This window comes from Vitis riparia, chromosome 11, assembly GCF_004353265.1.
Source record: "Vitis riparia cultivar Riparia Gloire de Montpellier isolate 1030 chromosome 11, EGFV_Vit.rip_1.0, whole genome shotgun sequence".
Taxonomy (NCBI): domain Eukaryota; kingdom Viridiplantae; phylum Streptophyta; class Magnoliopsida; order Vitales; family Vitaceae; genus Vitis; species Vitis riparia.
The window spans coordinates 2,888,107-3,011,007 of NC_048441.1; the positions used below are offsets into that span (position 1 = coordinate 2,888,107).

At 33.4% G+C, this 122,901-nt stretch overlaps 6 protein-coding genes across 6 annotated transcripts; 3 read left to right on the forward strand and 3 right to left on the reverse strand.

Annotated features, from left to right (window-relative positions):
• The first annotated feature begins 22,353 nt into the window (after positions 1-22,353).
• LOC117924903 (transcription factor bHLH35-like) lies at positions 22,354-25,255 on the forward strand. The gene is given in 7 exon segments (XM_034843635.1): positions 22,354-22,482; positions 22,562-22,722; positions 22,858-23,094; positions 23,216-23,350; positions 23,352-23,387; positions 25,176-25,215; positions 25,218-25,255. Coding segments are annotated over 7 exon segments (720 nt in total). The 5' UTR covers positions 22,354-22,409.
• A 409-nt stretch (positions 25,256-25,664) lies between these two features.
• On the forward strand, positions 25,665-33,119 carry LOC117925367 (APO protein 3, mitochondrial-like). Its single transcript, XM_034844367.1, has 4 exons — positions 25,665-25,828; positions 29,305-29,700; positions 31,131-31,558; positions 31,926-33,119. Exons 1-4 carry the CDS (start codon positions 25,665-25,667, stop codon positions 32,333-32,335), a joined length of 1,398 nt encoding a protein of 465 aa, XP_034700258.1. The 3' UTR covers positions 32,336-33,119.
• Positions 33,120-36,791: 3,672 nt separating this feature from the next.
• LOC117924902 lies at positions 36,792-44,396 on the forward strand. Its single transcript, XM_034843634.1, has 2 exons — positions 36,792-37,813; positions 44,000-44,396. Exons 1-2 carry the CDS (start codon positions 36,872-36,874, stop codon positions 44,156-44,158), a joined length of 1,101 nt encoding a protein of 366 aa, XP_034699525.1. The 5' UTR covers positions 36,792-36,871; the 3' UTR covers positions 44,159-44,396.
• Positions 44,397-44,923: 527 nt separating this feature from the next.
• On the reverse strand, positions 44,924-98,117 carry LOC117925422 (DNA ligase 4). Its single transcript, XM_034844425.1, has 27 exons — positions 97,744-98,117; positions 96,019-96,110; positions 95,013-95,098; positions 94,807-94,943; positions 86,204-86,278; positions 85,866-85,957; positions 84,626-84,697; positions 71,578-71,657; positions 71,437-71,474; positions 71,342-71,348; positions 71,006-71,161; positions 68,262-68,337; positions 58,066-58,190; positions 57,934-57,968; positions 57,779-57,837; positions 52,008-52,091; positions 51,485-51,580; positions 51,337-51,385; positions 51,087-51,174; positions 50,681-50,884; positions 49,918-50,043; positions 49,594-49,693; positions 49,389-49,494; positions 49,019-49,149; positions 48,726-48,887; positions 47,035-47,190; positions 44,924-45,893 (listed from the first exon to the last, which is right to left on the reverse strand). The coding sequence occupies exons 1-27, from the start codon at positions 98,074-98,076 to the stop codon at positions 45,170-45,172; spliced, it is 3,489 nt and encodes a 1,162-aa protein (XP_034700316.1). The 5' UTR covers positions 98,077-98,117; the 3' UTR covers positions 44,924-45,169.
• Positions 98,118-109,560: 11,443 nt separating this feature from the next.
• LOC117924573 (macrophage migration inhibitory factor homolog) lies at positions 109,561-112,792 on the reverse strand. The gene is made up of 3 exons (XM_034843231.1): positions 112,547-112,792; positions 111,028-111,228; positions 109,561-109,953 (listed from the first exon to the last, which is right to left on the reverse strand). Exons 1-3 carry the CDS (start codon positions 112,655-112,657, stop codon positions 109,918-109,920), a joined length of 348 nt encoding a protein of 115 aa, XP_034699122.1. The 5' UTR covers positions 112,658-112,792; the 3' UTR covers positions 109,561-109,917.
• Positions 112,793-114,402: 1,610 nt separating this feature from the next.
• On the reverse strand, positions 114,403-120,867 carry LOC117925251 (RNA-binding KH domain-containing protein PEPPER). Its single transcript, XM_034844206.1, has 6 exons — positions 120,469-120,867; positions 119,221-119,479; positions 116,476-116,624; positions 116,151-116,393; positions 115,790-115,984; positions 114,403-114,960 (listed from the first exon to the last, which is right to left on the reverse strand). The coding sequence occupies exons 1-6, from the start codon at positions 120,838-120,840 to the stop codon at positions 114,778-114,780; spliced, it is 1,401 nt and encodes a 466-aa protein (XP_034700097.1). The 5' UTR covers positions 120,841-120,867; the 3' UTR covers positions 114,403-114,777.
• Positions 120,868-122,901: the final 2,034 nt, after the last annotated feature.

Here is a 122,901-nt window from a genome sequence, read left to right on the forward strand (position 1 = left end):
AGAAGAAATTTGGGCCAAAATAGCCGTTGGAACATTAATTTACCATTGAAAATCAATTTTGGTCGTTGGATCAAAATATGGGAGCAATCTGGCCGTTGGATTGCCATATTACCATTGGAATCACATCTAGGCCGTCGGATCAACACGGATGTGATTTGGGCCGTCAGATCACGTTGCATGAAGGAGGGGAAATATCACAAAAAAATCAACGATATATCTCCGATATATCGCCAATATTTTGTCACCAGAGGCGATTTTTTCAAAATATCTCCGATATATCTCCCCGAACCGATATATCACCGATATATCACCGATATTTTGGCAATATTTACGGAAATATCTCCCCTCCGATTTTTCTTCACGAAATATCGTGTCGACCCCTCCCGATACACGATATATCGGCGATATATCGCCGATATATCCCGACATTTTCCTCCTTGGTTTAAAAAGCTCTAAGAAGATTTGCATGCACCTAACCTGATTTTGGGATAAAGAACTAAGAAATCTTGTAATCCTTATAGGATAACTCTAAGATGGTTGTGATTTAAGGTTTTTATCTTTAGGGTTTAAGAAGAGGAACAAGGATAAAGTTTATGAAAACAGAAAAATTAAATTAAATTAAATAAGAAGAAAAAGAGAGAAAAATCTAAAAGTAAAAAAGAAATAGAGAAACAAGATGAAAATAAATAAGGAGAGAAACCTAAGAGTCTTACTAAAGCCTTCTCAAGTAGCTTTATATCTTTTTTTCAACCCATAAAAAAAATGGATAAGTTAATCAAGCTATATTTCAAGTAGCTCTCTATGAATAGTTTGGTGAGGTGACACCATTAGTAGTGATAGTGGTAGGTAAGCAAGGTTTAGTGCCACCAATATAGCCAAGCATATCATAGCCAATGAAGAAAGATTAGAATTGTAGTTTCCATATGCAATAATTTGTGGATGTGAGTTTAAAAGGAAGTTGAGCTGCAACATGAATGGTTATAAGAGTGGAGTGAGGTGTGTTGGTATTTGGGATGATGAAAACATTAGTTTCATTGTTGGCTATGGATGTTGAGACTAGGGGTTTGTAGGGTGCAGAGAAATTGTTAGATGGGGACAAAGGTGATTAATGGGAAGAATTGTGATTCATAAGAAAGACTTTGAAAGGAGAAGTAGTGTGGTTGGCAACTGCTTTAGGATTTGGAGGTTTGGGAGCTTAGTGCTTTGATACCATTTAGTGAAAGAAGAAGATTGAGAAAATATGGCATACTCTTCTCATTGATGATTGATGAATATTTATAAATAAATAACGTTTAAGGGGATAACCTTGACTAACTAAAATTAAAAAGACAACTCTATCTTTTACTTTAATTCAAACTAATAATAATTATTTTATATTCTAAGTTAAACTAATAATAGATAAATACTAATATTTAAATTAAGAATAAACGTTAACTTTTGCTAACAATACACTCAAACTTACACTCAACCTGACCTTAGTTTTGTTATTGGAATATTGGGAACATTTCAAAGCAATTCAAGATGGGAACATTAAGTTGCTACCAATAAAGTATATGATATCTTTAAGGAACTAAAGATTACATGCTACATATAGACATATTGAATATCTTGAAGCAATTGATATTCATATTTTGATTATTTTGGTTGCCAAGATAGTGAAAAATCAACATCTAGATATATTTTTCTACTTGCTAGTGGAACATCTCATGGAAAAAAATTCAAAACAATCATTAATTGCTACATCTACCATAAAGCAAATTTTGTGGCATGTTGTGAGACTACTTCTTATGTACTTTGGATTTTAAAAAAAAAAAAATTCATCTCGCAACTTTGTATTTTAGATTCAATTTCTAAGTCATTAAGAATTTTATGTGATAATTTCATTATAATTTTCTTATCTAAAAGAAATAAAAGTTCAAGTGTATCAAAGCTAAGGACATAAAATATCTTCTTGTTAGATAAATAATGTAGAATCATATTGTTTCAATTAAACACATTAGGACACCTTTTAAATAAAGTATTGGCATGAAAGACCTTTAATATTTGTAACATGGGTCTACATATTTTGTGAAAAGATTTTTAATTGAGAGATTATAAGATCTCTTTATTGTTCATAATGATTATGCTCCATCATATTTTCATCATGAGCACATTTTGATGGAATAGTGTTTAAGCTATATTTAACATTAAATTCAAATCGCTAAAGCTTGAAGGCATGATAGAATTGGCACAAATTCTTCATTAAAGTTTAAACAAGCAAAATGGTAATTTTGTATTGCATATTCGGAATTACGTTAAAAGCATAATGTAAGACCTCCATAATCTATTTAAATTGCTTATTCACAAAGTTAAACTTTGGATCTTAGAGTGATTGTGATTACATATCTAGTGAATGTAAACTTAAGCCATCATTATAGATAAAGTGAGAGAATATTGAAACCAAAAGTGGTCTTAATGACCACATTACGTTTAACTTTAGTAAAATCAAAGGTTTCATCATTTTTCTTTCTTTTTCTTTTATTGTTTCTTGGTGCATGTAATTGATACACTGCATTCATTGATTCATGAATTGATACATATATTTTCTAGCTCACTTTCATGTATTTTAATGACAATAATTAGATTCATCCTAAAAGAACTTAAAATTCATTGGGTTCATATACTGTCGTACCAAAATTTACGAGGAATAAGATATAAGGAACTTAATTAATTTTTAGTTTATTAATAGGAAGAATCATAAAACACTATGTATACAAAGCTCATAGTCCTTTCTCCACTCATTATTATTATTATTATTATTTTATCTAAGCATTGTCCACTAACCATCGATAAGGACAGCATAAAACTAAGAGCAAGAGAATGAATATTCAAGATTTTAAAATTATAAATTTTATATCTTTTACTGGAAAATTTTACATCCTTTTGTTCATATTTTTTTTATTATTTATTGATATTGAACATCATATATCTAACCATTTGTACTTCAAAATCCCTATAAAAATTAAAAATTTTAAAAAAAAACAAAAAAAAAACCCATATTCCTCATGCTTATTTTTTAATCATAAAAACAAATTACAAAAAATATAATCTTTGATTTGGAAAAAGTGTGTATATGCCCATAAAATGCAATAAGTATTGCTAAAATATAAGTTTTAATTAGATTGATCAACAAAATCATGTCTATTTCAATGAATACAGGAGTTGAATATAACTCGATGTTTTGAGTTATTTGAGCTATCAAACCAAATCTCATTGATTGAATTTGATATTTATATTTTGAAACAAAGACATATTTAATCCTAGTGCCTAAATTTGAATTATACTCATATCAATCATATTTAATTTACAAGTCTTCAAAACATTAAAAAAAAATGGTCTATTAATCCATAGAATGCAACAAGCCGCCCTAAAATATTATATTTAATTTAAGTACATTGAAATAACTAAATTTGGGTTGTTCGATCAAGTAAGAGAAACTCAATAGAATTCATAATGCCTCAATGTTATTGTCCATAACATATTTCCATATAATGCAAAATCCTACTCTAACTAGAATTCCAATTCAGCACGACTCATTTTTCTTGTTTCCAATATTTATAGTTCAAAACAAATTCGTGATCTACCTGGGACCCAAATATCAAAACAAATCCGTGATCTACCTAGGACCCAAAAAAATATATTATAATATTTAATTTGATGTGACAAAACCATGACCATTACTCAACGGTCAACCTAAAATGTAGTCTCATTTTTTGTTTCCTATGTTTATACTTCCATACGAATGCATGTTCCTACCTACTACCTCATTAAATATATCGAATAAATCCATCTTTTTAATTTGAATGATCAAAGAATATTGTGATACGTAATTCGATTTGGCAAAAGTATGAATGTTTGTCTACGTTAGTCATCCTCAAATATAATATTTTATTTTATTCAAGCGATGTCATGGGATGTAGCAATTCACATTAACTTGAATTTGTACTCGTGAAAATATCATTTCTTTCTTTTAATATTTTTATTATGAAACACGTTTATTTTCAGAAAGAAAGTGTATTTTTCACGGACCATTCGAAAAAAAAAATCATAAAATAGGAAACTACTTTATAAAATTCAAACTGTATATATCTATCTAAAAATAATTAGAATTTTGTATATGATATTTAACATCGAATATGGGAGAAAGTTTCTAATATTATGTAAGTATGGGTCATCTTAACCCTATAGAAATGTGTTAAAAGTTATGAAAACCCTTTAGGTTCAAAGTATCAATATCTACGTATTGGGTGTACGTTATTACAAATGGTATTAGATTCAATCCTCAACCCTAGTATAGGGATTTGTTTGATCCGATAAGGGGTGTTTGTTTACTATGGGTGAGTTGTTATATTGTATATTTTTCGAAACTTGAATTATTTTTTTAAGATACATATTTTATGATTTTTTTTTTTTTAATGAATGCATGTGAACGTACCTTTCCCTTTATTTTCCTATCAATACCAAATAGTAAAACAATATTCTTAGTTATCAAAACATGTTGAAAAGAAAAATATCTTTGTAAAATATAATATTTAAATATTTAATTTGATTGAGCAAAAATAGGACAATGTTCTTGTAGTAGAGTAGTGTGCTCAACCAAAATATTAAAATCATCAAACAAATCATTTTTCTTACTTTCAAGAAAGTTCATATTTCTATTTATTAGTTTCTTAGATGAGGTGGGTAATTTTATTTCATTTGTGTACTAGTTCGAACACATTATGTGTCAAGGTCCTAACGGTTGTAATTGACTTTAAGATGCTTGAACATTGAATTTGTTATATATATATATGTGTTGGATGTATTATGACAAATGCAATGGTTACAAAAAATAAGTGGGATGCTAATTTTAAGGAAAACTCAAAAATATTATAAGCAATAAAAAAACAGAAAGAATTAGGGATGATAATAAAATCTCATCTCGTCCCTAATGAGAAGGGTTTGAGATAAATATAAATGGGTTCAAGGTGGATTTGAGAAGTTTTAAGAAAATATGATGAATTCAAGTATAATTTTATCCCCTTAGTCCCAATTATATATAATTTAAAAAAATATATATTTTAGATAATTTTTTTCATTTTTCAACTTTTTTAACATAAATAAAATATTACTTTTTATAAATTAAATTACAAATATTTATAATATTTTTATTTATAAATTATATTTATTTTTATTAAAATTTAAAATTCATAAATTATATTTATTTTAAATTTTAAAATTTAAAATTTAAATGGGATGGGGCGAGACGGGTATGGGAATTTCCTATACCCACCCTGCCCCATTTAATTTTTTTTTTAGGTAAGATGGAAATATATATATAAATGGGATGGTGTCAGGTATGGGATGATCAGTCTCCACTCTACCTTGTTGTCATCCCTAAAGAGGACATTTAAATAAAACAATTAGAGTTTTGTTATAAAAAATAAGAATATAATGATCTTTAAATTATTATGGTGACACGCATGTTACAATGTCAACCATTGAATTACCCCTCATACTAATAATTCTTAAAACTTATAAAGAATCAATTTTAGAAGTTCTTTTATAAAAAAGTAAGGTGGTGCATCAATCTACTAATTTTAACACGATGCTCAAATAATTCACTAAAAAGCACAAGATATTGTATATAAACCACTTTGAAGTAGATGAATATGAATAAGTAAAATTATGTATCTTCTTTTCATATTGAGTCGATTTGATTGTTTGACCTATGATCATTTACATAGGTAAAGATTTTGGAAGATTCTATAGATGCATATTTCACAAATATTCATCATTCCTTACGTTGATTAATTGATTAAGATTGTTTGAATAAACCTATAACTATAGAGAATTCGAATAAAATTTAAAATTAGGATACATATCATCTTGACTACCTCTTCATCCCTTCTAAATAGTTCCATGAGAGAACTTCTCTTATACATGCTATTTTGTTGAGAATCAACAAAAAACATATTTATGAAAAATATATTATTTAATTTGATTCGGCCAAAGTGGGTCCATCTAGGGAATGCAACAAAAGTTACCAAAAACATATAAATATTGATAAAATTATAACTATTTCAATTGGATACAAAAGGTAATGCTATGTTTGGTTCTCAATGTTAAGGGAAAAGAAATAGAAAGAAAAAGTAAAAAAAAATAAAAATAAATTTAAAATCAATAAATTCTTTTTATATGTTTATTCAAATTTATTTCATTTATTTTTTTCTCTTATTAATCTAAATTTTTAACTAATTTTAATTATATTTTTTTTTTTTTTTCATATTTTTCATGTGAGATCAAATATGAAAAAATAATTTTTCTTAAATTTGTTTTTTTCTTTTTTTGGTATTTTTTAGGAACCAAATAGAGACTAAATTTGAATTCCATCTTATTCAAATTCTAAATACCAAACAAATTTCATTTCGGGATTATGAAATTCATGCTTCCTAGAAGTTCACGTTTCCTAACTACTCACCACCTAAATGACATTAAAAAGAACCCTCATGTTTCCCACGTTTGTATAAAGGAATTCTAATTTCACATGGATTAAATCAAAATTAATGAATGATATCTGTCGCTATCATCCTTGTTGGAAGCCCACAATCAGGACAAATTTTGGGGATAGTGCGACTTTGCTCTCTCCACTCAGCCATACTTGAGCAGCAGCCCATGTGATGTCCTAGTCATTTTTCGGACTAATCCTTTTATCCTAGTTCACATCGCATCTCAGGAATTATTCCAAAAAAAAAATCTCTTCATGAATTATTAAAAAAATTCAAAATTCAAAATATTAATTTTGACTTGAAATAGGTTCATGGGTTTCGAACTCATGTTTCTCATGTGTAATTTTCAATCGTCCAAAGATTTTTTTGGAAAATAAATATGATATTTAATTTGATTTGGCAAAACATGGATCCCACCTCAAAACTATGTTTATATTCTTGTATTTTGGAGTTCAAAAACAAATCATGTATTTTTATTTTTATTTTAAATAAAATATTAAGACATGTTTGGTTGCTGAACATTTTGAGAAAAAATACAAAGGAAAAGTAAAAATAAAGAAAAAGTGAAAGAAAATTTAAAAAAATGCTTAAATTTAATAAATTATTTTTATATGTTACTTTAAACTCATTTTACTTATTTTTCTCTTTTATAACAAGATTAAATAATTTTAAAATATATAAATTTTAAATTAATTTTAATTATATTTGATTTTCTTTTATATTTTCTTTTATGAAACTAAAGATAAGAAAACAATTTTCCTTAACACTTTTTTTCTTTTCCTAATATTTTCCAGGAATCAAACATACCCTAAGGCTATGTTTGGTTCCCAAAAATTTGAAGGAAAATGCAAGGGAAAGAAATACAAAGGAAAAGTAGAAGAAAAGAAAAAGTGAAGGAAAATAAAAAAATAGATTAAAAGTTGATAAATTTTTTTTTTTGTTACTTCAAACTCATTTTATTTATTTTAACTCATTAATATAAAGATTAAATAATTTAAAAATATATAAGCTTTTAATTAGTTTTAATTATATTTGATTTTCTTTTATATTTTTCATATGACAACCAAATATGAAAAAATCATTTTCCTTTATATTTTTTTTATTTCCTTAGTATTTTTCGGAAACCAAACATAACCTAAAACAAATTCATGTTGTGTGTTTAGTTCCAAGTTATCAAATGTATCATCGATTTTACAAAATAGAAAAACAAATCCATACCTTGATCAACCAATATTAGATATTATCTTATTTACTAAAATTTTAAAACAAGGCTACACAATAAAACGTTTCACTTCTTGTAAATGCTAAAAACTTATTTTTATTAGACTATATTTGATTCCCAAAAAATTTGAGGGAAAATATGAAGAGAAGAAAACAGAGAAGAAAAGTAAAAAGAAAAATAAATTATTTTTATTTGCTATTTCAAATTTATTTTTATTTATTTTAACTAATTGATGTGGGGGGCTTCCCTCCACGTATCCTTTACAGGCTGGACAGCATAAGACCCTTTTGTCGTCCAAGGTAAGCAGATAATCCGTCTAGACCAAGGCAAACTCTATTTGGCACAAGAGGAAAGATAGATTTCCTTTTGCCCCAATGTTAGACGGAATGGACAGACCAAGTCGACTGGGGACTTCTAAACGGACAAACCAAGCCAGTCAGAAATTTTACACATTGAGCGGATGATTAACCGTCACCAATGCCTAAGCGACAATCAAAACAACATTTACACTCAAAAATCAATGTCCCTCAGTCATTACATGCAATCAGTGATATTGACAAACGTAAATGTACAATCAACGACATGATCCAGAATTCTTGCACAACAAACAACAAATGACGCCAATCGACAGCTCTTATTTGACATAATTGCCCAATCTACGCTGAGAAAATGGCGTTGATTATCTTATTAAGGCATAATATCCGCCACGATGACATTCATCAGCACAAGAAGAACACGAATGCACAATCAACACCATGACAATAGTGACATACGTTCTATAAAAACCCCTCCAAAACATGAAAAAAGGTATACACACATAGTCATTCAAAAAGTTGGATTCACTCTCCCTATATTATGACTTAAGCTTCAGAGGGGCGTGCTCGGACCACCTGTCCGAACATCCTTTTGTATAGGAAAGCAATCCGTCTAATTTTGGTGAAGTTAGATGGGTTTGTATCCAGTCGAGTCAACCTCGTGTGATTCGACACTATAAAGTTTAGAGTCTTTAGACCACTAAATTGGTTAAACCCTTAGGTTTCACACATGTGGCTTATTCTGAATTTTAATTTGAGATTTTGGTCAAATTTTTGAAAAAAAAAAAAAAAACTCAATAAACTCAAAATATGTCATCAAAATAATTATTTTTTTTTACTATTTGTTGGGGTGTAATAATGCTACTCTCAAACCCGAGAATGAGTTACATAAATGATGGCTTTTAAAATAGGCCTATAGAGTGTGATGTCAAATGTTACAAAAGATTTGACCTACCCTCACTTAATACTAATTGGTTTTTAGATGAAATTGTTAAAACCTAATGAAAAATAAGACTTTCGCATTACCTTTTAAAATGCCCAAGAATCTCGATTGATTATTTTACTCACCAATTTTCTTATCTCAAGTCATGAATAAAACTATAAATACGAGAATCATTCTTTTCTTACAACATAAAAACCTCGACTTTCGTTTTCATAGAGAAAAATAGAAAAAACTTCAAGAAAAAACTTTTATTCCTTTAGAATAATTGTATTTCTTTTGTGTTTTTGAGAAAGATGAGAAAACATTTTTCTCTCTCTCTCTCTCTAGTTTTTAGGGAGAGAGTTCTCACACACAAAAAAAAAAAAAAAAAAACCCTTTCCATTTTTTTTTTATTTTTTTTTAGTAATAGCAATTTCTAGATAATTTTAAAACTCTCAAATATCATTCCTTCAATTTCTCATTTATTGGGTTGGGTCAGATCAACCTACTTGGGCACCCAAACCCAATTCCAATCACTTTTTGAAATTATGTTAATGTTGTTTTGTTATTTTTTTTAATTATATATATATTAAACTTTTATAATTACTTTTAATTCTAATAATATAGAAATTATATATTTTATAAAATTCCACCAATCACCAATGATCCAAGGTTAAGTTTGTCAAAAAAATTAACAATAAAAAAAACTAAGGGGGTGTTTGATAAAACTTAATACTTATTATTTAATGACTTAAATTAACTCTAAGTTACGTTATACTTAAATTATTAACTTAAAATTTATTACTTAATTATTATTTTAAGTATTAAAATTATTTCATAAAATTAACTTAAAATATATTTTAAATCAATAAATTGGCATATTTATCTCATAAATTATAATTGGGGTAAAGGAGATTGAATAACAGTGGAGGTAAGGAAATAGTAAAAAAAAATTATGAAGGCAATTACGATAAATGAAAAGATAAAATAAAAATATAAACTTAAGAATGAGTTAATTGATTTTACTTATTACTTAAAGTTGTTTTTTACTTTAAGTCCTATCATTAAATTATTTTATTAAATATACTTAATTTATTTAATAACTTAAATTAAATTATAAAATTACTTAATGTTACTTAATTCTCCAAGTATGTTTCATATTCTCAATTATTACTAAGAACCCTAGAAAGAAAACACTTCAACAATCATTAGCATCCTTTCTAGAAGCCATTAATATGGACAAAGCAAAATAAATTATATAAATAAATAAGTGTTCATGATTTCATCAGCTCTCAATCTCTTGATTGTCGATGTATGGGTGAGTCAGCCCCTCATATATGCCAAAATCATTTCTTTACTAATTAAAATAAAAATAAAACAAAATCCTTATTCTCATAGTCCATGAAATAAAAACAAAAACCCATGAAATAAAAACAAAAAAATCCTTATCCCTATACCCCATGATTGAGGATTTAAGACAATAGTGTTGTGCATGTGCTCCTCTGTTCTGACTGATAGAGCTAACGGGAGGATGCCCATCTCAAACCTGCTTTGATTATTCAAACCCATCCTTATCGTGTCCATTCTCTTCCAAAAAAAATATATATTACTTTCAATTTTTTAATCTTTTTTCAAGTTATTTAATTTTTAAAAATTTTAAAATAAATATAATTTATAAATAACCAAATATTATAATTTTTATAATTTAGTCCTATGAAAAATAAAAATATCTTATTTTATACGTTTTAAAAAAGGAAAATAATTAAAAATTAAAAATAATTTTTTATTTAATTACATACTATGGAATAGCACATAGCTAGATATCTTAAACATATTATAACCCAACTTGTGTTTTAAAGAAAATCACAAACTTGTCCTAAATTCATTTATTTTTATTCCAAATCTATTTTATTATAAGGGGAAGAGCACCGGTATCTTAAAAAAACAACTCACCTAATTATCATACCAAGAATGAAAATGTTGTGAATTCCGATGAAATATAATTGAATTTTCATATATATAGATGAACCCTAATATGAAAAATAAGGTGAATAGATTGACCAAAAATCAACCAATATCACTGATATTTCCTAATATATCTCTAATATTTTCTTATATTTTTATGATATTTTCAATATTTATAAGAATTTATTGATATCTCTCCATACTTATTCCATCTTTCCTAATCCTCCTCTAGATTTCACCCATTTGGATATTTCTCAATACTTTTACCATGTTTCCTCCATATATAAAAGATAAAATCTTTTACCATGTCCATGCAAGAAATACTTATGTCTCAAGTAAAACATTAGAAAAAAATTATTATATACATCAATGCCCATTTTTTAAAAGTTTTATTACACTTCATTTTGTTTCATGATTTCTCACCAAATGGAATTTTCCTTTCTTTTCTTTTTTTAATAGTGTCCTTGTGTGGATTTTGCCATATTAGAAATGCCAATTGATGAAACTTTTTTCATTTTATGTTATGATTTAAGGTAATTAAAATGTCTCATATTTCTTTTCCATTTATAACCAATCACTATCTCTCACCCTCCAACAAAAAGAATTAAAATTATGGTAATTGTAATGGACGACTTTCTAGTACTAAATAATTGTTTGGGTCAAGTGGATCTCGAAGAGTGACAATAATAATAATAATAATATGTAAAATGTGATTTTTTTTCTCTCTGAAAATGATACACATGGTAGAGAATATTCTCTCTCCAATTGTGATTATTTTAATATAGCCCCTTTCTCTTCAAGAAAATGATTTATAATTGAAAACATTTCTTTAAAATAAGATATTATAAATAAATAAAAAAATAGTTGAAAACACATTAAATTTGTTCTAAAAAACAATCCATCTTAATTGTTAAACATTTTTTTTATTTAAAAAATTATTTTCAAGAACAGTTTTCAAATACGACCAAAATTACTCCAAAGGTTTTTTATCAAACACGGTGAAAATTGAAAATTTTAAAAATTATAGTTAATTCTTTATTAAGCTAAAAGGAAATCCATAAACATCTTTTAAATTCTAAAAATATTCAAAATAAAAGTTTTCAAAAGAGCAGCAATGATTTTCCCAACCTTCAGCCACTGAATTTCCCACGTGAGGCACAAAAGACAGGGAGGGGAAGTGGGAATGAAGGTGGAGTCAACCGAGTCAAGAGGGCGAAACGTGAACCTGCTTTGCCATTGATTGATCCACTAACGAAGGCCTCTCGGGTCAAATTCATAATGCAAATCGCCCAAAAGTCCTCCGATCCAAACAAAAAAATGTCCATCACTGTTCATATTGAGGCTCTCAATTGGACAATTTGGACCACTTTTGTAGCGGTGCTTTGCCTTTCCCCCCTCCTCAACCTACCTCATTCCATTCACACCCATTGCTTTCAATTTCCAAAATTTGACCCAAATCCTTCTTTTGCCCTTCTATTTGACTCTGTTTTGGATGTTTGTCATTAGTTTCCATCTCTTTCTTGACAGTGAAGACACTGTGGAGAGCCCATTTGCATCAAGGGTAAAATGGTCGTTTTACATATTGATGCATCACTATTGGGGCCAAGTGTTGGTACGAGAGAATGATGGGCTTGTCCAATTGAAGTAACATTTTCATTAGGTGTATTCCTTTTTTTAAGGTATTAAAAAATATTTAAGTTTATTAAAAGTATGCTTCCTTGGCCATAAAGTAACTGACGCAATAGATTTTTTCTAGTCACTGACACGTGTCTTCTTTCCATTTCTGGTTATTCAACATTCAATTAGTAGATAGTACTTTAATATTTATTTTCTAAAAAATATAAAAATTATCATTCAAAGTTGAGAATTTTATATTTTTATCAAATTCTATTACTGTCTAATTATTATTTATTTAAATAATATTTATATAATGTATAAAGATATTAAATTTATTTATAAATAAATTAGTAAAAAAAAAAAAGGGGAATCCACTTTCATTTAAGAGTAAGCAATTTTAATTTAAAATTATTTTTAAAGAAAAATAAAAAATCAGATGTTTGATAAAAAAAAAAAATAAAAAAAAGCACTTTTAAATGATTGAAAGTTGCAAGTTTGTTTGAGAATAATTTTAGAAAATATTTTTTACCCTAAAAAGTATTTTGACAAAATTTAAAAAATACTTAAAATTTTAAAAAATAAAAATTGAAAAATTATTTTTAATGTTATTTTGATAAGTAATTTTTTTGAAAATATTTTCAGAGAAAACATTTAGAGTCAAAATATTGTGAACCCACTTTATAATATTTGTCGCAAAAATACTTTACTTACACTCGTAATTTTTCTTAAAAATGTGATGCCATTAAATTTATGATATGAGTTGGCCACTCATTCGTAGCATGCAATAAATTTATATAACACCATATTAATCAATTATGAAAATTATTTTATTCTAAAGCGATTAAAACCTTGAAAAAAAATAAAAAAATACTCTTTATATTATTTGCTTAAAACATTTTTTCTTTAAATTCTGTTTTATGGATTCTAGAAAGCATTTTTAACTTAATTTTTTTTTTTAAACGTCGATATTTGATCAAATTTAAGAAATGCTTTTAAAATTTTGAAAAATCATTTTTAAAGTTTTCCATAAAAACTCAACCAGATTCTCTTAAAAACGCTTTAAAAAACCATTTTGAGTATAAATACTCTTAAACTGTATTTGAGAGTTTGTTTAATAATGATTCTAATAAACGTTTATTATTTATATTATAAGAAAATCAATTTTCTACTGTTTATAAAAAAACCTTATAAATGATTTCTTTCAAACACTTTCACTAAATTTGTTTTGAGTAAAAATCATTGTCAAACATACTTTCGAACACTTCATAAAAATGAGTTAAAAGGTAGAAAATTAATTTTTTTTTATAAATAAAAAAAATTGAACTCTGACAAATTAAGTTAAATTAAATTAAAAATAAAAGTCTATCTCCAACAATAAATGAACAAATAAATCAAACATCCAAAAATACATCAATTATCAATCAGTATTCATTAAAAACATTCCTGTCATTTGAATTTTCTTTTTCTTTTTTTTTTTTCTTTTTTCACCCTATGAAAAATTATTTTTTATAAAATTAAAAATAAAATAAAATAGACAGTTAAAAATAAATAGTATATATTAAAAAATAAAATAAAACTGGAATTTGAAGGGAGGGCACTGAGGGAGCAGGGTGAGCAGGTGGAGCCCAGGAGGGGGAAATGAGGGAAAGGGAGTCAGTCGGGTTCCGGAGGCGTCGCTTTCTCTGCATGATGCGCGTGAGTCTGTGTAGACGGGTAGACCCAAAGTCGCGCCTTCCTAGTTCCTACAGGCTACAACCCCGCACCTCGCGGCCCACACTATTAAACTGCTCCATTTCGAATCTACGGCTCTCGTTTCATCTTCATTATCACAGCACTCAGGATGTCGCTGTGGGACAATGACATTTCTCCCACTTCCATGCCTTGTTTCCAATTCTAACTATCCCTCTATTTCCATATTGATTATTTTTTTAAATTAAAAAAATAAATCAAAATATGATATAAAAAAAATTATATACATGAACTTTTCGATAAATACCGAAAAATACCTTATAATAACATAGTCGGAATTTTTTATTATAATTTGTCTCTCTCATGATCGAACTTTATCGATTATTAATAATATCCGCATCAAATTTATTTCTAAAATATTGAAAATAAAATCAACTGCCTGTGATCCTACTCCTACCCTTTCTTTATACTATATGGAGAACAAGCATTTATGACAACCATATGAATATCATTATCATTGCATATAATTATTTATTTTGAAAATAATATGAATAATATTTATATTAATATGCAATTTTTTATGTACCTTCATTTGAACATACATTATTATTATTATTAAAACACGAATTTATTTATAAATATATATATATATATTATATATATATATTATATATATAGCATCCTACTGTATGTTGCTTGGTCCTACCCTCTTCAACTTTCAAAGAGCAAACATGTGAGGGAGGGCAAGCATTATGACCATTTTGTCACAATTGAAAGGATTTTGCATCCTTAGACTTGAGTTCTTCATGGACAAGTAACATGAATTTCTCAATCAAGATAGAGATGGTTTTTTTTTTTTTCTTCATTTTATATGAATCTAAAATTGGTTCATAACCAAATTGATTTTGAAATGTTAATATTTTTCAATTAGAGTTTCCAAGCTTTTTTTTTAATGAACATATATATATATATATATATATATATATAATAATATATATGGATATTGAATCTAGTTCATGAGACGTAAGTTGAATTATTCTATAATTGATTAGACATTTAGTTTCCTTTTCATGTGATTAGGCTAATCTTATTCGTACATTCTTCTGATCTGAATCTAAGTTAATTTATTTATTGAATCATTAGATTAATTATCTTGTCAAATTTATTCTCTTGGATAAGAAATGCAACGGTATTAAAATTGACAATTATGATAGACACATGGATGTGGTATTTGTATCGCTTTCTAGTTGGTTGTAGATTAAATAATTTATGCGCGTGTTTTGACACTTATTCATTTGACTATTTTTAGTTAAAATAACTTTATTCATTGGTCATAAAATTTATATTTAGGTCATACGAATTGAATTTAGGACAAGTTTGAAAAAAAATTATACTAGAAAATAACAAATTTGACCAAAATCTAATGAAGAAAAAGGAAATATATTTTTTAAAAATTGGAGAACATTAAAAATTATATGAAGCAAATGAAAAAATTATTTTTCAAGTAATCTTTTTTTTTTTTTTCTTTTAAAGATAAGAAAGAAGAAAAGGAAAGGAAGAAGACAAGAAAATGGGCCCTGGTTCTAAGAAAACAACTAGAGATGACATTAATGATTTTTCATGGAATGAAAAGACATAGTTTTAGGCTAATGCTATAAATTTCTATGTTACAAATCAAAGGGACAAAATATCTTTCTTGATAATGCTATACCATATGTCTACTTATTGCTCCTTCTAAATTTAAATAAAAAAAATTGCAAATTTTTTTTGGAATAATTAGTGTAATAATGGTAGAGATAAAGAAAATTTTTAGTACTTCAAGAAAAAATTAATTTTTAGAGCATTATTACTTTTTTTATGCCTATTTTATTGTCCTTTTTCAAAAATTTTAAATCAATATACTAAATTTGATTTCCAAAAAGCCTTGAGGAAAGAAAAAATAATGTTAAGAAAAATAACTTTCTTATGTTTAGTTTTATTGTGAAAATAGAAAATAAAATAAAATATAATAAAAATTAGTTAGAAATTTATATATTTTTAAATTATTTAATTATTATATAATAAAGAAAAATAAGTTAAATGAGATTAAAAAAACATATAAAAATAATTTATTGACTTTAAATATATTTTTTATTTTTCTTCATAAAATTATATAAATACTAAAATTATTATTATTTTTGACCTTTTCTCTTCACCCTTATTTTTTCCATCAAATTTTGAGAACCAAACATGATTTAAACTATCAATAGAAATAAGTAAAAATTTAGAAATTAAAACGCATATTTCAATTTCGATTTCTGTTATTATTACTATCATTAGACAATTTCTTCTTCTTCTTCTTTTCTATTTTATTATTATTATTATTATAAAATATTATTTGTATTATTTTTAATAATAAATAATTATTAGATGGTGAGACAATTATTAATCATGGACCAATATTAGATTATCTGTAAAAAGAGTAAGAAAAATATTAGAATATTTAGCAATCAAATTCACAAAAGTAACATGCTAAACCAATTGGAAAATACTCAAATACCTTGAAGATCCAACGATATTAGCTTCAGTACATTGAACCTAAGTTGTATAACTATTTATATTAGGGAAGTTGGTATACAAGATTATTTTTTCTATATTTTTAGAGAAATCAAATTACTTTGTGACCTAAGAATAACAACCAATAATACGTCAAAGAAATTGGAAATACTCAAAGTCCTAGAAGATTTAGCTCCGTTAGCTTAAGTATATCGAAACCTAGAAGATCTAGTTATATTTTTATAAAAACAAAATTACTTTGCGACCTAAAAACACAATGATTAGTAACACGCTAAAACAATTAGATGATTAAAGTACAACTATTTATATTAAGGCGGTTTGTATAGAGGCTTGTTGTTTTATATTTTTATATAAACAAAATTACTTTGCAACCTAAAAACAATGACCAATAACACGTCAAAACAGTTGGGAAATATTGAATCACCTAGAAGATCTAGCTATATCAATTTAATTGCATTGAACGTGAGTTGTACAACTATTCTATTCATGTTAAGGGGATTTGAATGAAGACTTGTTTTTTTTATATTTTTAGAGAAACCAAATTACTTTAGAACTTAAAAACAATGACCGACAACACGCGAAAAGGGTTGAGAAATATTCAATCACTTAAAAGATTTGGTTGTACTAGCTTAATCACATTGAACGCAAGTTGTACAATTATTTATATTAAGACGGTTTGTATATAAACTTGTTCGTTTATATTTTTAGAGAAACCAAATTATTTTACAACCTAAAAACAATGACCAGCAAAACGCCAAAACGGTTCAAAAATATTCAATTACCTAGAAAATCTAACTATATCAGCTTAATGATATTAAACATAAATCGTGCAACTATACTTATATTAAGAGGTGAGTTGTACATAAACTTGTTGATTCTATATTTTCAGAAAAAAAAAATTATTTTACGACTTAATCAAACCCTAAAAATGATATGGTAGAAGACTTAAAAATCTGATTCTATTAGAGTAGGGGGTAGAGTTTCTTCTTTTCTTATACGTTTACAAAAGTCATCATATCACATTTTTACACCAAGAGTGGCATACATTCCTAAATATAATAGAAAGAATAATAAGTTACGTGTCCCAAGTCAAGTCAACAAAGATCATGACCTTGTAGATACTCCCATTGCCTCATGAAATACGTAATCAAAATAATGCCTGGAATTAGTCAATACAAAGCATTTAGTACGTGGACGGTGGAGACCCTAAAGTCGCGCCGCGCTAAAACGATAAACAATCCCCTACATTCCCGTTTCAAAGTCCATGCTACAATCCCTCATGTCAACGGCTGATAATGAACGTGTGATGCCATTTGACTACCACTAAATGAGATCAACAAAATAAAATAAAAGAAAAACGGTCCTACTATACTACCAAATTAGTTGTAAGACATCACATATGATTTAGTCTTATTATTTTGTATTCATCTCGTCTCTTATTATTTTCTTTTTATTATTTTGTATTCATCTCGTCCCTTTTTTTTTTTTTTTACTTTTATCTTTTTTTTTCCTTCGACTCATTTATTTTTATCAGAATCTTATTTATTTGTATTTTTATTATATGCTTTCAACGATCAAAGGTTGAATAAATACCCTAAATTTTTTCAAACAAAAATTTATATGCACTTGGACTTTGCTTATCAATAAAGCCATCATTCATTGAATTCATCGTTCATTGATTAAAATGAAGCTATTCAAAGTCAATAATTTTTGTCCTAATTCTCTTTGTCTTCTATAAGAATTTTAATGAGTTTCAATGCGATTAATTGCTTAATATTATGTATGAGGCGTGTCTTCAAATCTTTTTTAGTCAAGAGCTTGACCAATGAACCAGTATATAGTGCAAAGCATCTTTTGGGAAAAATCTGTATGAATTTAAGATACTTTATAACGATTTTCTTTATTGTTATCATGTGAATGTAATATAAAATATTTGATTTGATTTTTTTTTTTCAATTATTGTGTTTGGTGTCAATTGATAATTTCAAATGGGTTATGTAACATAAGTTATAAAATCAACATTTTTGTACATAGATGTAGTTATATTATATAGATTGTGTGTCCATATTTTCTTTTGAATCTTGCCATTAGCCCAAAGAATTAAACAAAACCACCCAAACCTAACTCAAAAGTCTTAAAACCCTTATCAATTTCACACAAAGTGTGAAGTTCTTGAATATGGGTCATCCCTCAATTTAAATGATGGGATTAAATTCAAATGTGGATTTTAGATATACAAAGGAAAGTAAAAGATTCCATTTTTTTTTATAGTTGATTTATAATATATATTTTTTCAATATGTGATAAAATTGGACCACATATAGTTGTATATATTCTTCTTAGAAAATGATTTCTACGACTTTAATATTTTGAATCTTTATAACACATACATTAATAGTAGTCGTTTATAAAAATTAGATGTTTTTTTCTTTTTTATTTTGATTTCACATTAAATCGTCATAAAATAAATGAAAATAACAACTGGAATTCATAAATAAGCAAATCAATTATGCTGGATTGACTCATTTTTTTGATATGGTTCACAAATCATTATCTTTCTTTAAATTTCACATGGTCTATTTTGCACGCGTAACGTATATTTCTCTTTTAATTTGTTTCAGATCTCGAGAGTCATATTAAAAAATAAAAGAAAATAGAGAGAAATTTTGATAAGCAAATTTATTCAACAAGGAAATCGAAACCCATTTTAAAACACAAAATCAATTTTCTTTTTGTTGTAATCGAAAAAAAAAATTGATGAAAGGAAAATGTGTTGAAAATTGGAGGGAAATTTGTACCCTTTCTAATATGTCTTCAAGATTCATTTTCTTTCCTTTCTATATATATATGTGTGTATTTCATCTTAAAATATAATTTCATAAAAAATTATATATATATTTTAAAATTTATCATTATTTTGAGATTGGTGGTAGAAAAACTCTATTGAAAAAGAATAAATACTTATCACTTTGAACTTATTTTATTATTTTCATCCTTTTTTTCCTCTTTTTTTTTTTTTCTATTTATTAATCATTTGCCTCACACTTTTCAAGATTTGAATTAAAATAAGCATAATCAAGACATCCAAAAACAATTTTTAATTTTATGAGTAATAGAAAATCAATTAAAAAAAATTATAATTTATAAATTAAAAATTAATAATAATAATAATTGGTAATACCAAAATAAGATAGCTCAGGAGAAAACACTTCACCTTGATGCCACAACTCATGATCATTCCAAAAATTTAACATGAATTACCATTTTATATAAAAGAAATATGCCTACTCTAACCATCCATGCAATGAAAGGATAATAAAAATAAAAATAAAAATACACGTCCATTCAAATCAAACCATGCCTCGGATCCCACCATATATGGAATGAAATTAGAAAAAATGAAAACAGGAAAAAGGGCCACAATTTTCAGTCCAAGGCATTTTGTACGTGTGATTGCGTAGACCAAAAGTCAAGCCCCAAAAACCGAGAAATAATCACCTACTTAGCCATCCAAAGCCCCATTTTACACCCCATATCAACGGTTGATGATGAGCTGATGATGCCATTCGGATGATGTCATCCCAATGACATCATCAAAAGAAATAGACAAAGGGCCCCAAACAAAGAAAGAAAGTAAAAAGTAATTAAAAAAAGCACATCCTTTATTTTTAATATTTATTTACTTCCTTCACCCTTCCTTGTCATCATTATATTTTGTCAAAATGTTTTTTCAAAAACACTTTTTAAATTAAAACACTTCCTAAATTCACTTTAACATGAATTTTAAAGGTTTCTTAAAATGATTGTGAAATAGACTATTACTTAGTCATATGAATTAACAATATATATATAATTTAAATCTTTCAAAAAAATTGAGGCCTAGTAATTCTTGAAAATAGTCTTTTATTACTTTTTGAAAACATATTTGGTAACAAAAAAAAAAAATTATCACAATTCGTTTTGAAAACAATTTTCTTTTTAAAAAATATGAGTTTAAAGTAGTTTTAATTATCTTTTATAGAGTGTTATAAGCAATAATTAAAAAGATTGAAAATATTTAAAAAAATTTTACATTATACATAAATGTACAATATCTTTTAAAAAATAAGTTGAGAAAATTATTTTTCAAATTCAAATCATAAACAAAATTGTTTTTAACAATCATAGTCAAAATTTGTGTTTTGAGAATTGTTATCGAAAACATCGTTACTCAAAATTTTTATGATTACATTTCGAGGAGTTTTCTAAAATCCAAATTTATCAAAGTATATTATGAGTGAAATTTAAATTTATGTTAAAATTAAATTAATTTTATTTCATAAAAAACATTCATCAATTGATATAATTGCATAACCCTAATGTTTATCTTCTTTTATAACAGAGGAAGCTTCTACATGACTAACTTAGGCTTTGTTTAGTAATTGTTTTTAAAAACAAATTTTGATAATGATTTTTAAAATTTATTTTATAATGTTTTGTAAAATAAAAATATATTTGAAAACCTAAAATATTTTAAAAATATTTTAGAAATAATTTTAATACCTATTGTTTTATTTTTGATCATTTTATATGGTTGTATACATATTTTTAAAAATAACCTTAGAAATAAATAAAAATGACATAAAACAATTAAAAGATATTATATGAAAACATGAAAAATAAAATATTTTTTTGTTTTTTATTCTAAAAAACAGGTATCGAATAAGTCATTAACGTTTATATTAACATCCTAACAACTTTTTTTATCTTTCATAGTACGTTTGTTCTGATAGGTTATTTTAAAATATGTTTTAATATTATTTTTAGCTTTTTAAAAAGAAATTATTATTTAAATAAGAGCATCACCACTTTTACATCAATCTTTATCTTCTTGACACCTCATTCATTTCTTAAATATAAAATTATTTAAATCACCCTCTTTTTACTATATGATTAGTATTTTATATTAATTTCACTCTCTCTTAAACCTTATTTTTTATTTATTTATTGATATAAAATTATTGAATCGATTGTTTCTTAGTGTCATGATAAAGACTTCAAATAATTTTTTATTTTATTTTCAACTAATATTTATTCTAATTTTGTATATCTTATATGTGTGTCATGTGGGCATTAATTAATTTAATAAAGATATGCGGCCATACCTAATTCAATAAAAAAATAAAACCCTAATAAACAATTTAAATATAATTCACTTCTAGAAAGCATTAGTGCGACGAACAGTGTATGCCATCGATTGCTCGCAACGGAGACGGCGACTAATTACCGAGTGGACAGGGGTCTGGAGTCCAACAATTGTAACTTGAATTCTTTTGCGACGAGAAAATGCCACGCGCAGGGGTACTCACAACAACCACAACTGCCGAAAACTACCAATGATTAGGAGCGTGCGGGAGGCGCTACAGCTGTGTCGAGTGGCAAAAAGTGGTTTAACGCGGTGAGGAAGAGGATTGAACGGTCAAGATGATATAGCTTCCTCGCAGCAACAGAAGCACAGGTTACACGTGTCACTTCTCCCGCTATAAATAGAGCGGAACATCATCTGGAGCCAAACAGCCGAACAGCCAAACACCCAAACGGAAAATCAAAGACTATTGATGGACAACACAGAGGAGTTCAAAAACTATTGGGAAACCAATATGTTTCTCCAAAGTGAAGAGTTCGACAGGTATCATCATCGTCAGAATCTTTCTCTGCGTCTCTTCGAAATTCACATGTTGCTAATGGTTTCCTTTTCTGGTGTAGTTGGGGGGCCTGGATGAGGCGTTTTCCGGCTACTACGATTCGAGTTCGCCGGACGGCGCAGCGTCGTCGGCGGCGTCGAAGAACATAGTTTCGGAGCGGAACAGGAGGAAGAAGCTGAACGAGAGGTTGTTCGCACTGAGAGCGGTGGTCCCCAATATCAGTAAGGTGAATTTCAAAGATAATGCCACTTGGCGTGAAATAAGGGAGTGGTTTGTACCATGGCGGACATGCGAATGCGTACTAACGGTTTCTTTTATGGATCGTTTTCTCAGATTATGGATTTTTCTTTTGGAATTTCAGATGGATAAGGCGTCGATAATTAAAGATGCGATCGACTATATCCAAGACTTGCACGAGCAAGAGAGGAGAATTCAGGCCGAGATATCGGAGTTGGAGTCCGGAAAATCGAAGAAGAGTCCGCCGGGGTACGAATTCGAGCAGGAGATTCCGGTGTTGGTATCGAAATCGAAGAAGAAGAGGACTCAGCACTGCTATGATTCCGGCGGATCAAGAGTTTCCCCAATCGAGGTCCTTGAGGTGTGGTGTCATTTTCTCCCCATCCAAACAAAACTTTTCTTTCCATGTAGACAAGGTTTTGCAATAATTGAACTGGTGAATTAATTAATTAATTAATTAATCATTAACCACTTGATTCCAGCTGAGGGTCGTTTACATGGGAGAAAAGACCGTGGTTGTGAGCCTCACATGTAGTAAAAGAACAGACACAATGGTAAAGCTGTGTGAAGTATTCGAATCTCTGAAGCTTAAAATCATTACAGCCAACATTACTGCTTTTCTCTGGCAGGCTTTTGAAGACTGTTTTCGTTGAGGTTAGTCTCTTTCATTTCCTACTTTCACTAATTTTATTTTTAAATTTCTAATGTTATATGTATTTTTTTCAAATATTTCCTGAATTAATACGACCTCAAGCAAAGATTTGATGGTGGGATACATTGAATGTGAGTCTACGTATTCGGCTTTAGGCAGCAACAAGGGAAGAAAAAAAATGATAAAGAAAGGAAAAATTCAAATATAAAAATGAATATAATTTTAAATAAGTAAATTAATTTTTAATACCATATAAATAAATTTATTTTTTATTTTTAAAAATGTTTAAAATCAAATATAGCCTTAAAAGTTTTTTTCATTTCAAGTGTTTTTAGAAAATAATTTTCTCGGAGAATTATCTATAAATTATTTCTTCTTCGATATTTCAGATTTTTAAAAATATTTTATAAAATATTGAAGATCTAATTTTTTTAAATATTTTTAATCAGTATGAAGTCTTATTTAGAATTTTATGGATAACCCATATAAAACAAGAGAGCGACTAAACGTAATTAATTTTAACGAGAGGTATACATCAAAACATCGTTTCGAAATGATTTTGAATTTCTAGGGGCTTTGAAATATGGATCTAAAAACCAAATAGTTTCCGACTTCTTTATCTCTGATATAATTTGGGGGCATTCAGTGGGTGGGCCAAGTGGAGTTCACCCTACACGATGATATCATTATGCAACAAAATTAATGTTCTTGGACCACACGGGTTCAATTTTTCCCTTAGTTTGACAAATTTTTCTTATTCAATACAGTATCATTGTGTTGAATCCAATAATTGATTGATACCTTTTCTCCATTGCTATATATATATTATATTATTTTTATTAAAAAATTACTAGAAATTAATAATTTTACTTGGATTGATTGATTATATGGGAATCCCAGGTATAGAAAAGGGGGTGGATTTGGGGGACCATGGCGGAAGACCCATTGACCCCTTTAATAAAGTGGTCATCATAGTGCATAAGAATGGGGGGAATATAATTTAGGGCAATTATGATTAGTGAAATCCAGAGTGTTGGAATAGAACCGGAAGGGGAGAATAAAGACTTCCGCTTTAGTTTCACTTTATTAAAAAAATAAAAAAATTATGATCTCCGCTTATCTCCTTTCGGGAGGCTGACGATGATGATAGGGTGTGTGGCGTCTCAGGGCATCATCGTGTTCACACCCAAATATTCTGCTTTTGGCTTTACATCTCCATAAAAGTGATAGTACACGTAGGATGAGTTGTTGAAAAATATTTGTCAGTTTTTTGAGACAAATGAAGTTGGTGTTTTTTGTGGGTTCTAAAATGAGTAAGAAGTCCAGATTTGTTGATTCCGGAAAACCGGCTACGTGTGCGGTGGGGGAGGGCAAAAGTTTTCCGGCATAATCCCTATATTCATTATTTACCAAAAGGACGGAAGAGGGTAAGTCCACGGAAAACTCGTGGGAAATGCAAATCCGTTGGAAACGTGTTTCTGTATCCAAATGTGAAATAGAATACTGAATTCCACACGGTTCAGCGTGTCACTTTCTGCCCTTTCCCGTCACATCTGCTTGACATCCCATAATTCTCCAATGGCTCCTGGAGATTTTATGCACATGATTGAAACGTGAAAATTGGTTTTCCTTGTGGTTGAACTGATGCGTGAAGCATCATGGCCATTTTGACCATAGCTTGAATTTCAAAAAATTTAAAAATAAAAATAAAAATTATAATTAACGGCTTGTAAAATTCAAATCATTTTCCCTTTTTAGTGATTTTTGTTTGTTTGGATTTAATTTTACAGGCAGATGAGGAGGAGAAAGATGTTCTAAAAATAAAGATTGAACAGCCATAGCAGCTCTCAATGATCCACAGAGTCTATGAGTATATGATGGATGGATCCAATTCTCGTCATAGTGGAAGGCATGGTGACCGTGAATTTGTTATTTTCTTAGGATTTGTATTTTTTTAGATTTGGTTAGGGTTTTGCTCCTAGGTTGTTTTCTTTGATGGGAAGGTTATAATGTTGGATATTTTGTGGTCAATCCCGTATTTGTATTACTACCATGTTATGAACTCGTGTCTTTGAATCCAGATAATGGGGCAGTTCTCTCTTCTGATAAATATTTACATTTTACAATTTGTGAATTCATAAGATGTATGATCCTATGAGATGTCAAAATTTCAACTTTAGTTTACATCTTGTGTAATATGTCAAACTTATTAATTAAATATTTCATTTATTAATCTTCAAATTCAAATTAAAAAAACCTGGTAAAGATAGATGTGAAAAATGAAATCAGTCAATTTTTTTCTGCCTTCACATTTTTCAATAACCAAGTTTACTAAAAAAGATCTATTTTCGAAAATAAGAGGCAACATTCGTCCTCTCCGCTCTGGTTTCCACCGGGCCGACGACTCCAATCCACCTCATCCTGTGAAAACCCGGAACCCAAGGTAAGCGCTCTCTCTCTTGGGTTCTTTGTTTGGTTTTCTGGGTTGCTTTCGCCTTTCCTGTTTCTTAAATTTTCGCCAGAATTTTTCTAAACTTTCCTGGCTTGTTTCTTTCTGGATTTGGTCTGATTTTTACCCTAATTGTCGGTGATGTTCTGCTATTGTTTCTGGCCGATGGTTTTTTCACGATTTGTGTTCTGGGTTTTTGGGATTTCTGTTTGGTTGTTGGAGAGTGGCAGCTAAGAGAAGTAGGTGGAGAGCTGGAACTGAATTTTACCCCTTTAACCGCTGTTGCTTTGTCTTGATTGTTTCTTTTTCTTTATGAAATCAATGTTTGATCTTTTTCTTCTTGGCATTTAGTGAGGATTATTGTTTGTCTTCTAATATTTGTAGGCAGGGTTAAAGTTCCACCCCTTTCTTAAAGTTCCAAGTTTCATTCCAGGAACTTGAACATATTACCTATCACATATCCTTGCATCACCCAAATTGGAGTTAGCCATATCGAACATTTGGTATCATCTCTGTGCTTCCATTTGATTTCAGAAACAAGAATTTTAAGGTTTTGTTTGGTACTGCAAGACTTGATTGAAAAAATGGGGATATTACATGTTTGAAGAATTGCCTCTAAGAAACAGTGTCTGCATATATGCATGATTTGGTTGGGGGGATGGGTCTGCAGTTGTGTATTGCATATATGTATGTTGCTGCCTCTGAGTGCTTGGTTATGGTGTTAGACAAAGTATGCTGTTTATCGCCTTGATTAATTAGATTTTTGTTGTTTTGTATTTCTGTGGTATGATGTATGTTTGGTTTTCTCAATAACTTGCTGTTGCTAATGAATAAAATAAAACCTGTTTCTACATTGGATAATAGCATAAGTAATAGAATCAAGGTAGCAGGAACAAGGTTTCCTAAAGAATGTAACAAAGGTTACTAGTTTCTCATTAAGTTAAATTGCTTTCATATACACGCTTTATTGATGATAACAGTCTTACAGGAAGCTATAGACTCTATTTGGAGAAATTTACACTCTGTATATTGTTGGTTATTGGGTGTTGTGCTACCTGCTGGTGATTCGTTTCATTTGATAATGAGTATTAAGGTGCTAATGTTTATAAAAAAATTATTGTTTTATCAATTAATTTTTTTTTGCATGTATTTTTAAAAAATTTCTTGCATAATAAAAAATTATTATCTTTGGTTTTTCTAATAGTAAATATGTACCTCTATATATACATAAGTTCTATAAAATACAATAAAATCTATAACATCCTTTTTGGTAATTTATCTATACTAAGCTCTTTTATTTTTATGTAAAACCTTGTCAAAACACTATCAAAAACATTTTCTTTTTGTTTATATTCAAACACTAACAGATTCTCCATAAAAGCATTTCTGATAGAAGTGCCACTGACAAAGGTAATACAGGCTAAAAGTGCTTTTACCATAATCACTCCCTAAAAGACCAACCCTAATTGGAGTTAACCATATCAAACATTTGGTATCATCTCTGTGCTTCCATTTGATTTCATAAACAAGAATTTTAAGGTTTTGTTTGATACTGCAAGACTTGATTGAAAAAATGGGGATATTACGTGTTTGAAGAATTGCCTCTAAGAAACAGTGTCTGCATATATGCATGACTGGTTGGGGGAATGGGTCTGCAGTTGTGTATTGCATATATGTATGCTGTTGCTTCCCCTGTGTGCTTGGTTATTGTGTTGAACAAAGTATGTTGTTTATCGCCTTGTTTAGTTAGATTTTCATCATTTTGTATTTCTGTATCTGTATGATGTATGGTTGTTTTCTTTTCAGTAACTTGTCGTTGCTAGTGAATAAAATAAAACCTGTTTCTACATTGGGTAATAGCATAAGTAATAAATCAAGCTAGCAGGAACAAGGTTTCCTAATGAATGTAACACAGGGTACTAGTTTAACGCTAAGTTAATTTCATTCATGCATATGCTTTATTGATGATAACAGTCTTACAGGAAACCATAGACTCTATTTGGAGAAATTTACACTCTGTATATTATTGGCAACTGGGTGTTGTGCTAGCCGCTAGGTGATTTGTTTCATTTGATAATAAGTAATTAAGTATCAAGGTGATTTGTTTCAATTCTTTTTTTTCATGTATTTTCAAAAAAAAAAATTCATAATAAAAAATTATTATCTTTGGTTTTTCTAATAGTATAGATGTAGCTCTATATGCATAAGTTCTATAAAATACAATGAAATTTATAATGTCCTTTTTGGTAATTTATCTATGCTGGAAGCACTTTTATTTTAATGTATTATATTATCAAAAACATTTTCTTTTTGTTTACATCCAAACACTGACAGATTCTCTGTAAAAGCATTTCTGATAGTAGTGCTGCTGACAAAAGTGATACAAGCTAAGAGTGCTTTTACCATAATCACTCCCTAAAAGATCAACCCTAAAATAACCAAACCCTAATACTTCAAAATTCTTAATTATAATGATCTTGTGTTCTAAGCTTGTTTGGTTGTTGAGAAAATTTAGGAAAAGAAAAATTAATTGAAAATTTTAAAAACTCACATAAATTTCAAGATCTGTGGCCAAAGGAAACCTCAACTCTGCTTAACCATTTAGCTTAAGGTGAGATTTTCATCTTCTAGAAACAAAAACCACTTAAATTATAAGATTTAAAATTTTCTTTTCTCTTCCCCCATTTCTTCAGTAACTAAACAGAGGATTTATCTTCTTTTGAATGCAGTTTCTTATTGAATTTTGTAGCATAGCTATTTATTTAATTGTTTCCTTTTGCGTGCATCTGTTTGTTAAAACGATGGAGAGTAGTACATATGTTTTGGTAGTTAGACTGTTGTTGATTAGATTGGATGTGGCACCCAATTGTTCAAAATAGTTAACTGATGGTGATTATATTGTTCTTGGTCCATGACATTGCTTCTAGTTGATTGAATTGAGTGGCATTGCCTTGATTCTATTGTGTTTCCGATGAAGATGATATGAAAAGTGAAATGGGTGGTTAGTTTGATTTCCAAGCTATTTCTGGAAATGGTGGGTTAAGGAAGCGGTGTTTTTCTATCAAATATTGATTAAAAAGGAAATAGGAAATTGAGTATGCACACACACACACACACAAACACACACCAAATGAACAATGCCTATGGTGTTGTGGGCAAGAAGAAAATAGTGAGAATAATTACAGAGGTGGTCTTAAAATGGTGGGGTGTTGTTGTGTATCAAAAAAGTGGTGGCACCTCGGTTGGTACCGGTGGTCTAATTAAAAGAAGTTGAAGAATATGATACTCTAATTTGGCATGAATATCTGTTGGTATCTGTAATTTAAATTAATGCATGGTAATATGAACTCTTGATTTTGAGAGTTATTCTGTTGTAGGATTATGTGGTTCTCTATTTATGGCTTTGGGGCATTAAAAAGCTCAATACCATTTCAAGCTTTCTATTGTTAATCCATTCTTATATGTTTCAGACTAACTGGAGAACTTGTGAGGAGAATGTTATCTAGACAGATTAGAAACTTGCGCAAGATTGTTGTGCAGAACTCTTTTGCAAGTTTGATCGAGTTAGGTAAATTTAAGCTTCCATGTAGATCATTCTCAACTAATTCGACTTGCAAGGAGCTACCAAGGAAGCTGAAGAAGTCAGAGAGGAAGCCATGGGTTACTAGTGTTAATGAACTCAAGTGTAAAGCTAGATTGCAGAAGCAAGCTAGACAAGAGGTTTCTGAGATTACTTTACGGCCTCCTGAAAATGGATTGCTGGTCAAGGGACTAGTGCCGTTCGCTCATGAAGTCTATGCTGCCAGAGCCAAACTATTTACTTGTGTTTCAATGGTTGTCAAGAGCACTATCATATATTCATGCAGGTAAATCAGTTTTTCTACATTATTATTTGAGACCTTAAAACTTAAATTGATGACAAGAGGTTATAAGGTGCAACCTTTAATGTATTACAAATTTTAATTTATACTTAACTATCATGTTATGAAAGTTTAAAAAAGATAGTAAGAGCACCTACTATTTTTTTATTAGTCAAAAAAGAAAAGAAATAATAAGAGCATCTATTTTTTTTTTATTAGTCAAAGAAGTTCAAAAAATTGTTTTTAAAACTGGATCGGGTTGCAATCGATTAGATTTCCGGTTTGAGCCACTAATCAACCCATTTTGCATGTCAAACCACCCTTGAACCATGAAAACCACCTGTTGAATTGGCTAATTGATGGACTGGCCAGTTCTTTTACTGGTTGGGGTAGGTTGTCACAGGGCCAAGTTGAGCTCCTCGATCATGCATGTACTCACATTAATAAAATAGCATATTTAGAAACTTTAAAACAAATGTAAATATTTACTTCAATTCTTTGTAGGATGATAAACATAACAATAATACAGGCAAAAGAATTTATCAAATTTTAACAAAATACTCAATAGAATGAAATGTGGATAAACTTAGGTAATACTATTTTATTTTATTTTTTATTATGTACTATTTATATAATTGTTAAAATATGGAGAAACTTAAGTAATCATATTTTATTTTATTTTATTTTATTTTTTAATATATAATATTTAACAACATTAGAAATATGAATACATTTACATTTATTTTTATCATGATTTAATCTAATAATATTAAATTGAAAAAGATGAATCATCTACAAGTTTTTTTAAATCATCTATAAGTTTTTTTTAACTATTTATATATATAGATTTTTTTAATTATTTTTAATTTTAATAATATGTAAATTATATATTTATAATGTCAATACTAACATGAATTTTGACCTAGTAACTTTTCTAATTTAATGATCGATACAATTCTAAAAACATTGGTTTGAAGCATCAAAATGGGGCTTAAGGACATTTAATTCTTCTTGTAGTCTTGGTGGGTTAGGGAAACGAAGACTGTTTAAAATCCTTAATGGAATGGGTAATACTTTTTCTGGTTTGTGTCCAAAAGAAACAATGAATCTAATGTCAAGATGTGTCTTTTAGAATGTATTATACATTTGTTGAACCTAACTTAATTTTGCTAAATGTATTATAGGTTCTTTGAGATATAGGCATTGCAACCCCAATAATTTTTCTTTGTGCTTGTTTTGTTTGTATAGATATTAAATGTAAAAGGATGATCCAGAAAAAGTTTATCATTTTTGTGAACCTTGGTCACATAAGGTTGCAAATTAGAAAGCTATTGAGACAAGTAATTGTTACTGAATGTATCAATTTGGAATTCTTGATTTGGTTGGCCAAATCTTTAAGAAATTCTCTTTTTGTGTGATGATGGACATTTGTGCAGATTATGTGGAGAAGTTCATGTTGGTCATCCACCACATAAGATCAGAACATGCAATGTCACAGGTAGCCCAGCAAGCAAAGAGCATGTTTGGGAAATAGGGGGTGTGGAACATGTTTTGCCTCTTGTGGAATCTTTTCATCTCTATGACAGATTAGGGAGAGCTGTTTCACATAACGAGAGGCTCCAAGTCGATCAGATTCCAGCTATTGTAGAATTATGTATTCAAGCAGGCCTTGACATCCCTGAATATCCAACAAGGAGAAGGACCTTCCCGGTTTATAATGTTGCTGGTAGGATGATAGATTTTGAAAGGAGGTTTCCTAAATATGATTCACCTGGCAAAGACATCAATGCGTATGGGTTTTGGGAGAAGAGAAACCAGTCAAGTGAAAATAAGTCTATGCACCTGCTGGCTGATGATGTACAAGGTATGTTTTCTTTTGAAAATTTTCCCCAAATGCCTATTATATGGGTTTTCTTTTCATAAAATATTTTGACTAATCAAATTTTGGGCCATGGTATAGCTGGATTTCACCTTAAGTTGTTGTGATTGCTTTACTCTTAAATTGCAATTCTTTTTCTTTTATTTTTTTAAAATCATTTTTTCTTTGTCATTCACCGATTATTTTTGAACTACATCTCTTGTATTTTCTATGATTTAGACTGTAATTTAAGGATGATTACATGAGATGAGGCCCTGATGACCTCATTAATCTAGCACTTGGTCATGAGGCACGACCATAGTACAAAGTGATGATTATTGGGTGTTTAATGCATTCATTGGCAACTCTTCAGGATTTGCTATCCGAGGCATGGAGGCTTGGGAGAAAATGTGGTTAGGAGCCTCAAAACTTATGCAGAAGTATGCTGTCCAAACTTGTGGATATTGTTCAGAGGTCCAAGTGGGGCCTAAGGGTCACAGAGTCAGGAATTGTCAAGCTTACAAGCACCAGATGAGGGATGGACAGCATGCATGGCAGGAGGCAACAGTGGATGATTTGATTCCTCCGGTTCATGTGTGGCATGTGCGAGATGTGCAGGATGGTGGGCCGCTGGTAAATGGTTTGCAGAGGTACTATGGAAAGTTGCCTGCAGTGGTAGAACTGTTTGCACAAGCTGGAGCAAACGTGGGAGAGAATTATGTTGCCATGATGAGGGAAGATGTTGCAGTCCCTGGGCTGGATGAAGAAAAGTGGGTAGTGTGAAGTGCGGAGTTGAACCTGGGTGAGATTCTGGGCATCTTAGTCGATAAAGATTCTCTGAAAAGATGCAGTCTCTGATAAGAAACACCCACCAATTCTGATGCATCAACCCATTACAAGTTTGTTTGCTGCGCAAATGGCTAACAAGAAGCAGAGGCAACCAACTATACCTGAGGAATTCAAGTAAATTAGTCCTGCATTCAACCCCTAAGCCAAGTGAATCAGAGGATTGTGTCATCATTGAGGTGGAAGACCACCAGGAAATCAGTGACCTATCTGTGCCAAGGAGGAAATAGATAGGATGAAGGAGGAAATGGAGATGGAAGATTTGGTGGAAATGACAAGAATTCACTTGCAGTTGTTGAGTACATTGATGAAATAAATGCATACTACAGGAAAACAGAGTTCTGGCCGTGTCTCACCAAATTATATGTCACAAACGACGACAGGATGAGAGGCATCCTCATTGACTGGGCCATTGATGGATGAGACATTGTAACTTACTGCCAATCTTATTTGCCCATATTGCCCATATTATGACCTGAAACGCTTGCATTTAACCTGCAAATTCTGCTGATTAGTTCTGGTGTGGTGTTCAATCCCATATGCAATATGATGAATTGGTCCTTTTTATTTTTTATTATTTTTCTTTTTGTTCTTTATGCATATGCCCATGGGTTACAGATGGGCCACTCAACAAAAAATTATACATGGAAGGATCTTCTAACCATGCTAAAAGATATCTTAGAGGTTTGACAGGCATGGTTTTAATCTGATTTTGAGACAATTAACCAACTCCAACTACTTACAATTGTATTATGGCATTCTTACATGGAGAGCTATCTCTGTTTAACAAAACAAATTGAAATTTGAAGTTTTTTTGGGAGAATTATATAATCATATGTTTAAAAAAGGAAAAAAAATTGTAAGAATCCAATTTCAAAACAAGTACAAAATGGAAGATTAATCCTTTTAACATGTACTTCAATAGTGACATCTATATAATTCTAGAATTATCCTTCTATATTAAATTATGCTATCACCAAAGCAAGCATATTACAAATTTACAACCACCTTGGAATGCTATGTAAGCCAATGACATAAGTCATGGCCTTATAAGCCAAGGCCACATTAGTTATCTACATATGCATCTCACGTAGGATTGAAAAAAAAAAACATAATAATAATAGAAAAAAACCCAAAGTTGAGGAACCTTGTGTCACAAATTTAAGTGTTTTTTAAGCTCATGTGTGATATTTAAACAACTTAAACCACTTAATGTTGCTAACTCAGCCTTTTTCCGAACTTAGCTTGCTAGGCTAAGTAATGCTATGTGACTTAGAAGTTAGGAACAATGAAAGAAGCAATACTTAGAGGTTTGGATGAAAGGAACTTGCATTGCACTAGAATACTTTACAAGGCTTAGAATGCTCTCAAGTACTTGGTGCCTTGGCCAAATGAGACTATTATCTATTTATAGGTACTCATGGAACTTTCTAAAACCCTCAAAGGTTTCTTATATCTCTAAAAACCCTCTACAATAACATATACAAATTCTATGTATAAGGTATGTACAAGATATCTCTAAAACTCTTTAGAATTCTCTACACATTTCCCTTACCTTTCATACTTGTGTAGAGATATGTGGATATCTTTGGGCTTTTCTAGAATCTTCTACACTCCACTAGTGTAGGTGATTCCAGAAGCTTCTTGCTCGTTTATATAAGCAAACCTAAGTGAGAATCATTTTGAGCAGGTTGTGACACTTTCCCCCACCTATGCTACAAATGTTCTCATCATCCCTTTTGCTTGAAACCTCTTGATTTGCTCTTAGAACTACCACAACACATCTATAGGCTCGTAGCTAGCCTCGCTTTTTAGTAGTCCCTTCCATTTCAATAAGTACTACGTAGCAAGAGGCAACCTTGTCTCCCAATGACTTGTTTGCAATGATATGCTCAACTTCCTTGTCGTATGAGGTTATGATTGTCGTAGGCACCCTCTTTGTATCCCTTGACTTGAATCATCCTTGTTTTCATGATAGAGTTTCATGTAACTCGCATGGAAGACGGGATAAATTTTCAACCTCGAAGATAATTCCACTTGATAAGCCACCTTGTCAACCCTCCCAAGTATGGGGATGAACCTTTATATCTCCTCACAAGGCCTTTATGTACCAACCTTAGGGGCTTGAATTGCTGAAGAAGTAGCTTGACAAGCAACAAGTCTCTAACCTAATACTTAATGTGTCGCCTCTTTTTATTAGCTTATTTCTTCATCTTCCTAGTGACCTTATCCAAGTATGAGCAGACGATGTCTACCTGTTTTTGCTACCCCTTAGTGAATTTGAAAGCCCTTGGACATCTTTTCTTATAACCCATAACTAGGGTGTGAGGAGTTAATGGTTGTTGCCCCATAGCTAGTTAGAATAGGTTTTTGTTAGTTGCCTTACTTCTTTGTAAATTGTAGGAGAACTAAGATGTATCCAATAGCTTAGCCCAATCTCTTTGATTGGCACTCACAAGGGTCTCAAGTACAACTCCAATAAGGCATTCACCATTTCTGTCTACCCCGGTTTGTGGGTGAAAGCTAGTAGAGAATTGAAACTTTGAACTCAACAACATGATTACTAATGATGTGTTTAGGCAATTCTCAATATTTGACTACATGTTTTAAGAATAACCTCACCATCTCCTCTTCAATGTAATTAGTAAGGGCTACTATGAAAGTAACATACTTAGATAACTTATTAACTACCACTCATGGACCCACATTTTTCACGTGTGTCCCCACTCGATGATGAAACTTGTTTTTATTGTGAAAATTTGATTTTTGTTTTAAAAGTTAGAGTTGTCACTTATTTTATTATTATTTTTTTTAAAAAATAAAAATAAAAAAGAAAAACCCTAAAAGTAACTCTTTATTTAGGAAAAAGAGAAGCCTATAAATCAAAAATGGATTCGAGGGTCAGGTTACCTATCGAAAAGGTATGTTGATAAGCCATAAAATCCCTCTAAGTATGTATATCTGCCGTCTTTAATAAGCAAGTGGAGGAAACTTTGGTGTGAATTAACTAATGGATTCAATCTTAATAATAAGAAAGAGAATAAAGTGTATTTGAATTGCAAGGTTTTATTTATATAAATGTGATTCAATTAACAACTTTAAGAATTTGAGTTTTATTTACATGAATAAAATTAGGCCTAAATTACAAAATATTACAAAATTTAATTAGTGACATGAATTCTTATTTTAACAAGATTGCATAAAGATCCAATAAAATAAAACAAATAAATAATTAAGTAACATGAAATAATTAATAGAAAAATAATGATGATAAAGATTTTGATTTAGAACATTTACAATGATAAAAAAAAGTTTGATTAATCATACATTATTACAAAGTTCATCAACATATACATGGTAATAACAAATCTCATCTAATTTATTTATAAAATTCATTTATGAAACAAAATGATTTTCTTTAACAATATAAAATATAAATAAAAAACTTAATATATCCAAAATTTGTTTTAAAATTCATAAACTTACAAAATTAATTTACAAAACGATTTCTTGCTTAATATTTATGTATATAAAAAAATTTGATTCAATTCAAATGGATATATAAAAATGATTTTTCTTATTATTAGTATTAGTACAATAAAAATGATTTAATTAAATTAATGACTCAATTTACATATAAAATTAATTGAAAAATGATTTTCCTTATTTTATTGATGTCATAAGACAGAACAACCCAATTCATGTAATCTCACAAAATTAATTTAAAAGAAATAATTTTTTCATTAATATAAATATATATAGTCTCACAAAATTATTATTATTATTTTTATTTTTTAAAAAGGGAGACTTTTCTATAAAATCATAAATGAATGATATCAATAAAATAAATAAACAACATTCATATTCAAACTTTACAATACAATAGATCATTACCTAAATTATCAAACTCAATCTCATTTGTACAAATTAAACCATGCAACTCTTGTACTCTCTAATTAATTACAATATAACAACAAAGATAAAAATGAAAATAAATAAAATAGAAAATGTACCTCTCTAGTTCTTTCAATTATTCTATCACACAAAATTTTGTTCCTCTTTCTAAAATAATTAATTTAATTTCTTTTTATTTTTCATTTTTAACACATGAAATCAAAAAATACTTACTATTAAAATAAATTATAAAAAATTTATAATATTTATAAATTACATTTATTTTTTTTTATGTAGTTTGGTTTTGAAACATAAAATCAATCCTAAGCCATACTAATTAATTCTACTTTATTTCTCTTATTAAATTCTGAACAGGCCCTCAAATCCAGAAAAGATTGGCCAGACCCCAGCATGGGAGACTTGGGCCAGGCCCAGAGCCCGTTTGCTCGGCAAGTCAAAATTTCCAGAAAAATGAAATTATTTCATTCCAAACCCAAAATCGACGATTTCCCCCAACATTTTTCTCTTCCTTCGTCTTCGTCGGCTTCTTTCTGTTTCCTCCTCTGTTCGAGGTCTCTCATGGACTCTTTGCTAGCCAACTACGCTTCTTCAGACGAAGAAGCAGAACAACATCAACAAGAGGCAAAACAACAGCAAAAGGGCCTATCTCTCCCTAAACCCACCTCAAAATCTACAAGCAATGCCTCAGATTCTGCCTCCAAAACCCCCTTCTTCTCTTCTCTTCCTCAACCTAAGTCCTCCATCTTTTCTTCTCTTCCAGCTCCAACCTCCAAATCACAAACCCTCACAGACCCACCTTCTTCTCACCCTAAACCCAAAAGGGTCGTTCAGTTCAGGCCCCCAATTCCGCAATCTGTGCTCAAGTCTCGGGATGAGGAGGACGAAGACGAGGATGAAGAGAGAGAGCGAAAACGCCGCAATCAGTCTGTGACTCAAACCCCATCTGTCAGTTCCTGGTTATCGGCCATTCCGGCGCCCAAACACTCGCAGGCAACGTTGGGTGCGATCCCTTCTTCAGGTTCGGGTCGAAGATCGATTGTTGAGGTGGGTATTGATGTGCCTGAAACGAATTCGGAAAAAGAAACCGGTGTTGGTCGAACTGTAGGGAATTCGGAGAGCAATTGGGCTGATGGGTCCTCGGGTGCTTATCAAACTGTGGAGAATTTTGAGAGCAATTGGGTTGATGGGTCGTCTTCGGCTTCATTGGAACAAAGTTCGAATTGGTCTGGAGGTGCGGAGAGTCAGCAGGTGTATGAAGGTTATGGTAGTTATGGGAATTATGGTGGTTATGGACATTATGAGAACAACTGGGGTGATGGGTCTGCGGCAGCACTGCCAGAGGCGGCAGGGACAGAAAGTGCAGTGAGGGTGCCGGGAAAGAGAGGGAGGAATGAGGTTCCAGTGGAGATTGTTGAGGTGAAGCAAGATGAGTTGATTAAGAATAGGCCAAGGGAGGACCAAGTCAAGTTAACTGGAATTGCTTTTGGTCCTTCTTACCAGGTATATGACACTTAGCCTTTTGTTCTTGAGTGTTCTAAGTCTGTCAAAATTTGATGTTGTTTTGAGACTATACTTTGCCCCATTTGCATTTTGTTCTAATATTATTTGTCTGCTTTAATACTATTCTATTCGTCTGAATTCATATTTAGTTTGGTATTGCAATTGCCAAATGAGGGATGAATTGGGTATGGACCAGTGTTGACAGATTTTGGCTTGTTATCTTGCTGTTCCACTTAATGATAAAGATGATGAGATACTATTACCGTTAGAAATATTGTTGAAGAAAATCAGAAGGGTGACCTACTATGAAAGAACATATTTTCAATGCATATTAATTTCTGGCCCCCATCTTGTCTGAATAAAAGAATTTAATCTTTTGACTCTAGTTACTGCAACAAATTATTTATGAGTCACTTGTCTTTTGAGGCTTAAAGGACTACTTTTCTGAAAATCTGATTTTGCATACTAATGTGCATCCCCTAGTCAAATGACAATTTGAGAGATTCCAACAGGTTAGTTCTCCCATGAGTGGTGATTGATTTGAGGATTGCTTCCACCATAAGTTATTTATATTAATTTTGATGGGCATTCCTCTTAAAGGATGAACATTCGCTTGGGTTGGTGGCCATGGCGTCCCATCAACTTCCTAGAGTTCTTGTTATCAATAGATTGGGGGGAGCATTTTTCTGAATCCCAGGTGTTTTTTTTTTTTTTTCTGAGGCTTGCATCTCTTTATTAATTGCTTTCCTCCAATTTTTCTCTCTAAGTGTCTCTTGGACTATGTTTGGAATTTTAGTAGAACACATTTGGGTAATAAAGGCTCAATATGTAGAGGATAAACAATGCAGTGAGGTAAAATTTGAAGTAGGATGCTGAGTGCATTTTCTAGTGGTTTTCCTCAATGCAATAAGTCAATACAAATAATTATAGACACTAGAATGAGTATTTTCATTACCTGATTCAAGGTAGGATAATGGGATGTGAGAGGATGTTGTAGATTTTCCCTTCCTCAAATACAATTTTAGTTTAGAGGTGTTTGCTGGCAACACATGTTCCCTTTCCTTGAGCTGATTCCTAGGTTCATTGGCTGGAATTTCAATGGAAAATCTTCTCAAATTTCCTTAGACTTTGGTGTCGCTTCATTGGAGATCTACTGGAATATGTTCACTAGCTGATCCATCAGAGGGATCCAAGCTGAAGCATTTGAAACAATAGGGGATATGGGCAAAATCTTAATGTTTTTGGGGTTCAAAATCTTCAGCAGTAGGGAAAATTGATGTGAAATCTGGGGTAGAAGCATTTGGCACATCAACCAGATAAGGTAGGACACCCCCACCATTCCTATTGTTTGTAGGAAAGATCTCTAACAACTTATCTTCTAATTCGTCCAATCTCCCCTTAAATGATAAGTGTGTATGAAATAGGGTTGACTTTCAAAGAAAGTGACATCTATGGTGATATATGATCTTTTTGTGGGAGGATGTAGTACTTATAAGTTATATCCTTTTTGAATGGAAGAATATCCAAGAAAGATGCACCTAAGAGTTCTAGGGTCTAGTTTATCTCTAGATTGCATGAGAATGTGAATGAAAGATACATACCCAAATATTTTTTGGAGGAAGAGTTTCAATACCCTTAATTTTGGTGTCTCCTCTTTTCTTTATATACAACTTTTCTTTATTTATCAAAAAGAGTTTTAATACCCTTAAAGTTAGGAAAAGACCTTGAGAGTACATCTATAGGGGATTTGAAGTCAAGGACTCAAGAAGACATTCAATTTTTTAGGAATGTAGCAATCAAAATGGCTTCTCCCCAGTATGAGTTTGAAACATTTATTTGAAAAAGTAAAGACCTTGTTACTTCCGACACATGCCTACTTTTGTTCTCTACTATCCTATCTTGTTGTGGGGTATTTACACATGAAGATTGATGTGCGATACCTTCATTTTGGAGATAGGTGACAAGGTCATGATTGCAGTATTACCTCCCATCATTTGACATTACGGTATGGATTTTGGTACCAAATTAGGTAAAAACCAATTTTCTGAATATTTGGAAAATGGAATTATCTCCCAATTTGGATTTTAGGAGATGGACCCAAGTGGTACAAGTGTACTCATCAATGAAAGTAACCAAGATCTCTATATATTAAACTATCTGGAATTCTAGAGGGTTTCCAAGCATTTGTATGTATTAAACTAAAAGGAGAAGTTTCTTTTTCATTTCTTATGAGAAAAGATACATGATGGTATTTTGCAAACTCACAAACCTCACAATGAAAATCATGGCATTTAGTTTTACCAAACAATGTTGGAAACATCTTTTTCAAGAGAAAGAATCCCAACCACTTGTGCCATATCCATATTTGATAAACTTTTGAAGGGTGGTTGGTGGTTACAAGAGCTTGTGGAATAGCATCACCAATCTTCCAATGTGTATTGAGGTAGTAGAGTACACCTTTCCTCTCACTATGCCTATTCATCCTCTCGGTTATCAAGTCCAAAAAAATGCCATGAGAAGAGTTGAATGTTATGAAACAATTCAAATCTTTAGTAATTTTATTAGCAAATAAGAGACTACAAGGCAGGTTGGGACATGTAACACATTTTTCAAGGAAAAAGGAATGATGAAGGCTATGCTTTGACCAATTATGGAAGAAAAAGTGTCATCAACAACCTTCTAGGGAAACGACAACAAAGCTTCTGGTTTGTGGAGAAAATGGTTCTCAATCTCAAGGGAATTATGAAGGGGAACCAAGTTACCAGCAATTAAGGCTGGTAACTTGCTTATTTTTGAGCGATTCTCCTAATAGATGATTATAGATTTTTTTTGACACACTAGGCTGGCTCTATTTTGATGAGGAAAGTAAAGCCTTTGAAGGAGGACCCAAGGACTAGAATCGAAATGTGTTTGGCAACGTAGTTGTTTATAATTTTTAGGGAAGATTATATTATGGATATAAGAAGGGAAGGAGCTTAAGTAGAGGAAGAGTTAGGTTTAAAAGGCATGGCTAAGTCGGAGTATAGTCAATCAAAGGTAAAATTCTAGTGCTTTGGAAGGGAATAGGAAAACCAATTTTTTTTTCACTAGATAACCAAAATCCATTAAAGAGGGATAATCATGTCAGTAAGTTTAGGAGGGTGATCAGGAAAGTTTGTTTCTGAGGCTCAAAATGCAATTGGGGAGATGGATATATCCTCTCTTCTGTAGTGTGAAATATTGGATTTTGGTTAATGACACAGCAATTGGTTTCTTTCAAAATCTCCTAGGTAAGAGCTTCATTGGAGTGTTGTTGATGTTCTCACCTTTAAGCATAGCTGTGAATGACACCTTTCTCTTCAGAGATTTAAAGTGATGGGATTTTCTCTCCTTCTGTCTTTTAGTTTTTACTAATGTAGACCTTGAGTTGCTTTATTTCTAGGGTGTTAGGATGGGGCAAAAGAGGGGCAGGAGCCTTGGCATTTCACTCTTGATGTTTGCTTTTGTAAATTGAACTGTAAGTTGGATGAAGAGCAATTGTTGCATCTTGGTTGTGTCCTTTGTTTTCTGAAGCTGTCTTTGAATTAAGAGTTAATTTGGAAGGAGTAAGCTCATCCTTGTAGTGCATGTGGAGTATGTTGGGAATTTAGTTTCAGTGCTTAGATATCAAGTGGGTGGCTAACTATCTAACTATAAATGCTTTGCTTGGGTGCATTATTTAAAGCAAGGGGTGTGTGGGACTGAGTGGTGAAAGGCTTGGACTGAAGTGTAGCATCTCCAAATAGGTAATATCTTTCTAAAAGAGGCAGACTAACACTCCTAAAGAGCACCATATTGAGCTTACTCATCTACTTGATGCCCACCTTCATGGTGCCAATGGCAGTTCAGAACAGGCTTGGTAAGGCTCTAGAGAGACTTTTGGGGGTTGGGTTGGGAAGGAAGAAAGGAGATTTCTTTTGTTTAATGAGTGATTGTTTGCTCTTTGAAGGAGGGTGATACTGGGATTAGAAGCCTTACTGCTCTTAACAAATCAGGCAAGTGGCTTTGGAGATTTGCAGTTGATAGAGATAAGTAGTGGAGGAAACTGGTGGCTTGAAAGATTGATCAGGAGAGACAGATGAAGATCCTGGCACTGAAATGGACTTGGAAGGGCATTGGGAAAGGGTAGGACGGTTTTCATAATTTTGAATATACTTATGTGGGGAATAAGCAAAGGAGTAGGTTTTGGTGAAACATTTGGTTTGGAGAGATCCGCATTCAGGATTGCCTTCTGTATCTCCTAAAATTGCTTTGAATATAGAGGTCTTGGTAGTTGATCACTGGAGCTTGGAGGAAGGACAAGGTCATTTGGATCCAAGGTTCCCTAGGAAGTTTCATGTTTAGGAGTTACAGATGGTGAAACTTTTCTTGGAAAGCATTTTGCTATGGAGGTTAGAGGGGAAAGAGACAATAAGTTGATAAGGAAGCTACTTAAAGAGGGGTTGTTTATCTGTTATACTTATTTTGTTAGGCTCACTCTAGATAGGACAGCTCTTTCCTGATATGTGATTTTAGCTTCTACTGCTCCTTTTAAGGTTAGTGCTTTGTTTTGGCAGCAGTATTGGAGAGGATCTTAACTATCTACTAGCCGATGAGAGTGGGAGGCATCCTTGTCAATTGGTGCAGCACATGTAAGCAAAATGGGGAGATGATTCACCACCTTCTTACCCATTGCTTGGCTGCTTGTAGCTTATGGTCCGTTTGTTTTCCATCTTTGGGGTTGCATAAGTTTTTCCTTATTAAAGAATACAGAGTTAGTTGGCAGACAGTTCTACAAAACAGAGGGAGAAAAGTTTGAAGAACAGCCCCTTTGAGCTTATTTTAAGGGGTTTAAAGGTGAAGAAATTTCATATTTTTCTTGAGGCATGGAACCTTTGGAGTTGAAACTGAAAGATATCTTTCTGGAGTATTTGTTTGCTTTGGTTGAGGGAATTTGTAGGGAAGGGGAGGTCTGAGGCCCTTGGCATTGTTTGTTTCATTCTTTTTCTGACTCCTTTGTATATTGCTTGTATATTTCTGTGCACTAGGATGATGTCCTCCACATTTTAGGAATTTTCTGGTATATTTTCCTATACAAAAGAAAGACCATGCTTAACCTTACTAATTATGTTCTTAAAGTGGATTGGACATTACCACTCAGCTTTTGAAGTTTTGCTAGGATTCTTCTCCCTCAACTGTGGTTGAAAAACAATTTTTTTGTACTTTCGTGGAATTGCTAAAATTAAGTTGTTTCAAGATGGGCAATACATATACTCAGGTATTGATGAAATTCTGTTAAATTCCGTGGTTCTCTATTCCTTTCTGGAGGATGTAGTGACTAATTAATAATGGCACAATCAAGTAAGTCTTCAATGTTTCTGTTGGGATGCAGATACATGCACTTGCACAGGCCTACTTGCAAATGACGTTATTTGATTTGTTGAATGGCAATGCTGTTACTGACCAAATTTGACAGGATTTTAGAATTAAATTTATTTGTTCATTGTCTCATTTTTCTTTGGCTTTTGATAGAACTACTGGCAAGCAAATTGAACAGTTAAGGTAATGACTATTACACCAAAGTTTCTATCTAATGTTCACACCCTAAAACTAAAACTTCAGTCTCTAGCAAACAAACCTCCATCAAATTATATTTCATGAAATTTGCCTTCATTTGTTGGACAGAGTAGCATCTGAACTCTCATTGGACTTGTTCTGTACATCCTTTCAGTTAATTGAAGATTACTTGTCTGTTAAACTCTCATGAAAAGCATTTACTATAGGATGTAAATCAACAACTGGCCATCCATTTCCATTGAAAGGCTTGAAGTTTGTTTGGCTTTGCAAACGTCTCTGCTATGTGTTCTCCCTCTCTACATATATATATTCTACAGGATGGACTTGAGAACTTGGATAATGACAATTGGGAGAGTAGAACCTTAACTCTCGTAGAGAAAATGGGAGGTTTTGTAAGTGATTTATGGTTTGTGACCATAAATCAAGTTGGCTTTTCAGCAATTATTAAATGTAGAGACTATAATCATAGATTTTTTTTTTTTTTTTCTTTTTGTAACACTAGAGGGTTTTTATTCAATTGCTTGGTGATAAGTCCGTCAGCATACTTACACTCTTATAAACTAGATGCCACTTACCTAATCTGTTATTTATTTATTTGTTTGTCTTGTGTAGCCTGTTTCAACGAAGGGGAAGCCTACAAAGCTGCACAAAAGGAAACACCAGATTGGTTCTTTATACTTTGATATGAAGCAGAAGGAGATGGAACTTTCAGAACGGCGAGCAAAAGGCTTCCTTACTAAAGCTGAAACTCAAGCCAAGTATGGATGGTGATTTTGAGAAGACGTTTTTCCTTTTTCTTTTCTTTCCTTTTCTCTTTACCTGTTATATCTTGAATTGGCGTTTGGAACATTAGATGTCACAAAAGTTTGCTTCAGGATGTAACTAATTTACCTGAATTTCAAAGTTGTTTCAATTCTTGGGAGCTGTACATATGGCTGGCAGTATTAAATCCTTGATTATTTATCTATCAGAAAAAAAAAAATATATGGCTGGCAGTAATTCCCTTCAACTTCTACTTTCTGAAAAGAGAGATTTTTGTGCCTGCTGTGTTTAGTTGATCATGTTCATTAAACTGAAGTTCAGGACAGCATACCATCCGGGAATTTGAACTAGCTTAGTAGAGAAATTCAACAGGATGCAGTTGACAAGAGTGATAAAGCTTTCTCTATCTTTGGTTGATAATGCCTATGGAATAGGCCAATTTATGGCCACTGGTAATATGTGATTCACAACAGTGTCATGCTTAAAAGTCTGATGATCATCCTTGCATTAAAATCATTCCACATATTTTGATATTAAAACAGCTTCAATTCCATTTCTTTATTTGATTTGAAATGTAAGCTTCATACCCATTTCCAGTTCCAATATTTTCCATATATATACAATCCAAGACAAGCATTTAGCAGTGCTCCTTTCCCATTTATGCTATCCTTGTTGACAGTTTGGACTATATCATGCCCAATCAATAATTAAGGCAGTCATGGACTCTAGCCCAACTCTGCCAATGGAGGCACTTTCCCACTATGATTCTATCAATTGTCAAAAAAAATTTCATGCCTCTATTTGCATCAGTGAAAAACACAACATTTCTGCGGATTCATGTAAGAGAACCCAGTTTCTGGGGATTGAACTAGTTGCATGGTACTGAAGCTCAGGACAGGAAGTGGGACACTGAGAGAATATACGGGACCGAGTAGTAATATATACAGAGCTATTATCTCTTACAGGAAACGTTCATATAGAATTGACAACATATTACAATCCAGTATGATTCTGACAATTTCACCAATCCTTCAGCAGTGCTCCAGCGACATCCTTGTAGCTGACTTTCTTTTTCTTCACAGGTTCTGCACCCTGCTCTACTGGAGGCTTCTCATCATCAATAATAGGATTTGTACTTTCCGCCTTTTTCGCTCCAAGGCTCGGTATCATGTCTAGTAGCATGGCTTGAACTGGATCAACCATAACTTCCAGCTTCTCAGTCTTTTTACTGTTGTCAACCTTATTTTCACTATCCAGTTCAATGTCCTGTACTCTATCTAACCATTTTTCACGTACATTATCCAGTGCAACCTCCTTTTCTTCTGTCTTTCCTCTTTGTGATGATTCAGAATCTTCTACTATTTCAGTCTCTTGGATTTCTGGACATTCCTTGCATTCCACTCCATGGATTGCATGATTCCCTCCCATTTTGGTCCCTTCCTCTTCCATTTTTTCACCTGAATCACTTGCATCTGATTCGTTTTCATATATCTTAGGTGGCTTTCCAATCCGGGGCCGTGTCCTTCGAGCTTGGCTGAAACCTGCTTTTCCTTTCTTTGTGCTTGGGCCAGCAGGCCTTCCTCTTTTCCTTTTCTCTTCCCTCTTGGGCAAGGCCAAGATACTAATGCTTTCTGGAGGAGCTTTTCCCCTACCTTGTTTCCCTTCTTTGTCTGGAAAAGACAGCAAATTTTGGTTCTCCACACTGTCCAAAACAGAAGGGGCTTCTACATCTATATCATGTTTGCTGGAAAAACAAAGACACACAGCAAAGGCCACATAATTAAGATACCCCAATTGAGGGCAACATAATCGTGGGTTAAACAAAGGCTAGCGAGGCATTTTGCATCTCAATTCTAAAATTTCTAAGTTCCACAAATCCAACCACTTCCAATCTTATGTAGAAATTCAGTATCCAGAAAATAAACCTTAAATTCAAATATGCACTGATCTGGACAAAAATCCATTGTCAAGAAATGTAAAAATTCATATAGCAGTTTGGGACCACATTGTGATAAGACAAGTATATCAGAAGTATTATTTATTCAGAAAGACAAGATTTTCTAACTACTAGTTAATGGACCATCCAACACATTAGCAAAGTTTTCAGCATTGACTGGATTGGGATTTCTTTCACCAGCAAGAAAAAAGAGGCTTTCTCCTTGAAGTTTCACAAGAAGAGGCTTTCTCTTAGCAATTTCAAAAGAAGATATTTCTATACAATTTTCACACTTTCTAACAGTTGCAATTGGAAGTTAAGACCAGGGTCTTTTGGTTATGAAATCATTATTTTTGGGCTTCACCAATATAAAAGTAACTTAGCAGATAGTCTGGATTCATCATTTCCTCTCAGAGTATTTGGGATACTTCCAGGGAGGTGAAGAGGGAGAACACAACTTTTGCTCATCATACATTTATATTTTTTGTAGTTCTTGTAAGTTGTACTTAAGCTATAAATATGCATTGTCTTATGCAGTGATATTTCTTCACAAGTTTGATTAGACTGGCTTTGATGTATTACCAAAACAGTAACCAGTACAATTGTTAGCCTGGTATATATTCTAGATTCATTACCTAACAGCTTAAATTTTATAATCATAAAGGTCTTGGGATGGCTTTTAACACCAAACTTCCCTTTCCTATCAAACATGATTGCATTATAAGCATCCAATCACAATTCCTTGACATTTATTTTAGAAAATAATGATTTGTTTCACAAATTCCAATCATTCTTAATTTCCTAAAGCACTAAGCAGTATTATGCCAAATATAATTTTTCAGAGAACTTCTGTTCCAAGGGTATGTAATCCCCTAACCCAAATACTAGAACATGCTTGCATAAGTAAAATGGTGCTCAGAACTCAAAATAAGAGAGGTTTGGCACTCACCATTCTCCAAAGTTTGACTCTTCCAAGCCCTCAGGTTTCAGGCTATATTTCTGTTCTTGCAACCTCCGGCCTTCCTCCAAGCAGCCTTCTAACCATTGATACCCAACAACATGCAACTTTTTATTACATAGAAGATGTTTCTCTGCTGGTGAGAAACTGTACAAGAAGGAACACAAATGAAAAGATAAGTTGAAAAAAATAAAATATTAAAATTTCCATGACACATGGAATCAAGAGTTAGATAACAATAATAACTATTGTAACAGAGTGCCTGGTTGGACCATTGTTAATCAGTGACATTAATAGCATGCTTACACGCTGAAAACAAGTTTTCCTCTTATTTTTATAATTAATATTTTAATCATTACATGAATAAATATAATATGAACTATATCATTTAAACAACAATTTTTAGATAAATTTAAAAAGAAAAAAACAAACAAGACAACGAAAATTAGAACACAGAAAATCACAGTTATCAGAAGTGGACCAGCAATCAACATGTTTTGATGGCAGAATCATGGACTACTGGTTCAATCTTGGGGGTCAGTGCAGTTGCCCTAGTGTAGTTCATCAAGCAGTTAAATATTATAAGGTTTAACATTTAATTCAACATAGAAGTCAGCATAGTGGTTGTGGGTGTAGCTGGCAACTTGTGTATTATATTTTGAATCATTTTCCTATCTTGCACTCTCTTGTGTCATAATTCACTCTCTATCTAGATATACATGTACATTTGGAGGAGGATGGATAGAAAAAATATGCACACATAAACCTATATATATTGCAGAATGAAGCATAAAGTAATACAGAACTAATTTCAAGAAATTTACTAATGCTCAAACAAGACAAAGCATGCAGACCATCATTCAGTATCATGAGTATTGAAACATTGAAATTACAGGTCAAACAAAATATATTTACAAAATACAACACCCCCCTGATTAATTTATGACAGAATCAGCAATTTATAAGCTTTTAATTATGCAATTTTTAACTTGTGTAATGTATATGCACAACCAAAGGTATTCATATGGGCTATAGATGGACTAGAGATAATATGAATCATAACCTGTCTTCAAACCTAGTAAAAGAAATTATCAAACCTCTTTGCCTTGGATATGAGTCTAGATAAAACTAGAAAGAAGAAGGAAATTGATTTTGGGATCCATAGAAAAAAATATTTTGAATTTTGTGAAAAGGGGAAGAACACCCTAACTATTAAACATAGAGGTAAAATAGAATGTAACTAACAGCATAATAATCTTTTCTAAAAGTCTTAGGTTGCAGTTGGTGATGGTTATGATTGCAGGAGAAAAAAAAAAAAAAGTTATAGTAGAGCAGCCATTTCCCAAAAGGTTGAAACCATCGATGAGAAACTTCAACAGACCACAGCCTAAAGATCCAACTAATCATCAAATCCCACAAAATGCAATCAATTACATTGCATTTGTGGTGTACTTCACATGTTTTATGTGTCATTGCAATGATAAAAATTCAATAATGTACTTGATCAGTTCGTGCAACCAGGAACTGTCAGTTACTCAACAGTTATCCTCAAATTGGGAAACCATGTGTTAATCAAGGAAACAGACTTCCCCAAATAATTAAATTAAATAAAGACAAAAAGGAAAGAAAGAAAGTAAATACAGATGATTTGGCATCAGGTCAGATAATAAACCATAAGTTACCTTTCCATTATGTCACTGAAGTCCAAATCAAATCCTGGTACTGAAAAGACCACTAAATGGGTGGCCTGAGAAAGATTATTGCCAACTTTACCACCACCCATGGAAACTTCAAGCTTCATCCTCCTCAGCACAAGTTTTGACAGAAGTTCCCAATCCGAATTACTTCATGCAAATTAATTTTATTAAAAATAAAATAATTAAGCAACTGTTTGAAAAGATTAATTTGAACAGAATATTAGTTCAAACAGAGTATTAGTTCAAATAGATGAAAAAACAAATAAGTGCAATCTTACGAAGACTGTATTGAGGAGTGGAAGCAAATGCAGCAATCATGAAAGCGCGACCACTTTTCCTTTGGACAATATTTGTTCTTGTAGTAATCAATAGTTTTGGAGTTGTCTGACCTATCCACATTGCTTAAAAGCTGAAGGAAGAAAAAAGAAACCATCTTACTTTCATGCATAAGCTTTCTGTGGGCATCTCCAGTTGCTCAAATACAAAAAAAAAAAAAAAAAATCCTCAATATGGGGCATGAGATTCCTGAAATTTCTGAACAATGCTTCTCCAATTTCCCTTCTATAATTTAACTTGATATTTTGGCAGCTAATGCATCAATTTTCACCTATGTGAAGATAATAATAAACATTCCAGACACAAATATACCTGCTTGATGTCTGAAATGTCAAGATCCTGGTAGTAGGAGTCAGAAAATTTGTCAATCTCCTCTTGTAACTTCTTCTTTGAATGTTCAGAAAGGAAGAGAAAGTACCTAAAACAGAGAATGCCCAGTTAAAATTTTATAGAAGGATTATCTAAAACATTAGTGACTATATGAAATACGGGAGAAGTTGAAGCTGGAATTACTAACTTTGGCTGTAAAGGAAGGAGCTTTTTCTGTGAACAACAGTCAAAGACCCAAGAACAATGAATAATATCTCCACGAAGCTTTGCTGCCTGATATTTGATACCTGCAAGATATTCTTTTAAATTTTCTCAAGCATTTATATATCTATGCATGCAAGTGTGTGTGGGTGCCTGATATTTTACCACTGCAAGATATTCTTTATATATCATCATGCATGCATATAAGCATGCAAGTGTCTGTATGTGTCTGTGTGTATGTATAGGTAAGAGAGAGAGAGAGAGAGAGAGAGAGAGAGAGAGAGAGAGAGAGAGAGAGAGAGAGAGAGACCTTTACTTTGAGCTGCAACACAATGTGTAACTGAATTATTCAGATTCATTGAGAAGGTTCCTCCATTCTCAACCACCAATTTATGCAAGGAATCAAGAGAATGGGTTGGAGGTGTATTAACAAAGTCTATATGTGTCAAGGAAGCTTTAGTAGCATGGCATCAAAGAATATTAAAACATGATATCTTTTTTCACATGTCCAAATGGTCAGCAGCTTCAAAGTATTGAAAAAAGAATTGAAGCACATACCTCGATTGCAGAAAAAAGAAGGAAAAATAAAACATAAATAAGATGCTGTATTCCTCCTTGGAAATACACTAGTATCAGTAATAGAATAATGAAGCCATTACCCTCATATATGGTGCACATGTAACTCTACAACTGGAAACGAGGAAATGTTTTTTCTTTGTTTTTATCTATTTATCACATTTTTAAAATCTTATCATTACTATTTTTGCTGGAGCTGTTATTATTATTATTTTTAATTATAAGAACTTGCAATCTCATTGATATCAATTTTAGATGGCAAAGAACCGATTTCCCAATCAAAGAATGGCTTTTTCCCACCTAGAAGATGAAATCCCCTTCATTATAATGTCCAGCAATGAGAATATTTCCACCTATGTTGGCCAAGATTTTGATTCATGTAAAGGTTAAGAGGAGAAAGATGGATGGTGGTAAACCAGGGAAGGGATTCAGGAAACATTTTGTCCGAGTTGGAGAGATATGTAGCTGGTAGTACAGTGAAACTCATCACAGGATACAAAACATCATGTTCGAAAATATTAGCGTTTCGCCCTTGACATTGGTAACATCAGTCTGCATAAAATGAGAAGGAACAACATGAGCAGTCTTTTGCTCTCCTTTCTTAGAGGATTTCATGCGCTTTGGTTTACCATCTTGCATGCGCCCATAATCTGCCCCTCTCTGCGTGGTACCATTGCTTGAATGTACCAATTCCATAAAAGCTACAATTAAGTAAATAAAAAATCTTTAGTAAAAGATTTTACATGACTAACATAATTTACATCCATATAAATTGAACCTGCAATTGAGAGGGAAAAAGAAAGATGAACAAAGAAAGCGAAACCCAGAAACAATAGAAACCTACAAGTGGACATATATAGGATGCATAACCTAGATAATTATTTGTACAATATCTTTTCTTACATTGCACATCAAGGCATTCATGCCAAGGCTTGTCATATCTCACACAATCAATGCGTGGGAACCTCAGGCTGTATGGTGCAGCAAATACCTGGAATTTTGCAGGGTATAAATTAAAATACAATGAGGTTACAATACAGGTATAGAAAAATCAAGTTGCACGAGGTAACATAATGCCACTTCCAAACAAAATATATTATTTGCTATAGTTAATTTAAACACTAAAGTTAGTGACTCTGGCTGTGGTTCATACCTCAGACCTTATTGTTCGGATATCACTAGTAATAGAAAGTATAATTGATCTGCAAAAAAGCATGGGAAAAAACAATAATAAATGACAAATTCGATGCTAGAACAATATAAACCTTGCATTTTAGACGAAAATAAAATAAAATCCTTACTTTTCAGGGCTATCAATCCAAATGTCTGGTCTCTCTTTTGAATTATTTGTGACTTGATAAAAGCTTGGTGGTGCCTTTTTTGGGTATTCATTTTTCCTGCAAAAATAGAGGAGTGGTTTAAAAATGTGTACAAATAAATCTCAATGTAGATAGGAAATGAATCAAACTTGCATGACCCTTCTATGTCCACTGAATTTATTTTTTTTACATATGCATATTTCAGTTTTAGGAACACATACATCAGGTCTTGCCAACCTCCTGGTCACTAGACAAATATGTCATTCGAAAATGTTGGATCCAAGTCCTTGATGGGCATTATCTCACTCCTATTGGATTAAAAACCAAGAGCTAACAAATGCCCAAAACCAACTAGAAAACTTATAGGTTCAAGACCATAAGGATAGAGGTCATGAAGGAAACCTTGTAGTCAGACCTGTTTTGGTTACTTCTAATACCATTTAACACAACTCATTGATGTCTTAATATTTTCACTTGAAACACAAGGGAAGTTTCTGAAAAATACCTGAAATAAGGCTTCAATTTTGTTACAACAGCATCAAGCTCGTCATCAGAAAGTCCAGTACCCACTCTGCAAAAGGAAATGAATCTGAAAAAAAAAAAAACATATATTTAGAACAAGTAATGCAATTAATGTGCACACACCCACAGTTAAAGTCTAAGTATGAATTGCCTTCTGTAGCAAAGTAAGGTAAGATAAATAAGAAAAAAGAATTCATACCAAAAACCAATATAGCAAAAGATGTAGCTCAATATATGTGGTTTTTTGCTCAATGCTTTTATTAAATATAATGTCAATGGGTCAAGACATAAGTTAGGTTGCCCCAGTTCAGAACTTCACACAAATAAGAACCAAACCAATTCAATGGGGAAAACCAATATCAAAATATCGAGCCTTTCATATTAAAAAATATTGAAAATGATAACAAAAATATCAAGAATATATTAATTAAGCATGAATCAGATGGGTTTCTGCTTGGTTGGTTGGGAGGATTGGGGTGGCGTGGGTGGTGTTTGTTAGGTCAGTTGGAAATTTCCCCCCTCCCCAACCCATTTTTAAGTGGGTGCTAATTGCTATCATGTACTGACTCTTTAGCAAATCAATGGATTGCACTAGTTTATTTCAGAAAGAGTCAGGAGATTAGTCAGTATGGGTCATGTATTGCACAAATATCTCCAATCAATTAAAAAAACAAGATATCAAGTTATGCAAACATTCTAATGTCACCCACTATATTTTGCTACAAATAGTGGTTTATCAGCCTCTCATGTATTTTATGATTTCTGCAAAAAATTAGTAAAATGATCATTTGTTCTTTAAAAAAGAATAAATAGTTGGGATATCACACAACATATGATACAGGCATATGAGGGGCACAAACAAGGCACGGGGCTATCACCGCTTCTCCCAACCTTGGCATAAATGGGAAAATGCAATCCCATACCAGGACAACATTATTCAGATGGATTCAGACCTTGGAAATCAGTTCCAAATCTGTGAGTTACAACTCAAACTGGGCAATATTCATCAAGGTGAGAATTCAGTTACCAAATATTTTAATGTGCTTAGGGGTTTATGGCAGGATCTCGACTTATTCAATGACTATGAGTGGAAAAATCAAGATGATTGTAACTATTTTAAGAAGATAGCAGAAAGTTCATGGATATTCAAGATTTTAGTTGGGCTTAATGTTGAGTTTGATGAAGTTTGGGGTAGAATCATTGGTCAACAACCTTTCCCTTCTTTAGGTAAATTGTTCTCTGAAGTGCATCATGAGGAAAGCCGGAGGAATGTTATGCTTGGGAAGAAGTTCTCTGGACCTGTGGAAAAATCAGCCTTATTAGGCACTGCAACAACAGCTACTCACAATCCTAATAACCAGTGTCGTCCAAATGACAAGCCAAGAGTTTGGTGTGATCATTGTAATAAACCATGTCGCACTCATGAAACCTGCTAGAAATTACATGGGAAGCCAACTGATTGGAAGCCCGTTGAATGGAAAACTAATAAGCAAGGTGACTCTAATCGCTTCCCTGCTAAAGCACATGCTGCCGAGACACCCTCATTGAGCAAAGAACAATTAGACCAACTGCTAAAACCTGCTCCATTGACTCCTAGTACTCCTATAGCATCTCTTGCTCAGTTAGGTAGCCTTTCGTGTGCATATTCTCTTTCATTATCTACACCTTGGATCATAGATTCAGGTGCCTCTGACCACATGACTAATTTATCCCATTTGTTTATCTCTTATACACCTTGTTCTAGAAATAAACAATTGCAGATAGAAGCTTATCTTCTATTGTTGGGCAAGGCTCTATTCGTTTGTCTGATAAGATTGTTTTACAATTCGCTTTACATGTCCCAAAACTCTCTTATAATCTTTTATCCGTAAGTCGTTCATCTAAGGATTCTAATTGTCATGTTGTTTTTGGTGGCTCTCTTTGTGAATTCTAGGATTTGAACTCGGGGATGATGATTGGCAGTGCTAGATTGATCGACAATCTTTACTATTTTGATGACAACTGGTTTGAGAATAAACAAGCTCAAGGTTTTATTGGTAGTGTTCATTCAATCCTTGTGCATGATCAAATAATGCTATTGCATAACGGATTAGGACATCCTAGGTTTCTCTATTTAAAACATTTGTTTCCAGGTTTATTTAAAGGTTTGGATTATACTTTTTTTTATTGTGAAACTTGTTTTTTGGCCAAAATCCATCAGAATTCTTATAAATAAAATTGTATTGTACCTCAAAGCCTTTTTATTTGATACATAGTGATGTTTGGGGTCCTTATAGGATTACTACTTTAACTGGGAAAAAATGGTTTGTGACGTTTATTGATGATCACACATGCTTATGCTGGCTTTATCTAATGAACTCTAAATCTGAGGTTGCAAAACTCTTTCATGATTTTTATTCTATGGTTGAAAACCAATTTCAAACCAAAATAAGTATTCTTTGGAGTGACAATGGAACAAAATTTTATAATGATTATTTAGGTGATTTTTTTTTGCTAGAGAAAGGTATTTTACATCAATCAACTTGTAAGGACACTCCTCAACAAAATGGAATTGCAGAACGTAAAAACAAACATTTACTTGAAGTAGGTAGAGCTCTTATGTTTCATATGAATGTTCCTACACATCTTTGGGGGGATGCAATTTTAACAAGTTGTTATTTGATTAATAGAATGCCTACAAGGGTTCTAAACCATGCAACACCTTCACAAACTCTTAAGAATACTTTTCCAAACACACGCCTCACCTCAGATTTACCCTTAAATTTTTTTGGCTATATAGTGTTTGTCCATGTGCCAACTCATCTCCGATCCAAATTTGATCCAAGAATCGAAAAATGTATTTTTCTAGGTTATGCTCCTAATAAAAAAGGGTATAAGTGTTTTAATCCTACCACTAGGAAAATTCATGTTAGTATGGATGTCAATTTTATTGAAAATATTCCCTTTTATAACAAAACTACTCTTTAGGGGAAGAACCCAAAACCTAGTATTTTTCTTCTTGAAATAAACCAAAAAACAGATGTTTTAATTAGTGAAAAAGGGGGAAATATTGATCTATTTATGCCAAATAAGATTGCATCACAAACAGGGGGAGAAACTCTTCAACCTATGTCCACTGAGCTATGTGTTTATACTAAGCGCAAGTTTAATTCTAATACCGAGAATAATCAAGTCAATCTTGAGCATGGTCAATCATCAACTCCTAGTTCTCAAAATCCAAGTAATCTTCCTATGGACTCCACTTCTTTACCTCCTTCTAATCTTGATACCCTTATTGCAATCTGAAAAAGAGTTAGGAATTGTACCAAATATCCCATTGCCAATATGTCTTATCAAAGACTCTCAGAAAAATATAGAGCTTTCACTTCAAATACCTCTCACCTATTCATTCCTAGAACTATATAGGAAGCACTAGGACACTTGGAGTGGAGGTCAACAGTACAAGAAGAAATGAATGCTCTTTTGAAAAATAGAACATCAGAAATTGTTGATTTACCTAAGGAGAAGAAGACAATGGGATGCAAGTGGGTTTTCACAATCAAGTGTAAGCCTGATGGTAGCATTGAAAGGTATAAAGCAAGGTTAGTAGCCAAAGGTCTCACAGAAACCTATGGAATTGACTACCAAGAGACCTTTTCACCTGTTGCAAAGATCAATTCCATTTGGATTTTACTTTCTTTTGCGGTACATTTTAATTGGCCTTTACACCAATTAGATGTGAAGAACGCTTTCTTAAGTGACGATTTGGAGGAAGAAGTGTTTATGGATTTACCACCGGGTTTTGAAGCAAAGCTAGGAAAAGAAAAGGTTTGCAAATTAAAGAAGTCCTTGTATGGTCTTATTCAATTTAATATACGACATTTTTTTTTACCCTATTCTACACATCCCTTTGACATCACTATGCATATGTATGTCTATTACATGTCTGCTTAAGAATGACTTAACTGAGCAATATTAAGGAGCATTCTCAGGCAGATTAATTCCAGTTATAATGGGAACTTTTCTAAGAGGTAGTAGAGATATTGTTGATGGTAAAATTTACAAACCTGTTTGAGGGAGAACAGATCCAAAATTAGTTACAATACTGAATACTGCCAAATTCAGATCCACAAAGAAAGTTGCAATGACAGATAACACGCAATACATGACAATACCAGCTGGGAAAAGCCACAAGAAATAGTGCAGTTGACAATTTGCATTTGTAAAATGAATTCTAAGAAGGATTACTAACTATAGGTTCGCCTTTATTACCAGATTCTAATCCACAAACCTCAGCCACTTGCTCTTTTAAACCAGGAAACAACCTGTACCAGGAGGAAGAGATAATCAGCAATTTCTCCGCTCTCCAACAAGACTTAGGATTCAGGGCCAATGGTTTTGTAACGGCTCTAATCTCCGACAAATCATGTACTAACATTCATATTTCCCACCAACTTAGCAAAGGCTCTCATTTCTGGAGAAGTTCTAAATAGGACTGCCACTCATAGTGAGGAAGCGAAATAGAACTTGGAGAAAAAATGGCCTAACACCTCCCATGCAAGAAGGATGAACAGAGATAAAAAAAAAAAAAATTTAAAAGGTACAAATACAGTAGGAGAAAGAAAGGTCTTCAATTTATTTGATCTGTGAAGTCACAACAAAAGGGCTCCAAGAGAGGATGTCTTGGAAGGGGACAAAAACAAGGACACCAGGAAGTCTCTAGACCCATAGAGGAGATAGAGATGGGGCTAAAGTTTTTTTCCCTCAGAAACTAAATGGAGGAATAAGATTTGAAAGAAGAATTTGATTTCTAGGAGGGAACATCCCCATTTTCCTCTCTTCCCTTCTGTGTAAATTGTTCTCCTCAATGTCCATAAATTATGCTCTCAAAAATTTTTTATTTGGTTTTTTTTTTTTTTTTTTTTATAAGAATCTATTTTTGTAATTGTATTAAGCAATAGAAAGATACAACCATAGGAGACAAGTACTAAGGAACAGAATTGCTTCAGAAAAGAAAATTTATACAAGTAAACAGAAAAGACAAATATCCTCAAGAAAACAAACTCAGGATCGCCAACCTTAAGCATTGGGTGCCCTTGAATTTTGATGCTCCCAAAATATCGTATAAGTGAATCTCAAGAAGACTGGTTTAGACAATAACTAGTTTTGCAATCCCCGGGCAGTCAATCCTGACTAAGTTTCTCAAAGAACAGATTCAATTAAGTGCCTCTTTGGATTAATAAAACTCCAGATACCTTGATCGCCCTACTAAAATTGTTGGATTGATTGAACAACAGTTTCCCCAAGTTTACTTTTCACACACATGCTTAAAAAGTTAACCCCATATCAAATAAGACTAACAAGGATTAAACAATGGAACCTAAAATTCTATGGTCTTCAAAAATTTTTGTTTCAGATATTATCAAAATGTGTGTGCATGCCCTCATGGGTGCAAGATGCCTACCCATGAGGCCCTTGGCTCCATGTCGCCCAAGTCAAGGGGCTAACACTTATGATCCTAAAAGTACACAAGGGCTCATCATTGAAGTTCTTCAGTGAAGCATAACCTTAACTAAATTAATTTCCAAATGCTAAAAAACCTCACAGTAAGCACAATTTAATAGAAAAATCCACTATGCACCCTGTATAAGTTTATATCATCAGATAAAAGTGGTCTCAATAGTAGACATAACGCAAAAGGTAAAAGATTGAAAATTTCAGTGTGGAGAAACAGTATGCTGTTGGCACATAGGTTGACATTTTAGAGTCATTTACCGTCTGGGATATGTGTCAGGGCCTGAACGGTCAGCAAGGCCCACCAAGAATTGAGCTACCTACAAATAATCAAAAGGAAAATCCATGAATCACTTCTTATGCAACCAAAATACATAGAGACAAAAATAAATTAGGGAGAAGGATAGGTGACTCACCTCTCCTCCACGACGCCCAGAACCATAATACCCTCCTATTAACAGTAGGCAAAGTCAATATTTCATCTAGCTCAAAATCATACATTTATTGCTTTTGATGGGAACAAAATTTAAAGAGAAGAAATTACAAACCTATTATAAGAACATCAAGGTCAGAACCTGCATGAACATACTCAGGCTTCAACTTTAACCACTTTCCACTCCTGTCACTTGGCTCCCATTTTGAACCAAGGTCTTTTAAAACAATGCCTTCATCTCTAAAATTGATGACAAATGATTCCATGCATAAGAAATTAACTACATCAAAAACTTAAAGGCCCCTCTATTCTTAGATTAATAATGTAACATATAAGACATTTTATTTTAAAAAAGAATTGGGAAAAAAAAAAAAAAAACCTGAATACATCTTCAACATGCACAGCATACCCAGTGATCAATGTGCTATTTAATCATAGTATGCACAAACTCCCAGAAGAGGAGGAATGCTGATGTAAGAATTGAGATAACCACCACAACAACATCCAACAATTTGGGTTAAGGATGAGTTGGGTTTAGAGTGTTCCACATCATGCTTAAACTGGATCAAGGGACTATTGTTTACATTGACCTATCCCAAACTCAAATTGATTCACACAACCAAAGGACTGTACCACCACCAACCTTCCATTTCTCTCTATGGTTGGAAAAGGAGAAAAAGAAAAGTTAAGTTCTAAGGTCTAATTTCATCCTAATCTTTTTAAGTAGAATTTCCCACAAGTGTCACAAATTTAAAAATGCCTATGAGAAAACAATGGAATGAGGAGTACATGTAACTTGTAAAATTCTTTAAACAAAAGAATTGCTACATTATTGGCATCCATTGCTTTCCAACAAGGGTCAAAGTGAGTCATTTTCAAAAAATAAGTCCACGGCCACCATTAAAGGATCACCTCGCATATCTATTGAAGAAAAGTCAAGCAATAAATCCACACTACTACTGCCCATTAACCAGAAAGGTATATGAAGTCCAATCCTATGGATTGATCACTTTTCATCTTTTCACATTTTCATAATTCAACAGTTTTTTACATGAGTTGTTGCACTACTATACTTTCATGTTCTGTTTCCGCTACCCACTATATTGAAAACCCCAAAAAACAAAACCTCTGAAAATCTTACCTCAAACACTACATTCTAGAACCAACCACCTACAAGTGAATATCAAAATCTTCAGCCCTCATTCAAACTTAATGGCCAAAACTATTTGGTATGGTCTCTCAGCATGTGCGCACATTTCTGAAGGGAAAAGGCAACTCAACCACTTGATTGGACTAGCCCCAAGTGAAGATGATCCCAAGTTTGTTGTTTGGGATGAGGTGGACCCAATGATCATGTCCTAGTTGTGGAACACAATGCAACCCAAATCAGCAGAACGTGTATGTTGCTTACCATAGCAAAGAAAATTCATGGGGTAGTGAAACAAAGCTATTCCAAAGTCCAAGATGTTGCTCAGAATTACAAGATAAAGACCACCATTCACTCAAAAAAGTAAGGTATTTCATCTGTAATTGAGTACTATGATGTTATGAAAGGATTCTGGTTTGAACTGGACTGTCATCAAAATCTTAAAATGAAGAATAGTTATGATGTTGCCATGTTTCTTAAGTTACTAGAAGATAACAAATGTTTGAATTATTAGTTAAAATTAATGTGGAATATGATCAAGTATGTGCGTGAGTACTCGGAAAGGAATCACCAACATCCTTGAATGAGGTATTCTTAATCATAAAGGCTGAAAAAAGGAGTAGTGTAATCAGTGTTGTCAAAAGCAAAAAGCAATATCAAGGCGATAAGACTCTTTTTAGCCTAAGGCGAAAGGTGAAAAACAAGGCGATAGCCTAACTATAGTAAGGCAATAAAAAATATACATATATTTACCTATTCAATATTCAACCAATATAAGTGTTGTCTTCAACAATCAACACTATTAATTTTTCATCATTCACAACGTCTTATAAAATTAACAAAACAGTAATAATTATTGAAAGTGTTAAATATTATACCCCATATTATAAAAAACATCATATTGTTTAAAGATATTCATCTTATCTAAATGTATATTCTAATGTTTCAAACATCTAAAAAGCAAAATAAAAAACAAAATAAGAGATTGAACATTCTAAAGAAGCTTTAGGCATCATCATCATCACAATCATTATTGAAATTAAAATTGTCATTATTTCCATCAAGACTAGATTGATAACCCTCCATCTTATTATCTCTATGATTGATAATATAATATTTTATCTTCCACTTTGTTTAATCCAATGTTAGATTGAATGAAATTATAATATAAGTATGTTCAATCTTAATTCATGGTCAAAGGCGATTGCTTCCATGCCTTGTGCCTTATCCCAAGGCGATTGCCTAAGCGTTGCCTCTTTGAAGTCGCCTTGCCTAGGTCTTCAAAAGGCAACTTTTATCTTCCCTGTCTAGCCTGATGGCCTAGGCGACCCAGGCGATCGCCTTTGATAACACTAAGTGTAATGTTGGACACTCCAGCAAGTGAAGGGTTTGCCTTTGCTATTTCAAACACTCAAAGTGGTCTAATCCCTAACAAAGATTATGGTAAGAGGAGAGATACCCAAGTGCAACTGAGTAACAAGCATAACCTCAAGTATATTTATTGTCAGAAACCAAGACAGACAAAGGAGATGTGCTGAATGTTACATCCTATTGCTCTCTTCCCCTCTGGAAGCTCCACCAACTCCCATGTTTGGTTCTTATGAAAATACTGCATCTCCTCCACCATAGCACCCATTCATCTACTTTTCTCTTGGTTGTGTACTGCCTCTTGGAAGGTCGTAGAATTCCCACTAGTATTAATTAGTGCATAAGAAACCAAATCTTCAAAACCATATCTAGTAAGTGGCCTCATTGTGCGTATGTGTCTGTCTGTGGTTATACTGTGATGTTGTTGATCTTCTGAACTAGACTTCCCTGCATTCTGAGCACTATCTTCTATATCATGGGTCTCTAGTTCCACCTATATCAGTTGCTCACTTATGCTGCAATTTTCTGGCTCCTATTTCTCTTCTTTCTGAGTACACTGTAACATGTCTTTCTCATCAAAAACCACATGTCTACTGATCACCACCTTGTTTGCCTTTGGATCCCAGAGCTTGAAGCCTTTCACCCCTTTCTAATACCCCAGAAAAGACACTGTCTAGACTTTGCATCAAGCTTCGATCTCTCCTCATTAGTAATGTGTACATAGGTTGGGCACCCAAACACTCTCAAACCAGAGTAGTCTACCACACTGCCTGTCCATACCTCCTGTACTACTTTCCCATCTAATGTTGCCCTAGGTGACCTGCTGATCAAGTAACATGCCATGTTCATTGCTTTTGCCCATAATTTCCTTTCAAGCCTTGCATTCAATCTGAGACACCGAGCTCTTTTAGCTATTGTTATGTTCATCCTTTCTGCTACACCATTCTATTGTGGTGTCTTGTGTATTGTGAAGTGTCTCTTAATCCCATGTTGCTCACACAATTCCATGAACTTTGAATTTGTATACTCGGTATCATTGTTTGACTTGAAGCATTTTATTTTCCTCCTTGTCTAGTTTTCAACTTCAGCTTTCCACAACTTAAACTTGGCAAACGTATCTGACTTGTGCCGTATGAAGTACACCCAAACCTTTCGTGAGTAATCGTCAATAAAACTCACAAAATACATATTTCCTCCCAATGATGCTACCCTTATTGGTCCCCAAATATTTGTATGGACATAGTCAAGTAATCCCTTTGTCTTGTGTGTGGCTATCTTGAAATGCACTTTATTCTGTTTCCCAAAAACACAATACTTGCAGAAATCAAGTTTACAAGTTTTGACGTCCTTCAATAGATTTCTCTTATGAAGCTCCATCATCCCACGCTCACCCATATGACCTAACTGCATATGCCACAAGACTGTACTGTTTGACTCAGACTCTGCGGTTGCGACTCCACTCACAACTATGGTACCTAACAGTTTATAAATATTTCCTGCTAGCTTCTACACCTTCATCATTGTCATAGCACTTTACTCACCTTCATTACTCCACTTGTAGACTTGTAACTAAAACCATTATAGTCTAAAGTCCCCAATGAAATCAGATTCTTCCTTAAATCAGGTACATGCCTAACATCACACAATGCTCTAACAACACCATCAAACATTTTAATTCTAACATTCCCTATTCCAACAACTTTACACGAAGCATCGTTACCCATCAGAACAGAACCAGAATTTACTAATTTGTATGTGTTAAACCAATCTTTATTAGGTGTCATATGATAAGAGCATGCTGAATCCAAAATCCAAGAATCTGTAAAATGATTTGAACTGGATGAAATGGACAACATATCACCATCACCACTCTCTAAGTCTTCTTCTGCCACTACATTCGTAGACTTTGATGAACCTTCTTTATTTTTTGATACCAAGCCCCCTTTCTTTTTCTCTGGACAACTCGTTTCATGTGCCCCCTTTTTCTGCACTTATAACATTGTATGTCCTTTCTCTTCCTAGATTTAGATCAAGATTTGTTGTTACTTGATTCACTCCGGAACTTGTTTCTCTCACACTCCTGATTACTCCTTACCACAAGCCCTTCACCCTATGAATTCTCATCATTGGCTTTCTTCCTCTGATTAAAACCTAATAGAACACTTGTGATCTCCTCCAATTCTAGAGTTTCTTTTCCCCACATCAGAGTTATGACCAGATTTTCATACGTTGAAAAAGCAGGTAGGGAATTCAGTAACATCAACGTCTTGTCTTCGTCTTTGAACTTCACATCAATTCGCTTCAAATCACTGATGATCTGATTGAACATGTTGATATGCTAGCTTAGATCTAAGCCCTCTGCCATCTTAAGACCATACAATTTTTGCTTAAGATACAACTTGTTCATCAACGACTTAAACATATACCGACTTTCCAATTTCAACTAAATTGTTGTCGGTGATTCCTCATCCATGACATGGTACATCACATCATCAACCAAACAAAGCCTGATAGTTGTCATAGCCTTCGCTTCCAAATCCTTCCAATCTATGTCATTCATTCCTTCTAGTTGTTTTCCGTATAATGCCTTGCTACACTAACAAATCCTTAACCCTCCTCTGCCATAGACCGAAATTCCCAAATCCATCGAACTTGACTATGTCGAACTTCGTAGAAGAAATCCCAAACCAGAACCTAACGCTCTAATACCAATTGTTGTAATTCCTACAACAATTCCGAATGAAGAAATTAGAGAAAACAAAAGAAAAACACACAGATTTAACGCGGTTCGACAGAATGCCTACATCCACGGGAACAGGGTTGAAGATTTTCACTACTCCAAAAATTAGGGTTACAAGAAAGGGTATTTATATTAACCTTCAGGAAAAATTCCAAAAATACCCCTGACGCTCCCTAAGTGGAACGGAGCGGAACGACGACATTTGCCCCTTCTTTTCCATATATGTCTTTCACTCAATATGAGCCACATACTACAACAAGTAGATTATGGAGTAATTCTAGGGATTGAATATGAGTAAATCATGGAATAATTCTAGGGATCGAATAGTTATATATTAGACCTTTTTTCCTTAATAGTTGTAAGGATCCTGTATTTATATCCTATATAACTTTTCTGTTCTAATCAAGTGAGAAATCATATTCTTCTCTTTTCGTCTCTTCCACTCATACTGCCTGGAAGGATATTCTAATCCTTTCCTAGAATTTTTTTTTTTTTTTGGCCTTCATTGCCACCATGGTAGGGATTTTTGAAAAACCTCCTACTAGAACCAATGTTGAAAATGTCAGCAAGTATTGGCAAATTTTTGCCAAAACATCACATGTTGGAAGGGCCTAACACGAAATGCGGTATGGAAATCTCATTGCTCTAATTTTTCGGATATTTCATCATTGAATCAGCAATATTCCAATATTTCCCCAATTTTTTTTGTGGACACCAATTAAATGCATCATATTTTCCTCTAAAACTTCCAATGTGGGATTGCTCCTTCTTAAACTCTTAAAAAATTCATTGAAGCTCACCCACAAGGCTACAAATTCATTGAAGGCCACGGGTTGAATCCTAGTGCTTAGGCATGGGATGGGATTCCACTAACCACCACGGGACCAAAGGCCTTTCAAATTTACATTTGCACATTTAACTATACATATATAAATTAAAATAGAATTATTATAAATGAGTTCATTTTAATTATATTATTATATTTTTGTATAATTAAATAAAAGATAGATATAAATTTATAGATAAAATTATGAATATTTTCAAATACAAAAATTTATTATATATAACATCATTTTTTTATATCCTTTAATATATCCAAATTAAATATATTATAATTTTAATATTTATGTGCTTTCAAATTTTGTGTATTATTACAAAATTTCACAAAATATATTAAAGATATATTATTTAAATAAAAAAAACAATTTGAATAAGTATATTATTTCTTAAAGTTTTCTACTTATTTTTACGAGTTTTCATCAATTTTTTTACATTGATATTTTTTGTCAAAATTTCCAAAATTTCTATAGATATTTCTCAATATATCCAGTTATATCCATAAAATCCAAGTAGAAATTGACATTTTCATCCTTGATTGAAACAACCCAATAGCCTAGATCCATCACCCATTATGATAATCCAGCCCTTTGTATTACTCTTGAGAAACAAACGGTAGGAATTTTCTTGCATGGTCACAAGCTGTGCAACTTTTCCTTAAGAGTAAAGGCAAGATGGGTACTTGCGTGGTACTATTAAGGAACCAAAAATCTTGAATCCTTCTTCCAAATAATGGGAAGCTGAAAATTCCCAGGTCACCTCATGCTTGATCAACCCTATGCAACCTAAGATCAACAAACCTTTTCTATTCTTTCTACTACCAAAGAGGTTCGGGATGTGGCATCTCGAACATATTCCAAGAAAGGAAATGTTGTTCATATATTTGAGTTGAGGACAACAATTCACAATACAAAGCAGGGAGATCTTAGTATGACTACCTACTACAACACTATGGCAGTTATATGGCAAGAATTGAATCTGTATCACTGCCCTAGAGAATGCAGTGATGCTTGCAAAGATGTTGGAATAAGACCTAGTATTTGGATTTTTAACAAGGCTCAATCCTAAGTTTGATGAGATTAGAGGTTAAATATTTGGTAAGAAACCTTTTCCATCTTTAGAGGAAACTTTCTGTTATGTGAGTGAAGATTACAGGGCTGTGATGATGAAGCCTATTCACAAGAAAGCTCAGCATGTAAAATAGTTTAAGAGAGTTCTAACTCTCCTAATACTGGTTAGATCAGACAAAAAAACCTAGAAAAAAAGATACTAGGTGGAGTGACTACTGCAACAAATCAAGACAAACAAGAGAAACATGCTGTAAACTACATAGAAAACCTTCTTCTCTGAGTAACAAAGGAGGCGGGCAACCTTAAGAAAGCCAATCGAAGTGTGATCATCAAGAATTCTGAACCCACAAATGGGGCACCATGTGAGACAACTCAATGCTCAAATAATGCCCCTTTCACCAAAAGTTAATTGAAGGCCTTGCACCAAATTTTGGGACAGAGTGGGAACTTAAATGCTAGTAATTTTGCTTAATCAAGTAAATACCTATACAACTTTAAGTGTCTTTGATAATGTCTCATCTAATTCTTAGGTCATTGATTAGGGGCAACTGATCACACGAATAGTGATTCACATGCATTTATAAACTATATTCTATGTTCAGGCCAAGATAAAGTCAAGGTTGCCAACAGCTCTTTTATTCCCACTCTTGGGAAGGGTTCAATATCTCTATCTTCCTCCTTGACACTACCATCTCTTCATGTGCCAAATGTTGCTTGTAATTTGTTATCCATTAATGAAGTTACAAAAGAACAAATTGTTCTATAAGTTTCTTTCTCACTCAATGTGTTCTTCAGAACCTTACTATAGGGAAGAGGATCAGCAATGCTAAAGAGAGAGAAGGGTTGTATTACCTACATTTTGAAGTGCACAAAAGTGCTCAAGCTCATGTCACTAAGGCACTCAGGAACAAAGAGCAGATTTGGTTGTTGCACTATTGTTTAGGACATCCAAACTTTGTTTCCCTCGAATTTTTATATCCCCAAGTGTTTTTTGTTCTAGACCCTTCTAAATTCTAGTGTGAAATTTATGAGTTATCTAAGAGTCGTCATGCTCCATTGCTTGTGCAAAATAAAAAAGAAAATCTAAAATATCGTCTTCTATCATTCATAGCTGTGTGCAAGGATCAACTTATGTTACTTCTTTGAGTTTTAGATGGTTCATAAGCTTCATTGGTGATTGTACTCACATAACTTGGGATTTACCTTCTCAAAGAGAAATTTGAAGTTGCCACATTTTTCAAATCATTCTTCGAAATATTCAAAATCAGTTTCATACAAAATTTGAAGTTTTTTTAGATAGACAGTGGGAAAAAATAATTTTTTGATAAGTGCAGATAGTGGGAAAAAATTTGGTAACAATATTTTGGGATCTTATCTTCTTGAAAATGGAATTGTTAACTATTCCTCACATTTTGACACACCTTAACAAAATGGAGCAGTGGAGAAAAAAAAAAAACAAACATTTACTTTAAGTCACTAGAGCCTTAAGGCTTACCCATAATGTCCCTAAATTTAATAGAGTGGTGTTGTCTTAACCACTACCTATTTAATAAATTGCATGCCCTCCAAGAGTCTAAACTCCAAAACTCCTATCCAAGTTCTAAGAACACTCTTTCCCAATGTTAATATCTTAGGTCCCTACCTTTTGAAGTTTTTAGGTGTGCAGCCTTTGTTCATCTTCCAAGTAGGGTATGATCTAAATTAGATCTAGAGCCATTAAGTGCATATTTTTGGGTGGCTTACCTACAAAAAGGATCCAATGTCGAAGGATCTAAATTAGATCTAGATCAAGGATGAGATATTGCACCTTCGCAAGAGGCAATCTTATTACATGGAGAAATAAGAAATAGACGATTGTGGCAAGATCCAATGTCAAAGCTAAATTTTGGGCTATGGCTTAAGGAATATGTGAAGTCTTATGGATTAGAGGATTGCTTAAAGAGTTTAAATTAGAGCCTAAAGTACCAATGAAGATTTATTGTGCTATACATAATCTGGTTTAGATTACACCAAACATGTTGAAGTGGATAGACACTTCATCAAAGAAAAAACTAAGAGTGAACAGATTTTCACACCTTTTGTAACAACCAAGCAATACCTGGCAAATATCTTTAGAAAAGGAATATCAACAATCACATTTGAATCTATAGTTGGCAAAACGGGAATGCACAACCTCTATGCATCAGCTTGAGGGGGGATGCAACATAGAATTTTGTTTAGTCAATATTTTGTGTATATTTGGTAAGAAGCAGACCATGGAGAAATTCTACAGATAGAATAGTTTGTATTTGAGACATTTTTTTCCTTAATAGTCATACAGATCATGTATTTTTAACATTTATGGTCTAATCCAGTGAGAAATCATTTTCTTCTCTTTTTCTTTCTTCCACTTGCACAGCCAAAATGTAGAATGTTCGCAAAAGAGGGATTTTAAAGGATAAGTGGCAAAAAAAAATAATAAGATATAATAATATGACATTTACAATAATAAGAGAATTATATTAGAATACTTCTATATTATCAGAGGTATAGTGGAAGCCACTGGTACGTCCGTCCTTTAAAACTTTTGAAATTTTCACTGACAATTTCCTTCCATTTGTTAGCCCATATGCATTTGTAGCAAATAGGGAAAAACCTCCAAAGGTTGACCTTCAAATACCAGTCTAAAATTTTACCACCCATGTTGTCATTCTTTTTCCCTAACAGGAATCCACTCCAATAATGAAGCCATCTTAAATGTCAACATAAGCAAACCCTAAGTGATATGGGCCCACTCTTCCACTCTACATTTAAATACATTGTTTGTAGATGATATCCATAACATACTTCTAATACAAGAATGAATTATAAGTGCATGGACAGAGTAAATGAGTCTAATAATGGGCCAGGCCCTGACATCTACAAACCTCAATATGGAATCTAAAACAAATAAGTATTTGAAGAAGAAGCAAGTGCATGGACAAAGTGCATCAGAGCCTACTGATAAGCTAAGCCCTAACATCTACAAACCTCAATATAGAATCTAAAACAAAGAAGCATGTAAAGAAAAAGTGAGATAAATAAATAAGAAGAGAAAATAAATATTAGAGTCTAAAATATACCTTGATAGCTGAACAATGCTTCACAATTAAGAAGAAAAGGATGCTCACCTATTTTCAACAGTTTTCTTGAAGAACCTCTCGACATCATCCACATCATAAGCAATAAGTGACCAACATGGTTCCCCTGTATGAGCAGCATATGTAAAACAGTAACAAGAATTCAAATAACTGCCTAGTGTTCAGCTTAAAAAACTACAAAAGACCTGAAACTCCCTAGTAAACTAAGCATACAATTATGATCTAATGCCAAATAAGATCTGAAGAAAAAAACAAAGGATTTTAAAGCAACAATTGACACCTTACAAATTGAGTCAGGTTGATCTAACCATACCCGTACATATAAATATTATCCCAAAAAGCTAAGGAATTTCAAGAAAAAGGACTCATGTATTTTCATGTATTAGAGATTTTAAAACAATTTAGAAAAAAACAGAACGTCTTTAGCAAAAATAGAAAGAAAAAATAATTGGAGGATAGCCCCTCGTTGCCTGTTTTGGATTCTCTGGTAGGAGAGGAATCGAAGATACTTTGATGGAATTCAACGCTCAAATCAAAGCCCTAAAGGACTTCCTTAGTTGTACCCTTTTCCTTTGGCCTCACCAACATATTCAAGATGGTCCCGTTTCCTTGTTAGATTTTATTGATTGGTTGAGTGATAGAGAGAGGGTGTTTTGTGTGCTTTTTGAGGTGTTTCTATTTTTGTTTTGGCTTCCTTTGTATACCTCTCGTGTACCTAGGGTGTGCCCCCCCTCTTTGATTGGCATCTTTTATATATTCTTGTTTACCTATCAAAAAAAAATCCTAGAAAGAATGACCAGATCCTAATATCAGAGTCTGTAGACTACAATATAGTTGCAACTAAAGTAGGTTCAGCCAGATTCAAATAAATATTAACCCAAACAATATATATGGATTTCTAAATAGCTTGGGATGGAATTTTCAGCAAGGATAACTGAACTTCAGAGAGTAGATTAGCTTCAGAATAGGATTATAGAAAGAGAAGGTTAGCGAAGGGCCCCACATGACCACATACGATGAATTAATGGAAAATTAATATTTGGAGATTTCCTACGTCCATAGTAAATGGAACCTGTGAATGATTTCAAATAGATGTTTCCTGCCTGGGAAAGGAATCCCTTCCCATTATGCAAGTCCCATAAGGTGTAGCTTCCACAGATGCAGGCACTAAAATAAATAAATCATTTTAATTGAGTGGGACTTGTGACTATATCTTGACCAGTACATAAAATTTTATATACAAACATGCATGTAAAAGGGGCACAACCAACCATATACAAGGGATGCGTACAAGGATTGCCCAAAAAGGAAAAAGAAAAAAATACTTGTTACTTGTCTAGAACAAGACTAAATATAAACTAAGTCTACAAAGAATTGTCTTCATCTTCTACCAATCTGCAGGACCACTCAAACAAAGAGTTGTTAAAAATATATTTCAGCCACAATTTTGACCAGTCCTAGTCATCCAAGATTCTTCTATGATACACCAAGCTAAGCATCTTGCGGTTGTATTCCATATTTGCCTCTTCCCTCACAAAAAGAATTTCCCTGCTAACTGATTAATAAGTCCCTAATTGACAGAGAAAGCACCCAAGGAATACCAATAAACAAGTGGGGCTCAATTCCACACTTTCCTGTTAAATTTCAAGAACATAGTTTACCTGCCAACTAAGTACTATGTCCTTAATTGACTCAAGAGGCGAAAAGAAAAAGGATACCATATGTTGAAAACAATAAAACCACAAACTTTGGGTCATCCCACAACTGATAAATAACTGATTGGCCGATTTGTTCTCCTGCATATACAAACAACACCAATTAACAAAATGTCCTACCGTCTTACCTAAGCTGGTCCAAAATAAGAATCTGCTAGCAAACTGCTTTCAGAACAAAGAAACTAACCTTGGGAAAGGCAAATGATCCCCAAACCCTTCTATGAATCAAATAAATATTATGGTTTTACCTGATTACCTTACAGTACGATTTCACATTAAATCTTTCTTTTTTAGATGATTTTCACACTATCTCATCCTCCTTGCCCACATGCTTAATCAATTCCAGATACAAGATAAGAATGATCCAACCTGTTCCAACTCTTAATCACATAACCTTCTGATGAATCTTGCACTCCGGTGGCCCCAACACCTTCCATATAGCAATATCTGCCACTACAGCTTCTCTATCTATTGTAATGAAGAAAAGATTTGGGAAACAGTCACTAAAGGGAGATTATTAGTAGATGTGTCCAAGACTAGTGCAGCACACCTGTGCACAAGGGATTGTTCATGTAGTCCATGTAGTGCACCAAAATTAGACACTAAAAGCCACAGATTGCAAAACAACATCATAACTTCTGATTCATTTCTTTGCCATGTACAAATCTCAATGCATTTCATGTACCCATTTTAGCTCCACCAATAAAAGTTCTCCTCCTGCAGTATTCCTTGGGTTTTCCACTCATAACCTCCTTAAATTCCAGCTTAATGAGTTCTCATCATCCAACTTGAGGTACATATGCAATAATAGCATCATTATCCATCCTTTTCTCCTCCCCTGCTTCTTTCTTGCTTAAGTGATCATAAGAGCTGATTTGAAAGAGTAGCCGTATTAATGTCCTAGTATTATGTCGTGTCAACACAAGTACTTATGGTAAACTCAAGAGTCCATGTAACAAAATCTACTGAGAAAATCATTATACATGACAAATGATTTTAAGAACTTCTGAACTATACTAACATGTAAATAGAATATCAGTCTCTTGTAACATTATTTACCAGAAGGACGGTGAGTATTAAGACCACCAGAAGGTACTAAGATTTCAAAACGACCCTTCAAAGGCTTCACGACTTTCTGCAAAAGCTCATGCCGTTCCTTCAAGGTTTGGTGAATGACACTAGTATCTCCAACATAAAGAATGTCGAAAGCAACATCTGCCCAATTACATGTCAAGGCAAGCATAATCAATTATAACCAATTCCTTCCATGTCTGCTTTCCAACCATATGGACTTGGAACTTAAAATCTCTTTTCCATCAAACCAATTGCAGCACCTCAAATGTTGAAATCTGAGCATTGACTTCCACTCAAGTCAGACACCAAAAAAAAGGATACAGCACAACTGCATAACAAAGAAGTATAAATTAAATTTTACAATTATAGCTCCTCAAATGAGAATAACAAATAGCAAATATTTCACAGGAGAGAACCTGCCGATCACTGTCAAGCCCCTCCTTTGCTGCCTTTGCTGTAAGGAGAAAATTATTCCATAAATTAAAATGCTACAAGAATTTATGACAGATAGATGACAAAAGAAAACATAACATATCAGATTGGAAAGTATTATAAACCTATTTCCTGATTTGAACCAAACTCAGCAAAACGATTCAGCGATATGTCCCATACCAACATTTCACCATCAAGTATACACCTAAATAACATTACAAGGGGAAAAGTTAAAAAGAATGTGTAAAGTGCTTCAACTTGCAGATCATCTGCATGCAAACATGTCAGTAAGTAAACAAACATTGTAGTACAGATACCAATCCTGTGCATGTAAGCATATGTACTGTTTTTGTTTTTGTTTTTTTTTTTTTTCAGGGGGGTGGAGGGGAGAAATACAAACATTATAAAAAAGAAAAGCATAGAATAAACCAATATACCTAATAACACCTCTAAACTAGAGGACTCCATCTGCCAGAAATTCAACCCCCTTTCTGGCACATGCGGGAAGGGCGATGATTGTGGATTGATTAGTGGTGGCCCCTGAAAACCTCTAAAATAGAGCCCCCTTGCCCAGGAATACAGATCCCTTCTGTCCATATTCACTTATACAAATGTTCTGTAAGCATTATTCCTAAGTGGGAAAGTGTAGAGAGGAACATTTCATTTTTTGAGGATCATTTCAGTTTCCATTTTCTGTTTCCGGTTTCAGTTTTTTTTTTTTTTCTTTTTTTGGTAGGCACAATTTGTTTTTATAGTCCTTAAAGACCCAAAAAATGTTGCAGTTATTTAACTTTGGTTGTGATGTGGAGTTGTTTTGAAGGAGGATCAATGTCTCACCTTAGGATTTCCTGATTGAACTGAGGAACTCAATTTCAGTTAGCTTATTGGAAACCTCAATTTGACTGGAAAGAAGCTCAAAGGGTAATAAGGAGAATTACCCAATTGTAGGCTCCCAAAGGGTTCTATACCCATCTTTTACACACTGAGCACACTACAATTTAGTCTTATACTGCTAAGTTAATTCTGAATATTTGGGAAAAAAACCTCATAAGTTGTTGTGTAGAGTTTTAGGAGGAAAATAAGTTATTGCTCGTGTTCAAACTAATTGTCGAGGTCTCTTAAGGCAAAAGTTGAGGTTCTCATCCAAATGGGAGAATCCTTAGCAAGCGGCATGGTATCTACTGTGTATTCCTTCAGCGCTTGGTAGTAGGTCCCCAAGGATGCTTCATCGCCTGATGCCTTTAGGCCAACAAGTCTAAGAGTCACAAGTTGAAGGCCATTACATAAGCCAAGATTGAATGGTTGCATTGATTACCTATATAAAATAAATAAATATATATACATATATATAAAGAGGTTCAAGAGATGTTGAAGATTATTACAACAGTTGAAGATTCTTGAAGATTATTACAGTTGTAATATACAGCTGTAGAGGATATATAGCTATAAATTGTAATTTACAGTAGTGTAAGTTATACAGCCGTGCATACAACTGTATATATAGTTGTGTGTATATTTGCATATATAATCTCTGATTTGTAGGGATCTTTCCTTATTCTTTCTTTTCTGATGTTGTATTTATATTTCCTTGGTTGTATACTTTTAAAATAGGAATGAGAAATACATTTTTTCTCAACATGGTATCAAAGCCAAATTAGGCTTTTTAGGGTTTCTATTTTTTTTTTCAGCCTTCATCACTGATTTTCCGGCCTTCATTACTGGGTTTTTTCTTTAAAAACCTGCAAAATCTGGTTTTTTAGTGGAACTTCTACTCTATTTTTTAATCTGAAAACAGAGCATTTCCTATTATGGCTTACATTTTTGCAATCCTTCCTCAACCTCTTATTTTATTTCTTCCACTTCTGTCCAAAAGAAAAAAAAAATGTCTGAGGTTTCAAAATCTACCAATCAGCAAGTCTCTAATCCAATAACAACAAATGAAGTCATCAACACTACAACAAGAGAGTTGCAGAATATTCAACCAGGTTTATGTCTCAATGGCAAAAATTATTTGAAGTGGTCTCAGTTTGTTCAAACCTTCTTGAAAGGGAAGGGCAAACTAAGTCATCTTCTTAGGATGAGACCGAAACCAGATGATTTGAAGTTCATTGCATGGGATGAAGAAGACTCCATGGTGATGTCCTAGTTATGGAATTCAATGATGTTAGAAGTCAACAATACTTGCATGTTTTTTACAACAACAAAGAAAATTTGGGATTCCTGCAGGCAAACTATTCCAAAGTTCAAGATGTTGCACAAATCTATAAGATTAGGACAAAGATCTCATCTATTAAACAAGGCAACCGCTCGGTCACTGAACATGCTCATATGTTACAAAACCTATGGCAAGAGTTAGATCCTTATCAGTGAATTGAGATGAAGTGCAGCAATGATGCACAACCCTTCTTAAACGTTTTATGGAAAAAGAGAGGATTTACAACTTTCTTGCCGAATTGAACGTTGATTTTGATCCTATTCGAGTGCAAGTGTTAGGAAATGAAGAAGTTCCTTCACTTAATGAAACAATTGCCATAATTCCTAGAGAAGAAGGGTGAAGAAGAGTTATGATGGAGCCTTAACCAACAGATGGTTCAACCTTAGTTACAAAATATGCAAATCCCAGAGCTGTGAAATCAAACCAGCAACAGTCGAATACCTATTCTAGTGGAGTAGGAGGAAATAATGGGCAATCAAAAGGATCAAGATCCGGTAATAAAGACCCTCTATGGTGTACCTACTATAAGAAGCCATGACACAACAAGGAGAGGTGCTGGAAATTCCATTGTAAGCCCTCAAATACTCAAAATACTTCTTGGACAACAAAGAGTAATCAAGGACGAGGGCAAGGACAAGCACATTTGACCTCAACACAATCAGGAGAACGAGAATTCTCTCCGGAGCGATCTGAGTTCAATACATAAGAGATTGAGAAGTTGAGATATTTTATGGGGACATTAGAGAAATCTATGAGTGGTGTAGGTACTTATTCTTTGGCTTTTTCAAGTAATTCTCAGCCTTATGCATTTAATGTGTCGATCTCAAAAGAAACTTGGGTAGTGGATTTCAAGGCTACAAAGCATATGGCCCAATCCTAGTAATAAGAAAATTGTTATTGCTGGGAAATATGGTCCCAATAATTGGTGCATGGTCCTGAATTTGAATTTTGCCACTGATTATACCCTAAATTTACTTAGTGTTGGTTGTTATAGGGTTCAACACCCCGATGTTTGGTTCTTCATAGAGAGTCCTAAGGGCTTGGCCAAGGAAGGTTCCTCGATTATAAATAAATAACTGTTATTGCTAGTGGAACATTGGTTACAATTGCTGGTTGAGGGAATGTAGTTACAAATCAGACCCTTGTTTTAAAAAATGTTCTACATGTGCCAAAACTATCTACCCATCTAGTTTCAATTCACAAGCTTACAAAGGATTTGAACTTTATGATGACCTTTTCTTCCGCACTTTGTAAATTCCAAGACCAAAGTATGGGGACAATGATTAGACTTGCTAAGAAGAGGAATAAGCTCTACTTTTTTGAGGAACTTGATGGGCGAAATACACCAAGGGTCCTACCCTTCAAATAAAAATAGAATACAGTTATATCACTTTCGTCTAGGTCATCCTTCTTTTAGTATTCTTAAAGTAATGTTTCCTAGTTTGTTTAAAGGATTTGATTTGGGTTAATTTCATTGTGATGTTTATGAACTTGCAAAACATAAGTGTGTTTCTTTTCCAATAAGTAATACAAGAGCTTCAATGCCTTTTCCTCTTATTCACAATGATATTTGGGGACCTTCTACGGTTCATAATATCTCTGGGGCTTGTTGGTTTGTCTCATCTATTGATGATTGTACTCAAAGTGTCCTAGGTTTTTCTCTTAAAACAAAAACCAGATGTCCATTCCACCTTTCAAAAAAATTTTCCTCATGGTGAAAAATCAATTTAGGGTTGAGATAAAAAGAGTTTGATCTAATAATGTTAAGGATTATTTTAATCAAGTATTGTCACCATTCTTCAAAGAAAAAGGAGTCAATCATGAGTCTTCATGCATTAACACACCATAACAAAATGGTGTGGCAGAACGAAAAAATGGTCATCTTCTAGTTGTTACCCAAGCTTTTCTTTTCCAAAAAAAAATCTTCCAAAAAATTTGTTGAATATAATGTATTTATAGTGTATAACCTTTCCTTGTTAATATAGGACACATATATGGTAGAACACATGTATGGTAGTTAGGACTCTTAGCCTTGTATATATATATATTACTCAATTGTAAGTAGATCGTTACATTAATGAGAATTAAGGTCTTTCTTCTTTCTCTCTCTCTCAACATGGTATCAGAGCCAAGGAAGAAAACCTAATTCTTTCCTGTTTCCCGTGTCATCAACTCCGGGAAACCTTCCGGTGACCGTGTTTCATTCCGGTCACCTTCCCCATCACCCAATACTTTCCGGTCAGTTGGATCGTCGACAAAAACCACTCACCGCCGGCGAACTTTTCCGGCGATCTTTCCGGCGATCTTTCCCGGCGACGTATTTTTCCGACACCGACCATACCAGAAGGAGCGCTTGGAGGAGATCTACAACTTTTGTGAAGGCACCGGCACCAAAATCTCATCCACGCGCCGTCCACGCGCAAATTTCCGGCCGGCGGCTGCATCTCACGCGCCGGCGCGTGAGGGCACGTGAGGCCTTTTCCGACGACGCGCCTCCTCCTCCAGCTTCGCCTGACGCCGACCAGCCTCCCTACCTCCCTGGTTCTCCCATCCGAGCCCTGCACGTACCTCTTTTGGGGATTTTTGTCTCCGCCGGCCCTCCAAACAATCTTTCCAGCAAAGCTCCGACTACTTTTTCTCCACTCCAATCCCTGCGCGTGCCTTGGGAAGTGTTCTTCTACCTTTCTGGTGGTACCACGCCGCGATCTGAGGTCGTCTCCCTTTTTCGGTGGTGCCACGCCGCAATCTGAAGTCGTATTAGGGCTCTCTTCGATCCAAACATACTTCATTCTCCAGATAAGTAGATATGACTACTAAAAATTCCATTTTTTCCGCTGTTATATCTGGATCTCCTATGATTACTTCGGAGAAATTGGTTGGCAGTGACAATTATCTTTCCTGGTCTGCCTCTGTTGAACTTTGGTTTATGGGTCAAGGATATGAGGATCACTTGATTACACAGGAGGCAAATATCCCTGAGGTTGACCGTGTACAGTGGAGGAAGATAGATGCACAGTTATATAGTGTATTATGGCAATCAGTTGATCCCAAGATTCTTCTTCATCTTCGGGCCTACAAAACTTGTTTTAAATTTTGGACTCAGGCCAAAGGATTATATACGAATGATATCCAGCGTCTTTATAAGGTGGCTTCTGCTATTGTCCATCTCAGCCAACAGGACTTGGATCTATCTACTTATATTGGCCAGATTGCCTCTCTTAAGGAGGAGTTCTTGACTGTGATGCCTCTTACTCCTGATGTTGGGGCTCAACAAACACAGCTTGACAAGTTCTTCATGGTTCTTACTCTTATTGGCCTCCGTCCGGATCTTGAGCCTGTCCGCGATCAGATTCTTGGTAGTTCATCAGTTCCGTCCTTGGATGATGTGTTTGCTCGCCTCCTCCGTATCTCCTCCACTCAGACTTTGCCATTTGATAGCTCTTCAGATTCTTCTGTGTTAGTTTCTCAAACTAACTCTCGAGGAGGCCGCAGTGGTACCCGAGGTAGAGGTTAACATCCTCATTGCACCTATTGCAATAAACTTGGCCACACTCGCGATCGTTGCTATCAGTTACATGGACGACCTCCTCGCACTGCCCATGTGGCCCAGTCCTCTGATTCTCCACTGCCTCAGCCTCCGAGTTCTTCCGCATCTCAGGCTTCTGTTGCCTCTGTTGCCCAGCCTGGTAATGCCTCTGCCTGCCTTACCCACACATCTTCTCTTAGACCCTGGATTCTAGATTCTGGAGCTTCTGATCACTTATCTGGTAATAAGGATCTTTTCTCCTTTATTACTACTACCTCTGCTTTACCTACTGTTACCTTAGCTAATGGTTCTCAAACTGTGGCTAAAGGTATTGGTTTGGCCCTTCCTCTGCCTTCTCTACCTCTCACTTCTGTCCTTTATACTCCTGAATGTCCTTTTAATCTTATTTCCATCAGCAAAATCACTCGTACTCTTAATTGCTCTATTACCTTTTCTGATAAATTTGTGACCTTGCAGGACCGAAGTACGGGGAAGACGATTGGCATAAGACGTGAGTCTCAAGGCCTCTATCACCTCACCTCGGATTCATCTCCTGCAGTTTGCATTTCCACTGATGCTCCTCTCCTCATTCACAATCGTCTGGGCCACCCTAGTCTCTCCAAGTTCCAGAAGATGGTCCCTCGTTTTTCCACTTTATCGTCGCTTCCGTGTGAGTCATGTCAGCTTGGGAAACATACTCGTGTCTCGTTCCCAAAGCGTTTGAATAATCGGGCAAAGTCTCCTTTTGAGCTTGTCCACACTGATGTTTGGGGTCCTTGTCAGACTGCGTCTACTTTAGGATTTCAGTATTTTGTCACTTTCATTGATGACTATTCTCGATGTACTTGGTTATTTTTAATGAAAAATCGAGCTGAGTTATTCTCTATTTTCCAGAAATTTTATGCTGAAATCCAAACCCAGTTCAATATTTCTATTCGTGTGTTACGTAGTGACAATGCCAGGGAATATTTTTCAGCCCCATTTACTTCGTTTATGTCACATCATGGGATTCTTCATCAGTCTTCTTGTGCTCATACTCCTCAACAAAATGGGGTGGCTAAACGCAAGAATCGACATCTTGTTGAGACAGCTCGTACTCTCCTCCTCCATAGTAATGTTCCTTTTCGTTTTTGGGGAGACGTTGTTCTTACCGCTTGTTATTTGATTAATCATATGCCCTCCTCTGTCTTACATGATCAGATTCTTCACTCCCTTCTCTTCCCTGACCAACCACTTTATTTCCTTCCTCCTCGTGTCTTTGGTTGTACTTGCTTTGTTCATATTCTCACTCCTGGACAGGACAAGCTTTCCGCCAAAGCCATGAAGTGTCTCTTCTTGGGATACTCCAGACTTCAGAAGGGTTATCGTTGTTATTCCCTTGAGACTCATCGATACTTTATCTCCGCTGATGTCACCTTCTTTGAGGACTCACCATTCTTTTCCACCACTTCTGAGTCTCTTCCTGTTTCTGAAGTCTTGCCTATTCCCATTGTCTCACCACCTGATGCTATGCCTCCTCGACCACTTCAGGTTTATCATCGTCGCCCTCGTGTCGTTGCTCCTCTCCCTTTTGCTGAGGCACCTGTTGACTCACTTCCTATCCCTTCGGCTTCACCTACCCCGACTCTGCCTTCTCCTAATGACTTACCCATTGCTGTTCGGAAAGGTACTCGCTCTACTCGTAATCCTCATCCCATTTACAATTTTTTGAGTTATCATCGATTATCTTCACCCTATTTTGCTTTTGTTTCTGCTATATCCTCTGTTTCTCTTCCAAAGAGCACCCATGAAGCTCTTTCCCATCCAGGCTGGCGACAGGCAATGGTGGATGAAATGGCTGCTCTGCACTCTAATGGCACTTGGGATCTTGTTGTTTTACCCTCGGGTAAATCTACCGTTGGCTGTCGTTGGGTCTACGTAGTTAAGGTTGGTCCTGATGGTCAGGTTGATCGCCTTAAGGCCCGCTTAGTTGCTAAAGGTTATACTCAGGTTTATGGTTCTGATTATGGTGACACATTCTCTCCGGTTGCCAAGATTGCTTCTGTCCGTCTGCTTCTCTCCATGGCTGCCATGTGTTCTTGGCCTCTTTATCAATTGGATATTAAAAATGTCTTCCTTCATGGTGATCTTGCCGAGGAAGTTTATATGGAGCAACCTCCTGGTTTTGTTGCTCAGGGGGAGTCTGGTTTAGTATGCAGGTTACGCCGTTCTCTATATGGCTTGAAACAATCTCCTCGAGCATGGTTTGGCCGTTTTAGTTCTGTTGTTCAAGAGTTTGGCATGCTTCGCAGTACAGCAGACCATTCAGTTTTCTATTATCATAACTCTTTGGGGCAGTGTATTTATCTGGTTGTTTATGTGGACGACATCGTCATTATAGGCAGTGATCAGGATGGTATTCAGAAACTAAAGCAACACCTTTTTACCCACTTTCAGACCAAAGACTTGGGGAAACTCAAGTATTTCTTGGGAATTGAGATAGCTCAATCCAGTTCTGCTGTGGTCCTTTCCCAAAGGAAGTATGCTTTAAACATCCTGGAAGAAACCGGTATGTTAGACTGTAAACCGGTAGACACACCTATGGATCCGAATGTCAAACTTGTACCAGGACATGGGGAGCCTTTAGGAGACCCCGGGAGATATCGACAGCTCGTAGGTAAATTGAACTATCTCACCATTACTCGTCCAGACATTTCTTTTCCTGTGAGTGTTGTTAGTCAATTCCTACAGTCACCATGTGATAGCCATTGGGATGCTGTAATCTGCATTCTTCGATATATCAAAAGTACACCAGGCCAAGGTGTGTTGTACGAGAACAGAGGTCATACTCAAGTTGTTGGTTACACAGATGCAGACTGGGCTGGCTCACCCACAGATAGACGTTCCACTTCAGGGTACTGTGTTTTTATTGGAGGTAATCTAATATCTTGGAAGAGTAAGAAACAAGATGTAATGGCCAGATCTAGTGCTGAAGCCGAGTATCAAGCTATGGCTTTGGCAACATGTGAACTCATATGGTTGAGACATCTTCTTCGAGAGTTGAGATTTGGAAAGGATGAACAGATGAAACTCATATGTGATAACCAAGCCGCATTACATATTGCATCCAATCCAGTCTTTCATGAAAGGACCAAACATATTGAAGTTGACTGTCATTTCATTAGAGAGAAGATCGCATCAGGATGAGTTGCTACAAGTTTTGTTAATTCAAATGATCAACTAGCTGACATCTTCACTAAATCTCTCAGAGGTCCTAGGATTAAATATATTTGTAACAAGTTTGGTGCATATGACGTATATGCTCCAGTTTGAGGGGGAGTGTTGAATATAATGTATTTATAGTGTATAACCTTTCCTTGTTAATATAGGACACATATATGGTAGGACACATGTATGGTAGTTAGGACTCTTAGCCTTGTATATATATATATTACTCAATTGTAAGTAGATCATTACATTAATGAGAATTAAGGTCTTTCTTCTTTCTCTCTCTCTCAACAAAATTATAGGGCAGAAGTTATCTAAACCACTACACATCTTATTAATAGACTACCTACTAGAGTTCTTGATTATAATAACCCCATGAAACTATTAGAAATTTTTTCCTGACTTCAAAACAACAAATCACCTGGTTCCTAAGGTCTTTAGGTGTGTATCCTTTGCTCATGTTCATTTGAAAGACTATATTTTATCCAAGGGCTCTTAAGTGTGTTTTTCTGAGATATTCTTATACATAGAAAGGTTATAAGTGTTATCATCCTCCAACAAAACGGTTCTTTGTCTCTGTAGATATAACATTCATTGAAACTGAAAACCAACTTTCCAAATCCTTATCTTCAAGGGGAGACATCATTCATGGAAGATAAGGATAGAGATTTGTTTTTGCTTGATCTTGCATCCTTCCCATCCTCAAAAAATCAAAATCCTTTGTCTTCACTATCATTCTTCGTTCCTGTTCTTTTACCAAATGAGTTAGATCCAAGTACTCCTGGTCCGACAGCAAAGGATAAACAGATTCAAAGTGCTACTTGCCAATTGCAAGTATATTCAAGGAGGAAGAAACCCCTTGTTCAACCAATGTAGGTTCATAATTCATAAAAAATCTCTGGTGTTGATAATGTTGAGGTAACTTCTAATTCAAAAGATTATGAAAGTAATGTGTCTGTTGTTTATGATTATGATCTTCCTATCTTAACCAGAAAGGGCGTTAGGAAGTGTACTCAACGGCCTGCAAATCCTTTGTCTCACTTTGTGTCCTACGAGAAGTTGTCTAGTGGTCATAAAAGTTTTCTTATCCACCTCACATTGCCTCACTTGTGCCATTAGGACTCTCCATGAGGACCCAAACCTTTGAAGTGCTAACTGCCCAAAAACTATCTTTGAAGCATTGAGAACTAAAGAGTAGAAAGAAGCTATAAAGGTTAAGATGGATGCACTTGAGAAGAACAAAACATGGGACTTGGTGGAATTGCCTCAAGGAAAGAAGCTAGTAATGTAAATGAGTCTTCACTATGAAATACAAGGCAAAGGCAGATGGATCACTTCAACGATATAAGGCGAGATTAGTGGCTATAAGGTATACTCAAACCTATGGGATAGATTATCTTGAAACATTTGCTCCAATTGCAAAAATGAATATTGTAAGAATCTTATTATCTTTAGAAACTAATCATAGATGGAGTTTGCAGCAATTTGATGTAAAGAATCCCTTTTTACATGGTGATCTTGATGAAGAAATCTATATAGAGGTTACTCCAAGGTTTGAGTTAGAGAAGAATGAGGTGTGCAGGTTGAAAAAGGCACTTTATCACTTAAAACAATCTCCCAAGGCTTGGTTTGGCAGGTTTACTAGAGTAATGAAAGCTTTGGGTTACAAAGTCAGGGTGATCGCACATTAAACATTCTACTTCAAGGGAAGTTATAGCTTCTTTAGTTTATATGGATGATATAGCGGTAACAAAAGATGACTTGCAAGGAATTGAGGCATAGCCAAGTTGCTTATTGCAAGAATTTAAGATTAAAGAACTTGGCAAGTTAAAATACTTCCTTGGAATTAAAGTGGCTCACTCTTGACATAGGATTTTTATATCCCAACAAAAGTACGCGCTAGATCTATTAACTAAAGCAAAGAAACTAGGGTGTAAACCAATAGAGACACCCATTGAACAGAATCACAAGCTTTTTAAGGCCCTTGAAGATGTGATGGTAGATAGAGAATCCTATTACAAATTAGTTGGCAAACTAATCTATCTTTCTCATACCAAGCCAAACATAGGCTATTGTCACGGACTTAGTCATTCACTAAGCTCGTGCGGCACTTAGGCAAGTCAAGATGCTTGATCTTGCTAAGTCAGCCTTGTTCCCAATGCTTAGCTTGCTAGGCTAAGATGCTCACAACTCGAAAGCTTAAGAAGCTTAGTAGGCAACTCTTTAAAGAATGGAAGCTCTTATTAACTCAAGGAAGCCTTTACAAGTGCTTGGAAGCTCACTTGCTTGGTGTCTTGGCCAAATGAGGCCCTCACCTATTTATAGGCACCAATGGAACTCTCTAGAACCTTGGAGGGTTCCTTACAACTCAAGTATATTCTAGAATGTTCTACATCATTCTAGGTACAAGCCTATGTACAAGGATATACAAGAGACCTCTAGAATTCTCTAGAAGGCTGTGGACTTCTCTCATGTCTTCCACCATAGTGTAGAGTTGTATGGATTTCTCCAGACATCTCTAGAACCTTCCACACTCTTCTTACTCTAGGAGTCTCCAGAAGCTTCCTGGCTCTATATAAGCCCATGGGGAGGCTCATTTGAGTCATCCTATGACACTCTCCCTCACCTAAGCCGCAGATGTCCTCGTCGCGCCTTCTGCTCGGAACCGCTCAATCTGTTCTTGGAATTGCCATAGTGCATCTGCTCACTCCCAGCTAGACTCGCTTTCTGGTAGTCCCTTCCATTTCAGTAAGTATTCCGTAGCAGGAGGTACACCTCGTCTCCTGATGACCCAATCTGCGAAGACGTGTTCTACCTCCTTATCATAGGAGGTCACGACCGCTGTAGGTGCCCTCTTAGACAACCCTCGGCTTGGATCATCCTTGTCTTCGTGATAGGGTTTCAAGTAGCTTACGTGGAAGACAAGATGAATCTTCAACCTTGGTGGTAGCTTAACTCTATAGGACACCTTGCCGACCTTCCCAAGTATGGGGAAGGGTCCTTCATACCTCCTCACAAGGCCCTTATGCACCGGCCTTAGGGATTTGAATTGTTGAGGAAGGAGCTTGACAAACACCATGTCTCCGTCCTTGTACTCTGTGTGACATCGCTGCTTGTCAGCCCACTTCTTCATTTTCTTAGCGGCCTTGTCCAAGTATGAGCGCGCTATGTCAACTTGCTCGTGCCACCCTTTCGCGAACTTGAAAGTCGTTGGACTTTCTTCCCGTATAGCCAATCGTTAGAGTGTGAGGAGTTAACGGTTGCTACCCTGTGGCTAGCTCAAACGGGCTCTTATTGGTTGCCTCACTCCTTTGCAGGTTGTATGAGAACTGGGTTATGTCTAACAATTTAGCCCAATCTTTCTGGTTGGCGCTCACGAAGTGCCTTAGGTACAACTCTAGTAAGGCGTTCACCCTTTTTGTTTGTCCATCCGTCTGTGGGTGAAAGCTTGTGGAGAAGTGAAGCTCCAAACCCATAAGCTTGAAGAGCTCCGTCCAAAACTTCCCAGTGAAACGCGGATCCCGATCACTGATGATGAACTTAGGCAACCCCCAATACTTTACTACGTGCTTTAAGAATAGCCTCGCCGTCTCTTCCGCAGTGCAGTCAGTCGGGGCTACTATGAAGGTTGCATACTTAGAGAACCTGTCCACTACTACTATGATAGAGCCGCTATCCTCCGACTTGGGTAGCCCGATGATGAAGTCCATGGTGACGCTGTCCCATGGGCGCTCTGCTATGGGTAGTGGTTCCAACAGGCCTCTGGGTCGAAATATTTTTGGCCCATTTCCCTATTTCTATTTACAAAATTTAATAATAGATTTTTTTTTTTTTATATATAGGAAATGACAAAGAGATATATTGATATATTAAATGTCACAATTTAAAGTGCTAAACAAAAACAATATGTCAATGTTTAATTAATCTATTATTAAATTTAATAATAGATTAATTAAACATTGACATATTGTTTTTGTTTAGCACTTTAAATTGTGACATGACTTATGTCCCACCTTGAAAATAGAAAAAGGTGTTACCTTAAACTTTCAACAATAAACAATAAATGTGAAACATGGAATGCAGGAATAGGCAATGGTTCCATATTCAAATAACCAATCCAGTCTGGATTTAATTTTAAGTAGAGAGAACAAAAAAACATAAATGGAGAAAAAAAAATGCACTCAGAAACAATATAATTTCAAATAGACTTGATATGAATTCTTACCTATCAACCAAAAGATTTTGTGCAACAATGTTTGACATTGCATATTTATATTCAGGGTGATCAAGGAAGTTCCTGCATAAATGGCACAGCTCATGAATCATACTAAAGCAAAGTACATAGACTCACTTCCATGCAAGGATGAAAATATTGGTTTTTACAAATATATCAGTCGTTGGATTTTACGGATGTATAGGGATATATTGATGAAAATTTTGACAAAAAATATCAATGGGCCAACAATGGATCAAAACTCATGGAATGTTGGGGAAAACTCAAGGGAAATGATAGATGAAACAATAATATATAAATTGAAGTTGTTTTAAGGAATATATATGTACAAAATAAATTTGTAATATTAAGCAAAAATATACCCAATTTGAAAACACTAAGTTCGGATATATTGGAGGATATAAAAAAACTGATAAAATATATAAGTATTTTTTTATTTAAAAATATTAATAATTTTATTCATATATTTATATTTATCTTATATTTAATTACTATACAAATAAAATTAACTTATTTACAATAGTTTTATTCATAAATATATATATATAACTCGGTCGGGTGGTAGGGGCCAAACATTTTACCATCAAAACCTGGGTTTGATTGATACTCTTGTGTGCTGAGAGGTATTTATTTTTCATTTCTTTAAGAAACAGAATCTCACTTCAGAAGAAACAAAAAAATTCCCTATTTAAAAGGCAGTTGCCCACTTCCTGTTGCATTGCAGCATGGGATGATAGGGCAAGCAGTGGCTTGGGAGGCTACACGTTGGGCTAAACCCATAGAGAGATTCACAATTTTGACATTTAAAAAAGGGAAAAGTGTAGCAGTGGTGACGTAGCACCCGAATAAATCAACAATATTGCTGAAACATCGGTAAAATATCAGTGTTTCGCCTATTATCAATAAATAGGAAATTTTCGAAATTTCGCCCAATCAACATGTCCATCCTATTTATCGTGTCAAGGTGATCCGATAGATGATATTTCGACAAAATATCGGTGATATTTCACAATATTTTTGTCCTTGCTTAAAGAACTCCTTGTTTTTGAGAAATATTTGCCTAATCTGAACTAAGAGTTAAGACCTAAAATAGCAAATACTTGTCCTTGTGGCTAGTAGCAAAACTAAGGCAAATCCAAGGAAGCACACAAGTTCCAACAAAATCTCCAAGTTAAAAAATTTTAAAATAAAAATTTGAGGAACATTAAATTACTGATATATGTCTACCTACCTTGAGAAGAAGTGTATTTCTTCTCCATTCTTATGAATTTGGATGCGGTCACCATCAAACTTGCACTCAACAACCACTTCCTTCCCATGAAGCTAAACAAATGGGAGAAAGCAAAACCACAAATTATTGAATGGAACTAAAACAAACTGAACTCAAGAAAAAAATAATTTATTAGAACAAAAGAGAGGCTTCTGAGGCAGCCAAAAGAATAAACAAACAAATAAAAATTGGAGACAAGAATATCAATTTGAATTTTTGAGATTCTTGGATGTTTTAAGAATAAAAATGACATATTATGGATTGAAGCATAAAAGACCAAGCTCTCACTAAACCCAAACCTTCTTCCATGCTGCAGTTGCATCAGCTACTCTCATAGCTAGTTGGGGTCGCACAGCTTTTCCAACTTCAATATCCTACAAAAATGATGAAGGAAAATTTTCATTATTTGAAATAAAAAATATGGTAAGACAAAACCATGCATTGGCAAAGAAGTTCAACAAGGCAGGAAAATCATTAGTTGGTTTACACAATTAATAGCCAGTGAGGCATATGTGCACTCTTGTACTCATTATTGACTGCCAATGCAAGCAACCGTATTATCTCAAGAAAGACCCTATATTCAGAAACAATAAAATGCCATCTGAATAACACCCTCTTTACATGAGATACTAGAAAAGATAACATACTATCGAAATGCCTCAGTCCTGCATGGCATAATCCCATTTGCTTCAAAACAAACAGCATTTATAGCATTGAACACACCAGGCAATCAGCATCATGGAGTTCCTGACTGCAATATATATATCCCATGTAATCATCAAAGGCACATAGATGATTTGAGGGCCTCCTTGTGGTGAACATGAAGGAAAGAAGGGAGGCAAAACCTTAACACTGATATGCCGATGACTAGTGCCAGACTTTTGTTGAGGAACAAGCTCCATAGAACTTCAAAACTGAATCTACTCATATAATAAGACTCTAAAAACTGCTTCCCTTTTTCAGTTTCACACTTTCTTATGACTATTTGCTTCTTTGAACTTTCATAGGCCTATACCAATCAACTTCACTATTGAGTTACAACGTTTCATGTTGAAATCATAAGTCGCAAACATTGTATATCAATAGCTGATGACCAAACTTATAAGCTTGCCAAAAATTCAACCCAATTTCAAGGTTTTGATAATACATTTAGAATTCTATTTGACATAACAAAAGTTCCTCTTTAGTATACATATAAGCATTTTTGGCCCACATCTGCTCAAACCAGTGAACTGGAAAACCAGCCAAATCAGAGTTTGTATAATACCTCAAAAACAAAGATGAGGATTGTGAATGGAGAATTTCTAACCAGAGTTAACTTGTATGTTCAGTCAAATTTTGGATCTCTGAATATTAAATATCTTTTTGGACCAAACCAAGAAAAAAGAGTCGACATGTGGTTAGGCCGGTGAGTCCATGACCCAGCAGAAAAAGAGGTTGATGACTACTTTGTTATGCATCCAGAAGCTTTGATATAAACATATTAATGGAAGAATACAAAAATAAAACAATCCACACTGTTAGATAATGTATAGTTATTTAGGTTATTTACTTTTCCTTTTCCTTTTCTTTCCTTACTGTATTGTGGGTCCCACTAGCATGCATATATATACCCAAGTCCAATGTGTATTCTTTACAGTTTTTCAATAACAATAATTAGGGATTCTCCCTTTTTCTCTCTCTCTTCACATGGTATCAGAGCCAAGGGAGAAAAAAAACCCTAATTATTTCCGGTTTATCCGTGAATCCATTCTGGGAAATCTTTCAGTGACCGTGTTTCATTCCGGTCACCCTTCCCATCTCCTAAAGCTTTCCGATCAACCGTATCACCATCAGAAAACCCTCACCGCCGGCGACTTTTCCAGCGACCTTTTTCCGACGACATCCTTTTCCGACACCGACCATACCATCAGGTGCGCAAGGAGGAGGTCTTCAACTTTTCTCAAAGCACCGGAGGAAGAATCTCATCCATGCACCAGCCACGCACGTCTCTTCTCCGGCGGCCTGAATCTCATGTGTCGGCGCATGAGGGCGCATGGGTCACTTTCCGGCCACGCGCTTCCACCTCCAGCCTTGCCTAACGACGTCTAGCCACCCTCCATCTTTGCTTGTGTCATTCAAGCCCTGAAAGTGCATTTGTTTTTTTGGGTTTTTGTCTCCATCAGCCCTCTAAACAGCCTTTTCGGCGACCTCCGATGACTTCCTCTCCACCCCGAGCCCTGCACGTGTCTTAGGAAGTCCGCGATAAGCCGTATTAGAGCTCTCTTCGATCCAAACGTATTTCATTCATCAGATAAGTAGATATGGTTACTAAAAGCTCCACTTTTTCCTCTGTCATATCTGGATCTCCTATGATTACTTCGGAGAAATTGGTTGGCAGTGAAATTATTTGTCCTGGTCTGCCTCTGTGGAGCTTTGGTTTATGGGTCAAGGTTATGAGGATCACCTTGTTACGCAGGAGGCGGATATCCCTGAGGTTGACGGAGTACAATGGAGGAAGATAGATGCACAGTTATGTAGTGTGTTATGGCAATCAATTGATCCTAAGATTCTGCATCATCTCCGGGCCTACAAAACATGTTTTAAATTTTGGAATCAGGCGAAAGGGTTATACACGAATGATATCCAACGTCTTTATAAGGTGGCTCTTCTATTGTCAATGTCAGACAACAAGACATGGATTTATCTACTTATATTGGCCAGATTGCCTCTCAAGGAGGAATTCTTGACCGTGATGCCTCTTACTACTGATGTTGGGGATCAACGAATACAGATTGACAAGTTCCTCATGGTTCTTACGCTTATTGGCCTCCGTCCAGATCTCGAGACCGTCCACGATCAGATTCTTGGTAATTCCTCCGTTCCATCCTTGGATGATGTGTTTGCTCGCCTCCTCCGTATCTCCTCCACTCAGACTTTGCCATCTGATATCACTTCAGATTCTTCTGTGTTAGTTTCTCAAACTAACTCTCGAGGAGGACGCAGTGGTAACCGAGGTAGAGGCCAACGTCCTCATTGCACCTATTGCAATAAGCTTGGCCACACTCGTGATCGGTGTTATCAGTTACATGGGCGGCCTCCCCGCACTGCCCACGTGGCCCAATCATCTGATCCTCAGTCGCCTTAACCTCCCAGTTCCTCCACATCTCAGGGTATTTTCCTCACTGACAGTGAGTATGACGACTATCTCCACTATCAGGCCACCAAGTCTGCTTCTGTTGCTTCTGTTGCCCAGACTGGTAATGCTTCTGCTTGTCTTACCCACACATCTTCTCTTAGACCTTGGATTCTAGATTCTGGCGCTTCTGATCACATATCTGGTAATAAGGATCTTTTCTCTTCTATTACTACTACCTCTGTCTTACCTACTGTTACTTTAGCTAATGGTTCCCAAACTATGGCTAAAGGTTTTGGTTTCGCTCATCCTCTCCCTTCCCTACCTCTCCATTCTGTCCTTTATGCCCCTGAGTGTCCTTTTAATATTATTTTCATCAGCAAAATAACTCGCACTCTTAACTGTTCTATCACTTTCTCTGATAAATTTGTGACCTTGCAGGACCGGAGTACGGGGAAGACGATTGGCATAGGACGTGAGTCTCAAGGCCTCTATCACCTCATCTCGCCTTCACCTGCAGTTGCATTTCCACTGATGCTCCTCTCCTCATCCACAGTCGCCTGGGCCACCCTAGTCTATCCAAGTTCCAGAAAATGGTCCCTAGTTTTTCATCTTTGTCGTCGCTTGCGTGTGAGTCCTGTCAGCTTGGGAAACATACTCGTGTCTCGTTCCCAAAGCGTTTGAATAATCGGGCAAAGTCTCCTTTTGAACTTGTCCACACTGATGTTTGGGGTCCTTGTCGGACCGCGTCTACTTTAGGATTTCAGTATTTTGTCACTTTCATTGATGACTATTCCCAATGTACTTGGTTATTTTTAATGAAAATCGAGCTGAGTTATTCTCTATTTTCCAGAAATTTTATGCTGAAATCCAAACCCAGTTCAATATTTCTATTCGTGTGTTGCGCAGTGACAATGCCAAGGAATATTTTTCTGCACCATTTACTTCATTTATGTCCCAACATGGGATCATTCATCAGTCTTCTTGTGCTCATACTCCTCAACAAAATGGGGTAGCTGATCATAAGAATCAACATCTTGTTGAGACAGCTCGTACTCTCCTTCTACATCGTCATGTTCCTTTTCGTTTTTGGGGGGACGCTGTTCTTACAGCATGTTATTTGATTAATCATATGCCCTCATCTGTATTACACGATCAAATTCCTCATTCCCTTCTTTTCCCTGACCAACCACTTTATTTCCTTCCTCCTCGTATTTTTTGTTGTACTTGCTTTGTTCATATTCTCACTCCTGGACAGGACAAACTTTCTGCCAGAGCCACAAAATGCATCTTCTTGGGATATTCCAGACTTCAAAAGGGTTATCGTTGTTATTCCTCTGAGACTCATCGCTACTTTCTCTCCGCTGATGTCACTTTCTTTGAGGACTCACCGTTCTTCTCCACCTCTGAGTCTCTTCCTGTTTCTGAAGTTTTACCTCTTCCCATTATCTCCCCACCTGATGCAGTGCCTTCTGCCCACTTCAGGTTTATCATCGCCGTCATCGTGTCGTTGTTCCTCCTTCTTTGGCCGAGGTACCTGCTGACTCACCTCCTATCCCTTCAGCTTCTCCTGCCCCAGTTCTGCCTCCTTCTGCTGACTTACCCATTGCTCTTCGGAAAGGTAATCGATCAACTCGTAATCCTCATCCCATTTACAATTTTTTGAGTTACCATTGATTATCTTCACCCTATTCTACATTTGTTTCTGTTATATCTTTTGTTTCTCTTCCCAAGAGCACCCCTGAGGCTCTTTCCCATCCAGGCTGGTGACAGGCAATGGTAGATGAAATAGCTGTTTTACACTCCAATGGCACTTGGGATCTTGTTGTTTTACCCTCTGGTAAATCTACAGTTGGTTGCCGTTGGGTCTACACAGTTAAGGTTGGCCCTAATGGTTAGGTTGATCGCCTTAAGGCTCGCTTAGTTGCTAAAGGCTATACTCAGGTTTATGGTTCTGATTATGGTGACACTTTCTCTCCTATTGCCAAGATAGCTTCTGTTCGTCTATTGTTCTCCATGGCTGCCATGCGTTCTTGGCCTCTTTATCAGTTAGATATTAAAAATGTTTTCCTTCATAGGGATCTTGCTAAGGAAGTTTATAAGGAGCAACCACCTGGTTTTGTTGCTCAGGGGGAGTCTGGTTTAGTGTGCAGGTTACGTCGTTCTCTATATGGCTTGAAACAATCTCCTCGAGCATGGTTTAGCCGTTTTAGTTCTGTTGTTCAGGAGTTTGGCATGTTCCGCAATACAGCAGACCATTCCGTTTTCTATCATCATAACTCTTCGGGACAATGTATTTATCTGGTAGTTTATGTGGACAACATCGTCATTACAGGCAGTGATCAGAATGGTATTCAGAACCTAAAGCAACACCTTTTCACCCACTTTCAGACTAAAGACTTGGGGAAACTCAAGTATTTCTTAGGGATTGAGATAGCTCAATCCAGTTCCAGTGTGGTTCTTTCCCAAAGGAAGTATGCTTTAGACATCTTGGAAGAAACCGGTATGTTAGACTGTAAACCGGTAGACACTCCTATGGATCCGAATGTCAAACTTATACCAGGACAGGGGGAGCCTTTAGGAGATCGTGGGAGATATCGGCGACTTGTAGGTAAACTGAACTACCTCACCATTACTCGTCCAGACATTTCTTTTCCTGTAAGTGTTGTTAGTCAATTCCTACAGTCACCATGTGATAGCCATTGGGATGTTGTAATCCGCATTCTTCGATATATTAAAAGCACACCAGGCCAAGGTGTGTTGTACGAGAACAGAGGTCATACCCAAGTTGTTGGTTACACAGATGCAGATTGGGCTGGCTCACCCACAAATAGACGTTCCACTTCCGGGTATTGTGTTTTTATTGGAGGTAACCTAATATCTTGGAAGAATAAGAAACAAGATGTAGTGGCCAGATCTAGTGCTGAAGCCGAGTATCGAGCTATGGCTCTGGCAACATGTGAACTCATATGGCTGAAACATCTTCTTCGGGAGTTGAGATTTGGAAAGAATGAACAGATGAAGCGCATTTGTGACAACCAAGTCGCTTTGCATATTGCATCCAATCCAGTCTTCCATGAAAGGACCAAACACATTGAAGTTGACTGTCACTTCATTAGAGAGAAGATCGCATCAGGATGTGTGGCGACTAGTTTTGTCAATTCAAATGATCAGCTAGCAGATATTTTTACTAAATCTCTCAGATGTCCTAGAATTAAATACATTTGTAACAAGCTTGGTGCATATAACATATATGCTCCGGCTTGAGGGGGAGTGTTAGATAATGTATAGTTATTTAGGTTATTTACTTTTCCTTTTCCTTTTCCTTTTCTTTCCTTGCTGTATTGTGGGCCCCACTAGCATGTATATATATACCCAAGTCCAATGTGTATTCTTTACAGTTTTTCAATAACAATAATTAGGGATTCTCCCTTTTTCTCTCTCTCTTCACACACACATAAAGGTACACGAGGTTTTACCATGATTCAGTCAATCATGCCTACCTAAATATTCCATTATATGATAAAGAATATTATAAAAGAAAAAAACCAATACAACTATTGGGTCCCAAAACATTCCACTTCTCCCCACTCTTTGTATCTCTACCCCAAATCACAAGTCTTTTTGTTCCACCAAGAGCCTCTCACTCTTCTACACCAAGACCAGCACGCAAGTCCCTAGACAGCCCTACCACAGATTGGCTAAACAAAGACAAGATGGAACCCTCCTTGCAATGAAAGATGATTGTGGATGTGTTGCATCATTTAGGTAACTCTTCTCCCAAACCAGTCTATTATGAAAGCCAATTCTTAGCCACCTTCCATGAAAAATAGCACCATTAAAGAGTTCCTGATGGCATAAAACCCCCTTCAAGAGTTGTTGCGAGGCGATCAGCACCCCGAGGTTTAGGTTCCTATAGATAGTCCTAAGGGCATGACCATGGAAGGTTCCTTGGTTATCAAAAAAATAAAAAAATAAAACCTCTTTCAAGAGCTACCTAACCCCTCCTTCATACAAGAAATAAAAGTAAAAAGGCCTGACCTAGAACAACCCCTCCTTGATATCGTTCCCTAAATTAAATTCAAACCCTCCCTCAAACTCCGAACCAGTGTTATCAAAGGCGATGGCCTTGGTCACTTAGGCCACTAGGCGAAGCGGGGCAGATAAAACATCGCCTCTAGAAGATTGAAGCAAGACGGCTTCAAAGAGGTAGCACTTAGGTAGTTGTCTTAGAATAAGACATAAGGCATAGGGGCAATGACCTTTAACCATGGGTTAAGATTAAACATACTAAAATTGTAATTTAATTCAATCTAACATTAGATTAAACAAAATATAAAATGAAGTATTATGTTATCAATCATAGTGATAATGAGATGGACGGTTATTAATCTAGTCTTAATGGAAGTGATGACAATTTTGATTTTAATGATGACTATGATGATGATGCCCAAAGCTTCTCTAGGATGTCCATTCTCTTATTTGTTTCTTATTATGATTTTTAGATGTCTGGAAAATTAAAATATGCATTTGAACATAACGAATTGCTCTAGGTAATATGATGTTTCTTATAATGTGGGGTATAATATTTAACACTTTTAATAATTATTACTATTTTATTAATTTTATAAGATACCATTAGGGATGAAAAATTAATAGTGTTTACTGTTGAAGACAATGTTTATATTGGTTTAAGTATTGAGTAGATAAATATATGTATATTTTTTATCGCCTTAAAAGTCAAGCTATTATCTTGTTTTTCGCCTTTCACCTTAGTCTAAAAAGAATCTTATTGCCTTGACATCACCTTTTACTTTTAAAAACACTGCTTCTAACTCCATAGATCACATCAAAAAGATGTCCACTAGATCCAACTCACAAACATAAACTGCTCTAAGAAATCTAATATTCTAGTGTCCCTGCCTCATAAACAGTGAAAATCTGATACTATGGCATCTTTACAATCCACAATGCAAAACAACCCAGTGAACTTTTTGGATTCAATGCCCTCTCCCCACCCATACATCATGCTGTGAAGCACCCTTTCTTGTCCATGGCCTTAAAGATCACCAATCTGGAGAACATCTCTCACCCTTCCATCATCCTTCTCAAGGATACAAAATGAGGCCCCCTAACTAATTAAGGCACCATCACCCTACCTTCCCCACACTTTTCCACCACCAATTGGCTCCACTTCCATTCCCCTCCAATGCAAAATCTCTGCTACCATTTTTCCAAATAAATCTAAATCAATGCAACCCAACCTTCTAATCCCCATTGGCAAGCAAACTCCATCATAGTGCACCTAATGAATTCCCTTGATTTTCCAAGTGTCCCGATAGAAAGCGATTTTAATCTTCTCTAGTCTCCCAACCACCGATGAGAAAAATGAATTGTCAGGAAATAAGTAGGGAGAATAGATAGATTTCTTTTGATTATAATCTTCCAAAGGCAAACCAAGACAAATTGGCATCCCAAACCATTTGCTGAACTGTCTATCTCTCTAGCCTGGCCAAATAGGATCAGCTTACTCTTCTCCAAGTTAGCCTCAAGCCCCAGCAGTGGCTCAGAGAAAGGCTGAAAGGCAGAAATGAGGTCTATCAACAGGTCCACCCCCAAACCTCAAATGTTATGCATCATCCATATAAAGAGTATAAAACAGACACACACCATCCCCCCTACTGAAACTCAAAAGAACCCAAAAAAACGTACTAGATTTGTGTGCACATCATCAGAAATGCAAAAAAGATAGTCAATTGTCTAAGTACTTCAAGATTTGTAACAGACCTGGCGTTTATGCCTTTGACTTCGATCCTTGAGCTTTTCACAAACAAGTTTCAAGTCGCATGTGACATTAAACAAGTCCTCTGCATCCGGATGGAATTCATGGAAGATGCTTTTTTCACTGATTCCCAACTTCAGGTCTACAAGCAAATTAAAAAGTAAATAACAAGCCAAAAAAATCTTAAATCATGGTTGTTAATAGACGGAACCTTTCAGAATTATCATGACAATCCACTTCATTTCCTGTGCATTTGTTTTCTTGATCAGGGTAGAAAGGACTGAAGTCTTCTCTGTTCTGTTGCATGAGTGACCAAAATAAAGGGTAAGGAAAGATAAGCGTCATGCTTCACAAGAGTATGATAAAAATGATTCAGGCAAAAAGCAAAGCCAAATAATTACTATAATCATTATGACAACAAACTTAAGGCATGCTATGAAGCCACATAATCTTTTCTTTTTCTCACCTTTATTTTCCCCACTGTCATTACCTTAACAGCTTAACCCTCCATTTCCCTCCTTAAATCCTAAACTACTGGAACCCTAGCCCTAGCCCACACTCATTTGACTGTAGGCAAGCACCTCAGAACTGTCCTACATCATCCAAGTTATGTATATATTTTGTTTGCATCCCCTATTTATAGTTTCCTGATAATAATCAACTTCACTAATAACTATCCCTTTATTTCTTTTCTTATACAGATATGCATTTCTATGTTGTTGGTTAATGAGGCTCACGGATTGTCCCCAGTGGGACTTGAACCTTGAACCTCCCAAAAATTCTTCCTAGCCCTTTACCGCTTAAGCCAGGCCTCAAGGGCAATTGTTTATATATATTAATACTACTTCTATTGTCCCTAAGGCTTGGATCAAGTGGCAAAAGAGTTGGGGTGAAGATGGGAGGGTTCCACATCTAATTCCATCCATCATCTATTAAAAAATAAATAAATAAAAACTCCCAATACAATTATTTCTCCTGTTCTCATGCCACATCTTTATGCACTAATGTGCTCCCTGCAAGTTTAAGGTCAGCCATGTCTTGAAAGAAACAATTTAAACTATAAACAAATTCAAGAAGTAAAGTGTGTTTTCACTCTTGGGAAGGAATATCATGCCTCACACTGTAACTTCTCCTGATAAATGACCATGCTATTTAGCTCTTAAAAAGAGCTCATTGGAACATTTAGTAACCAAGTTTAGCTCTTAAAAATTGCCCACCTATTTTCACTTGAAGCTAAACAATCAAGCAAATCATTCAACTCCTTGATTGTCAGTCCACCAGAAGTCATTCCTTGCCGGCGCTGCAGCACCTATTTACAAAGAACAACAGAGTACCAATCACAAACTTCAACAGAACACCAGTTAGTACTTTCACTGGATCTTTCTGATGAAAATAAGCTTGATTAAACAAAACCATGGCATTTGATAAAGTACATTGTCTTTAAAAAGCCCAAGGATCCTATATCATTCAAATAACTAGAAAGAAAATGAATTCTTGATATAAATAACCAACATTGATTGGCCAGTTGCTTATGAAAACAAGCTTAATCAAACAAAAATCATGGCATCTAATAAAATCTATTGTCTTGAAAAGGCCTAAAATTCCCCATACCATTCAAAGAATTTGAAAGAAAATGAATTGTCAATTATATACCCAATATTAATTAGACAGTTGTACAGGGACAATTTTGGTACAACAGTAACAGCATTCTCTAGACCTGCAAAAGGGTTTAGCCATTAAGGCAGAAATTCTAGCCCTTTGGAGGATTTGTTGCTCCAAATTATTGATATTTCTTCAAAGTTGAAAACTCCTTCTGATGGTTTCATCACTTGGGCAATCATGCGATGTGTTAGCAAAGCATGGAGCAAGACTTTTGATTCCTTTTAGGAGATTTTTTACCTCCATTAAGTTGTAGTAAGAGTTAGTTTAACTGTTTTGACCTATGTAGATCGATTTGCTTTTTTGCACTAATATGGATCAAGTTTCCTTTTTTTACCCAACTTTGTACATGGGTTTCTCATCCTCTTTGTACTTACTATTCCAATACAATGGAGAAATTGATTTTGATAAAATTTAAAATTAGAAAAAAAAAATTAACCAAAATCAATTTTCTATCCCAAAAATATGATCATACCATTTTTCGCAAGTTTGATCTACCTACAGAGTCCCACTAATAAGCATATCCCAAAATCTCAATCCACCTTTTCATGTTGTTACAATGATGTTTGACTGATTATTTCAATGATGTTGAAAGTAGGTAAATGAATGGTGTATAAATCCCCAACTATGAAAACCCATAGAAGCATGCTCAACAAAATGGATAAAATTGCAATATCTCAATGCCAAGACCACAAAATTCCCAAAAATTTAAAATCCAAAATCGAAACCTCATAAAAGCACACTGAACAAAGCTGATAAAACTCCCCGGTGCTAAGAACCCCTAATTAGGGGAAAAAAAAAATTTTGAAACCCCATGTGATATATTCTCAACCAAGCTGAGAAAATGACAATGACAAAATGCTGTGATCACCAAATTCAGAAAAAACAAAAAAAAAAATAATAATAATAATAATAATAAATAATAAATAATTAAAAAAAAAAAAAAAAAACATAAAGGCATAGTCACCCGAACTGATCGAGTTTCAAGGACTCAATGCATAGAACAACAAATTCAAAGTAATTCAAAACACCATGAAAGCATCCTCGACCAAACTGAATGCTCAGAACACAAATTCCAGAAAGCAATGGAAAAAAAATACACCCCACAAGACCAAACTCAACGAAACCTATTAAATTACAATGACCCAACTCCTAGAATACCCTATTCCAAAAAAAATAAATAAATAAAAAATAAAGTAAAACACCACCAAAGCCCACTCACGCAAACCGCCAAACCTCGAACAAAACCCAACACCCAGAAACCAAAAACAGTGCACACTCACTTCAGCCGCGACCATGGCAAAATTTCCAGCATTGGCGCCGGTTTTAGCACCCCCTTTTCGCCAGTTGATGAGGCGAAGGGCGTCCTCGGACTCCCTGGACATGCCGAGGGCGTCAATGAGGCAAGTGGCGAGCACGGACTCCTTGAGGCCGTAGGAGCCCCTCTCGCGGTCGAGGTTGGGGAGGATCAATCGTATGGCGCTGAACTGGTGGCCGTTTATGCAAAAGGTGTCGAGGAATATGCGGAACTTGGAGCGCTTCTTGGCGGAGGTTCTGCTCCTCTGAATCCATGTGAAGAGGCTGCACAGAACACTGAACTTGGTTTCTTCGCACATTTTTTATAATGGAGATTGGAGAAGACTCTCTGAGAAAACTTTCAATTTTCAAACTTGGATTTTAAATACGCTTGGCTTCTTCAGGAAGAAGGCCCCTTTGTTTTTCCTCTATTAAAATATTTATTTATTTAATAAAACGAAAATATATATATTTCTACTCTAATTATTTAATTTAATCGAATTATTTGTACTTCTTCTTGACGTGATCAAATTTTATCTCATATATATTTGAGTAAAATATTATTTTAAATATATAATATAAATATTTTATTTATTTATTAAACTATAAATGATTATCGAATGATATATTTTAATATTAAAATAATTCATTTATTTAATTATAAGTATATTATAATATTTTAATAAATTATTTTAAAATTAAAAAATTAAAAAAAATACAATATAATCACAAGGTCATGTGCAAAAATAATATAATAAAATATCACACTACATAATAATATTTTTTAATATTTAATAAAATTATTTATGATAATTTTATTTAATATATGTTTTATATAAAACACATTATTTAAGCAATAAGGAAAATAAATAATTAAAAAATTATATATAATAAAAAGAAATAAAAGCGAGAGCAAGTGGATGGACAAACCCAAAAGAGAGAGGGGAGATAAACAAACAAACAAAAAAAATTGAAGTTGATAAAGCCAAAAGTTATGGACTTAATTCATGATGTCTTATAAAACTTGTTTTTAAAAATTGTTTTCAACTTAAATAATTAAAATTAATTTTATAATATTTTATAAAAAAAATAAGGGTATTTAACAAATTATTTTCAAAAACAGTTTTTAAAAATAAAGAATAAAAAACTTGTTTTGATAAGTTATTTTATAAAATAGGTTTTTTTTTTAAGAACATTGCAAATTCAATTTATATAATATACCTCAAATTTAATTCAAGTTTTATAGAAAATGTAAATAGTTTTGTAATTACAAATAAATTAAAAATAAATAAATAAGTATTGATGAAATCCGCGTGCTTGAAAGTTTTTTAAATCCATAATCAACTCTTAGACAGTTGGTTGTATGAAGTTTGATGAAGGAGACAAGTTTTCTTTTCTTATCAGAGATCTTTTGAATGAAGTAAGGAGAGAATAAATTCTATTTTCTCCACATTGCTTTCTGAAAATCACATTAGTAGACAAAATCTACTGTTGAAATAGTATCAATACTAATATGTATATATATACCTCAAATTTAATTCAAGTTTTATAGAAAATGTAAATAGTTTTGTAATTACAAATAAATTAAAAATAAATAAATAAGTGTTGATGAAATTCGCGTGCTTGAAAGTTTTTGAAATTCATAATCAACTCTTGGACAGCTAGTTGTATGAAGCCCGACAAATAAGGCAAGTTTTCTTTTCTTGTCAGAGGTCTTTTGAATGAAGTAAGGAGAGAATAAATTCTATTTTCTCCATGTTGCTCTCTGAAAATCACATTGGTAGACAAAATCTACTATTGAAATAGTATCAATACTAATATATATTACTGGATAAATATAATGGAACAAATGTACAAAGATATAGATGTACAAAAGATTCTTGATATTCTTAACTGAGCATTTCCAAGAGATATTTATGAAAATTTTGTTAAGCTTCTTTTTCAAAAACATAATCTTTTTTATACTTATCAACAAGATAAGAAAATTGTGTTTGGAACAGAAGAGGAACTTTTGGAAAAACATTTGCAGAGATGATTTTTTAAATATTGTCTTCAATGATGAGATTATAATTAGAAGAACTATAAATCTCATAATCAAGGTTTCTTGCAATCATTTTTTACTTCCAATGTCTGATTTATTGTTTGAGGCTGATTTTAGTACAGGGCCAAGGGTCCTCTGTACCAAATAATTTATGTTTTCTATGATTGACTTTGAGAAGGATTAGATGTTGAGCAAGATAGGCTCATCCATCATTCGACCATTTAGGAGGCTTACTTTCGATAATGAGTTCAACTGATTTGAAATCCCAGATGAAGGCATTTAATACACAGGCTGCTAATTTTCTTCCAAATCCATCGGTTTGATCAAGATGGGAAAAAAATTAGTTGATAAAGTAGTCCATAATCCATGAGGAGAGCAGGGATTAGTTCTATTGACTCATTGTTGAAATCGATGACTATAGTTCTATCTCTGTCTAAGTCAATGTTAGCTCTACAAATACTATAAGTAAGAGCACATTTACAATCATGTATTTCTAGTGGAATTTCCTTACACAAACGATCAAGCTTTGGAAATTCATTATTGATGTTGCCATAATGAGTACGCCAAATGAAACTCATCCCTTGAATAGTAACTCCAAAAGAGTTATAGTCACCAAGAAAATGCATTTTATGTTCTTGCTTAGTTTCTCTTATAGCTTGAGCCTTTTGACTTATTATATGTCCAAGGTATTGAGAAATATTCAAATTCATTTGCTTGAAAAATGAAAATCTTGATTTTTGAAATTCTAGGCTTTCATAAAAAAGTGTTGGAGATTCATTTTGAAAATGTAGCTTTAGATTCCTCTAAAATTTTCTTGCAATTGAAACTTTCAAGATCTGTATCCATTGGAATGCAATGCATATCAAAACTTGAAGGGTTAGGAAAACTGTCTAAGTTATCATTTAGTTGTTTAAAATGGAAAGACAAAGCATTTAAAGTTTCTAACTTTTGGATATCACTTTTTGCATTCCAAAGATTGTCTAAAATGCATTTTTGTGATATGTCTAAACCTTCTATATCTTTATGAATCCGAAATGACAGATTACTTTTAGGAAACACTAGAAGAGTCAATTTCCCAAACTTAATCCATTCTTGCTCCATCTATAGAGAAAATTCAAAATTTAGTACACCTTTTAAAACATGAATAAGATATCTAATGAGTTTATCTTTAATATACCAAAATTTAAAATATATTGAATTTATGAAGGGCACATAATTGTGAATAAGAATATTTAAAGGAGTTTTTGAATTTTTTGAAATCAAATTTATTGATTTATAAGAACATGCACAAATATCATCACAATCTTTTTGATCATCTGATTCTTCTTCATCCTGACTCAACTCTTCACTTAATATTTCTTGTGTTATTAATTTTTTATTATCTTCTTCTGATTCATAATCTTCACTTGAATTTTCATTTTCTTTATCAATCATTAGTCCTATCATTAAATTTTTGAGTTTATCACTTATTTATAATGAATTGATCTTATTTTCTAATTGGCAATTTTTTTAGTAATGACATATTTTTCCACATTTATAACATGTTGGTGTTTTCCTTTTTAGAGTTGATTTATTTGAGGATTTGATTTATTGGAATTAAATTTTACAAATTTCTTTTGGAATTTTGACTTTGTTGAAGGTCTTTTACCTTTTATATTACTTTGTTTATTTTTTTCTTTCTGAATGGGCTATTATTGTATCATACCCATAATATGAACAAAATTTTCCTAATTCTTTCTTACTATCTTGTTTTTCTTTTTTCATTTGACTTTTTAATTTGAGGTATATGCAAAGAGCTAAACCTTCATTATTGATGAAAGTAATTAATTCTCCACATATTAATGACACATAAGGAATTCTTCCATTATGGATATTTCTTATTCTTTGTCTAACCTTTTCAATAAATAAAGTTGGTAGACCATATATAAATTTTTCTTTCCAATAATGACTTCCACAATCAAGTATTGACATAACTTTAACTAAAAACATATCCTTATACCACTTAAAATCTTGAAGTTTTGGACATCTAAGATTATTAAGAATTTCAGAAGTTCTTTCTTGAAAATAGACTGGATCTTCTATAAAATGTTTTGTTATTACAAATATTAAAGTATTGACAACGTCTTCTTCATAAGTTTTGACAAATGTTCCTTCTTATTTAATTATTGTCTTTTTTGCATTTAATATGTATTCTCTATCGTTTCGACTCAAATAATGATCCCACCAACCTTTGAGCAAACCAATGAATCTTATGACTAAGGCACTGACAACATGAAAATCAAAATTACTAGTCTTGATTCTATAAGCATTAACACTCATCGTAATTTCATGAAGTAAATTAATTATTTGATGTTCACTCATTCCATCTATATTCCATTCATAAAAACTACTACCATCATAACTAACAACTAATTGATAATTTCTTTCTTCTAATTGAACGTCAAGAAAAGAGGGTTTTGAATAATAGTTTTTTCTACTTCCAAAATTATTAGAAATTGCATTAATTGTTGATGGGGGTTTAACTATTAAGTCTGGAAACATTTTGAATTGTTTTTCTATTTTATTGACTTATGATTTTCCTTTTGTTATAGTTTGGATTTTATTCTTATTTTGATTAATGTCATTAATACTAAGTTCATCTAATCTAAGTTGTATTTCTTTTAATATTGTTTCTGTTGGTGTAACTAGTTATATATTTGATTTTGCAACATTTATAGGAACAATAAAATGTTGTTCTAAAGACTTAGCAGAATATGATGATGATAAAGTTGAAGAAAAAATTGTTTTTAATGTTTCTCATATCTTCCATTTTGTTTTTTATGTTTATCCTATCTTTCCTCCCGGGACTGAAGAAAACAAAACTTGAGAAATTTTTGTTATTTGTTGAGTTAAATGTTGAAGAGAATGAATTGTATAATTTAATTATTATTGAACTTGTCTAATATCTTTGTAAATTATTGGGCTTTGTTCATCTTTGGTTCTTGGAATTTTTAAGGGTGTAGTAGAAATTGAATTATTATCAAAATTAAATTGATGATTATTTAAGGGTGGCTGAGAACCTAATTATGAGGTTATTGTTGAAATTCTTTTTTGAATATTTTCTAAGTGTTTTATGGTCAATTTATGTCCTTCTTCATTTCTTAAAGTTATAAGTTGTTTTCTTTGTTTTCTAAGTTTGGAAAACCAATAGAAAAATGGAATAATCATTTTCTTTTGCTTCATGTATTTTTCGTATTGTTTTCTTAATGCATTTCTAGCTTGAGGACGAAGTGTTTGAAAATAAGCTCTTTTAGTACTATTGTAAGGGGAAAAATAATATGATTTTATCCATTTTACATTATGAGTAAAAGAAGTCTTTTTATAATTTTTCTTATGACTATATTAACCTAATTATGATATATATCAGAATGAATAAGTGACACATGAGGAGATTCTTGTTGTTGATATACAAGAATAGGAATTTTTGGTGTAAAATTGACACTATTTAAGTTTGTATTTGAAGTGGAAGATCTTGTAAAAATAAAATATTGATTAAATCAATATCTTGAAGTTGGATTAAATTCTATTTGAACAGTACCATCTGTATGTTATATAATTTTTGAAGAAGTTGCTAAAGGTTTAATTGGTTTTGGATTGGTTAAATATTTTAATTCTCATTGACCTCCTTGAGTAATTTCATTCCATTTTAGTTTTTTAGGAACAAAAGTTTGTGTATTATTATGATTGTATTGTAATAATAATGTTTCATCTTTGACAGATTGACATACAACTCTAGGATTTAATTGAGTAGTTATGACTTTATAATATATCCTATAAATTATTACTATAGCTTGAGCTTCTTCTACAAAATTCATATTTTTGGTTTTAATATTTAAAGTTAAACTTGAAAAAAAATACTTGGATCAATTTATATTCATGGAAAAGTTTGGAAAACAATTAAAATAAATCGGACCATTTGCAAGGTTTGAATCAATCATGCTAAAAATAGAATCAGTAAATTTTGTTGACCTAGCGTCTCTTAAGCAAACAAACATAGGAATATTTAAACCTAAACGAAACAAGGGTTTTATTGCAACTTGAACTAATCCTATATGAATATAATTGAATTTCTTTCTATGATGATTATGTTTTGACTTAATAGTTAAAGACTTTCTAAATTTTGATTAAGAGAAATAATTTTTTCTTCAGTTTTAATTGAATAATTTTGAACAATAATTATCTTGACATATATGAACATTTTGAAGTTTGTATTCTATGTTTAATTTTTCTTTATTTGCAGCAAAAAGTTTTTGTCTCGTTTTTTCATAATATTGAGTAGGGATTAATCATTCTTGAATACAATTCATGTTAGCTCCTAAGTCTATTAATGTTATCATTTCTATTTCAAAATCTTCAATTATGACTTTTACATTTGTATACCATCTTTGAAAATCTATTTTTGATGTTGTATATATAAATTTTGATATAGGAGTTTGTTTATCATGTATTATTATTTTTGGATCTTGATTATTAGATGTTTCAGCAAAATTTTCTTATTTGTATTGTATTATATTTCTCATTTGTTCGTTTTCTTATTTTAATTGATCTATTTGCTTTTTTATTTCTTGTATTTCTTTTTTAAACCTTCAATAGTTATAGGCTTTTAAATCTTTTTGAATCTATTAAAAATTTCATCCATTGAGTATTGTGCAGGTCTAATTTCTTGGGTTTTATTTGAATTTTCTGTGAGAATTAAAGTTTTGTAAATAATTTCTTTGTGTTTCCTCATCTTTTATTGTCTATAACATCAAAAAATACATGTTTATCTACTTTTGAAAATACTACATTTATTGTTTTTAATTATTTTATGTTTTTCTTTATTTTCTATTTTTTGGACTTCATTAATTCCACTTGTTGTTTTTTCTATCTTTGATGTTAATGTTAATGTTGATGTTTCCTCCACTTCTCCCAGGGTAGAAGAAAACAAAATTTGATTAAACTTTGTTTCACTTGATCTTCTCTTGATTCTTCTTGATTTATGTTTTGTTGATCTAATATTTTTTTATTATGAGGAGAATTTTTTATTACTTTTCTTGAGGTTTATGTTGCAATTCTTTTAAAGGGTTTCCTAAATTTGAAAAACCAATGGAAAAAATTAATTGTGATTTTAACTTCTTGTATATATTTTTCATATTGTTTTCTTAAAGCGTTTCTAACTTAAGGAGGAAGTTGTTGAAAATAATTTCTTTTTGCATTATTATAAGGAGAAAAATAATATGATTTAATCTATTCTATATTAAGAATAAAAGGATTTCCCAAACTTAATCTGTTATTGCTCCATCTGTAAAGAAAATTCAAAATTGAGTACACCTTTTGAAGAATGAATAAGATATCTAATGAGTTTATTTTTAATATACCAAAATTTAAAATATATTGAATTTATGAGAGGCACATAATTGTGAATAAAAATATTTAAAGGAGTTTTAAAATTTTTTGAAATCAAATTTATCGATTTATAAGAACATGCACAAATATCATCACAATCTTTTTTATTATCTGATTCTTCTTCATCCTGAGTTGACTCTTCACTTGATATTTCTTTGTTATTAATATTTGATTATCTTCTTCCGATTCATAATCTTCACTTGAATCTTCATTTTCTTTATCAATCATTAGTCTTATCATTAAATTTTTGAGTTTATCACTTATTTCTAATGAATTGATTTTATTTTATAATTGACAATTTTTTAGTAATGACCTACTTTTCCACATTTATAACATGTTGGTATTTTCCCTTTTAGAGTTTATTTATTTGAGGATTTTGATTTATTGGAATTAAATTTTACAAATTTCTTTTGGAATTTTGACTTTGTTGAAGGTTGTTTACCATTTATATTACTTTGTTTATTTTTTCTTTTTGAAGGGACTGCTATTGTATCATACCCATAATATGAACAAAATTTTCCTAATTCTTTCTTACTAACTTGTTTTTCTTTTTTCATTTAACTCTTTAATTTGAGGTCTGTGCAAAGAGCTAAACCTTCATTATTGATGAAAGTAATTAATTTTCTATATGTTAATGACTCATAAGGAATTCTTCCATTATAGATATTTCTTATTCTTTATCTAACATTTTTAGTAAATAAAGTTGGTAAACCAGATATAAATTTTTCTTTCTAATAATGACTTTCACAATCAGGTCTTGACATAACTTTAATTAAAAACATATCCCTATACCACTTAAAATCTTGAAGTTTGGACATATAATATTATTAAGAATTTCAGAAGCTTCTTCAAAAAGAGGGATTTTTGAAACATAACTTGACATATTTGACAAATTTTTTAGTTGATTTTCAATTTGACTCATTTCTTCATCTAATTTTGAATTATTAAATTTTATGTGATTACTATATGATAATGCAAATAATGAATTTGTAGATTTGGTTAACTCATATGAAGAACTGGCTAAATTATATGAAGAATTATCTAATGAAGATGTAGAACTATCATGAGACCTAAGAGATCTGGAAAAAGTAGATCTAGACTATAAAACATAAAATAATAATATTACAATGAAAATTTGAAATTATATTTTTTTATAAAAAAATATTATATTTTAACATATGTTGAAAACAAAAACATATTAACATCTTTGTAATTTTTTTTTTGTTAAAAATGAATAATGAACAAAATCTATATTTTTTACCCAAAAATACATCAAGTTTTTCATTTCATGTACATATTTAGTATTGAATCATGAATATAATATTCTAAAAATGATTTAATCTATAATTAATTAAATCAATTTTTTTTTAATTCAAATTTTTTCTTTAAAATTAAAAAATTATTAAAAATTTAAATTATTAATTATGTCTTACTTAATTTATAATTTATTTACATAAATTAAAAATATATGATTGTATGTATAAGAGAAATAGTAAAGTCATGATTCATAATATATCAATTTTGATATATTATTTTTTTTATAATGATTAAATCTATTTTTTGAGTTCCATATTATTTTGAAAAATTGTTAAATCCATTAATAAATTCAATACAAGGTACCACTTAATTTGAAGTTCATTTTTATAGTGAGAAAAATTATAAAAATATAATTATGTGTAAAAAAAAATTAATAGAGTCATCATGAATCAATTTTTATCCATAAATGTTAGATATTAGTGAGTTTATTATTAAGTTTCAAATTATTTTAAAAAATTACTAAACTTATTAATGAATCCAATACATTGAGTTTTGTTTAATTTGAAACTTATTTTCTTGGTGGAAAAAAAAGAAAAGAGAAAATAATGATTTTATGTAGAAAAAAAATAATTGAGTCATTTTAAACCAACTTTTGTCCATAAATTTGTAGTATTGATTGGATCATTATTTGAGTTTTAAGTTATTTTTAAAAATTACTAAACTCGTTAATGAATCCAAACATTAAGTCTTATTTAATTTGGGGTTCATTTGTCTAGTGAAAAAAATCATAAAATAATAATTATATGTAAAAAAGAAACAATATAGTTATTCTATACCAATTTTTGTTCATAAATTTTTAGTATTAATTGATTCATTAATTGAATTTTAAGTTATTTTTAAAAATTATTAAACTCATTAATGAATTTATCGCATTAAACTTTGATTAATTTAGAGTTTATTTGTCTAATAAAAAAATTATAAAAATATGATATATACATACATACATATATATAATATTAGCAAGTTATAGACCATTTCATGGATTTTTAGTATTAATTAAATTAATTTTTGAGTTTTAAATTATTTTAAAAAATTAATAAATTTTATCAAATTTTCGATATTGATATTAGATCATGGAGAGAGAAAGGAAATTATACTATGTTCAATTTTTATTTTTATTTTTTTTGTGATTTTTTTTTAAATTTTATATGTTTTCCTTTTGTTTTAAAAAATAAGTGAAAACAACTTCTATTTGTTCTCTAAAAACCTTACTCTATTTCACTTTGTTTTTAAAAATTGTTTTCAAAGAACACTAACCAAACAATGTTATGAATTTTTAAAAACTGTTTTTTGTTTTTTAAAAATAGAAAATTATTTTAAAATTACATGACCAAATAGACTACAGTTTTGTGGATTAAAGAATTAAAACCTCAACCTAGACACAAATTTATTAATAGAATTACAATACAAAGTATAATTTAATTCCATAATATGTTCATTAATATAACCAAGAATTATCTCATATTTCCTTCTTACTATTTAATAAAAATGATCAAAAACAATTTAGAACTTTCTTGAGAAATACAAATTAGTTTCTAACAAACCAACACCCTAATACATTTCAATTCATTACAAAAAAAAAATGAGAACAAATAAATCTACTTTATAATTGATCACTTAATTAGAAAAAGAATTGAATCTACTTTTTTGTCTAAAGCCCCAATATCCCAGTCTACAGTCTATACCTAACAATCTCATCCTTCTTAATCATGGTGATTCAACTAGCATTATCTACTGTGAAATCCCTCATCTTGATTTATGGTGATTAAACTCAACATCATCTACCATGAGTTCCCATAATGGCTAGGAAGAGAAATCTCTAGTGCTTTATATGTAGTCAATCCTCTTAACCATGTATACGTAATTTCAATTTCCATTGGCCCACAATAGTTAATATTGATATAGGAAGTAGCAATCTTGGAATCCCATGAGCTGAAGTTGCAGGTGCTCTAGAGACATGCTAGTTGACAAATCTACCCCACTCTTTTTTGAAGATAAAAGAAAAAGGTTGAACATTTAAGTGAATGTTTTGATTGACCCGTTATCCCATTGGACATGATAGGGACATCATGGTTGTATAGAAGATGATAGTAAGATCCCTATTCCACATTGGCTAGGGAGAAAAGTTATTTAGAAAGAAGTTTTTAGAACTATATATGTAGTGAATTTCTCTCTTATGTATGTGTTTTAAAACTATGAGGGTCTTGTCTAAAGCAAACAATATCTACATAAGAGAAAGTGGATTGCTACATCCTTTATGCACTGCTACATTCTCATGCATAGTTTTCAGGTAATGTTGTGTGAAGTTAACCATGAATCACTTAGCAATAATCTTATGTGTTGGGACAAATAACACGATGCTAAATAACTCTAAATTATGGTGTGCAAACCTTAATCTCTTCTAGATCATTTATCTTTTTTCAAGCTTATGAAAAGTTTCCTAAGCCCATGTATTAGGCTATTTTTATTTGGGTATTCTCCAAGCCCAGATATAAATAGCATCCAAGGCTTTGCATGTTACTGCAAAAAAGGGGATGAGAAAAGGAAAGAAGAAAATAAGTCGTTTTTTACGCACTATCCTAGGGTTTAAGAGTGAAGGTATAGGTTCTTTCGTTAACATTTTGGGGAAGCTCCTACAATATGATTTCTCTTCATATTCTTTGTTTTCTAGGGTGATGGATTCCCACCTCAAGCATTGATATATATTTCCACTAGTTATTAAGATGAAGAAATTAATGAGGATTTATTTGTATTCCCATTTTTTTATTAAAGTGCAAGAAATTTCTTTATGGTTATTTTTACCTTTGGAGGGTTTTTCCATGTTATATTTGATGTCATTTTGATTCAATGTTCTTAGGTTATTATTGTCTTTTCTTGTTAAGTTATTATTATTGTTGAGAGGTTGTTATTATTGTGGAGGAATCTTTTAACTTGTCGAGACGAATACTCTATAATTCCCTTTAACTTCCCAATAGTACCTTCCTATATGCTCTATTTGGTTCTCAGGAAGACAAAGTAAAAGAAATGAAAATTAAGAAATCTTCAAATCACCAATCCAGCATCACTGTTCTTTTGCTTAAGGGAGCATCAGGGTTCTCAAATCCACATCCAAGTTTCTACCTGATTTAATGTAGATAGTATACGACAAATGGGAGCACAGGCAAGAGATTGTGATGATATCACTTTCCAATTTGAACATGGTAAAGACCGATATTATCATCAAAGAAACAAGTTGATCCATGGGTTGTTGGAATTGTTTTCTCAGAAGAAATTCTACAATAGAACATGAGAATCACCTCATCAGCCAGACAGTCTCGAGCACAAGGTTTCCACTTTTAACACCTTCCATTGATATCTATTCTCAAATACCAAATGCTACTCAAAATGTTGAGCCGTTGAACCCAAAGAATGAGCGCTTCACGAAAGAAATACGAGCATGATTAACAGTTAGAGGAGGATGAACAAATTACAATAAATTCAAACAGATACATCCTTTTAATTTAGCATTAGGTAGAAGGAGAAATCAGAGTTGCCACTTCAACAGACATTTTAGAATTATGATCTTAAACTAAGGTGTCAAGATTCAACATTAAATTCAAATGAAATGTAGAAAGATTCGAGAATATGGCAGTTAAAGTTGAAAAGGGTTGGATTTATTCCACTGACCAAAATATGATTCTACAAGTTTCAGAGTTGCACTCTTCATGGCACAAAATCTCAGCAACTAGTTCAAAGTAGGTTGTGTAAAAGATACCAGATCCTCTACTCTACCCTTGGTTATTTTCTTTGCTTTTCTTTTTTGTCCTATAAAAAATTATGTGGTTCTCCAAATCGGATCACCTTATGTAGAAAGTTGAATAGACCCAAATTAGGCCAATCAGTCTGCATGAATTCATGGTTTTGTATTCACACAGTTGAAAGATTGTGCCAGAAATTTGTAGTTTGATATAACATGATTAGAAAAACTAAATTGCACAGGGTGCAGAAAGAAGCTAAAGAGTTGTAAAACTCTTCATATATGAGAAGATAATCTGACTGATGACAATAAATACATCAGGACGGTGCCTATCGAGGATGTGAAAGAAAAGGCAGAAGTGAGTGAGCCATATGCCCATGTCTTTCTTTTATCTCCAGTTAAAGTGAATGTGTTAGGCACACCAATTATTCGCTTAAGAGAGTAGTTCACAAAAAAAGGCAGCTCTGTTTCTATGGAAGTCATCCCTTGGATAAAAAAATAATGTATTAATTCTTACCCAATGTGATATTGGGGCCAAAATGACGAGAAGCTAACCCCCTTTCCATTATTTCAAGCATAAAAATGTATTTGAAAAATTGCTCAGAAGTTTCATTTTTTTTCTAGTGTGTAAAGAAAACCAAAAGAATGACCATAATTGCTATTCTACAGCACTTCAGAATAATGGTTCTTTCTTGCAGGAACATATGTAACTGACAAAAATAAAAAATAAAAGAGGACTAGAAAATTGCTCACCTCAACATCATAAAACTTGACATAAAATCGAGCACTATCTATGGAAAGCTTAGTTTGGATAATTTCTGCAATGGTTGAACTCAGTTTTCCATTAACACTCGGTCCAAGACCCCCAATAGATATCAATTCTCCATATGCAGCTGGCTCTTCAGTACCAGCAAATTCAATAGGCACTCCACCATTCAGCAAAATCATTACATACTGAACAATCACAAAAGAAAAATAATGAATATGCACCAAGATTATAAAAAATAAGATATAACGAAATACATAAAGTAATGCCATCACAGTCCAACAAGGTTTCGGGAGGTCAGATTACAACCAAAGAAACAAGTGCACTTGACCAATTTTACCAAACTGAGACAAAACCATTTCCAACTGTAAAAATAAAACACTGCTCCAAAAATTTTGAGGATTAATATGTTTGAAACCCAATCTGCCAGCACAATGCAAATGTTGATTGAAATCGTTCTGTAGTTCTCTGAAAAATTAAGGGCCTGTTTGGAACTTGGTAGTTTGATCCTTGGTAGTTTGGGCATCAAACGATATTGAATAGCATCATTGCATTAACATAACATTTGGAGTCCAAAATGGGGCATCCCCATAACTAATGGCATAGAATCATTTTTAGGATTCCATGAAAATGATGGCACTTCAACTTTATTACAATGATTTATGATTGTTCCCATGCTGGACCCTCTACCAACAATGGATTTGCTCTAAAGATGGGACAGAATATAAGATGCAGTAACTCAATTTCCAAGGACTGCCCAACCTCACTCTTAAGCAATTTATTAATTTGCTCTGCTCCAACTTGTTCATAAAAGGGTAAACCTAAGTGACCCAGAGTGCAAACAGAAAGCGGTCAATAGCACAATTTTTGGTAATATCAGTATGTAGAGCTCTACAAGAGCATCATTGGATAAAAGTATATATTATCACAAGTTACATATATTTATATATGCTAACTGAGGAGTTGATTGGTATCTATTGAAGTCCACCTCTAACAAATTGATGTTTGCAAGTCAGCGGCATAGCTTACTTGGAACCAGAATTAAGTTTTCCACCTGACAGTTTTCAGAATTTTAACTTCATCATCCAATCAAACTGCAAAACCTACCAGCAACCAACCTCTACTTTTATGTAATTTTCCACATGAAACTCCTATTTTTCATCCAAAAAAAACAAGTAGATATATCAATCAAATACCTCTAATTAAATGATAACCTAATTCCAATTTGATCACTTTTCACATACATACCTACAATCAATTAAACCACACAAACATGACACTTAAACAAACTAAAACTGTGTCAAAAGACTCAAAACTGCCAGACCACACAACAAACACTGTAATTGAAAAAACAACCAAGTACTCATAGAGTAATATCATCAAACATGTAACACCCATTACAAAGACAAACAAAACCCACGAAGAAGCAAGCAGAAAAAGCAACAAGAAGAGCAAGAGTATAAGATGGGTGTGAAGTGAGAAGGGAGAAGGGAGAAGGGACCCAACAGACTCAGGTTTGCCAATGATTTTAGCAACAGCTTTGGTGCAATCCTTGAGAATATCAGAGGCCACCACTGCATCAACTGGCACATTGGTGAAGAGATTCAAGGTGGGCATTGCTTACTTAGGGTGTTGGAGGGCTCTATGTTGTCTCGAAAACAAAACCAGCACAAGGTAAGGTTTTGGTAAATGGGTGGTTTCAAATGGATATAGCAGCTCTGTGCAATATGTATGTGGGATGAGTATATATGGGCATATGTCTGAATCGGATTCAACTTGAAAGTAATTCACGCTCCTTTTAAGGATCCAAATCATAAATGAAAAGTCAAATTATTTCGCTAACACACTCAATTAAAAAAATAAAAAAATAAATATCGTAAGCTCTATTTATTTTATTATTCATGGAAAAAATAAATTAAATTTATAATGATTGCACTTATTCTATCTTTCAAAATTGAAAAAAAAAAAAAAAGTTTTATTTTATTTTCTTTAGTAATTTTTTTTATCATTCTTCATGCTATCTAAACGTGAACAAATTATTTCCCTTTTTTTTGTTATTTTCTTTAATGATTGCAATTTTTTTCATTAAATCAAATATTTAGAAGAGGGAAAGTAAGTAAAATGAGTTTGAAGTAGCACATGAAATAATTTATTGATTTTAAATTTATTTTTTATTTTTCTTTACTTTAAAAATATTTTAGGTTTTCAAATAAACATTTATTCTATAAAACATCATATTGTTATCAAAAATTATTTTTTTTTGAACTATTTTAAAAACCACTTACAAAATAGGGCTGAAGTGTTTTTCAATTTTTTTAATATTACTTTTGAAAATTTTAGAGAATTACTTGAAATACTTGTCCAAAAAATCATTTTTGTTATGTAGAGCACGTTTGACAACATTTTTATTCTAAGAGTGTGTTTAGCAATTATTCTTATAAGCATTTATAGTTTTCCTAATACTTGAAAAAAAAATTTTCAAGTGTTAAAAATGTTAGAAACGTTTTCTAAAATCACTACCAAATATAAGTGTCTTTAATGGAAGTATTTTATCTAAAAGTGTTTTTAGGATAATCAAATAGTACATTTGACAGTGATTCTAAAAAATCGTTTTTAGAGTATGTTTGACAATAATTTTAGTGATTCTAAAAAATGTAAGAATGTGTTTGACAATGAATTTAGGAATTGCTTATAACATCTTTAATACTTGAAAAATAAAAATTTTAAATTGTTAGAAAGATTAAAAACACTTCATAAAATCACTTTCAAACCGGCTTTAAAAATGCGTTTGACAACTATTTTAAGAAATGTTTTTAGTCTTTCTAATACTTAAAAGATAAAAAAATTTCAAGTATTATAAAAGTTAGAAACACTTCTTTGAATTATAATCAAACACGCTTTAAAAACGTTTCTTAAAATTACCATTAAATAGATTCATAATATACTATTAAAAAGACTACTACAATTCAATTGTCTTTAAAAACATTTCTAATAAAAGAGCTACTACCAAAAATGAAAGAAAAACATTTTAATCAAAATCACTTCCAAACCATCTCTTAATCAGATAACTAATTTGTGTTTGAGGTAACTTTTCATCAGATTAACTAATTTAAGATTGTTAAAATTGCTGACACAGGAACATAAAAGCTCCTTTTTAGCAGAAGAAATGTTGGAAATTTGTCTCCATTGCGAGGCATATAAGAATGCCCAATTGGTTGAAGTCGGTGAAAAAGATGTCTGGGTTCGGGTTCTGCAGCAAAATGGCTTGAGGCCATGAATCGTATGCAATTTGACAGAGCCCAAAATGAATATGAATATCAGGGAGAGATATGTTGCCTGTGAGATTTCTGAGACAACTGATATCACAAATCCTAAGAAGCATTTGCAGCCACCATTCATGAAATTCTTTTGAAGTCTTTTTTCCCAACCATAAAACAGAATCCTAAATCATCATCTACAAAGATTTAAAATAACACAAGAGCAATAAGCTCATGCGAATTAAAGGTCACCCTAGAGAGAAACAGTATTAGAGACACCAACAAAAATCTTCACCCATTCATTACATTTTGTGTTCTTCCCATCACTATATCTGAAATATCATCAGCAGACCAGCAGATGATGTCTCCTATGTGTAGCAGAAGCAGCAGGAACCACCTTTTCGAACTTTACATAGACTACATTCCAAAAGTAGTCCAAGCAAAGAAACTGCCCACTAGCTTTACCATATTTTCACCCATTCAAAGCCTGTAACTGCTGTAGCCTCCTACTCCAGAAGATCCATAGCCACCACCATAGGGTTGTGACGACAGCGAGGATGAAGAGTAAGATGTGTTGCCCAACTGTGAGTATGAAGACCTCAAGCCACTGTCCATCTTCCCGTAGCTGCTTGGAACTGGTTCTTTGTGATTGCTTATAAATTCCTGTAAAAGAGAAGAAAAAATTTAAGTGTATGAATGCATATTCCCTTCTTTCTCTTTTTCCCCAAGTATCTACACAAAGAAATGTCGAGTTTCTTCCGTTGCTGAAGGAGATTTTCCTGCCAACTGGAGTTTGGCACATCACACACACATATCCAACCTCCATTTGGCCTTCATCAGCAAGTCATTGCATATCATTCAATAATTGAGGAACAAAAAAATCACAAATGTCACTTAAATTGGGTATTAGTGAGCTTTTCCAAATCAATCTTCCAAAATTTTCAAAACCATCTTTTTAACAATGCCTGCAAAGTTTCTCCAAACCTTTTGGTTATGTTTGGTTTTTAGAAAGTTTGAAGGAAAACGCAAATAAAAAGAAAATAGAGAAACAAAGTAAAAAGAAAAAAAAGAAGGAAAATAAAAAGTAGTTTTAAAGTTAAATTATTTTTATATGTTACTTCAAACTCATTTAACTTATTTTTAACTCTGTAAAGATTAAATAATTTATTTAAAAATGTTGAAGTTTCTAACTAATTTTAATCATATTTGATTTTCTTTCGTATTTGTAATAGTAAAATCAAACATGAAAAAAATTATTTTCATTAACAATTTTTTCTTTGGTACTTTCTAGGAACCAGACAAGGCATATGGGAATATTCAACGAAGTCTTCCAAATTATGCCAAGATTGAATATAAGTCCCTAATCAAAGGTCTGTATGGCTGACATGGAAAATACATAAAGCACATTCATGGATAGCAAAGCAGGCACTGATCTGTGAACACATTTGCATGAGTCAAGAATCAAAAGAAAAGTATATAGTAAAGTTGTCACCTGGATTAGTTGTTGAGCTGTTTGGACCTGGGATGAGGTGCCTTTAATTTCCACAGTGATTTCATCCGGCAGGCCCCTACTCTCTTGCACTGTTAGAATGGCTCCACTGGTACGGCGAATATATGCAATATTAGCCCCTCCAATCCCAATGATGTCCTCAGCATATGACAGTGGTATTTGCATTGTTTGTGCAATCTGATTATAGGATACAAAGGGGTAAATAATGATGACAGGCTAAAACAAGACATAGGCATGACAAAATAAAAATTAAAGGTGCATCCAGTCATTATAGAGAGAGAGGTGTGACACTGAGATTTGAACTCTAATGTATAAATAATAATTTAACCATTATAATTCCAACCTGAGTAACAATAGGAGCACCAGCACGTCCAAGTCCTGAAGAGCGTATTCCTGAGAGTCCATGTTCTTGACCATACATTGGAAGTCCAGAGTGTTCCATCTGAGTTTCTCGATCAAGGTACAAAGACTCCCTCTTCGCTGGAAGAGAATAATCGCTTCCCATTCCAGTCTGAGAAGTACCATGCAACAATGACTTGTCCGCCCAAGTATCAGATTGGCGATCTTGTGAGATTGTTGCATTGTACTGAAAATGGACAAAGAAACTATAAGCACCCTACAATGGCAAAAAGCATAAGTCACCAAACCTTTACAGCAATCAAACTTACAGTCCTCTCAAAAAGAGGAAGAACACTATGATCCACCAAGAATTTCCTTAGGTGTCCCACAACTGCTTCAAGAGCTTTTTGAACTTTCAAGGCTTCTCCCTGCAACTCTACAATTCTCTCATCCGCAGCAGCATAGAACGGGACTTCATCTGTCATAACAAAAAAAAAAAATATATCATGTGCCTTGGCGTTTGGAGATAAGGAATAACTTCTAGGAAAGAAGTGATAAAGAGATTATAAATTCAAAGCCTGGTGGTTGGGACCAAACAATGATATAAATTAGGTCCACTGGTATAGAACCCAATCTACCGGTGTCTATGCAATGGGCCACTGGGAAGAAATGAAATTGAAGATTTTTGGGGGGATAGAAAAAAAATACAGAGATAAATTATCTGATGACAACACAGCTGCCAAATCTAAGGTCTAAGGGGCCCCAAGTTATATCATTTGGAGTCATTCAATCAAACTAAGTAGCATTTCTACCAAGATTTCAGACAGCATTTCCAAGTACTTTTCCGTCCTTCTATGTACCATTTGGGTTTCTAGTAACTTACTAGGACAATCTACTAGATTAAAGCACAAATGACCACATTCATCTATCAGAAAATTTCCTTTCCTGTCCATTCGGCTGCCAAGACAACTAAGGCCCATTTGGCACATTTGTAGCTTCTATTTAAGATAAAGAAAGGATTTCTATTTAATATGTAAAAGAATTCTAAATTCTGGAACATCTTCCTAAATTTGTAGCCCTTCTGCAAAAACATCTCCCTTCATCTTTAATGAAAAGAGCTTTTAGGCCTCAAACCTCTCCTCTGAAGTTTTCATTATGCAATCAAACACCTTGTAAAACTCCTCACTATTTAGAAAGAGCTTTTAGGTAATCAAAACTCTGCAAACATGGGGTCCAAAGAAAAGAAATTTAAGGTATTACATCTGTTTAGTCCCTCATAAATGAAAACTCCACCTAACTCAACCAAGTACTTGTTTAGGAATTGAGGATTATTTAGTAACATAAGAGCAAAAAGAATAAAGTATAAGCTCCTCTTCTTGTCTCCCATTGGTTTCTTGACAAGCTACAATTTAATATTAAGCTTCCTATTGCAGGTTAAATATTATGACCTAGTTAAGTGACAAGAGAGCATATTCTCAGTTATGAGCACCATTAACAAAGATACTGTTAAGATTCGAACTATTAGCAAGTCTAGAACATAGGATTAGAAAGCTAAAATTGGCAGTGTTTATATGAAGTAGCAGATCCCAAATCTTGCATCACTGACAAAATATTGTTGGAGTGTTCTAATTTCTTAAGACAGATTGCTAGCAAGCTCTTATGAATTCAACTCAATTAGGCACACTTCAAAAAATGCATCCTATTCTGCAGCCAACTTCAAAATTCCAACAAGTTAAAACTTCAATGTACACAGTGTTGATTTCAGTCTTCAAGACCCTCAACATTCCCATTTCAACAGAAGGAATGATTGCATTGCTAATGAATAAGATTATAAAAATGCCTTTAGAACTAGCAAAGAGAATATAGCTTATCTTGAAAGAAATTCCATGAGCAACAGAACCGCAATTGAAAATTTTTCATCTGCTATTGATCATTTAACTAAAACAGGTTGATATCATTAAGTCAGGCTCATTAAAGTAATAAAGTTCAAATTTTCCACTGAGCACTTTCAACACCACAAAAAGGTAAGAGTCACAAATGAGAATCACCAGCTAAAATCTACCCAAAATAAACAAACCATTCTGCCAACGAAAATGCAACAAGAAGTTTAATCTCTCTACTTATTTAACATCCATCCACTCTTACTATTTAATACTTTGGTGAAGTATATATACTTCAGCGGAGAAGGCTGATAGATTTTGAAATTTGGACCCAAAATGGGCAAACCAACTGAAACAGAGCAACTGAAAGGCTTTGCAAAAGATTCAAACATTTTTTTTATTGACAATTGGACCACATGGTGCCTTTAGCTGGGATAAATTATATCATAAGGCCCTAGTATTGCAGATCAGCTATAACTTATTGACTGGCTATACGCTTCTAGAGGAGCAGAACATCAGAATAAGCAGAGCTAGCACACAAACATCCTCAAAATGAGAGTTAAAAATAATTAAGATGAAAATGAAAACAAACAGAGTTCTCAAGCTTATGGAGAAACTATCAGCAAAACACCTAATGTTTCTTCAATATGCAGCTAAGATAGTTGACTTAAGATCTTCTTTTCTTTCTCATGACGTTCCATTTTTATAGATAACTGTAGAACATAATCAATTCCAAATTCCCAGGCATGTTTCTTCAGTATCCAGCTAAGGTAGATGAATAAAACCATTGCTCCATAAGAGTGCTACTACAACCCAAAAACCTACCATAATTGATGCAAGTGTAGCACAGAGTGCATCAAGAAAAAAACATATTGTAGCCCATGCTTCCATTTTTTTTCCACCTCTCAATTTCTAGCCCCCACAGGAAACTGCTAAATTCTAGTTTCAGATCTACATAAATGAAAAAAAAAATATGCAGTACACTAAACCGATTTCTATCAGCAGATTTAAATGGAAGGTAGCAGTACATGAAGACGAGGAAGCTGGCAGCTAAAAGAAAAACACATTTACAGAGTTGATCTATCACAGGGCCAGTTATTTCCAAGAAAACCTACTGACAAAATTGCAAATAATGGATAATGTTACAGTTCCATAGAAACTAAAGGCATTATGCTATGAGTCTTTAAAGCATACCTCCTGACAGTACTCGCACAGATGCACCAGTGCTCTCCTGTATTGACTTGATCAAAGAGCCTTGTTTTCCAATTAAATTAATGGCTTGTGTAGATGCTACCAATAACCGGATTGAACAGAATGCAACACCAGCAGCTCCATATGCTTTACCATCACCTTCACTTTCAGATAACCCAGTAACACGTTTGAATACTCTGATTACAGCATCCATTGCAGGTGATAATGGTGCCTCTGGCTCTTCCCTTCCAGATATCAAAACCTAATAGAAAATAGAATTAGAAAGATTAGTTTTTACCCATAAAAAAAAAAAAATTAAAAAAAAATCATATATATATATATAGAATTAGAAAGGTGTGAAAAAAAAAAGAAAAGAGGGATGGTCAGAAGGTTTAGATCTAATTCTATAGATATCCCCCTTAGACCTAATACTTGGGATGAATGCTTAAAGTGACTTTCTTAATAATCTTCTGGGTTTTTTTTTTTTTTCATTAGGGAAATAAGAACTTGCATTCAACTGCACAAGTTTGCCAATTCACGAGGACTATATTAGCACATTGGGTCTTTTCCCCAATATCCCATTAAGTCTATAAATTACAATGACCATAAAAAGAAAAAGGAAATGTCCTTACCTTTTCCAAAAGATTGTCCACCACTTTCAACAACACACTTAACATCTTTTTTTCCATAAAACCCTACCATGGTTTTCATCACTAAGTAAACAATCAAATATATCATCAACCCCATTTGGTCGCCAAGAAAATTATAGAACAAGAAAATAAAATAAAATTTCCAATCCTGGACTAAGGTTGATTGTGGTGCAAGACCATCCCTTGTGCATTCCTTTAGCCGCAGGAATGCCCATGGGAAGAGACTTTGTTTCTTTCAATTTTTTTTATTCTCCTTTCTTTTATTTCCTCCTCGTTTTCTTGCACTAAATGCAATCGGAGAATACTTCCAGTGTGACATGGGTTTCTCCCTCTTTATCTATCAAAAGGGAAATTCATGCACCCGTTTAAATCACTTATTACCTATTATTCTCTGTTTGATAGGTAAGAAAATGCAGGAAAAAAGAAACTTCAATGCTAAATTTTCATATAGCTCAGCTGAGAGTCGAGTTTCATTCAATTATTTTTTTAAATTCAAAAAAGGGAGAGGACAAAATTTCCCCGAAACCAAACGTGGGGTCCAATCTAGGGTTAGGGTTACAGTTAAACTCCATGAATTCCAAACAACACCGAAAACACTTACAATACGATCAGATGTTCCAACGGCGCCGTCGAGGACGCGAATGCGAGCCCTAGTCTCCTCACACATCTTCTTGATCAGCTCGCCTTTGCGGCCAATAATGCTGCCGACCTTGAGCACAGGGACGATAAGCCGGAATACGCAGTCTCCAGGCCAGCCCGGCCATTTCTTCTCCGAGGCCGGCGCCGGAGCTTCCGTCTCTGGCGCCGCCGTGGACTCTGACTCAAGATTTTCAGATGGTGCCTGCTCCGACTCTGCAGCGGCGGCGTTACTGGCAGAGAGAGGTGTCTCCGATAGTTCGGTCTTTGGATCAGATCCCGGAGACTGCGCAGCGCCGTTCACCGGAGCTGGTTCCGTTGTGCCAGTGGTTGCCATTAGAGAGCGGGGTGAAAAATCTTCTAGGGCTCGAGGAAGAGATTGTTATATAGGGTTCAGAGTAAGGGGTTGTGCACGTGCCGTGCCCATTGTCCATATATTTGTTTTTGTTATTATTATTTAAGTTTATTATACTTTACATTATAGCCTAGAATGAGTTTTGCACATTACCTCGAGTTTTGTACATTACCCCGTCGAATTTAAAATCGTTATATACCTTTCATGTTTTATAATTACATATAATGTATATTTTTGAAGTGATAGTGTTACCTTAATTTGAACGGAGGAAGGCGCATGTGCTTTCCACATTCCCTATTTAAATTATGGTGAAATGGTCATTTTATTTAAAACCCCTCAAAATACTAACCTAATATTTATTCGTTTGTTTCTCCATTCAATCTCCGTTGTCCATCCTACCTCCACTGCCCGTTGGCATCGTCATGGATCCTTTCATTGACCACCCACCACACCACCACTTTGTCGTCGTGGACTCCACCCTCCTCAAATCCTACACCATCACTCCCCCAATTAAACCCTAGCCCTAATGCCTCTTCCCCAAACGCATCATTTTAATGATTAGCTGCTAGCAAAATCTCAACCTCGCCCTCCCAAATCTTTGACCACGTTGATAAATTCCACCCCAATTTCGCTCACAATTACAAAACCTATCTTGCCAATTCCGAGAATTATGCATTAAGATTTGACTTGAACTTCAAAGCTTATAGATCATGTTTTTCCAATAGCGAAAGCAAAATTTATTTGGCTTAATAAATTCAAAACTTAGAGGGTGTTTGTTTTTTTTAGCTTTTTGCTGAAAAGAATTTACTTTCAGACTTTAGGTTGTTTGTTTTTCTACTTTTTCATAACTTATTATAAATTTTTTATTGAATAGAAAAAGTCAAATATTTTAGCTTTTTCTAAATGAAAAAAGTAACATGTTGGTTTTTCTTTACTCTTTAATACTTATTAAAATTAAAATATTAGAAAAATAAATAACTTAATACTATTAAACATTAAAATTCTATTTAGAGTTAAGTAAAAAAAACAAACACCACTTTAGTTAAAATTATGTGTTTAAAAGTGTAACTTTGGATGTGTTGAGCTAATTTGTATCAAATTTGTCTATCAAAATATGTAATGATGTAAAACCCAACCTTATATGTTGGAAATTTCTAATCTACCTTAAACCCGTCACAATTAATAAATTTAAAATTAGTTAAACTCATATTGTTGAAAGACCATTCATTTCAATTAAGAAATAACAAAACTTAAAAAGTATTTGATAAAACTTAATATTTATTACTTAATGATTTAAGTTGACTTAAAATTAAATTATTATTAAGTTATTAACTTAAAACTTATTAATTAATTTTTACTTTAGATAATAAGATTGTTTGATAAAATTAACTTAAAACTTATTTTAAAGCATCAAATTAACATATTTATATTTTATAAATTATAATTAAGGCAAAGGAGATTAAGTACCAGTGAAGGTTTTGGAGTAGCAAAGAAGATTGTGGATGTAATTAAGGTAATGAGGTAAATAAAATAAAATAAAGATGTGAACTTAAGAATAAGTTTATTATTTTTACTTATTACTTAAAGTTGTTTTTTACTTTAAGTCATATGATTAAGTTATTTTACTAAACATATTTAATTTACTTAATGACTTAAATTAAGTTACTTTAAGTTATTAAGTTAGATTATCAAACACCCACTTAGTTTCAATTCAAATAAATTAAATAAATTGATTAAATTTTGGTACTCAAACACTTGTTTATTTATTTTTTTCTTTGAACAACCAATGGAAAAATTAGATTCAACTTGCTTGCACTTGAGCAAATTCAAAAATTAGTTAAAACTTGTAGCAAGAGGAGGATCATACCATGCCTCAGGAGTAACAAAGAAAACAAATCTTTAGATAGATGTTTTGTTATTAAGAATGTAAAATAGATAGGGTCCAAAGTAGGGCTTCTTGCACTCTCTTAGCTTCCTCATCATCCGGACGTGTCGAGCACAGATTTTAGGCTTGGGGTGTTCAAGTGCCGCCCAATGGTTAGG

Excerpts from the sequence above, each read along its gene's own strand:
- LOC117925367 (XM_034844367.1), top strand. The coding sequence starts at position 25,665 with ATGAAATCAGTCAATTTTTTTCTGCCTTCACATTTTTCAATAACCAAG. Across the intron at positions 25,829-29,304 it reads GTGAAAACCCGGAACCCAAG|ACTAACTGGAGAACTTGTGA; the intron begins GTAAGCGCTCTC and ends TATATGTTTCAG. Across the intron at positions 31,559-31,925 it reads GCTGGCTGATGATGTACAAG|GATTTGCTATCCGAGGCATG; the intron begins GTATGTTTTCTT and ends GCAACTCTTCAG.
- LOC117925422 (XM_034844425.1), bottom strand. The coding sequence starts at position 98,076 with ATGTGCGAAGAAACCAAGTTCAGTGTTCTGTGCAGCCTCTTCACATGG. Across the intron at positions 57,969-58,065 it reads CCTTGATGTTCTTATAATAG|GAGGGTATTATGGTTCTGGG; the intron begins GTTTGTAATTTC and ends TACTGTTAATAG. Across the intron at positions 49,150-49,388 it reads ACATTTCAGACATCAAGCAG|CTTTTAAGCAATGTGGATAG; the intron begins GTATATTTGTGT and ends TTCTTCCTTCAG.
- LOC117924902 (XM_034843634.1), top strand. The coding sequence starts at position 36,872 with ATGGACTCTTTGCTAGCCAACTACGCTTCTTCAGACGAAGAAGCAGAA. Across the intron at positions 37,814-43,999 it reads CTTTTGGTCCTTCTTACCAG|CCTGTTTCAACGAAGGGGAA; the intron begins GTATATGACACT and ends TGTCTTGTGTAG.
- LOC117925251 (XM_034844206.1), bottom strand. The coding sequence starts at position 120,840 with ATGGCAACCACTGGCACAACGGAACCAGCTCCGGTGAACGGCGCTGCG. Across the intron at positions 116,394-116,475 it reads TTCCTCTTTTTGAGAGGACT|TACAATGCAACAATCTCACA; the intron begins GTAAGTTTGATT and ends GTCCATTTTCAG. Across the intron at positions 114,961-115,789 it reads CAGCTCAACAACTAATCCAG|GAATTTATAAGCAATCACAA; the intron begins GTGACAACTTTA and ends TCTCTTTTACAG.
- LOC117924573 (XM_034843231.1), bottom strand. The coding sequence starts at position 112,657 with ATGCCCACCTTGAATCTCTTCACCAATGTGCCAGTTGATGCAGTGGTG. Across the intron at positions 111,229-112,546 it reads TCATTGGCAAACCTGAGTCT|TATGTAATGATTTTGCTGAA; the intron begins GTTGGGTCCCTT and ends GTGATTGTTCAG. Across the intron at positions 109,954-111,027 it reads TCAAGTTTTATGATGTTGAG|CGCTCATTCTTTGGGTTCAA; the intron begins GTGAGCAATTTT and ends TCTTTCGTGAAG.